Raw genomic sequence first — 144,179 nt, 5'->3', positions numbered from 1 at the left:
GTCTATGAAGCTCTCGTCTGCCCCGCAATCGACCAATGCAGTAACCTTGCTAACGTGGCCCTCCCATGAGAGGGAAGCCTGTAGCAGAAGACAACGGGAGGAAGCGTTCGTAGTATGGCTCACCAATGTCTCCCTTCCTATCGGCGAGCCTGGGTGGACTGGGCAAGTCTGTAGAAGATGATTACTATCACCGCAATAAAAACATAAACTCGAGCGCAATCGGTGAGAGCGTTCCACTGCTGAGAGCCTGGTACGGCCCTGTTGCATGGGCTCCGACCCCCCTACAGGGGCCGAGGCCACCGCTGCAGAAGGCGACAACGGGACGGGCCTCTCCAAAGGATGCGTGGGGATGGCAGGCCGCTGCCGTCTACGCTCCCTGAGTCGACAATCTATCCTGATCGCCAGACTAACGAGGGCGTCGAGAGAGTTGGGTTCGTCACGGGAGGCCAGTTCATCCTTCAGAGACTCACTAAGGCCGCTGACGAACACTTCTTGGAGGGCTTCCTCGTTGAATCTGCTCTCGGCGGCGAGGGTACGGAATTCCACGGAGTATTCTGCCACGCTGCGAGTTCCTTGGTGAAGAGACATCAAACGCTTAGCGGCCTCCCTACCGCGCACTGGGTGGTCAAATACCTTTCGCATCTCCTCCGTGAAGCAGGCATAGGAGGAACATGCCGCCGAGCCCCTTTCCCACTCGGCGCTCGCCCACGACAAGGCGTTGCCACGAAGACAGCCAATAAGATAGGCGATCTTGGCTCGGTCGGTGCTATATGTGAGGCTTTGCTGCTCAAACACGAGGCTGCATTGGACCAGAAACGCCCTGCAAGCACCCAGGTCGCCATCATAGGGAGCGGGCGGCGGCACCATGGGTTCATGCAGGGGCTGCACAAGCGGTGTTGCAAACGGGGCAGGTGCTCGTTGAGGTGACGGAGGTCGGTGTGCATGTGGCAAGGACGTGAGCTTGGCTTGAAGTGAAAGCAGTGATTGTGAGATATTTGCTACCTGGGTGAGGAGGTATTGGATTGCCTGGTTGTGTTGGTCCACCAACGGAGCTGGTTGGTGCTGGGGTGTGTCCTCTGTGCCTGCGGGGTCCATATTGTGGCTGGATCGTGCTGTTATGAACGTGGGCTGAGAACCCTCAAAACAGGCACGAGAGATAATGAGGATAAGAGTTTATTGTAGCAGCAGTTTTTCGTTCACAGGGCTGTGGAGTCTGGCGTGAAGATTCCGGGCGACGGTACCAATAACGAGAGGCGTAGGCAAGATCCTGGAACAAAGCAAAAAGTCGATGATCAGTTGAGTCCACACAGAGAGATGCAAAAACGCGAGAGGGCACTAACAGTAAACTGAAAGAGACGATCCAGCGACGTGGTGGAGCTCTGGCTGGCTTATGTAGGCTGTTGATGATGATTGCAGGCAGCTGCCGTCGCTCCACCCGTCAGGTGCTGATCCTAATTGATTGACAGACACTTGCCTGGCCCTGGGCCTGACAGCTCTTTATTCATGCAATGACAAAAAATGTACACTTTGGAGATTAACACTTGTAATTCTTCAAGTCGGCAATTCTAAGTACATGAGAACAAAGTAGTTTGAAAGCATGTCATCACGTGAAATATTTCACATTACACAAGTCAATGTTAGACATCACTGAAATTCTGTAGCTGTTTGTTTCATGAGTATTACAATAGATTTTTACAGACACGTCCTGTTTTCAGCCTATGAACACTAATGATAAATAAATGCGATGACAAAAAGTAGACCTTGCACATGTAGTCTAAACGTTTCTCTGAGTTGAATGCTGTAGCGTTTGTAAAATTTGAATGCAGAGACAGAAAGAAAGAATTATGTTCTCAGGACACAACAGCTTTGACCGGCCCTTTGAAGCAACAGAACAATAGATATAAGAGTGCAATTCTGAGGCTTTGATCTCTCAACCCATAGACGAGTGAACTCAGAGATCTGGGCAATAAGAAAAAGCACACAAACAGAAAGATCTGCATTTGGTTAAAAGCTACCCAGTTCAACAAAGGTGAGAGAATTGTGAGGATATTGGAGTAGATCACTGACAAAAGGCTGAGGCTTAGCTGCACCAGGTGCAGCAGCAGTGTACTTTTTGCTTTACGCACAGAGACTTTGTCCGTGGCTGCCGATCTGGCTGCTATGACTATGCCAACGTAGCTGGAAATGTTGGCCAGGCCTGCAAAGAAGAACACCAAACCCGAGTAGGTATTGTGGTAAATTTCGGAAAAGGGCAGGAGGAACAGAGCGATGTAACGGCATGGCTGTGTCATTTGCAGACTGTCCAGCTGTTCAAAAGGAAACATCAAAATTAGTAGGTTTTGAATGAGAACAATTTTAAAACACACGATCCACATTCCACGCATGGCCCTCACTGTGTTCCCTCTGGTCATGATGGAGGCGTGTCTGAGAGGGTGGCACACAGCCACATATCTCTCCAGCGACATAGCGACCAGCACCAAAGGAGAAATCCTACTGAAGAGATTACCGAGAAGGACCAGTACACCGCACGCAGGATATGTGAGGGTGATGCGAAAGGAGGTCAAACAATACATCAGCTGAGAGATGACCAGTTGCAGCGTGTCTCCGAGCAGCAGGTTATACAGCAGGATGTAGCGCGATGTCTCCCTAAACATAAATTTGTTCCTCAAAGTGAACAACATGATCCCATTGAGAAATAATAAAATCAAGCAGATAAGGGTAGTCAAGGTGGCAGACACTATTCGTTCCGCAAGGCTTAACCCTGTGGTAATATTGGCTAGTGAAATACCTTGCATGAATGTTAGAGATACAACGAGAAAAAAAAAGCCAAACAGTGACGCTGGAAACGTCGAGTCTGATTGAATTCTCATCGCACGTTTTATATGTTTTCATGCTCCATTTTGATGCATTGCGTTACCATGCAACACTATCGCTGCAATGTAACCGCCTCTTAGAGGCGTCACACTGGAACACACGAGCATCATAATGAGTACCAAAAAAAATGAAAGTAAATGTCTTTAACCTTTTCAGGAACCGTGGTCAGCACAGTGGACAGCGATTCAAAGGTTGACGCTTAAGACCATTAAAATGTATATGACATGACAAATGAAATCTAAAATACAGTAATTATTGGAATTTAAATCATATCTTGAGACTATTCGACTACATACAGTGGCATGAAAAAGTATCTGAACCTTTTGCAATTTCTCATTTCTGCATAAAATCACCATCAAATGTGAACTGATGTTTGTCAAAATCACACAGGTGAAAGAGCAGTGTCTCTTTTATCTAAAACCACCCAAACATTTATAGGTTTTCATACTTTAATGAGGATAGTATGCAAACAATGACAGAAGGGGGGAAAAATAAGTAAGTGAACCATCACATTTAATATTTTGTGACCACCTTTTGGCAGCAATAACTTCAACCAGATACTTCCTGTAGCTTCATATCAGTCTGGTACATCGATCAGGACTAATCTTGGCCTATTCTTCTCGACAAAACTGCTTTAGTTCAGTCAGATTCCTGGGATGTCTGACATGAATCGCTGTCTTTAGGTCATGCCACAGCATCTCAATGGGGTTCAAGTCTGGACTTTGACTTGGCCACTCAAAAACTTGTATTTTTTTTATCTTCTGAAACCATTCAGAAGTTGATTTACTTCTGTGTTTTGGATCATTGTCTTATTGCAGCATCCATCCTCTTTTCAGCTTCAAATGTCTGACAGACGGCCTCAGGTGTTCCTGCAAAATATCCCGATAAACCTTTGGAATTCATTCTTCCATTAATGATTGCATGTTGTCCAGGCCCTGAGGTAGCAAAACAGCCCCAAATCATGATGCTCCCTCCACCATGCTTCACGGTGGGGATGAGGTGTTGATGTTGGTGAGCTGTTCCATTTTTCATCCAAATATGATATTGTGTGTTACTCCCAAACAATTCAACTTCGGTTTCATCAGTCCAGAATGTATTTTGCCAAAACTTCTGTGGAGTGTCCAAGTGCCTTTTTGCGAACATTAATCGAGCAACAATGTTTTTTAGATCTCAGTAGCTTCCTATGTGGAGCCCTCCCATGAACACCATTCTTGGCCATAGATTTAGAGATATTGGACTGTGCCAGTGATTTCTGAAAGTCTTTGGCAGACACTGTAGGGTTCTTTTTTACCTCTCTGAGTATTCTGCGCTGCCCTCTTGGCGTCATCTTTGGTGGACAGCCACTCCTTGGGAGAGAAGCAACAGTGCCAAACTCTCTCCATTTGTAGACAACTTCTCTGACTGTCGATTGATGAACATCCAGACTTTTAGTGATGGATTTGTATGCTTTCCCAGCTTTATACAAATCAACAATACTTGATCGCAGGTTTTCAGACAGCGCTTTTGACCGAGCCATTATGCACATCAGACAATGCGTCTCATCAAGACAATTCTTACCAGGTGTGTGTTTTATAGTGGGCAGGGTAGCTTTAAACCACTCCTCAGTGATTGGGCACACACCTGACTTAAATTGCTTGGTAAAAATTGGTTTCTTCGATTGCTCTTTAAGTCTCCTTAGGCAGAGGGTTCACCCCCCGTCATCGTTTGCATGCTATCCTCATTGAAATTTAAAAGGAAGCCTCTTCTGAAGACGGTACACAAGAAAGCCAGCAAACAGTTTGCTGAAGACATCTCAACAAAGCACATGAATTACTGGAACCATTTCCTATGGTCGGATGAGACGGGCAGGCTTTCTTGTGTACCGTCTTCAGAAGAGGCTTCCTCCTGGGGTGACAACCATGCACACCAATTTGATGTAGAGTCTGGTCTGACCACTAACAGGCTGACCCCCCAACTCTTCAATCACGTCAGCAATTCGCTGTTCAGCCTTCACCGTGTACAGACGCACTCTCTGAGCTCCTGAAGCACTCTCTTATCTTAACCGATAAGCGCTCAGGGCCAGCAAGCTCAACTCAATCGAGCTGCTTGACTGGACGCTGAGTTACTAAACCCAGATTGTTGACTGTGTTATTGTACAGTTTTGATGTATGTTCCATGCCTGAATGTGCGTCTTTAGTTGTATGGGGGACGGGAAACTGATGAGCATATGCTTCATCCCGTCCGCCTTTGTCTTCTTCTTCGGTTCCTTCGGGCAAATCATATCACATTTTGTAATTGTAAATGATTGTCAATGATACCGATGATGATGACAATAAAATTCCATTCATTCATTCATTCCATTCAATGCTGACAGCACTCCTGTAATGAGTCACATGACATTTTGGGGGGAAAATGACAAGCAGTACTCAATTTGGGCGTTTTTGTTGCCAGGGGTTTTGATATTAATGGCTGTATTTTGAGTTATTTTGAGGAGAAAATAAATGAACTCTATTATATAAGCTGCACACAGACTACTTTTCATTGTGTCAAAATGTCATTTTGTCAGTGTTGTCCCATGAAAAGATATACTTAATTATCTGCAAAAATGCGAGGGGCGTACTCACTTTTGTGATACACTGTGCGACAACTTCTACAATGTCTCGTCAAGACATTATGAAGATTGCCAAATGGTAAGCAATTCGTGGGAGGAGATTGCTGAAAATACGGGGCTGGAGGTCAGCCAGCGATTGAATTAAAAAAAAAATGAAACCACAGACATAAGTACTGTATGTGTGTGTTCGGAATCGAATGGCCACACGAAGCGGTGACCCAGTCGGCCAAAAACTGTCAGCTTTTTATCACTTTATGTCGTGTTTTTGGTTGGTGCACTTCATTATGTATTGTGCACATATGTTTGCTGTGAGTCTGTGACTTATTTATGTGTCACCCTTCAAGTGTATGAAGAATAAAGCACAGGTTTGGTGTCAAAAGAGTTGTTTTGATGTTTAGTTTTCAACTAGACAGTTCACACACTTGATACGTCATCATTGATTGAGAGTGCCTTGGTGGTTTAATGATAACGTGTTCACTATCAAGGCTTACAATGCCGTTTGGGAAGTTCCATACCCGCCAGAAATCTGCTATGGCTTCCCACTGGCTGGTTGTAGGACACACATTTTGGGCACATATGTAACAAAAATGGCAGTAATTTCAAACCCTGAAAAATGCTACTAATTATTTGAATTTCGGTAATATCTGAGTAGCGGCACGGTGGCTGAGTGGTTAGCACGTCTGCCTCACAGTTCTGAGATCAAGGGTTCAATCCCAGGCTTCGGCCTTCCTGTGTGGAGTTTGCATGTTCTCCCCGTGCCTGCGTGGGTTTCCTCCGGGAACTCCGGTTTCCTCCCACATCCCAAAACATGCATGGTAGGCTGATTGAATGGTAAATGGTGTTATACTTATATAGCGCTTTTCCACCTTCACTCTAAATTGTCTGTAGGTATGAGTGTGTGCGTGAATGGTTGTATGTCTCCTTGTGCCCTGCGATTGGCTGGCAACCAGTTTAGGGTGTCCCCTGCCTACTGCCCGTAGTTGGCTGGGATAGGCTCCAGCACCTCCGCGACCCTCGTGAGGAAAAAGCGGCATGGAAAATGAATTAATGAATGAATGAATAATATCTGGGTCATGCTAATTTGCCTTAAACACATGCACACAACCATATATCCAAACATAATACATATCATGTGTTACATACAGTGGGGCAAATAAGTATTTAGTCAACCACTAATTGTGCAAGTTCTCCCACTTGAAAATATGAGAGAGGCCTGTAAATGTCAACATGGTTAAACCTCAACCATGAGAGACAGAATGTGGAGAAAAAAAACAGAAAATCACATTGTTTGATTTTTAAAGAATTTATTTGCAAATCATGGTTGAAAATAAGTATTTGGTAAATACCAAAGGTTCATCTCAATACTTTGTTATGTACCCTTTGTTGGCAATAACGGAGGCCAAACGTTTTCTGTAACTCTTCTCAAGCTTTTCACACACTGTTGCTGGTATTTTGGCCCATTCCTCCATGCAGATCTCCTCTAGAGCAGTGATGTTTTGGGGCTGTTGTTGGGCAACACGGACTTTCAACTCCCTGCTCAGATTTTCTATGGGGTTGAGACCTGGAGACTGGCAAGGCCACTCCAGGACCTTGAAATGCTTCTTACAAAACTACTCCTTTGTTGCCCTGGCTGTAAGTTTGGGATCATTGTCATGCTGAAACACCTTCAATGCCCTTGCTGATGGAAGGAGATTTTCACTCAAAATCTCTCCAAGCGACCCCAAACCTTTGAACTGTAGTGTACTTGCTTAGACCCCATACTTTTGAACGGTAGTGTATATCCATCTTGCATCTTCTGTCCTCAGGTGTTTTTTTTGTTTTTTTTGTTTTTTTTTGTTTTTTGGCTAAGCAAAGCAAATGACCGTCTATCATGTTATGATCCTGTGTTGTGTTAAGCACTTATGCCTTCCTTAGTGTCTGCAGGCTGCACAGGTGCGAGAGGGACCGGTCTCCTCAGGGGTGAGTCAAACCAGCAAGACCTGTGGCTCTTTAGTAGAGGCCTCATCCACCAGTTGCCAGACAATTTCCAGCACAAGCACCTAGAAGCCACACTCCTGAGAAGACCACCTTTGCTGAATATTGCTTTCGTAGCATGTTTTTTCCACTTTAGAGAGACCTTTTGTTTGACACTTTGTTTTTTGAGTAAAACTTAACCACCTCTGCAACTGGGTCCCCGGCATTTCCGGATTACTACATAACAGAATCGTCTGACCACATAATGGACCCAGCGGAGACGGAAAAGCTGAAACAAGCGCTTTCCTGCCAGGCTGCCATGATGACTCAGCATGAGACCTGCCTGAACCAAGTAATGGAGCACCTGCAACAACTCACGTTAAGTGTGGCACAACTGGGACACCAACTGTCATCAATGAGCGAGTTTCCCACACAACCTGCCGCTCCCTCTCCACCTGACCCATCAGATAACCCGGTCGCTACCCCTGCTCCACAAGCCAGGGAACCATACATTCCCATTCCAGCCAGGTACTCGGGGGATTTAAGTACATGTTCACAATGTCTTCACCAGTGTTCTGTTGTGATTGAGGGCTATACAAATAAATTGTTCACTTGTCTTCAGTCAACAGCCTGCCGCATATTCCACTGTTCAGTCAAAGATTGCCTTTATTATGAGTTTTCTCACTGGGCAAGCGGCAGCCTGGTCGCTAGCCATCTCGTCGCGGCAAGATATTGTTAATGACCAAGGCACTCTTTACGGACGGGATGAGACGAGTGTTTGATCACCCCATTAAGGGCAGACAGGCAGCTGGCCAATTCCTCGACCTCACTCAGGGAAACCAACCAGTTTCCCAGTATGGTATTAATTTCCGCATCTTGGCATTCAGCATTGCAGACAATCTTCGTCAGGGGGCTAGCAGAAGAAGTCAAGGATGAACTGGGAATATGAGAGGATAGTTCCTCTCTTAATTCTCTTATTGAGCTTGCAATTCGCCTGGATAATAGGTTGAGAAAAAGGAGCAGAGAACGGGAACCAGGAAGGAGCCAGGGGATGGACCAACCACCACACCCCAGTTGAGCTGCCCAGATCCCACGTCCCCAAGTAACGACAATGCCCCCGCTGCATGCAGGATACTACATCGACCGCTGTCCCGAGACTCAAAAGACCAGGCTCATCAGTAGGTTGGAGGTCTCTGATGAGCCACGCGTCCTCGTCCTCCACATCTCGGATCCAGTTGACAGGTATGATCCACGACCTGAACGTACTCTCTCAATCCCAGTCCTCGTTGACTCTGGGACAGACGACAATTTTTTACACTCAACTTACGTAAAAAAGCATTGCCTCCCAGTCCACCAATTGACGAACCCCAAGGAGGTGCACGCTGTCGATGGTGACATTCTACAAGTGGCCACGCACAAGACAGAACCTCTGAAGTTTGTCCTGTCCAGTAATCACCATGAATATATTGAAATTTTTGTGATTGCCTCACCACTAAGACCTGTCATTTTGGGTATCTAGTGGCTCACGATGCACAATCCTCACGTGGACTGGTCGACTTCCACGATCTGCAGCTGGAGTAAGCAATGCTACGCCTACTGTCTCCGATCAGCCGTACCTGTCAGGACCTTCAGCCCTGACCAGTCGCCTAAGGAAATAAACTTCACTAATGTTCCACCTGAGTATCATGTGTTGAAATTCCCCCCCCCCCCCCCCCCCCCCCCAATGGCCAAGACGCACTCGGGAACAGCGACAGCCAAAACAAGTGCCGCTCGGCTGACGCTGCCCCCGCGCGCGCCAAGGCAGAACTTCGCGCGTTCTCTCTGACATTAACCCTTTGTACTGACTCCATGTTCCAAAAGTTTGAAAAAGACTCGCCGAAAGCAGGTTGACAATTTATTCGTCGACAATGTTAAAAACAAGGCAAAAACAGATGACGGAGGGACAATTCTGGATCCAAAACAAGGCTACATGTTTCCGAGCAGCAAAAATCTGTGTTATCTCAGTGTCCAGTCTTTTTAAAGTCTTTGCTGAAGCGGGCCGGGTCAAAGGTGTGTCCGAAGGTGTGTCTGGGCGTTGCTTTTGGGTCTTCCCCTCTGTGGCCGGTTTTGGGCGGCTTAGGTTTGTGCGGATGGGACGCCCGCTATCAACTTTGTTGTCCGGGCATTGTGTATCTCTTCTATTTCTTCTCATTAAACTATGGTGTGCTATTTATTTTATATTAGCAGTGCAGTCCTACCGTAAGTATGAAAATGATACTATTTCCTGATTAATTATATTACGTGTGTTAAAGTAATGCAAACAGTTAGACGGTGCCTACGAGAACCTGTACCATATGTATGTGTTAGACTATATATGTGTTAGACTAATGCAAACAATTATATGGTGTGTGCGATGACGATATCTTTTCCCCTTCACATGACATACAAGAGGTTTTTAGTAAAGCCTCTGCCAGGACCTTACCCCCCCCCCCCCCCCCAATCACCGATATGACTGTGCAATAGACTTGCTCTCTGGTGCACCACTTCCCACTAAGCGACTGTACAATCTCTCAAAAGCGGAACGTGAAGCAATGGAGACCTACAGTACATCACTGACTCTCTAGCGCAGGGGTCCCCAAACTTTTTCCTGTGAGGGCCACATAACTTTTCCCTTCTCTGATGAGGGGCCGGGTCAGTTTGTAACAGAAAAAGTGTGACAATTGCAGGAGTGCCTAAATGTAAAAATGTATTGTTTTTCAGAAAGCCACAATCAAATAAGCCTTTCTGGATTCTTCACGGAAAAAAAGTAAATAGAATTAAAAAAATAAATAATAATAATATATTATAATAATAAATAATAATAACACTATTAATTAAATAGATAATAACCAAATAACCCTTTCTGGGTTGTTCACAGTAAAAAGCCAGGAAATAAATAACACTATTGAAAAAAAATAAAAATAAAAACATGTTCAGGGGCCTGGACCAAATGTGGAGGCGGGTCGTATCCGGCCCGCGGGCCGTGGTTTGGGGACCACTGCTCTAGCGGCTTTTCTTATCGGGCCATCCTCGTCTCCTGTGGGGGCTGTTTTTTTCTTTATGGAGAAAAAAGACAAGACACTCAACCGTGTATAGATTACCAATCGACATACGTACATGTTAAGAATAATTATCCTCTCCTCCTCCTGGATTCTGCATTCAGCCCATTACATGAAGAATGCATTTTTTCCAAACTCGATCTTCGGAATGCTTCCACCTCGTCCGAATTCCCAAATGGGACGAGTGGAAAACGGCATTTAATTCGCATTTAGACTATTTTGAATATTTAGACATGCCATTCGGCCTCACAAATGCACCCACTGTATTACAGGCACTAGTGAATGATGTGTTACAAGACCTGCTAAACAGTGTTGTTTTTGTGTACATGGATGATATTCTGATTTTCTCTCACTCGCTAGAAGAACACGTAACTCATGCCAGAGATGTATAGTCACGGCTCCATATGAAAACGATTGTACGTCAAGGCCGAGAAATGTGAATTTCATGTGCCTTCGGTAAGCTTCTTAGACTACGTGGTGGAAAAGGGACGTCTGCGGGCTGACCCCTCTAAGGTGTTGGCGGTTAGGGAATGGCTGTTCTCTCTACTCACAAACAGTTGCAACACTTCCTCGGTTTTGCATATTTTTATCGCAGATTCATCCGAAATTATAGCCCTCTAGCGACCCCTCTCACTCAACTCACATCCACCAAGGTCAGTTTTTCCAAGTCTTCGGTAGGACTGCCTGCTTTTGTTAAGCTGAAGCACATGTTTGTTAATGCGCCTGTTCTTGTCCACCCAGACTCCGAATGGCAGTTTGTGGTCGAGGTTTTCTCCAACGGAAACGAGGGCTGACAACATGGATCACACTCCTAGCATCCTTTTGTTTACAAATGCTGAATGTGGTTTGATTCACTACATTCTTTTTGGCTGTTTCCTTTTCAACCCAAAAAGATTCAAGTGTCATTGTCTTTTTTAGATTTGTATAATTTTTAACGATACCAATCTGTTGACGTCCTAGCTAGTGTGACGATGACAAGGAGTGGGAGCTTGGTCGATGAGGGTGTTGCATAGTGACCTGATGCATCAACATAGCGCAACCAAACATATCCTGTAAAATGTGCCATTGTGTACACAGTCTACTGTGACGTGACCTCACTGACACCATGCATTCCTTTTTATTTTTAATTGGTGTGCCCTCCACATCATGAAAACCTTGATGAGGCCTAATGTGACCACCCAGCTGCAGCGAGTGGTAACTGACACCTTGACTACCTCCTGCTGCTTGATGTTCCTCTTCATCAACAGGTTCATGTTGTTCAGGTTGAGAAGTAAATATGTGTTTCGGGAGATGCAGCGTTACATCCTGCTATACAACCTTCTGCTTGGAGACACATTGGAACTGACCATAACCTAGCTGATGTGCCTTCTGAGCGCCTGCCGCATTACCCTCATGTTTCCTGTGTGTGGCGTGCTCGCGATGCTTAGCAAACTCTTCAGTAGGATGCCTCCTCTGATGCTGGTGGTAATGTCCCTGGAGAGAGATGTGGCTGTGTGCCACCCCCTCAGACACGCCTCCATTAGTGCCAGAAAGAACACAACGAAGACCGTGCTTGCCATGTGGATCTTTTGTTTTCTATTTTCTCTCATTCAGGTTTTTTTTTTATTGTTGATGTTTCCTTTTGACCAACTTAAGAGTAGGGAAATGACCCGGACATATGGCTTTTATTCTCTCTTTATCGTGGTGGATTTTGAATTGTACAACAGTATTTGTACTTATATCCTGTTATCTTGGCAAGCCTGAGTTTCATATGCAAGACCCTCAAACTCCGAGGCCTGTGGTACATGTACTGTACATATACTGTATATACATATATATATATGTATATATATATATCCTCTATGTACAATATCGATACAATTAATGACTATTTTATTTTGATTTTTTTCCCATGATTAAGAAATACTGTAAATTCAAATTCTGTCTATATGAATGTTAATCTAGAAACAAAATGAATAAAAACAGAAAGAGGGGAATAGATACCTGTGCATTGCACATGTGATAAGCCCTCTATGAAAGCTCTCACTGGTAAACTAGGCTCGGACAAGATTTTGCTTGATTCAAATGCTCTTTATTCATGCAATGACAATAAATGTACACTTTGTAGACTAACACATGTAATTCTTCAAGTCTGCAATTCTAAGTACATGAGAACAAAGTAGTTTGAAAACATGTCATTACAAATATATAATAGGGTCACATGAAACATTTTGCATCACACTAGAGCCTTTTTCTTCCTACAAGTCAGTGTCACAAATCACTGAAATTCTGTAACTGTTTGTTTCAGGTGTATTACAATAGATTTGTACAGACACGTCCTGTTTTCAGCCTATGAACACTAATGACAAATAAATGTGATGATAAAAGGGCAGGAGGAACAGAGCGATGTAACGGCATGGCTGTGTCATTTGCAGACTCTCCAGCTGTTCAAAAGGAAACATCAAAATTAATAGGTTTTGAATGAGAACAATTTTAAAACACACGATCCACATTCCAAGCATGGCCCTCACTGTGTTCCCTCTGGTCATGATGGAGGCGTGTCTGAGAGGGTGGCACACAGCCACATATCTCTCCAGTGACATAGCGACGAGCACCAAAGGAGAAATCCTACTGAAGAGATTAGTGAGAAGGACCAGTACCCCGCACGCAGGATACGTGAGGGTGACGCGAAAGGAGGTCAAACAATACATCAGCTGAGAGACGACCAGTTGCAGCGTGTCTCCGAGCAGCAGGTTATACAGCAGGATGTAGCGCGATGTCTCCCTAAACATAAATTTGTTCCTCAAAGTGAACAACATGATCCCATTGAGAAATAATAAAATCAAGCAGATGAAGGTAGTCAAGGTGGCAGACACTATTCGTTCCGCAAGGCTTAACCCTGTGGTAACATTGGCTAGTAAAATACCTTGCATGAATGTTAGAGATACAACAGGGAAAAAAAGCCAAACAGTGACGCTGGAAACGTCGAGTCTGATTGAATTCTCATCGCACTTTTTATATGTTTTCATGCTCCATTTTGATGCATTGCGTTACCATGCAACACTATCGCTGCAATGTAACCGCCTCTTACAGGCGTCACACTGGAACACACGAGCATCATAATGAGTACACACAAAAAAATGAAAGTAAATACCTTTAGCCCTTTCAGGAACCGTGGTCAGCACAGTGGACAGCGATTCAAAGGTTGATGCTTAAGACCATTAAAATGTATATGACATGACAAATGAAATCTTAAATACAGTAACATTATTGGAATTTAAATCATATTTTGAGACGATTCGACTACATACACTGGCATGAAAAAGTATCTGAAACTTTTGCAATTTCTCATTTCTGCATAAAATCACCATCAAATGTGAACGGATGTTTGTCAAAATCACACAGATGAAAGAGCAGTGTCTCCAAACAGTGATAGGTTTTCATACTTAAATGAGGATAGTATGCAAACAATGACAGAAGGGGGGAAACAAGTAAGTGAACTATCACATTTAATATTATGTGACCACCTTTTGGCAGCAATAACTTCAACCAGATGCTCCCTGTTGCTGCAGATCAGTCTGGCACATCGATCAGGACTAATCTTGGCCCGTTCTTCTCTGCAAAACTGCTTTAGTTCTGTCAGATTCCTGGGATGTCTGGCATGAATCGCTGTCTTTAGCTCATGCCACAGCATCTCAATGGGGTTCAAGTCTGGACTTTGACTTGTCCACTGCAGAACATTCATTTTTTTCCCTTCTAAAACCATTCAGAAGTTGATTTACTTCTGTGTTTTGGATCATTGTCTTGTTGCAGCATCCATCCTCTTTTCAGCTTCAAATGTCTGACAGACGGCCTCAGGTTTTCCTGCAAAATATCCTGCTAAACTTTTGAATACATTCTTCCATTAATGATTGCAAGTTGTCCAGGCCCTGAGGCAACAAAATGGCCCCAAATCATGATGCTCCCTCCGCCATGCTTCGTGGTGGGGATGAGATGTTGATGTTGGTGAGCTGTTCTATTTTTTTTTTTGTTTTTAAAGTAAATGCTTTTAACCCTTCCAGGGACAGTAGTCAGTTTAGTGGAGAGTAATTCAAAAGCTGACACCTCAGATCATTAACTCTTAATAGAGCAAGTGGCTATTTTTGGTCGTTAAACAACACATGAGCCTCATGATGAATACAAAAGAAAAATGAAAGTAAATACTAGAGGTGTGCGAAATTTCCAACTCGTAGATTTTTCGCAATCCGGCCGTGCAAGATTTGAGAACGATTCACAAACATTCAAATTCCGATTATTGAAATATGTCAAGTAAAGCGGAACTAAAACACAGTCAACGCGGTCTTTGGGACGCAATGGGGAACGGACCGAGAGTAAACATCATGCTTGTCACTACCCGGGAAATGAGAATGCTCAACTCACGGCTCTGGCTCAACTCATGCCGCTAGATAATAAAAAAATAAACAATTTGTACCTGACAGCCGCTACAACTACGTCCACATAATGCTACGGTAGATATCACATGTGATAAAGAACTAGATGCGAGACGACAGACTCGGCGGAGTAAGCAGCACATGTATAGAAACCTAGATGAAAAATAACAGACCTGCCGGCGCTAGTAAACAGCCACCATCTTAAAGCAGTAGACTTCCCTGGAAGGCTTTTGTAGCGAACTTTCCAAGCGAACCTAATTAACTTTTTACCTAAAATACTCCTAAATCGGCAAAATCTTGACTTGAATCTATGATTAAAACAGTTTTAATAATTTCACATGTCGAAAGTAAACAGAAGGAAAATATGGAATAATGGGAGCAATTCTAACAACTTTAACGGTTGATTCACAACATTAATTAGTTTAAAGTTGCTGGTACTGAATGAGAACTTGAGTATCTTATTTACTGTTTTGAACTGTTAACTTCATACTGAAATAGTCGTTTATTTAAGCCTGAGATGATTTTTGTAAAATTTCTGTAACTAATGTATGCAACATTATAAGCAGCTAACAGCTGGGGGGTGGGTTTGCATCAATAATCGATTTATAATCTAATCCTAGCTTCTGAATTGTAATCGAATCGTTAGGTGCCCAAAGATTCCCACCTCTAGTAAATACCTTTAACCTTTTCAGGGACAGTGGTCAGTACAGTGGACAGCAATGGCATACTGCAAACAACACGTCACTTTTGCTCATTAATATTCATGACGTTAACAATTGTGGCTAGGCGTGTCAACCTCCCCTTCGTCCCTAATAGTAAATGCATGAATATAGTGTACGAACGAGATGTTTACTAAGTGAAACCTACCAATCAATCAATGTACCAAATGATGTCCCTGGTGCCAAATTCACTGGTAAAGATGTGGAAGTACATACAAATGTTCAGTTAAAGAGATGGCTTGAGTGTCAAGGGCTGAAAAAGACAGGAAAAAGAGCCGACCTGATCCAGAGCTGGCTTTTTTATCGACACCTTTTTCTTGTGTGTGTTGCGTTACGCCTCTGACGATGACATTCTCCTGTCTCAACAAGCTATCTTTTACCACCATATGCCCTGTCTTTCTTATACAGTGGGGCAAATAAGTATTTAGTCAACCACTAATTGTGCAAGTTCTCCCACTTGAAAATATTAGAGAGGCATGTAATTGTCAACATGGGTCAACCTCAACCATGAGAGACAGAATGTGGAAGAAAAAAAAACAGAAAATCACATTGTTTGATTTTTAAAGAATTCATTTGCAAATCATGGTAGAAAATAAGTATTTGGTCAATACCAAAAGTTTATCTCAATACTTAGTTATGTACCCTTTGTTGGCAATAACGGAGACCACACATTTTCTGTAACTCTTCACAAGCTTTTCACACACTGTTGCTGGTATTTTTGCCCATTCCTCCATGCAGATCTCCTCCAGAGCAGTGATGTTTTGGGGCTGTCGTTGGGCAACACGGACTTTCAACTCCCTCCACAGATTTTCTATGGGGTTGAGATCTGGAGACTGGCTAGGCTACTCCAGGACCTTGAAATGCTTCTTACGAAGCCACTCCTTTGTTTCCCTGGCTGTGTGTTTGGGATCATTGTCATGCTGAAAGACCCAGCCACGTCTCATCTTCAATGCCCTTGCTGATGGAAGCAGATTCATTCATTCATTTTCCATGCCGCTTTTCCTCACGAGGGTCGCGGAGGTGCTGGAGCCTATCCCAGCCAACTACAGGCAGTAGGCAGGGGACACCCTGAACTGGTTGCCAGCCAATCACAGGGCACAAGGAGACATACAACCATTCACGCACACACTCATACCTACGGACAATTTAGAGTGTTCAATCAGCCTACCATGCATGTTTTTGGGATGTGGGAGGAAACCGGAGTTCCCGGAGGAAACCCACGCTGGCACGGGGAGAACATGCAAACTCCACACAGGAAGGCCGAAGCCCGGGATTGAACCCTTGATCTCAGAACTGTGAGGCAGATGTGCTAACCACTAAGCCACCGTGCCGCAGATTTTCACTCAAAATCTCCATTCATTCTTTCCTTTACAAAGATCAATCGTCCTGGTCCCTTTGCAGAAAAACAACCCCAAAGCATGATGTTTCCACCCCCATGCTTCACAGTGGGTATGGTGTTCTTCGGATGCAATTCAGTATTCTTTCTCCTCCAAACACGAGAACCTGTGTCTCTACCAAAAAGTTCTATTTTGGTTTCATCTGACCATAACACATTCTCCCGGTCCTCTTCTGGATCATCCATCTCTAGCGAACCATAGACGGGCCTGGATGTTTACTTTCTTCAGCAGGGGGACACTTCTGGCAGTGCAGGATTTGAGTCCCTGGCGGCGCATTGTGTTACTGATAGTAGCCATTGTTACTGTGGTCTCAGCTCTCTGTAGGTCATTCACTACGTCCCCCCGTCTGGTTCTGGGATTTTTGCTGACCGTTCTTGTTATCATTTTGACGCCACGGTGTGAAATCTTGCATGGAGCCCCAGATCGAGGGAGATTATCTGTGGTCTTGTATGTTTTCCATTTTCTAATAATTGCTCCCACAGATGATTTCTTTACACCAAGCGTTTTACCTATTGCAGATTCAGTCTTCCCAGCCTGGTGCAGGTCTACAATTTTATCTCTGGTGTCCTTCGACAGCTCTTTGGTCTTGGCCATAGTGGAGTTTGGAGTGTGACTGACTGAATTTGTGGACAGGTGTCTTTTATACCGATAATGAGTTCAAACAGGTGCTGTTAATGCAGGTAACGAGTGGAGCCTCGTTAGACCTCGTTAGATGAAGTTAGACCTCTTCGATAGCCAGAAATCTTGCTTGTTTGTAGGTGACCAAATACCTATTTCCACTCTAATTTGGAAATAAATTCTTTAAAAATCAAACAATGTGATTTTCATTTTTTTCCCCCCACATTCTGTCTCTCATGGTTAAGGTTTACCCATGTTGACAATTACAGGCCTCACTAATCTTTTCATGTGGGAGAACTTGCACAATTAGTGGTTGACTAATACTTATTTGCCCCACTGTGTATTATATCCTCTGGTTGTCTTAAGTCTCTGACGTTTTTTGGGGGTAATTTACATTGCTATTTTTGTGTAGCAATTGCAAATGCTACACAGTGACAGCCAACAAACACATTTAATTTTTTCATTAATAGCAAATCTTAATTCTATAATTTATTTACATTTCCCCCAGACTCAAGTTGTTTTTTTTTTTTTACAACAGAAAAGGTAACAACAGTGGCAGTCAGATACCATTTAAAAATTTTTGCCAGACAGAAGCAGCACGGCAAAACGCCACGCTAAAAAAATAAGTAAAAATATAAAAATGGCTTACCTCTTTGTCCTCTGTAGGACCATGGCCCCTAACAAAATGTTTACTGTGTATGAAATGTGAATGGCTTCACCTTGCTGGCATTAAACTGGTCTTTTGGACGTCCGCGCAAGTTAATCCATTCTTCACATTTTTTCCTCCGGATTTTCAGTTTCAGGAAACGTATTAAGAGAACATCCTTCATATGTCGTAATGTCTAGAGTCGTTTCTACAAGTTCCTTAACAGCAATGTTTACTCGGAATGATGTTTTTTGAAAGATTACCGGAGAAAACAAGCAGAAATAACATGGATTGTATATGAAGGCGTGTCTGTGATGACCCACTTACCATGGTAACATCAGGGTCTAAGAATAGCATTCGTGCGGTATGCTATTCAAAGGTTAGGACCATTAAAGTGTATACGGCATGACAAATTAAATCTTAAATAGCATTATTATTGGAAGTAAAATTATATATTGAGACGATTCAACTACAAACAACAATTGGTCATAGCGCAGATGACCAGAAATGCCTGTTTAAATCTGCCGTTTAGCTCCTCCTGTCAATATAGCGCTCTGGCACCTCCTTGGTGATGACGTCACATGATGAGCGATTTCAGCGTTTAGCTTTGAGACCAATGGAGGATGAAGTGTTTTTAAGTGATTCTAGTTAATGTGTTCATCTTTCAAGTGATATTGTCGAGCCAGAGGAAGCCTGTGGCATACTGCCATATCGATTTGAGCCATATTTGGAAGAGTCGGAAGATTCAGAACGAGAAAAAGGCGACAGAGACAACAAACACGATGCTGATGACCAGAGCAGACTGCATGGGCAACACAAAATGTCGTTGTTGTTATTATCTCTCTGCTCTACTATTATTACAGGATATTCTTTGCATAAGTATTTATTCCCCAACTGCTATATACAGTGGGTAGAACAAGTATTTGATACACTGCCAATGGGTTTTCCCATTGACAGTGTATCAAATACTTGTTCTCCCTACTGTAAATTACATTGTCATGACAAGTAACGCTCTTGTGCTAAATGGAATATGAAATATTAAAAATGTATTCATTCAGGATGAAAGGGCTAAATTCCTGCATAATGGTCACTCTTGTGCCTCCTAAACGGCATTTCATGCCACCAGAGTTTCAGCGACTACAGCTCTTGTAATTTTCCTGCTGTGTCCTCGGAGACGGAGTGTAAACAAAAGAGGAGGCGTCAGAGCTCGGCTACATGCTAAACTGAATCGAGTGGCTCTTCCAAGTCTCTTACTCGCCTTTCGAATATGAGAAATCACACAAAACTGCCCCGACTCTTGTCACACACGGCGGTGGTGATTGCCTACACCGATCACCCAGTCCCCGGCGGTGAGCAAGTTTCGGCTCGTCATTCCCCTGCTGCAACCTGATTCACCGACGTCACATCCACCTTCTTAGTCAACCCGAGACTCTAGCTGGAGGTCACTTGTTTTCATGGCGCGTGATTCAAAAAGTTGAATGAATATATCGATCCACGCACATCCAAGCGGCCCATTTCATTCAGGATCATAAATACCATGTGTAATATGAAATAAACATGCTTTCTGGTGTCATCCATCCATTCATCCATCATCTGCCGCTTAATACAGGGACGGGTCGCAGGGGCATCAGCTTTAGCAGGGAAGCCCAGACTTCTCTCTCCCCAGCCACTTCAATCAGCTCCTCCAGCGGGATCCCAAGGCGTGCCCGGGCCAGCCGAGAGACAGGCTCTCCAGCACGTCCTGAGTTGTCCCCGGGGCCTCCTGCCGGTGGGACCTGCCCAGAACACCTCTCCAGCGAGGCGTCCAGGAGGCATCCGGACCACATGCCCGAGCCACCTCAACTGGCTTCCCTCAACGTGGAGGAGTAGCGGATTGACACCGAGTCCCTCCCGGATGACCGAGCTTCTCACACTCTCTCTATGGGAGAGCCCGGACACCCTGCGGAGGAAACTCATTTCGGCCGCTTGTATCCGGAAATCTTGTTCTTTCGGTCACGACCCACAACTCGTGATCAAAGGTGGGGGAAGGAACATAAATCGACTGGTAAATCGAGAGCTTCGCCTTTCGGCTCAGCGCTTTCTTCACCACAACGGACCGGTGCAGAGTCCGCATCACTGCAGACGGTTGCACCGATCCGTCTGTCGATCTCCAGCTTCCTCTTACCTTCACTTGCGAACAAGACCCCAAGATACTTGAACTCCTCTACGTGGGGCAGGATCTCATCCCCGACCTGGAGAGGGCACGCCACCCTTTTCCGGCTGAGGACCGTGGTCTTGGATTTGGAGGTGCTGATCTTCATTCCAACAGCTTCACACTCGGCTGCAAACCGCTTTAGTGTGAGTTGGAGGTCACGGCTTGATGAGGCCAACAGCACCACATCATCTGCGAAAAGCAGAGATGCAATGCTGAGGCCTCAAAACCAGATCACTTCAAGGCTTCAGCTAGAAATCCTGGTGTCAAAAGCTCTTTTCACTCACATATCCAGGAAAATTCTCATGTAAGGCGATTTGCTCGCCTCATTGCTTTCACTCATGTAGAGATGTCCCGAGAATGATGAGGGATGGACGCGTTCACAGACTTGTCCCGTGTTGCCTACTGGCGCTCTCTGTGCAGGGAAGGCTGCTGGCACGATTTTATAACGCGGAGAGTACGTCATTTTTGGTCGGCATCGACTGTCACGATGTTGGTCAAATCGTGTTTGGTTGAGGGAGCGTTCCCGACGTCGTAACTGCAGCCAATTCAAGCTAATCAAGACTGTTTTTAAGCCCAGGCGATCCAAGAGAAGGGTAGAAGGAAGAATCCCGCTGGCTTGGGAAGGAAGAATCTTGCTGGCTTTGTTTTGTTGTCTTATCGGCTCTCTGCCCATTGCTTAGGTTAATACTTTATTGACCCTCGTCGACTAGTTTTGTATCGGTCGCGAACGATTCGTTCTTTTTGAACGAATTGTTTGGGTGAACGAGACCGAACTAATCACCTTCTGCACTGATTCCTTCGATGAAGTTGGGGCTTGTTAGCTGCGTGGGAGGGCGTTGAGCAAGTGGCAGCGTCTTCTGACATCACACACGACCAATCAGACGCCAGCCTCATCACGAGAAGGGGAGGGAGCGGAAACAGAATCAGAGCGTCACTTCCACGTGTGGCCAATAAGCAGCCAGCGTGCATGCAGGGGGCAAGACTGAGTTATGTCACTTCCCGTTCACTACTCAGTCCTCCGGCTCCTGACCGAGCTTGTTGCTAACTTGACTTTCCAATCATGCGGTGAACGAGTCAAAAAATGAAAGGAAATGACTTTGTCACATATTTGTTAATGTGGAGCCTATCATATGCTGCTCAAACAGACAAAAACACACACACAAACCTAGCGAGCATGGTTTAGTGTACTACTTTTCACTGTTCAGTTATACTGCGAAGCGATCTTTGGTGATTCGTTCGGCAACGTCACTTCCCGTTCACTAACCGAACGATTCATTTGGGCGGGGAGGGGGGTGGGGGTGGGGGGCGAACGATTCGTTGAACGATTTGTTTGAACGAGTCTTTTTACTGAACGAACTGGAATGGATTTGTTTCCTCAAGTGAATGACAGATCCCGTCACTAAACGGACCCATTGTCTTATTCCCCCTTTTCCGCGATCGCATGTATTTTTGTATTTAATAAACCCTTGACCGCTTCCCGCCATTGTTTTTTGCTTTGAAGTAAACCTTGTTTCCGCAGGAGCGGATTCTAACATCGGCAACAAAATAAACCACCCATTTCCAAACATGGACGATGGACTCTCTTCCTCGGTTCTACAGTCACATACGCATTGTGTTATTCCAGGCCCGGATCTAGGTTTACCCACCAGAGTGGGCACTAAGAAATCTTGAGGGGGCAAGCCCAATGCAGGTTTTTTTTTACCCTCTTTATTTCTCCGGGCTTGGGACCAGCGCAAGTAGGACACTGGCTTGTGTCCCATTGAGGCGGCATTAATTTTTGGGCCGTTTATTTGTTTTGTTTTGTTTTTTGTTTTTTCATTCACCTATCTACTTATTCTCGCAGTCATCGTGATGTCACGATGACGTCCTCTCGCATAGCAACGTGTCGCCATTTTGAGATGGGGGCACGCACAAGTAAACATCCGTATACAAAAGTCTGAAATTCATATAGTTCAGCTGTGTTTTGCGTCTTTTTTTCATAAACTGTCTTAAACATGACTTATTATTATCACGAGTCACTGCCGACAGACGCGAGGAGGCGATACAACTTAAAATTAGCTTGTATTGGCCTGCAAATCTGCCCATACAAAGTCGCCGCCGATAGCTGGATAAACAATCCAAAGGAATGGCCTGCAGTGGAGTTCAGAAACATCTACAACTACCTCATAAAGTCACCCAGTAAGTTGACCTTTATCAATTATGTGGAATAAGTACTGTGTGGAACACAGAAAACTGGTAGTATATACAGAGTGATTATTTCTGCCGTTACCGGTAACTCGCCTCCAAGCGTTATTGAGCCATTAACACGTCACGGCAAAATAACCAATTCCCACTATGACAATAATATACCGACTGACTGATCAGAGCAGTTCACGGCAAAAGAAAAATAACGCTTTGCGAGTTGTCGGTTACGGTAATAATAACCACTGCCTAGTGCCTAGTCTATTGAATCCTAGCAGCTAATTGGGGCAAAAAAATAAATAAATAAATAAATCGATTAAAGTTTACTTACTAGTAATAAAATGTCAAACAATGCGATTTTCTGTTTTTTTTCCCACATTCTGTCTCTCGTGGTTGAGGTTTACCCATGTTGACAATTACAGGCCTCTCTAATCTTTTCAAGTAGGGGAACTTGCACAATTGGTGGTTGACTAAATACTTATTTGCCCCACTGTATGTGTTTCGAGAGACGCACCGCATCCTGCTATGCAACCTTCTGCTTGGAGACACATAGCAGATAACCTAACCCTGTTGATGTACATGCTGAGCGCCTGCCGCATCACCCTCATGTTTCCTGTGTGCGGCGTGCTCGTGATGCTTAGCAAACACTTCAGTTCTGATATTGGTGGTAATGTCCCTGGAGAGAGATGTGGCTGTGTGCCACCCTCTCAGACACGCCTCCATTAGTGCCAGAAAGAACACAACGAAGGCCGTGCTTGCCATGTGGATCTTTTGTTTTCTATTTTCTCTCATTCAGGGTTTTTTGTTGTTATTGTTTCCTTTTGACCAACTTAAGAGTAGGGAAATGACACAGACTTGTGGCTTTTATTCTCTCTTTATTGTGGTGAATTGTACAACAGCATTTGTACATACACTGTATATCCAGTTTATCTTGGCAAGCCTGAGCATCATTCTGCATCATGTGCCAAACCCTCAAAATCTCAGGCCTGTGGTAGAGGACCCGAGCTTGAGGATGACACAAATACTGCCCCTTCTGGGGTTACAGGGATGCCCCATACACAATCAATGACTATATTATTTTGAATATTTGTCGATATTTAAAAAAAATATATAAGTTCAATACTGTCTATATGAATGTTAATCTAGAAACAAAATGAATACAATAAAAATGAATAAAAACAGAAACAGGGGTGGAGATACCTGTGCGTTGCACATGTGATAAGCTCTCTCTGAAAGCTCTCACTGGTAAACTAGGTTCAGACAAGATTTTGCTTGATTCAAATGTTCTTTATTCATACAACCACAATAAATGTACACTTTGTAGACCAACACGTGTATTCAAGTCGGCAATTGTAAGTACATGAGAACAAACTAGTTTGAAAACATGTCATTACAAATATAAAATAGGGTCACACCAAACATTTTACATCATACTTGAGCCTTTTTCCTCCCACAAGTCAGTGTCACACATCGCTGAAAGTCTGTAGCTGTTCGTGTGTATTGCAATAGATTTGTACAGACACGTCCTCTTTTCAGCCTATGGACATTAATGACAAATAAATGTGATGACAAAAGTTAGACCGTGCACATTGTTAGGGAAATATTAGGAAGGAAAAGGGATCACATGAAGTTTGTAAAGTTTGAATTTAGAGGCAGAAAGAAAAAATTATGTTCTCAGGACACAACAGCTTTGACCGGCCCTTTGAAGTGACAGCAGAATAGATAGAGGAGTGCAATTCTGAGGCTTTGATCTCTCAGCCCATAGACAAGTGAACTCAGAGATCTGGGCAATAAGAAAAAGCACACAAACAGATAGATCTGCATTTGGTTAAAAGCTACCCAGTTCAACAAAGGTGAGAGGATTGTGAGGATATTGGAGTAGATCACTGACAAAAGGCTGAGGCTTAGCTGCACCAGGTGCAGCAGCAATGTGCTTTTTGCTTTCCGCGCAGAGACTTTGTCCGTGGCCGCCGCTCTGGCTGCTATGACTATGCCAACGTAGCTGGAAATGTTGGCCAGGCCTGCAACAAAGAACACCAAAACCGAGTAGGTATTTTGGAACATTTCAGTCAATGGCAGGAGGGACATAGTGATGGAATTGCATGGCTGTGTCATTTGGAGACTCTCCAGCTGTTCAAAAGGAAACATCAAAATTAATAGGTCTTGAATCAGAAGAATTATAAAACACACAATCCACATTCCAAGCATGGTCCTCACTGTGTTCCCTTTGGTCATGATGGAGGCGTGTCTGAGAGGGTGGCACACAGCCACATATCTCTCCAGCGACATAGCGACCAGAACCAAAGGAGAAATCTTACTGAAGAGATTACCGAGAAGGACCAGTACACCGCACGCAGGATACGTGAGGGTGATGCGAAAGGAGGTCAAACAATACATCAGTTGAGAGACGACCAGATGCAGCGTGTCTCCGAGCAGCAGGTTATACAGCAGTATGTAGCGCGATGTCTCCCGAAACATACATTTGTTCCTCAAAGTGAACAACATGATCCCATTGAGTAATAATAAAATCCAACAGAAGGAGGTCGTTAAGGTGGCAGACATTATTCGTTCCGCAAGGCTTAACCCTGTGGTAACGTTGGTTAGTGAAATACCTTGCATGAATGTTAGAGATGCAACGAGAAAGAAAAACAAACAGTGACGCTGGAAACGTCGAGTCTGATTGAATTCTCATCGCACGTTTTATAGGTTTTCATGCTCCATTTTGATGCATTGCGTTACCATGCAACACCATCGCTGCAATGTCACCGCCTCTTACAGGCGTCACACTGGAACACACGAGCATCATTATGAGTACAAAAAAAAAATGACAGTAAATACCTTTAGCCATTTCAGGTACAGTGGTCCGTACAGTGGACAGCAATTCAAAGGTTGACACTTAAGACCATTAAAGTGGACATGACATGACAAATGAAATCTTAAATAGCATAATTATTGGACTTAAAATCATATTTTGAGACAATGCGACTACATACAGTGGTATGAAAAGTATGTGAACCTTTTGGAATTTCTCATTTCTGCATTAAATCACCATCAAATGTAATCTGATGTTTGTCAAAATCACACATATGAAAGAACAGTGTCTGCTTTATCTACAACCACCCAAACATTTATAGGTTTTCATATTTTAATGAGGATAGTATGCAAACAATGACAGAAGGGGAAAAATAAGTGAACCATTGCATTTAATATTTTGTGACCCCCTTTTGGCAGCACTAACTTCAACCAGACCCTTCCTGTAGCTGCAGATCAGTCTGGTACATCGATCAGGACTAATCTTAGGCCAATTCTTCTCTACAAAATTGCATTAGTTCAGATTCCTGGGATGTCTGGCATGAATCGCTGTCTTTAGGTCTCAATGGAGTTCAAGTCTGGACTTTGACTTGGGCACTCCAGAACTTGTATCTTTTTTTAAACCATTCAGGAGTTGATTTACTTCTGTGTTTTGGATCATTGTCTTGTTGCAGTATCCATCCTCTTTTTAGCTTATACTGTTTGACAGCCTCAGGTTGTCCTGCAAAATATCCTCATAAACTTTTGAATTTGTCCTTCCATTAATGACTGCAAGTGTTCCAGGCGCTGAGGTAGCAAAACAGCCCCAAATCATGATGCTACCTCCACCATGCTTCACAGTGGGGATGAGGTTTTGATGTTGGTGAGCTGTTCCATTTTTCATCCAAATATGATATTGTGTGTTACTCCCAAACATTTCAACTTTGGTTTTATCAGTCCACAATATATTTTGCGAAAACTTTTGTGAAGTGTCCAAGTGCCTTTTTGCGAACATTAAACGAGCAACAATGTTTTTTAGATACCAGTGGAGTCCTCTCATGAACACCATTCTTTTGATGTGTGCACAGAGATATTTGACTGTGCCAGTGATTTTTGTAAGTCTTTAGCAGACACTCTCGGGTTCTTTTTTACCTCTCAGAGTATTCTGTGCTGACGTCTTGGCGTCATCTTTGGTGGACGGCCACTCCTTGGGAGAGAAGCAACAGTGCCAAACTCTCTCCATTTGTAGACATATTCTCTGACTGTCGATTGATGAACATCCAGACTTTTAGAGATGGATTTGTATGCTTTCCCAGCTTTATACAAATCAACAATCCTTTATCGCAGGTCTCAGACAGCTCTTTTGACCGAGCCATTATGCACATCAGACAATGCTTCTCATCAAGACAATTCTTACCATGTGTGTCTTTTATAGAGGGCAGGGCAGCTTTAAACCACTCATCAGTGATTGGGCACACACCTGACTTAAATTGTTTGGTAAAAATTGGTTTCAATTGCTCTTTAAGTCTCCCTAGGCAGAGGGTTCACTTAATCCACCCTCCTTCCCCTATCATCGTTTGCATGCTATCCTCATTAAAATTTGAAAACCTATAAATAATTGGGTGTTTTTTGTTTGTTTTTTTAGCAGACGTTTGTTTTCATCTGTGTGATTCTGAAAAAGATCAGATTACATTTGATGGTGGTTTTATGCAGAAATGAGAAATTTACAGATAAGGTACAGATACTTTTTCATACCACTGTACAACAATTGGGCATAGCACGGATGACTGGAAATGCCTATTAAAATCTGCCATTTAGCTCCTCCTGTCAATAGACCCCACTCACATGACGTCACAACCACGCCTCCGCGCCATATTGTCCGTCTACTTGTCATGTTGACGCATTACCGCTACGTAAATTCCTCCTATTATGGCGTGTTTTTCTGCTCGTTAACATTAATAATCAAAATGGTGAAGGCGTGTGTGGCGGTTGGTTACAATAACAGAGAAGATAGACGGAGAGACTTGAAGTTCTACCGTATTCCGAGAGACCCGGAGAGGAGAGCGAGATGGACTGCTGCAATTCGACGAGAAAACTGGGCTCCAAACGATTACCACAGATTATGTAGTAGTCATTTTATACCTGGTAAGATGCATTTAATATATATTTAGAGGGTTTTGGGCTGACAACCACAATTATGATCATTGTGAGGCTAATCGCCGACATCATACAGTTTCAAATTCAAGATGCTTATTTCTTCCACCATCATTACATTTTGAATAATATTTAGCTGGTACCAAGTGAAAGAAGCTGGGGGCCAGATTTGGTGTGGTAAAAATGCGGGGGGCTACCTTGACTGATTTACATAGAACAATATATTTAAACAATTTTAGCAAGCCCTTCTGTGTGTCACATTTGCTTTATTATATTTTTTTAATTCATAATTTCAACAGTCTCGTCTTTGTGGTGTTCTCTTTCGACACTCGGGCTCTTGCGAAATACTGCTGCTGTGAAACTAGCTTCAAGTTGCTATAATTTCTCGCTGCGTATCTTCCCTGTAATGTTGTCGTACATGTCAGCGTGTCTTGTTTGGTAATATTGCGTCACATCGAACTGTTTGAAAACAGCGACTGTCTCTTTGCAAATGAGGCAGACACAGTTGTTGCGTGTTTTATTGAAGAAATAGTCCAATATCCACCTATCCTTGAAGCGTCGGCCATCGCAGTCAACTTTTTTTTTTTTTTTTTTGATTTTTGATTGTCGCCATTTTAGAAATCACACAGGGTAATGTTGCTTAGAGTGCTGCTCTTAAAGTTTTTCAAACTTTCGTGAGAATAGGCTGATTTTGTGTGGACAAGATAGTTGTAGATGTCAGGGTAGCAGATGTCAGGCAGAGAGGGCGAAGACAGCGGGTCGAAAAATATCGATTTAGGCATCAAATATGGATCTGGCGAATGGATAGACTGAAGCTTTTCCACATAACGCCTTGTATGCAACGCATCCAATGAGTTTACAGCGTCTGAAAGCACCGGGGCTTCCATGAATTGCGCTATAAATTGCACGACAAATTGAAACCATTGAGAATACGGATAAACAAAGACGGACAATATGACGGCCGGATACAGCGACACATCATTCTGTGATGTTGGTGAGTAGGTTCTATATAGCGCTCTGGCGCCTCCATTTTGGTGATGACGTCACATGAAGAGCAATTTCAGCAAATTTAGCATTGAGCCCAATAGAGGAGGAAGTGTTTTTTAGCGATTCTGGTTAATGTGTTGATCTTTCGAGTGATATTGTCGATCCAGAGGAAGCCTGTGGAATACAGCCATATAGATTTGAGTCATATTTGGAAGAGGAGGAAGAATCAAAACAAGAAAAACGCGACGGAGACAACAAACACAAGGCTGATTACTAGAGCAGACTGCATGGGCAACACCAGGGGCGTCACTAGGTTTTAAGAACAGGAGGGTCTGAAGCCCGAGTTACGCTTCCGCGCCAGACCTGCGCCGTCAAGGAAGACCCGATTTACGACCCTCCGCCGTAGCCTCTCTTGCTCCTTCACAATTTTGTGACTTCGCGTCGCGTCAATGCGTGTGATGTGGTGGAAATGGACTGTGATTGGTCTGCTCAGACTGTTGTTTCAGCGCGAAATCACAGCCATTGTCAAACATTATTTTGCTACACGCAAAAATGGACCAAGCTTACGAGAGTATCAACGAAGAGCAAGAACAGTGTGTCACAAAAGTGAGTGCACCCCTGCAGATATTTAAGTATATTTTTTGATGGGACAACAATGACAAAATGACACTTTGACACAATGAAAAGTAGTCTGTGTGCCGCTTGTATAATAGAGTTCATTTATTTTCCCCTCAAAATAACTCAAAATATCCCCATTAATATCTAAACCCCTGGCAACAAAAGTGAGTACACCCCTATGAAAAAACGTACATCCCTAAATGTCCAAATTGAGTACTGCTTGTCATTTTCCCTCCAAATGTCATGTGACTCGTTGCAGGAGTGCTGTCAGCATTACTGCAGAGATTGAAGAGGTGGGGGGGTCAGCCTGTTAGTGCTCAGACAATATGCCACACTCTACATCAAATTGGTATGCATGGCTCTTACCCCAGGAGGAAGCCTCTTCTGAAGACGGTACATAAGAAAGCCCGCCTGTCTCATCAGACCATAGGACATGGTTCCAGTAATTCATGTGCTTTGTTAACATATCTTCAGCAAACTGTTTGCGGGCTTTCTTGTGTACCGTCTTCAGAAGAGGCTTCCTTTTAAATTGTAATGAGGATAGCATGCAAACAATGACGGGGCAGGGGGTTGGAGTAAGTGAACCCTCTGCCTAAGGAGACCTAAATAGCAATTGAAACCAATTTTTACCAAACAAAAGTCAGGTGTGTGTGCCCAATCACCGATGAATGGTTCAAAGCTGCCCTGCCCACTTTTAAACACAAACCTGGTAAGAATATTCTTGATGAGAAGCATTGTCTGATGTGCATAATGGCTCGGTCAAAAGAGCTGTCTGAAGACCTGCGATCAAGAATTGTTGATTTGTATAAAAATCTCTAAAAGTCTGGATGTTCATCAATTGATAGTCAGAGAAGTTGTCTACAAATGAAGAAAGTTTAGGACAGTTGCTTCTCTTCCAAGGAGTGGCCGTCCGCCAAAGATGACGCCAAGAGGTCAGCGCAGAGTACTCAGAGAGGTAAAAAAGAACCCTAGACTGTCTTTTAAAGACTTACAGAAATCACTGGCACAGTCCAATATCTCAAGAATTGAATGGTGTCAAGAATGGTGTTCATAGGAGGACTCCACGGAGGAACCTCCTGAGATCTAAAAAAAACATTGTTGCACATTTAATGTTCGCAAAAAGGCACTTGGACACTCCACAGAAGATTTGGCAAAATATATTCTGGACTGATGAAACCAAAGTTGAATTGTTTGGGAGTAACACACAATATCATATTTGGATGAAAATTGGAGAGAGTACTACAAAAAAGGAGGCACCACTGAGCTGTGCAGCCAGGCCCTTTTTCAAAATCAAAATGAATCTTCTCACTGGGCCAATTCGACCAAGTGTGCCAAATTCTGTGGCTCTATAAGCTGAGTCCCTGAAAAAAAGATTTCCTTTTAATGGCGAACAAAGGGTCGACACGGCAACAGACAGAGACATGTGGACATGGGCTATAAAATAAGTATTACAAAAGGTCTTGAAACTACAATGACCGACCTGAAAAGAACTGGACATGTATTAGAAAAATGAGTGACTTTCTATTGCCACTAGTTGGCGCTGTAGGGTTGATGCAAATGACCCTGTCAGGTATACCGGGCAGGCAGGTGGTGTGTGGACCTAAATGCAGGGAAAGGGAGGCAAGGCAGATAGATGGTGCAAAAATGATTTAATGAACTCGTGTTAAGGATGGGATACCACACATACACACCAGAAATGAAAAAGATTGAATGTTGTGTCAAGGAGCTATTAGTCATTTACTGAATTTGTCATTTTACCCCGCCCAGGTAAGATCAATGAATGAAAATGCACCATTTTGAAAATTTAAGATCTCCTGAATAGTCTCACCAATTTTGAAGATGATCCAACAAAATCCCTCTGTGACAAGGTCTCAAATGTGCACCCTGTTAATCGATAAAAATTTCACATTCGAACCTGTTGGGTTTGGAATATTGGTGGAAGAGACTTTTTGGAGCAGTTTTGCACAAGGTATCGACTCCCCAAATTTCATTGCTCTACGTTAAAAAAAAAACTAATAGGAAACGCCTTTTTGAAAAATTTAAGGGGGCGCCACTGAGCCAATTTGTTACATTTTTTTGTAATATTGCATGATTATCGAAATTTACGCAAATCCGCATGTATGTGCAAAATTTGGTGAGTTTTTGTGCATGTTCAGGCCTCCAAATGTAAACTCTACTATAAATCGATAGAAATTTCACATTCGATCCAAAATACCCGATTTTATGTTGGATATGGAAAATGGGTGCAAGAGACTTTTTGGATCCCAAGGCGTGCCCAGGCCAGCTGAGAGACAGGCTCTCCAGCATGTCCTGGGTTGTCCCCGGGGCCTCCCGCCGGTGGGACATGCCCAGAACACCGCTCCAGGGAGGCGTCCAGGTGGCATCCGGACCACATGCCCGAGCCACCTCAACTGGCTTTCCTCAACGTGGAGGAGTAGCGGCTTGACGCGGAGTCCCTCCCGGATGACCGAGCTTCTCACCCTATCTATAAGGGAGAGCCCGGACACCCTGCGGAGGAAACTCATTTCGGCCGCTTGTATCCGGAAATGTGGTTCTTTTGGTCACGACCCACAACTCGTGATCATAGGTGGGGGAAGGAACATAAATCGACTGGTAAATCGAGAGCTTCGCCTTTCGGCTCAGCTCCTTCTTCACCACAACGGACCAGTGCAGAGTCCGCATCACTGCAGACGGTTGCACCGATCCATCTGTTGATCTCCAGCTTCCTCTTACCCTCACTTGTGAACAAGACACCAAGATACTTGAACTCCTCTACTTGGGGCAGGATCTCACCCCCGACCTGGAGAGGGCACGCCACCCTTTTCCGGCTGAGGACCATGGTCTCGGATTTGGAAGTGCTGATCTTCATCCCAACAGTTTCACACTCGGCTGCAAACCGCTTTAGTGTGAGTTGGAGGTCACGGCTTGATGAGGCCAACAGCACCACATCATCTGCGAAAAGCAGAGATGCAATGCTGAGGCCACAAAACCAGACCCCTTCAAGGCTTCAGCTGCGCCTAGAAATCCTGGTGTCATAAGCTCTTTTCACTCACATATCCAGGGAAATTCTCGTGTAAGGTGATTTATTCGCCTCATTGCTTTCACTTATGTAGAGATGTCCCGAGAATGATGTGGGATGGACACTTTCACAGACTTGTCCCGTGTTGCCCACTGGCGCTCTCTGTGCAGGGAGAGCTGCTGGCACGATTTTATAACGCAGACATTACGTCATTTTTGGTCGGCATCGGCTGTCACAATGTTGGTCAAATCGTGTTTTATTGAGGGAGCGTTCCCGATATCGTAACTGCAGCCAATTCAAGCTCATCAAGACTGTTTTTAAGCTCAGGTGATCCAAGAGAAGGGTGGAAGGAAATGTCAAGTTCAAACAACAATGCTTAGGTAGACATTTGTAATATTAGGAGAAATAAGGAGAGAAGGCACTCAGTTTCTTGGTTTTTGGCCAAGGAGAGCGGGAGGAAACTAACAGTGACATTCTAGATACAGTGGGGAGAACAAGTATTTGATACACTGCCGATTTTGCTGGTTTTCCCACTTGCACGCCATGTAGAGGTCTGTAATTTGTATCATAAATTCTCTTCAACTGTGAGGGACGGAATCTAATACTAAAATCCAGAAAATCACATTGTATAATTTTTAAATAATAAATTTGTATTTAACTGCATGAAATAAATATTTGATACATTACCAACTAGTAAATATTTCGGCTCTCAGTTCTTTTTTATGAACTCCTCCTGTTCTCCTGTTAGGTTTTGTGTTGGTTTCCTCCTAGTGTGTCCCCGTGATTGCCTATTAATTTCACCTGTTGTGCCTTCTCCTAGTTTATCTCTGAACTTGCATCCTCCTGTGCTCACCTGTTCCTCGTTGTCTCGTTACCCCTTGTCTGCGTGTGTGTATATAAGTTCCCAGTTTCTTTTCATTCCTTGTTGCGTCATTGTCAATGCCCAGGTGCTCGTCAATGTCTGTCTCGGTGTCTAAGTCAAGTCCCGTCCAAGCCCTCGTGTACCCGTCCCTCCGTTTAAGTAAGTTTTGTTTGAACATTGCCTTTTGAGCCCTAGTCCTTTTGTTTGTACTTTGTGATTTTGTTAGTTATCATTAAAACGTTTTTTTGAGTTCACCGCCACCTGCCTTACCGCTTTTTTGTTTCCCTGCAATTGGGTCCACACAACCTGCCTGCCTGCCCGCGTCCCTGACATCTCCACTCATTGCCGGAAGTAACTGCACCTGTTTGAACTTGTTACCTGTATAAAAGACACCTGTTCACATCCTCAAACAAACAAACTCCAACCTCTCCACAATGGCCAAGACCAAAGAGCTGTGTAAGGACATCAGGGATAAACTAATAGACCTGCACAAGGCTGGGATGGGCTACAGGAAAATAAGCAAGCAGCTTGGTGAGAAGGTAACAACTGTTGGAGCGATGATTAGAAAATGGAAGAAGTTCAAGTTGACTGTCAATCTGCCTCGTTCTGGGGCTCCATGCAAGATCTCACCTCGTGGGGCATCACTGATCATGAGGAAGGTGAGGGATCAGCCCAGAACTACACGGCAGGACCTGGTCAATGACCTGAAGAGAGTTGGAACCACAGTCTCGAAGAAAACCATCGGAAACACTTTACGCCGTCATGGATTAAAATCTTACAGCGCACGCAAGGTCCCGCTGCTTAAGCCAGTGCATGTCCAGACACGTCTGAAGTTTGCCACTGACCATCTGGATGATCCAGAGGACTGGAGAAGGTCATGTGGTCGGATGAGACCAAAATTTAACTTTTTGGTCTAAACTCCGCTCGTCGTGTTTGGAGGAAAAAGAAGGATGAGTACAACCCCAAGAACACCATCCCAACCGTGAAACATGGAGGAGGAAACATCATTTTTTGGGGCTGCTTCTCTGCCAATGGTACAGGACGACTGAACCGTATTGAGGGGAGGATGGATGGGGCTAAGTATCGCCACATCTTGGCTGACAACCTCCTTCCTTCAGTGAGAGCCCTGAAGATGGGTCGTGGCTGGGTCTTCCAGCATGACAACGACCCAAAGCACACAGCCAAGGCAACTAAAGAGTGGCTCCGTAAGAAGCATCTTAAGGTCCTGCAGTGGCCTAGCCAGTCACCAGATCTGAGCCCGATAGAAAATCTATGGAGGGAGCTGAAAGTCCATGTTGCCTGGCAGCAGCCCCGAAACCTGAAGGCTCTGGAGAAGATCTTTATGGAGGAGTGGGCCAAAATCCCTGCTGCCGTGTGTGCAAACCTTGTCAATGACTACAGGAAACGTTTGGTATCTGTAAAAGCAAGCAAAGGTTTCTGTACCAAATATTGTTATGTATCAATCAATGTATCAAATACTTATTTCATGCAATTAATTGCAAATTTATTATTTAAAAATCATACAACGTGATTTTCTGTTTTTTTGTATTAGATTCCGTCCCTCACAGTTGAAGAGAACTTATGATACAAATTACAGACCTCTACATGCTTTGCAAGTGGGAAAACCAGCAAAATCGGCAGTGTATCAAATACTTGTTCTCCCCACTGTAACACTATGCAGTCACCAAAAACGCACTACCTAAACCTCGTGCACCCTCTTTTTATTTGGAGTTGTCCTTAGCAACAGATGGGTATCTCTCCTCAAGGGACACGTAAAAAACGTATTTATACGTCTTTTGCAGGGTTTTTTTTGACAAGAGGCATCTATAGGTTCAGATTTAATTAAAATATAATGCACAAAGCTCAAAACCCATTTTAAAGCAATAAAACTGGCCACTGGAGGTCAGTAGCGCACTTGGTAAGGACTCATCTCGGGCCAAGAAAGGAAGTGAAGAAAAATAGTCAGGAAACGTAAGTTGGAGGGATCTTGTGAAGACGTGTAAGAATTTGAGAAAAATGTGGCGAACGATCGGGGAAAAAAAAGGCAGACGACACTGGAGGAGTGTTTTGAAAAGAAAACGATACCATCGTCAAAGAAGGATTAAAAAAAAAAAATCTATCTTGATGAGACAGACGGCGACATCCACAACAGCATCAGGTTCCACACGCGTTCTGCGGAGTTCACGTTGCGTTACTCCTTAGCCTGAGATTGAAATCACTGATGAAGATGATTAAAAAAGTGAGACCGATCTTGATCCGGACTCATCAGATTAGCCACGGGAGCAGCTGAGAGCCTTCCCCGTTGTTATGTACGCAAATAGTTCAACAGTTCAATAGTTTAGTTATGTGTAAATAAATTGTTACTTTGCGATCAAAAGCTCTATTTGTCTTGTTGTTTATCTTCTTTTGTTAAAGGAAAACAATATTCAGATGTTTGGGATGTAACTAAAGCAAAAAATATCTGTGTATAAGTCAAAGTTATGTTTGAAATGTATGCTTTCACAAAAAGCTCAATTTCTCAGTTTTTTCATCAGAAATTGGAAAATTGCTCAAATTAAGCCATTTTCTAATGCTGATGTCTAAAGAATGGAAAAAGATATGAGCTAAATTTTTTTTCTGCTGAAAGAAGAGAGTCTAATCTTTCTTTTGGTGGGTTCCGTGTTTATATAGCAATAGAACAGAATTTTCTGTGGGCCTTGCAAAATCAGTCAAAATCCAGTAAAACGGCCGAGAGCAAAGGGCCTTACTCCGGTGAAAATGGCTTGGAGTGAATGAGTTAAATAGTGACACTGTGGAAGTCCGGCAGCGTGTTCATGTGACGTCACCAATCTGCGATGTCAACAACAATGGCGACCTACTTGTTAATTTTTTGGTTTAAAAATTTTACAAATTTTATTAAAACGAAAACATTAAGAAGGGTTTTATGATTAAATTATTATAACTCATACTAACATTTATCTTTTAAGAATTACATGTCTTTCTATCCGTGGATCCCTTTAAATGTAAATGTTCATAGAAAAAAGAAAATAGGTCAAAGGAATATCTTAAATTCAGCAGTGTAAATTCAGTTTTCAGGGTGAAGGATCTGATTCGACCCATGATTTAGGCTACTTTATTTCCTGGAAAATAAATTGCACTTTTTGAAATAGTTTTGAAAATTTGAATGTTCTCATAGTTTTTCAATGTTAAACATGACATCATGTGTATCTGATAGTTTTTTCTTTGGTCTTTTGAACTGGCGTCCCCGCAGACATGCACGCGCAACACCCGCAGGACTCATTAATCTAGTCAATATTTGGTGAAAACATTTTTGAATAATTAATGTGCCTAAATGAGCCATTTGGGGACAAGTTCAGAGGTGATGATAACAAAGTGCTCGGTGACATGTTCATCGGAGGAAAATATGGAAGCCAAGCATCTAATTAGGACAAATCTGAACAACAACAAACACTGATGTCATCGACACAAAGTTCATAAAAGTTTTTCCACCAGAGGCACATGAAAAGTAATATACATTGTAACATCACATAAAATACAATTTAGATTGAAAACCATAGGTAGATCCTTGCTGGCGTCATTGTTTACAGTACATTTCCCGCGTAGTGTCTGGCACGTGTTGATTCATTTTGATGTTCCTAATCCAGGCTGCAACACATAGGTAGGGAATGTAGCCAAAAATTATTCTGAAATTTGAGTTAGTTTTGATAGTTTCTCTAACTATCCATCTTAATCTGATACTACAGATATGCTGCTACAAAAGAACAGTTTTAAATGCATAGGCATCCACTATTTGCTACGACAAGAGAACGCGATGCTAGAGTTGAATAGCCGTTTTCAACTGGCACTCCGAGGACTTTATTGCCACAGTATGCTACAACAAAGCTGCTATATCAAGGTTAGCGCTAGCTGTTAACTGTTTTAAAAGGATTTCATCCACTTTAATTTTGAGTGGATTATATAATTTTGCGAATGTAGTGACCTGTTTTTCAACGTTCGTTTTTAAGCATTCAGACAACACGTGTTGTTGATGTTGATGCGTGTTTAGGGATGGGAATTGATAAGATTTTTACGATTCCGATTCCATTATCAATATTGCGCAACGATTCGATTCTTTATCGATTCTCTTATCGATTCTAATTTGGACTGATGGACTGTATGAGGTTCTGCGTTCAATATGTTTTATGGTTCATTCGCCTTGGGGTGTCGGTCGGAACACAAGGAGCGGATAGTGGAGTTGGTCTTTGGCACTTTTAATACAACTTGGCAACAGGCACAACTACGTACAGGCAATGGCACTTGATATGAGAATCACTCAATGAGCAGGTGGGAGCAAGCGTGGAAAGATGTTGATGTATTTATATGTGTGTGAAAGACTGGAATGTGTGTGGTTCTGAAAGGAAAGAAAATTAGTGCTGATGCAATAAACAATGCAAATTGACTGTAAAGCAGTCAATAATACACATACGTGTTTCGCAGTGTAATGAACACAAAGGAGGGGGGGTGCGCGCACAACCCAGAAGCACGCTGCGTGCACGTGCAGTCATCTTGGCCATAAAAGTGGCGAAAACGAAGCATTGTACCCTCATATAGATGTACAACATCATATTAAGATGCTAAACTAACACATTCCCTCTTAACACAAATGTGCAACGCAAATATAATGGTGGGGGCGCGTGTGCGCGTGCACAACCCGCAAGCACGCTGCGTGCACATGCAGTCATCTTGGCCATAAAAGTGGCAAAATCTAAGCACTGTACACTCATATGGATGTACAACATCATAACAAGATGCTAAACTAACACATTCCCTCTTAACACAAATGTGCTACAGGAATGTAATGTAAACAACACTCTCCTCGACACAGCGAGTATGAGCGGCGCAACCAGCCTACAGTAAAAACACGAAACGGTGGCGCTGATAACAGCTCTAATTTATCATAAGAACTTTATGGCATGAAGAGGAAATAGTTAAATTCGTTCATGGACGCACAAAAATTAATACTTCCTCTAAAAGGTGGCCGTTCTCTGCTCGAAATGCGCACCTTACGCTTAATCTCGGTCCCAGAACACGCAGCGCGCATGACGTAGGACAATACAAGGAAATGGACTGGTTGCTATGGGAACAAAGCATACCCATGAAATCTTTCTAACAGGAGTATAAAAATTGCTCATAAAAATGTTTAGGATTATTTTAGATGCATGTATGTTATATTTTTCTTATAGAGTATTCGACGAGAATATGACAGACCCATTAATAGACTTTTTTGGAAAAAATCACCATTTCTTTAAGTAGTCTCATGAATATTGACTTGGCCTGTGAAAACCACTACATTATTGCTAGGAGGCGACACCTTATGGTACACTTGGTGAGTGATTACATTGTTAGCATTCATGTTGAGATACATGCGTACTTGTCTATGTGCATCATGCGTAAAATCTGTGAAGTTGATTGTACTGTTTGGAATCTATTAGAGAATCATTAAATATTCTGCCAAATGATTCCATGGAATTGATACATGCGGAACTGGTTCTCTGTAAGAACCCGTTCCCGATTCCCATCCCTGTGCGTGATTATCTGGTTAATAAATAGTTTTTTGATTAATCAAATATTTCTGTGTAACATCTATGTAAATATACAATGTTAAGGGCTTATAGTCAGATACGGCATACGTGTGGATTTATTTAAAAAATTTTGTGAAATTTGGCCAGTGCGGCTTATGATTGGGTGCGCTTTATAGTCCAGAAATTTCAGTAGTTACAGTTACAAATTACTTCTCCCAAAAAGTAGTTGAAATAGTAACTCAGTTACCTCACTGTAAGAGTAATTAGTTACTTGGCAAAGTAATTGACGTTACTTTTCATGTTCTACACGTTATTACATGATCCATTTGATAATGTCTCTCACATCAAATATGTTTACATTAACTGATTGAATTGTTGAACTGAATTGTCTTTTCATTGCCCCACCTCCAATTTTTTTTTTTCAATGTTCACCTACTGTATGTAAGAGTGTAATGGAATACAAACTTTCACTCTCAAATGCTGTGAGAAAAAAAGTCTGTTTGTTTTTCCTGTTGTACTGAACCCGCACCGAACCATGACCCCCTGTACTGATGTACGTACTGAACCGTGACTTGTGTGTACCGTCACACCCCTAATATATATTCTGTAGATATAATTTACAATATGCAGGTGAGGCTCTGAATCTTTTCCCTCTCCAACTTTTTCCCGAGTTGTTTTAATTTGAAAAAAAAACAAAAAACAATCACACAAGGTTTATGGATACGTCATTCAAGAAAAATTTAGTGAGTATTTTTGGTAATAAAAACCAAAAACAAATTATTGTTATATTGTAGAATCAATAATGACAACGCGTACTTGGTGATTATAATGCATACTCAACATGAACAGGACAGGAACTCAACAGGAAAACAGTCCATTATTTTCAATTAATTGTACCCATCTGAACGCCACAAACTGTATGAAAAAAAAAAAAAGTTTAAGATGACGCTCGCCAAACTAAATGCTAATGCTTGCGAAAACGCGAATGCTATGCTAAGGCTCCAAGCCACCTAGCTTCACATTTCCAACGGCGTCACAACCCCCTTCCTTCTTCCTGCCTCCCGCTCTGCTTTCTCTATGTCTCTCAGAAATCTCGCGTGTGAGTCAACCAAATTGTAGCCTTCACATCCTCAGTAATGGCAACGGCGTTGCAAAGATGGGAAAAGTAATTGATTACTCACTACTGACACTACTGGTTGATTGTCTTCACCGATCGGCCAGCCCCCGGGGGTGAGCAAGTTACAGCTCGTCATTCTACTGCAGCTACGGTGGGCAGGCAGAGAAGGGAGAGAGAGGAATGAACGCCAAAAATAGCGCATTATCGGTGGACAAACCAGCCGACGTCGGCGCAGGGGGCTGCCCGAGCCCAAGCTGAGGATAGTGGTCTATTGGCGACCACACGAACAGGACCGAGGAGGTGGAAGTGACCATGGTGAGTGACAAGCCAAGCCGCTTGTCATCGGCGGAGTTGCCTTCTCGGTGGTCCGGAAGCATTGTAACTCACAAAATGCAAGCCACCTCCTCATTAAAACGTGTGCCATGATCCCAGTATTTGACATAATACAAAACGCGTACTCACTTCCTCATTGGTCCAATGGTCCCACAATTGTCAGACTTGTTTTGGCCATTCTCCGCAGTGAACAGGAACTTTATGAAATCCCAAAAGGCTTACACGCCTCTCCCTGGTGCAGCAAGAAAAGCCTGCAGCACATTGGGATGGCGTGATGCAAAAAATAAACAAATTAATCCGCAAAATCAGCTAATTACGCAGTCCATTGTTTTGTTTTGTGTTGTGCTGTGTTGTATTTTGTGACCTCACATAGCTTAACTATTTGGCTACCATTGATGGCAATAAACATCCAATCTATTTTAATTGGGAGGGGCCGCAACTCGACAGATGTTTTCAAAATAAAGTCCTCCTCTTACTAAAAACTACAACACATACTCTGTAAACTGGGCTGGCAGTGAATGAGTTAAGCTAATGATACAGTTTGAATATATGTCTAATGTAGTAACCACTGTTCCTGAGAGGGTCAATAATAAAAAAAATATATATATATATATAAATTTTAAAAAACCATCATTGTGTAAAAATAATTGGGTTAAAGGGTTAAATTGAGGGAATATTTTCCCACATTGAATCACAGTAATGAGGCCTCCTCTGAGAACTTGCTACCGCTCGCGTTACATTTAATCAAATAGTACCCTCTAGTGGACAAATATACAAATGAACACTTGAATGGCAGGATAGTCCAAAAAATCAAATATTCCAATTGACTTGTCAGTCACATAGCCTGAATAGAAATTTGTTTCAATGACCATTAGTATAAGCGGTCTTTTTTTTCTTTTTTTTTGGCTTATAGGAGCTGGAAATACATGAAGATAGGATCCCAATCCTCTGAAAATAATGTGTTTGGGCCCGATATCCAAATACGGTATCAGATTAGGTACATTTTTAGTAACTAGAAAATGCCATTTCTGGTGAAATTACTATGGAGCTTTGCTGTGGTAGATACAGATCTAAGACCCCCCAGGTTGATTTGGGGACATTTCGGGGAAAAATAACAGGTCACTTCCTGTTTATATCAGGTCGCTTCCTGTTGATTCGGGGACATACCCTGGTGATATCAGTTCAAAGCAATGTAAATGCCATTGAAAATGAATGGGAAATTTGGACGTACACGGCCGTCAATGGCATCGACTTTCGTATGCGTCAACATACAGTTTTTTGTAGGCAAGAAAGATGGGTCACTCCGTCCCACCATAGACTACCGTCAGCTCAACGACATCACCATCAAAAATCGCTATCCACTCCCCCTCATGTCTTCAGTATTTGACCAATTGCAGCAGGCCAAAGTCTTCACTAAATTAGATCTACGCAACGCCTACCACTTAGTCCGTATTAGAGAGGGAGACGAGTGGAAAACGGCCTTTAACACCCCAGATGGCCACTATGAGTATCTGGTTATGCCCTTCGGCCTCACCAATGCACCTGCATTCTTCCAAGCTTTAATCAATGACGTCCTCCGTGAATTTCTTGACCGTTTTGTATTCGTCTATCTGGATGACATCCTTATTTACTCCCCAGATTTAGCCACCCACAAGCAGCATGTGGAATCAGTTTTGAAACGCCTTCTCACCCACGACCTTTATGTTAAAGCCGAGAAAAGCGAATTTCATGTTGACTCAATCTCCTTCCTGGGCTTTATTATAACCCCTGGGGGGGTCCAGATGGATCCAGCCAAAGTAGACACAGTGGTTAACTGGCCGACACCGGGCAGTCGTAAGAAGCTTCAGCAATTTCTTGGGTTCGCAAACTTTTACAGGCGGTTTATCCGCAGTTTTAGTACCATTGCAGGCCCTCTCCACGCTCTTACGTCCACCAAGGTGCATTTCGAATGGACCCCTGCGGCAGAGGCAGCGTTCCGGGCCTTGAAGAACCGCTTCACCACAGCCCCCATCCTGACCATGCCTGATCCTCGTCATCAGTTTGTGGTGGAGGTCGACGCATCCTGTGAGGGCATTGGGGCTATACTGTCCCAGCGAGCGGAGCATGATGGGAAGATGCATCCCTGCGCCTTCCTTTCCCGCCGCCTATCTCCAGCTGAGCGGAACTACAATGTGGGCGACCGTGAACTACTCGCCATCAAGACCGCTCTGGAGGAGTGGCGGCATTGACTCGAGGGCGCAGAGCAACCCTTCATAGTTTGGACAGATCATCGAAATCTAGAGTATCTAAAGACAGCTAAGCGACTCAATTCTCGCCAGGCCAGGTGGGCGCTCTTTTTTGACAGATTTTCCTTCTCTATCTCTTACAGGCCGGGGTCCCAGAACATCAAAGCAGACGCCCTCTCACACCTCTATGACCCCGAGCCTGTAGCCAAGGAACCTGAAACCATCCTGCCACTGAATTGTGTGGTAGGGGCGGTAACTTGGCAAATAGAAACGGAGGTTAAGCAGGCATTAGGGGGGGTCCGGACACCTCGGGGGTGCCCAGAGAACCGACTATTGGTCCCGGCTGACCTACGCCCCCGGGTGATCCAATGGGCCCACTCCACGCCGCTTTCCTGTCATCCGGGAGTCAGGCGCACCATGCACACCATCTCCCGGAGGTTCTGGTGGCCAGGCATGGAGCCGGAGGTCCGGGAGTACGTCGAGGCTTGCTCGGTCTGCGCCCAAAACAAGACGTCCACCAGACCACGCATGGGCCTTCTTCAACCCCTCTCGATTCCCTCCAGACCATGGGCTGAAATTTCCTTGGATTTTGTCACGGGGCTTCCTGTATCCCAGGGAAACACAACAATCCTGACCGTAGTTGACCGCTTCTCCAAGATGGCCCACTTCATAGCCCTGCCTGCCTTGCCCTCTGCCAAAGACACTGCAGGGATCATGATGCGGGAGGTATTCCGCATTCATGGCTTCCCCCGGGACATTCTCTCGGACCGGGGGCCACAGTTCGTGTCACACTTTTGGAGGGAATTCTGCCGCCTCATCGGGGCTAAGGCCAGTCTCACGTCAGGATACCATCCGGAGTCCAACGGCCAGACCGAGCGCCTCAACCAACAGTTGGAGACCGGCCTCCGGTGTTTGGTATCCCAGAACCCATCCACATGGAGCAACCACCTGGTCTGGGTGGAATATGCCCACAGCACACTTCCCACCTCCGCCACAGGTATGTCACCCTTTAAATGCGTCCATGGCTACGATCCGCCTTTGTTTGCTGCACAGGAGCGAGAGGTCTCTGTCCCGTCTGCCTACGCCTTGGTCCGCCGTAGCAGACGCATATGGGAAGCAGCTCGCCAAGTCCTCGTCCGCCAAGGGGATCGAGTGAAAAGGGCCGCAGACCGCCACCGACGCCCAGCACCCGCCTACCAGGCGGGACAGCGAGTGTGGCTAAGCGCACGAAACCTTCCCCTCCGGGCCACCTGCCGGAAGTTGGCCCCCCGCTTTGTGGGTCCATTTCCTGTATCGAAGGTTGTAGGCCCAGCAGCGGTGCGTCTACGTCTTCCACGCTCCCTGAGAGTCCACCCCACCTTCCACGTCAGCCAAGTCAAGCCTGTGGTGGAGAGCTCAATGGTGCCTATGCCGCGCCCTCCACCTCCTCTGGACATCGACGGCGGCCCTGCCTATCAGGTCAAGAAGTTGCTGGCAGTGCGACCCCGAGGTCGGGGCCGCCAATACCTGGTGGACTGGGAGGGCTATGGCCCGGAAGAGAGACAATGGGTTCCTTCGCGGTTCATCCTGGACCCCTCGTTGATCAGAGACTTCCACAGGGACCACCCCGACCAACCTGGACCGTCTGGTAGCCGGTCCTAGAGGGGGGGGTTCTGTCATATCCTGTTTTATTTTGAAGGCTTCACCCTCCTTGTGTCTGCGTACTTGCCCTTCCTCTGGTCACCTAATCACCTATTGTCTCCACCTGCTCCCAATTAACCCCTGTGTGTATATATTGCCTTAGTTTCCCTTGTCTTGTGCAGAAGTGTCTTTCATGTAAGGTCAGTCACGTCAGCCTCTCGCCATAGCCATCATAGTTATTCTGTACATTATCCTCCATTGGAGTGCTTTGTGTTTGTAACTTTTGATCCTAGCCAGCTTGAATTTTTCCTCCTTTTGGAGCGCTTTATGTTTTTGCATTACCTCCCGTTTGGAGCGCTTTGTGTTTGAAACCTTATTTTGTTTCTAGTCATCCTGACTCATTTCTCCGTTGGAGTGCTTTTTGTTTGTGCTTTTTTTCATCCCCGCATGTTAGCGGAAGAACCTGTGTTTTCAAAATAAATTTTTGCCTGAACCTCCGCAGCTGAGTCCGCCTCGTCATCTCGGCCTGACAAAATGGGCCTCAATGCAAAGTAAATGCCATTGGAAATGAATGGGAAATTTGGACGTACATAGCCGTCAATGGCATCGATTTACGCACGCATTAATGGAATCCAAGTACATTGGCATCAATGGAATCGACATCCATGCCCGTCAATGGCCCGCCCTTGTTTTTCTGCCATTGGAAAGGAATGGGAAATTTGGACAAACTTCATGGCTGTCAATGGCATCCCATTAGAAATGAATGGGACCATTTTTGGCAAATCTTGGGGGAACCAGTATTTTCCAAATTATGTATACAACTTTGACGCTCCTTACCATCCCGGAATTGGACAGAGGGACAGTTTTTATTTTTCTCTGCAGGCGGTATCAGCTCCTTAGGTATAGTGTGGGGTCATTCTGCACTGAGCAATTTGGTTTAATTTATTTATTTAATTATTTAGTATGATTTGGGGAAAACTCCCACGAAGAATAGTCAACAAAAAAGATAGCAATACTAATCCAAATCCGCGTTTTAATCTCACTCGAAGATCCAGGAATTAGACTGATCCCATGGCAATATCGCAGCCGCTAACAGGCTGCCGATTCCACAAAATAGACTGATCCGAAAAGCCGCTGTGGGACCGACGAATCGAAAAAGTGGACGGATCCGAAACCATTATTGCAGACGCGATGGGACCGTCGGATCCAGAAAATAGAAGGATCCCTTACTTGACTGAGGATCCAGGAAAAATGTTCGGGTGCCAGTTGTAACGCGTGGTGGGTAGGATACGTGCATACAGGGACCAAAAAGGGGGAGAAGCTTCCACTTATGCACATTTATTCACTAAAAATAATAATTCTACCTTGACCACTCACTTCACTCCCCTTGCTTCCATTTGACTGGAAATTGCATCCAAAAGCAGCACATCGTGGCATTTTACTTCGTGAGTTTAGGCAGCAATAAGCAATTGTTGAACACGCTACACATTTGGAAAGATACCAATTACGTCATCACTGCGAGCCCGCAAACCATGGCGCCAACTAACGGTCAAAATATGGACTAAGTATTATAAAATATTGCCATTGATTTAACATTTTATGTGTTTCTAACAACATATTTTAGTACAAGAGAACAATTGTGGTTTGTTAGAGCCTACATGTATTTAAGTCAGAAGATCACTTTAAGTCTGTGTGTGGGCCAGATGTTACTGATTTTATGACAGAGGCTGGGGGCCGGATGAATTTGCCGCATTTGGCCCCCGGGACGGGCTTTGTCTGCTCTAGAGTTAACAGTGAGACTGGAGAATCAGCAGAGCGTGACGAGCGGTCAGTCGGTTCCAACAAAAAACAGGGAGAGAGGTTTAAATCCGCACTTTCGACCCATGTTGAGGGCAGCGCACTATGTGAAAGACTTCATTTTTTACAGAGCTTTAAAGACGCCACCTGATAGAACAGGCGGGTCTGATCATAGAACGGCAAGCTTGCGTCAGATTGGTGTCAAATCTTTAAGAGCAACGAAAGAGTTGAGGCTTATTTATCATATTTAGTTTTATTTGCTCTGATGGGGAGGTTTAGAACATCTAAACTGTCAATGTGCACTTTGGACTTTTATTTGTTCATTTATGTTATTCATTTCCATGTGATTTAAAAAATAAAATGCGCCATCCTCAAAATAAATTCCATTTCACTCTGCATAACATAAGTCATTTGTACTTATTTTTTGAATGTTACTTAGATCTTTATTATAAATATATTTTAAAAAATAAAGTAAATGTTTACATTAACTTCAATTTTAATATACATCCGATGTTCTTAAGTAATTAAAATTGAGATTTGGCATTTAGCATGTGAGGAAATGAGGGAAAATAAAAATTAGGAGCTGGAGGTTGGGGTTATTGCTGCTTTTTTTTTTTTATTTATTTATTTTATTTTGCAAATCATTGAAAAAACATACAATTTTGGATGAAAATCAATGTTTGTATGTGTGATAGAAGTAACTGTGCTAAAACAGTTTTCTTTGCATTTCAGAAGTTTAGGAGGTTTAAACCACCCCACCCCATCCCTAAAAAAGAAAGAAAAGATAAATAAATAAATAACATTTCTGGCTCCGTGGCGACCTTCACGTCGGGGAGATCCGGCAAGAAATTCTAGCCATTTTCACCCCTGCGCACAACCAAACATATACTGTAAAATGTGCCATTGTGTACACAGTCTAATGTGGCGTGACCTCACTGGCACCATGACTTCCTTTTTATTTTTCATTGCTGTGCTCTCCACATTATGCAAACTTTGATGGGGCCCAATGTGACCACTCAGCTGCAGCGAGTGGTAACTGTCACCTTGACTACCTCATGCTGCTCGATGTTCATTTTCATCAACGGGTTCGTGTTGTTCACGTTCAGAAGTAAATATGTGCTTCGAGAGACGCACCGCGACATCCTGCTATACAACCTTTTGCGTGGAGACACATTGCAGCTAACCTAACCCTGTTGATGTACATGCTGAGCACCTACCGCATCACCCTCATGTTTCCTGTGTGCGGCGTGCTCGCAATGCTTAGCAAACTCTTCAGTAGGATTTTTCCTCTGATAGTGGTGGTAATGTCCCTGTAGAGACATGTGGCTGTGTGCCACCCTCTCAGACACACCTCCATCAGTGCCAGAAAAAACACAACGAGGTCCGTGCTCGCTATGTGGATCTTTTGTTTTCTATTTTCTCTCACTCAGGGTGTTTCTATGTTGATGGTTTTGCTTTTGACCAACTTAAGAGTAGGAAAATGACACAGGCTTGTGACTTTTATTCTCTCTTTATCGTGGTGGATTTTGAATTGTACAACAGCATTTGTACATACATCGTGTTTTCTTGGCAAGCCTGAGCATCATTCTGCATCATGTGCAAAACCATCAAACTTCCAGGCCTATCGTAGAGGACCCGAGCTTAAAAAACTGCCCTTTCTGGGGTTGGAGGGATGCCCTGTACACAATGAATGACTATTTTTTTGGGGAATATTTTTCTATTACTAAGAAAAATATATAAATTCAATCCTATCTATATGAATGTTAATCTAGAAACAAAATGAAAATGAATAAAAACAGAAAGAGGAGTTGAGATACCTGTGCATTGCACATGTGATAAGCCCTCTATGAAAGCACACTGGTAAACCAGGCTCGGACAAGATTTTGCTTGATTCAAATGCTCTTTATTAATAAAATCACAATAAATATACGCTTTGTACAGTAACACATGTAATTCTTCAAAGTCAGCAAGTGTACATGAGAATAAACTAGTTTGAAAACATGTCATTACAAATATAAAATAGGGTCACATGAAACATTTCACATCACACTAGAGCCTTTTCCTCCCACAAGTCAGTGTCACACATCGCTGAATTTCTGAAGCTGTTTGTTTCATGTGTATTACAATAGATTTGTACGGACACGTCCTGTTTTCAGCCGATGAACACCAATGACTAGGGATGGGAATCGAAATCCACACGTAGGTTCAAACGCTCGAAAGTGTGTCTTCACTTCACGAGGAAAAATTACAACAAAGCGACGTGCAGTCATTGCAAGGTGGAGATAACTGCATCGGGAGGGAATACGACTGCGCTGTCCTCACAGAGAGGCTAAGGCTCAGTCCTGTAGTGACGGGATCTGTCGTTCACTTGAGTAAACGAATCCATTCCGGTTCGTTCAGTAAAAAGATTCGTTCAAACAAATCGTTCAACGAAACGTTCGCCCCCCTCATCTCCCTCCCCGCCCAAATGAATCGTTCGGTTAGTGAACGGGAAGTGACGTTGCCGAACGAATCACCAAAGACCGCTTCGCAGTATAACTGAACGGGAAGTGACATTGCTTGGTCCCTCCCTCTCTTGCACACAGGCTCCTCATTGACCACTCGTCGTAGTTTCAGAAATGAGTGACAGGCGATATCATTCTGCTTTCACAGACAGCCTCGTCTCCCTCCCTCCCGCTGCTGCAAAAGCGATGGAGAACTTCCGCGTCGTCTGTCCTCGTTCAATGGGATCAGTCATGGCTCGTGCTTGCATTTCGATTTAGGACACGGTTAAACATTTTCCTTTTGTGGGGGGAGTGGGGGTTTGGGGTCGGAGACGCACGGACTTTCTTTAGCATGATCTTGATCACATATACACTTCTGCTGCTACCAGCCAATGCGGCATGCTTGCTGTCACGAAAATACAAATAAATCCAAAATTTAATTTCTAAATATGGAACGACCAACACATCATATTTACCTCTCGCTCTGTTGTATTTTAGTTGTTATGCTCATCACTATTATTTTTGGTCACTAATGTTAAAACTAAAGTGTAAATAGCTAGTTGTCAAATGTGCTGCTCTGAAATAAAAACAATACTACATTTTGATATTTGACAGTTTAATTGCAAATCAGTATTAAGATGATCGTATTGAATTTTTGCACTGGTATTAACAAATAAAATAATCCGGTCAGCTCCCCTGTCGTTCCCTCATCTCAGATCGTCAAATGCTGACGAGAAATAATTGTTTGCTCTTTACGATGTTGCCTTTCTACTCTCATTAGTCTGTTAAGAAAAATGTAGACATATTGCGACATCTCCCGTGTCCGCGTGCGTTGTTTTTGGGCGCTTGTGTGGCACATGATGGACGGATGGACATAATTTTTCAAACCAACCAACACCCGACACGCTCTGACAGGAAAAAAAAAAATAAAACAGTCGGGAAAAAATTGACGTGTATATACAGTTTCATTGCAAATCAGTATTATGGTGATCATACTAAATATTATTTTTTTCTGTGCACATATGAGGTAAATATCGCTGCCATGAAGCCTCCATATAGTGAAAGTTCTCTGCCCACTTCACTGCCGTCACGCGACCGCAGCTCACTTTTGCTTGCCTCGTAGTTACCCGTGTTTAAAACTACTGTAAATTTGATAGTATGTCGTCATAGGTAGTCCCGAGTCTGTTGAGAAAAGTATTACACTAAACCATGCTCGCTAGATTTGTGTGGCGTTTTTGTCTGTTTGAGCTGCATTTGATAGGCTCCACATTAACAAATATGTGACAAAGTCATTTCCTTTCATTTTTTGACTCGTTCACCGCATTACTGGAAAGTCAAGTTAGCAGCAAGCTAGGTCAGGAACCGGAGGACCGAGTCACTGAGCGGGAAGTGACAAAACTCAGTCTTGCCCCCCTGCCTGCACGCTGGCTGCTTATTGGCCACACGTGGAAGTGAGTGACAGACGCCCTGATTCTGTTTCCGCTCCCTCCCCTACCCGCGATGAGGCAGGCGTCTGATTGGTCGTGTGCGATGTCAGAAGACGCTGCCGCTTGCTCAATGCCCTCCCACGCAGCGAACAAGCACCAACTTCATAGAACGAATCAGTGCAGATGGTGATTAGTTCGGTCTCGTTCACCCAAACAATTCGTTCAAAAAGAACGAATCGTTCGCGACCGATACAACACTACAGTCCTGGCTATAGACCCTACCCACGTGACGTCACAACTCCTTCCTCCTGACTGGTGCAGCCCAATTGTCCGTCAACACATCATGTTTCCCTGTTACGGCTACGTACATTCCTCCTATTTACGACGTGTTTTTCTGCTCGTTAACATTAATAATCAAAATGGTGAAGGTGTGTGTGGCGGTCGGTTGCAATAACAGAGAAGATAGACGGAGAGACTTGAAGTTCTACCGGATTCCGAGAGACCCGGAGAGAAGAGAGCGAGATGGGCTGCTGCAATTCGACGAGAAAACTGGGCTCCAAACGATTACCACAGATTATGTAGTAGTCATTTTATATCTGGTAAGATGCATTTAATATATATTTAGAGGGTTTTGGGCTGACAACCACAATTAAGATCATTGCTAGGCTAATCGCCGACAACATACACGTATGTATGTAGTGAGAGTGCTATCGCTAAACCATATAAACATTAAAAGCCCCAACTCCATTGACAAACGACATGAAATACATTAGACTTGACAGTGGATGTTAGCAATAACAAAAGATTTTGAATTGAAAATTTCGTAACTCACCTTTCCAAGCACAAGATAGATTCCTGCCGAATTTTCGTGGACGAGGACCTGTTTCACCCAACCAGCAACGAAGTATTTATAAGCCTCCAAGCTCTTAAAGTTTTTCAAGTTTTCGTGAGAATAGGCTGATTTTGTGTGGACAAGATAGTTGTACAGTTCAGGGTAGCTAGCAGATGTCAGGCAAATACGGCGGAGACAGCCGGTCGAAAAACATCGATTTAGGCATCAAATATGGATCTGGCGAATGGATAAACTGAAGCTTTTCCACATAACGCCTTTTATGCAACGCATCAAGTGAGTTTACGGCATCCGAAAGCACCGGGTCTTCCATGAAATGCATTATAAATTGCTCGATCAATTGATACCATTGATAATACAGACACAAAATGACGGACAAGTGGGCGGAACCATACAGCGAGCACGTGATTTTGTGACGTCGGTGGGTAGGGTCTATACAGCTAGCTAAACTCCCAAACAAATGATGATGCAGAAGACGTTGGTATAATTTGCTGACTTTATTCAACCATCACTTGAAGAGTGAAACTGAGAATAGAAATGAAACAAATCAATTTCGTCCCCAATAACAAACAGGGTTGCATCAACGTAAATCAGCGATGATTAGCTGCTAATAACAGTAATAACAAATGGTTAGCATGCGTTCGCTAGCATTAGCACATCGTTCAAACCACTACACAACTGGATTTAAGTGTCCGATCGCGAGTGGAAACACAACAACAACAACACAAAAGATGATACATACAGGCGTTTCCTCTGTAGATATTAACATTAACAAAGAACGTAGGCTCATAGAAGTGTTTCCCTCTCTCACTAACTCGCTCACTCGCTTGGATGCGGCATTTCTTCTTCGGGTGTAAGCGCGCTCTTCTTCACGTGAGCGCGTTCTTCATCGCGTGAGGAAGCGCAAGGGCACCCCCACTTGAGCGTGTAAGCGCCACAAAAAATAAAAGGCATGCATTTCAATGTAATGGTAAATAATACACGTTAACCCAGTAGTCCCCAAACTGCGGCCCGCGGCCCAAATACGGCCCGCCTCCACATTTGGTCCGGCCATTTTGAATTTTTTTTTTTTTCTCAATCGTGTTATTTATTTCCAGGCCTTTTCCTTGAAGAATAGGGGGGTTATTTGGTTATTATCTATTTAATTAATAGTGTTATTATTATTAGGGCTGTCAAATTTATCGCGTTAACGCGCGGTAATTAATTTTTTAAATTAATCTTGTTAAAATATTTGACGCAATTAACGCACATGTCCCGCTCAGAAAGTATTCTGCCTTTTGGCAAGTTTTACAGCAAGGCTTTTTGCGCTGTCCAACAGCGAACTCTTGTGGTCGCTTTGCGACATGGTTTATTATTTTTTTTCTTTTATTTCTTCAATATGGCTGCACGACGTCTCGGGCTGATAATGTTGTGCTTATATGATCCTTGGACAAGATTTGTCCATAAGTATGGTTGTTGTAAAGAATGTACATATTATGTTAGTAAGCGAAATGTTATATTTTTTGTATGAGACGCTTTTTGTTTATGTTTAGTGAACCTGTATAGCGTGCTAAGCTAACGTTGTTACTAATGCAATGCTTGTGTACTTTTATTTTGTAGTTTTACGGCGGTCTAAAGAGGACAATGGTTTGAGGCCATTTTATTAATAAATCAGATGAAAAAGGAAGAAGTCTAATTATTAAGGCGTCGTTCACTAGCTGTCTAGCTTTGGAAAAAGTAGATGCTTCGGAGTGAGGACAGCATAGACAGATTTAAATGACAGTAGAGTGAAATGCCCACTACACTCCTTATGTACCGTATGTTGAATGTATATATCCATCTTGTGTCTTATCTTTCCATTCCAACAATTTATTTTACAGAATATATATATAATTTACAGAAAAATATGGCATATTTTATAGATGGTTTGAATTGCGATTAATTGCGATTAATTACGATTAATTAATTTTTAAGTTGTAATTAACTCGATTAAAAAATTTTAATCGTTTGACAGCCCTAATTATTATATTATATTATTATTTCTATTTTATTTACTTTCATTCCGTGAAGAATCCAGAAAGGGTTATTTGATTGTGGCTTTCTGAAAAACAATAATTTTTTACATTTATGCACTTCTGCAATCGTCACAATTTTTCTGTTACAAACTGACCCCGGCCCCTCATCAGAGAAGGGGAAAGTTATGTGGCCCTCACAGGAAAAAGTTTGGGGACCCCTGCTTTAACACATATTGCCAAAGGCAGAACAACAACCTATCTGCCAATATGTACCAATATTTTTTATTTCTATTAGATAAATGTTTCAGTAAAATGTTACACATTCTTGTGTATTTGCCACTTATTGCCACAGTTAACATTGAGGCTTTGGGCCTCTTTTGATCTCGTTGTGAGTTTGTAAGGTTGTGACTTCTGATTAACCAAACTCGATGCCAATCAAAACGTTTGTTCTTCTTTTTCCCCAAATTAGAATCGATAAGAGAATCGATAAAGAATCGAATCGTTAAGCAATATCGATAATGGAATCGGAATCGTAAAAATCCTATCAATTCCCATCCCTACTAATGACAAATAAATGTGATGACAAAAGGTAGAACTTATACATGTAGTCTAAATGTTTCTCTGAGTTGAAAGCTGTAGCGTTTGCAAGGTTTGAATGCAGAGGCAGAAGGAAAGAATAATGCTCTCAGGACACAACAACCTTGACCGGCCCTTTGGCGCGACAGCAGAATAGATAGAGGAGTTCAATTCTGAGGTTTTGATCTCTCAGCCCATAGACGAGTGAGCTCAGAGATCTGGGCAGTAAGAAAAAGCACACAAACAGAAAGATCCGTATTTGGTTAAAAGCTACCCAGTTCAACAAAGGTGAGAGAATTGTGAGGATATTGGAGTAGATCACAGACAAAAGGCTGAGGCTTAGCTGCACCAGGTGCAGCAGCAATGTGCCTTTTGCTTTACGCACAGAGACTTTGTCCGTGGCTGCCGATCTGGCTGCTTTGACTATGCCAACGTAGCTGGAAATGTTGGCCAGGCCTGCAACGAAGAACACCAAAACCGAGTAGGTATTGTGGAAAATTTCAGAAAAGAGCAGGAGGGACATAGCGATGGAATGGCATGGCTGTGTCATTTGGAGACTCTCCAGCTGTTCAAAAGGAAACCTCAAAATTAATAGGTCTTGAATCAGAAGAATTATAAAACACACGATCCACATTCCAAGCATGGCCCTCACTGTGTTCCCTTTGGTCATGATGGAGGCGTGTCTTAGAGGGTGGCACACAGCCACATATCTCTCTAGCGACATAGCAACCAGCACCAAAGTAGAAATCCTACTGAAGAGATTACCGAAAAGGACCAGTACACTGCACACGGGATACGAGAAGATGACGCGAAAGGAGGTCAATCAATACATCAGCTGAGAGACAACCAGTTGCAGCGTGTCTCCGAGCAGCAGGTTATACAGCAGGATGTACCGCGATGTCTCGCGAAACATACATTTGTTCCTCAAAGTGAACAACATGATCCCATTCAGAAATAATAAAATCCAACAGAAGGAGATAGTCAAGGCGGCAGACACTATTCGTTCTGCAAGGCTTAACCTTATGGTAACATTGGCTAGTGAAAGACTTTGCATGAATGTTAGAGATACAACGAGGAAAACATAAAAACAGTGACGCTGGAAATGTCCAGCATCGATTGCACGCTTTATAGGTTTTCATGCTCCATTTTGATGGATTGCGTTACCACCAACACCATTGTTGCAATGTCACCGCCTCTTACAGGTGCCTCACTGAAACACACGAACATCATTATGAATACCAAAAAAAAAAAAAAAAAAAGACAGTAAAAACCTTTAACCTTTTCAAGGACAGTGGTCAGTACAGTGAAGTGAAATTTAAAAGTTGACATTTCAGACCATTAAACCTTAAAATAGCAAGTGACAGTATGTAAATATAGTATATATAGAAAATTTACATATACAGCATATGTACATATACATATATTCATGCACACAGTGCCGGCCAAAAGTATTGGCACCCCTGCAATTCTGTCAGATCATGCTGAATTTTCCCAGAAAATGATTGCAATTAGAAGTGCTTTGGTAGTAATATCTTCATATGTTTTGCTTGCAACGAAAAAACACAAACGCGAATGAAAAAATCAAATCATTATCATTTTACGCAAAATTCCAAAATGGGCCAGACAAAAGCATTGGCACCCTCAGCCTAATACTTGGTTACCATTAGACAAAATAATGGTGAACAGCCGCTTCCAGTATCCATCAATGAGTTTCTTACAATGCTCTGCTGGAATTTTAGACCGTTCATCTTTGGCAACTGCTCCAGGTCTCTGAGATTTGAATGGTGTCTTCTCCAAACTGCCCTCTTCTGATGTCTCCACAGGTGTTCTATGGGATTCAGCTCTAGAGTCATTGTTGGCCACTTTAGAAGTCTCCAGTGCTTTCTCTCAAATCATTTTGTAGTGCTTTTTGAAGTGTGTTTTGGGACATTGTCCTTCTGGAAGACCCATGATCTCTGAGGGAGACCCACATTTCTGCCCTTTGACGTGACCTCACTGGCACCATGACTTCCTTTTTATTTTTAATTAGTGTGCCGTCCACATCCTGCAAACTTTGATGAGGCCTAATGTGACCACCCATTTGCAGTGATTGGTAACTGTTACCTTGACTACCTCCTGCTGCTCGATGTTCCTCTTCATCAACGGGTTCATATTGTTCACGTTGAAAAGAAATATGTTTCCGGAGATGCAGCGCTACATCCAGCTATACAAGCTTCTGCTTGGAGACACATTGGACCTGACCATAACCCATCTGATGTACCTGCTGAGCACCTTCTGCATTACCCTCATGTTTCCTGTGTGTGGCGTGCTCGCAATGCTTAGCAAACTCTTCAGTCGGACGTCTCCTCTGATGCTGGTGGTAATGTCCATGGAGAGATATGTGGCTGTGTGCCACCCACTCAGACACGCCTCCATTAGTGCCAGAAAGAACACATCGAAGGCAGTGCTTGCCATGTGGATCTTTGATTTTCTATTTTCTCTCATTCAGGTTTTTTTTTTATATTGTTGATGTTCGCTTAGGACCAACTTAAGAGTAGGTAAATGACATAGACTTGTGGCTTTTATTCTCTCTTTATCGTGGTGGATTTTGAATTGTACAACAGTATTTGTACATACAGTATATCCTGTTATCTTGGCAAGCCTGAGCTACATGTGCAAAACCCTCAAGCTCCCAGGCCTGTGGTACAAGTAAATATATATGTATATATGTATGTATGTATGTATGTATGTATGTATGTATGTATGTATGTATGTATGTATGTATGTATGTATGTATGTATATACATATAGTCAATGTATATATACAATTAATTACTACTTTATTTTGAAAAATTTTCCATGATTAAGAAATACTGTATGTATATAAGTTCAATACAGTCTATATGAATGTTAATCTAGAAACAAAATGAATTAAATGAAAATGAATAAAAACACAAAGATGGGTGGAGATACCTGTACATTGCACATGTGATAAGCCCTCTAAGAAAGCTCTCACTGGTAAACCAGGCTCGGACAAGATTTTGCTTCATTCAAATGCTCTTTATTCATGCAATGAAAATAAATGTACACTTTGTAGACGAACACGTGTAATTCTTCAGTTCAGCAATTCTAAGTATACATGAGAACAAACTACTTTGAAAACATGTCATTACAAACATAAAATAGGGTCACATTAAACTCTTCACATCACACTAGAGCCTTTTTCCTCCCACAAGTCAGTGTCACACATCGCTGAAATTCTGTAGCTGTTTGTTTCATGTGTATTACAATAGATTTGTACAGACACGTTCTGTTTTCAGCCGATGAACACTAATGCCAGATAAATGTGATGACAAAAGGTAGAACTTACAGATTTAGTCTAAATGTTTCTCTGAGTTGAAAGCTGTAGCGTTTGTAAAGTTTGAATGCAGAGGCAGAAGGAAAGAATAATGCTCTCAGGACACAACAGCTTTGACCGGCCCTTTGGCGCGACAGCAGAATAGATAGAGTTCAATTCTGAGGCTTTGATCTCTCATCCCATAGACGAGTGAACTCAGAGATCTGGGCAGTAAGAAAAAGCACACAAACAGAAAGATCTGTATTTGGTTAAAAACTACCCAGTTCAACAAAGTTGAGAGAACTATGAGGATGTTGGGGTAGATCACAGACAAAAGGCTGAGGCTTAGCTGCACCAGGTGCAGCAGCAATGTGCTTTTTGCTTTCTGCGCTGAGACTTCGTCCGTGGCTGCCGATCTGGCTGCTATGACTATGCCAACGTAGCTGGAAATGTTGGCCAGGCCTGCAACGAAGAACACCAAAACAGAGTAGGTATTGTCGAACATTTCAGTCAATGGCAGGAGGGACATAGCGATGGAATGGCATGGCTGTGTCATTTGGAGACTCTCCAGCTGTTCAAAAGGAAACTTCAAAATTAATAGGTCTTGAATCAGAAGAATTATAAAACACACGATCCACATTCCAAGCATGGCCCTCACTGTGTTCCCTCTGGTCATGATGGAGGCGTGTCTGAGAGGGTGGCACACAGCCACATATCTCTCCAGCGACATAGCGACCAGCACCAAAGGAGAAATCCTACTGAAGAGATTAGTGAGAAGGACCAGTACACCGCACGCAGGATACGTGAGGGTGATGCGAAAGGAGGTCAAACAATACATCAGTTGAGAGACGACCAGTTGCAGCGTGTCTCCGAGCAACAGGTTATACAGCAGGATGTAGCGCGATGTCTCCTGAAACATACATTTGTTACTCAAAGTGAATAACATGATCCCATTGAGAAATAGCAAAATCAAGCATAAGGAGGTAGTCAAGGTGGCAGAAACTGTTCGTTCCGCAAGGCTTAACCCTGTGGTAACATTGGCTAGTAAAATACCTTGCATGAATGTTAGAGAGACAACGAGAAAGAAAAACAAACAGTGACGCTTGAAACGTCGAGTCTGATCGCACTGCCATCGCACGTTTTATATGTTTTCATGCTCCATTTGGATGCATTGCGTTACCATGCAACACCATCGCTGCAATGTCACCGCCTCTTACAGGCGTCGCACTGGAACACACGAGCATCATTATGAGTACAAAAAAAAAAAGACGCTTCCTGAAGCAGCAGACCACTCTGGCACATCGATCAGGACTAATCTTGGCCCCTTCTTCTCTACATAACTGCTTTTAGTTCAGTCAGATTCCTGGAATGTCTGGGATGAATCGCTGTCTTTAGGTCATGCCACAGCATCTCAATGGGGTTCAAGTCTGAATTTTGACTTGGCCACTCCAGAGCTTGTATTTTTTTCTTCTGAAACCATTCAAAGTTGATGTACTCCTGTGTTTTGTATCATTGTGTTGTTGCAGCATCCATCCTCTTTTTAGCTGCAACTGTCTGACAGACGGCCTCAGGTTTTCCTGCAAAATATCCTAATAAACTTTTGAATTCATTCTTCCAATAATGATTGCAAGTTGTTAAGGCCCTGAGTCAGCAAAACAGCCCCAAGTCATGATGCTCCCACCACCATGCTTCACGGTGGGGATGAGGTGATGATGTTGGTGAGCTGTTCCAGTTTTCCTCCACACATGACGTTGTGGTTTTCTCTCAACCAATTCAACTTTTGTTTCATCAGTTCACAAAATATTTTGTCAAAACTTTTGTGGAGTGTCCAAGACCCTTTTTGCGAACATTAAACAAGCAACAATGGTTTTATTTTTAGACAGCAGTGACTTCTTCCCATGAACAATATTCTTGGCCATAGTTTTTTACATATAGTTGATGTGTGAACATAGATATTGGACTGCGCCAGTGATTTCTGTAAGTCTTTAGCAGACAGAGGATCGCGGTCCAAGACCGGACCACGGCACATCTCTCCGCAGATCGAGGCAAATGGCACTTCTCAAAAAAGAAATAAAAAATACGAAAAACAAACAATTTTTTTTAACATATACCGTATTGGCCCGAATATAAGATGGTGTTTCAGGGCCGTTCCTGACCAATTTTGAGCCCTAGGCAACATATTTGTCGCTCCACCCCACCCCCACCCCCATATTTTCACCACATATATTTAAACACTCATACTGAAAAAGCACGTTATCTCTTTGTAATTTATTATATGAAAAAAGACAATGTACAAGTGCAGAAATTAAAAGAAAAATGCTCTAATAACTATTCAAAAGCATCAATAAAAAACTCCAAAAACAAATGCAAGAAATAAATTACAATTGTTATTACATAGGGTGACCATATTTTGATTTCCAAAAAAGAGGACACTCAGCCCGGCCTCGAGATTTTACTCGAAGTCCACTCAAAGATGCCAACTAACTTTAATATAAAAGTGTGTGTTAATCTAGTGTGTGCCTCCTCCATCTGGATATAAAAATTCAGTTTTATTTAAAAAAACAAAACAAAAAAACATAGGCCTATTGCCATATAGTATATACTATACACTATATGGAAATATATTTTTTTACTCAACTGGTAACTCAACCGGCTTTATTCTTCCTAAAAAAATAATCTAACCTTAAAAGAAAAACAAAAAAACAAATAATAATGATTAAAGAAATATCTATATATATAATGCAGACCCATGGAAATGTAGTCCAGTCAATACGCACACACAGTAGGCTATGCGCCAACTCAACATTTTTATAAATTTCTATCACGACAATTGTCGTTGACAAATTGTTATTCCCACTCAATTTTTATTCTTATTCAGTGTTGTAGATTGTACGCAAACAATAACCGAAATAAACTGACAAGCTATTCAACCAGCATGTTTCCAAGCTTAGAAGTTCAAAACTACATTGCCCATAATGCCTAGCGCGGCTGAACGCACTGATAGCTACCCTGTTAGCAATTATCGGGCTTTGCTATTAGGCTCGAGCGTATGACGTGGCACTCGCGAGGTTTCCGCCCCTATCGCCATGTTGGAAGCAGGAAGTACGGTGTCAGAACTCGGGGAAACATAAACAGTGAGGCATTTCGACTCAGGTCGCTCTTTAAAAATGATTGGAAATTATTGTTCGGTAAAGAATTGCAACAACCGATCGAATAGAAAGGAAAATGTACAGCTCGACGGAACCCCACTGAGTTTCTTCCGGATCCCTACATGGAGAAAAGGCGAGGGAAAGCTCATATCTGAATTTACCAAGCGTCGAAGAATGGCATGGGTGGCCTCGATCAGAAGGAAGGACATAACGTTTGATTCTCCAGTTACACACATAGTTTGCTCTATGCACTTCCACTTTGGTAAGTTAATTTCGTTTGTCTACGCAAATTTCGGTAACTTTATGCCCTAAGTTGGCCTGTTGTTAGCTATAGCTACAGCTAAACAACTAGCATGCATACATGTGCATTAGGGCTGTCCCAAACGACTAATTTTCTCCCGATTAGTCAGCCGACTATTTTTACGATTAGTCGACTAATTGAATAGTTACAATTTTATTTTCATTTTTAATTTATTTTAATTGACTAACTTAGCGATTAAATTTTTGTTGACGCTTATCAATTCACAAAAACATATTGGAACACGTAAATTATTTATTTAAGTACAAATAAACACGTAAATAACAATAATAAATCAAAAAATAAACAACGAGTTCAAATGCTGATAGAATTAACTAGTGCAAAAGAATGGAATGTAAACAGATTCAGAACAATGACTTCGCCTTTCCAACATGATTCAAAACAATTCTTAAAAAAACACCTCGCATTAATATTATAGTATAGTACTATATATAATAGTATTATAATAATTATTCATTGCCAATCAGATTTTTCATAAAGGGTGTCATTTTAAAGGTATTCTTAGTGTAGAATCTGAATTTTGAAGTAGAGCAGGGCGGTAAACCGAAAATTTACCGTTACCGAAATTCTTCACGATGACCGACTTAATTTTGACCATGTCGGTAAATTCGGTAATTTAATAAAACAAGAAAATATAGTCTTTTCATCCCGCTCTGACTCTGTGTTGTTCGGCTATGTTCATTCCCCTTTAAGAAAGCAGACAGTGTGCTTACTGTACGTATGGAGTCACGTGGTTTTCAGGAAGCCAAACAAACAGAAGCCCAGTAGGCTAACGCTACAAGTACACGGGATGGAGTCGGGCTTAAGTTAAGTTCGCCAAACTTTCACCCGACATTAAGTAAACTCTTGGCGGGTTCCAGATGGGCTTTCACCCGCTGTCCTCCCTGGTTCTCACGATTTCAGGAGAGGATGCTTTCAGTGCTTTTTTCTGGTAGCCAAGCCACAGGCTAACACTAGCGGCTAACAGCGGCTACAAATGAACATGATGGAGTCGGATAGCGGCTCTAACCTTTTCGAAACGGCTGGAATTAATGAGTGGACTGGGAACGGACTTCATGTAGCAATCATTATGTCGCGTTATTTGGTGTGTGACTTCTCTGAAAGCTTTCATGATGGTAAAGCTCTCAACATGAAGTATAATCCAACAGTGAAGCCTACATATTGTAAATGCAGCTAATCTGCGCAATCTGCCACTTCCAGCATAGTCCCGGTTTTGGTTTCTTCATCACTAGAGCCTCAGCGACAAGTTCTGACCTATGCTATACTCGACCAGCAGAGCGACGCAACCTTTATTCTAGAAGATCTGCTCGACGACCTCAATGTAGAGTCAGCCCAACCAACAACGCTAAAACTTAGCACCATGACTGCCGTTGACACTGTCTTACCAAGTAAATATGTCAGTGGGCTGCAGGTTCGAGCACTCCTTTCCGCAAAGCCTATCCAAATAAACCAAGCCTTCTCACGGAGCTTTATTCCCGTGGATAAGTCATACATCCCGACAAAAGAGACAGCCCAGCAGTGCTGTCACCTACAGCATTTGACAAACCAGATACCGACACTCCAAGATTGTGAGGTAGGACTGCTAATTGGATCGAACTGCCCAGCAGCACTAGCCCCAATTGAATCTGTCATAGGTGGAGGAGACAAACCGTTTGCACAGTGGACAGAGCTCGGTTGGAGCATTGTAGGACCATCCAATCTGCATAACAAAAAACAAGGAAGCACCAGCTACGTCCACAGAATTGCTGTAAAAGAAATCCCAACCTCACCAGTCATGGACAAATTGAAAGCCCTTAGATTAGCGCTAGATTTTAGCGAGAGAAACTGTGAGAAGTATATGTCACAAGATGTTAACTTAAGACAGTTCCTCAGCAAGAAAATTAGGCAAAAGGATAGACACTTAGAGATGCCTCTACCTTTCAAAAATTATTCTCCATCATCTCTTTCAAACAACAAGAAGCTTGCCACCATCCCACTTCAATGTCGGAAGAGGAAGCTGAAGTCTGACGCCCTCCCAAGTGACTTGAGATCACGGTGGGAGAAGTGGAAACGCGGCCTCGAGAAGCTACAAGAAGTTGTATTTCCACAATGCTATCACCCACAGAACTTCAGCGCCATCATTAGAACTGGGCTGCATCACTTGGCCGATGCCAGCTGCAAAGGCTATGGTGACCCCAAAGTTAAGGAAACTCTAGCATGTGATACTAAGCCCAACGATAGTGTAGACCTCCTCAACCATCTAAGTCGGATCTCTTTGTTGATGAAACTCTTGAAAGTAGTCACAAGAATCAAGAGACTAGAGTCCAAAGAACCACACACAGAGCTGGTGACTGTCACAGAAACAGACAGAGCTGCTAAAATCATCCTCAAGCTCGTCCAGCAGCAAGCCTTTCCCAAGGAGCTTAAGATGATCCAGAGGAGAATATCTACCAAGTCCAAGAGCTCTTTCCCGTCTCGACCCAATCCTGCGGAAAAATCTACTCTGTGATGGTGGAAGATTAAAGAAGTAAACACTGAGTCTGGAACGAAAACGCCCTATCATCCTTCCAAAGGACAGCAATGTCATCAAGCTGATTCTTGCCCACTACCATGTCAAGACCTGCCATCAAAGACGAGGACAAACCTAGATGGAACGCAGGGCCAATGGGCTCTGGGTTATTGGTGGGAGCAGACTTGTGGCCAAGCTCATCCAACTCTCTGTGCAAGGCAGAAAACGAAGGGACCGCCTCATGAAGCTCACTACCAGACAGAAATCGTTCAGACCCCGTCGCAATCTCCAAATGGATGATGAAAATCTCCCAATATACCAATGGCTACTAGGAAGAGTGGTCGAAGCCATTCAAGGAGGTGATGGATTAGTTAGAAGAGCTATCCAAACTGGAGAGCACAAATTGAGAATTCAGGATCATTCATCCGAACCTTCGATTATAGAGAGGCCAATTCAAAAGTTAGTGCTTCTCCTCGAGAGCGAATAGAACTGTTACCTCACTCACACTTAATAAGCTCGAGCGTTTACGTCACAGCAGCACGGGATCGTGCGAGATTTGCGACAACGCAGCCATTGAGGAAGCACGTCTGCATCACGGGAAATTTAAACTTAACGGCAAATACCATTGAACTACGAGTGCCAAAGATGGAAAAATGTAGGGAAAACTTGCCAGTTCGACACAGAGACAAACTTGTTACCACGGCGAAGGACAGATATGTGAGCAATTTTAAGGATGTGAACAATGTTGACCCTCATGAGCAAGCCGAACACAAATGGAATAAAGATGTCGACAAGCTTCCACCACTACGCGAAATGGACATCATGCTGTATTTAGTGTTTGGTGTATGTTACTACACTCATCAGCAATTCCGAAACTACAAATCGCTACAAAGCTACGGACAGTTTTGCTGCGGATGGGTGCAGGATCTGCACATTATGACCATAGCAAACGGCAACACCATCTTTCTAGCAAAGGTAGGCATTGTGTGTTTACATTAGTCTGTGACCACGGATGTACAAATTTTTTGTAGCAGAAAATGTAGCCTGTGTACAAATTCTTTGCCACTCTCTCACGTCAAAATATTACAGCTTTTTCATTTAGCAACGATAGGAATTATGTCTTATGAAGACAATGCACATGTATGCATGCTAGTTGTTTAGCTGTAGCTATAGCTAACAACAGGCCGACTTAGGGCATAAAGTTACTGAAATTTGCGTAGACAAACGAAATTAACTTACCGGAGTGGAAGTGCATAGAGCAAACTCAGTGTGTAACTGGAGAATCAAACGTTATGCCCTTCCTTCTGATCGAGGCCACCCATGCCATTCTTCGATGTTTGGTAAGTTCAGATATGACCTTTCCCTCGCCTTTTCTCCAAGTAGGGATCCGGAAGAAACTCAATGGTGTTCCGTCGAGCTGTACATTCTCCTTTCTATTCGATCGGTTGTTGCAATTCTTTACCGCACAATAATTTCCAACCATTTTTAAAGAGCGACCTGTGTTGAAATGCCTCATTGTTTATGTTTCTCGCTTCCATAATGGCGATAGCGGCGGAAACCTCGCGAGTGCCACGTCATACGCTCGAGCCTAATTAGCGTAAAAGTACAAGGTAAAATCAGTTGCAGATTAGAGTTTAAAATCCTGCATGAAGCATTTAAATTGTTCAAAGCAGGATTTGGTGGGAGTGTAAATGCAGCTAATCTGCATTCCAATGTAATATAATTTAATATAATGTTTAAAGGTTCAAAGGTTAATTTGTTTTGAATGTAATTATTCACATATGTCTGCTTGTTCATTCTGTATCATTATTTCGTGCAATTCCCATAAGCGCCATAGGGTGGCAACGTTGCGCAGGCTTGCCTAGTTTATCTGCGCGAAGTAAAAGTAGTGAGGAGGAAGGCAAGGCAAAAGCTTCAGAATAGTGACGGGAAAAGTCGTTCACCTGTGGAAACGAATCAATTCCGGCTCGTTCAGTAAAAAGATTCGTTCAAACAAATCGTTCAACGAATCGTTCGCCCTCCTCATCCCCCCCACCCACAACCGCCCAAATGACTCGTTCGGTCAGTGAACGGGAAGTGACGTTGCCGAACGAATCACCAAAAGACCGCTTAGCATATACTGTATAACTGAACAGGAAGGCTTGGTCCCTCCCCCTCTTGCACAGTACACAGGCTTTTCATTGGCCGCTCTCTTCGTAGATTCAGAAGTGAGTGACAGACTGTGTTTTTCTGTCTTTTTTTTTCACTGCCTCGTCTCTGCAGCCCAGCCGCTGCAGCAATGAGAATTTCCGCGTCTATCATATTTCTATGGGATCAAAGCCATGGCTTGTGCTTGCTTCACTTTGATATAGGAAACCGTTAAACATTTCCCCTTTTTTTAAGCACAAACTTTTTCAATCATGCTAAATTACGTGTACGCTCCCTTCCGTATTCGTAGTTTAAATGCGTGTTTACGTGAGCTGGCTGCTCGTGAAAGCCATTTGATATACCACCAAATCATTTCGGCTGAAGAACAAATAAATGTGGAATTTAAATAAACTGTCTTCAGCTATTTTTTCCGCTTGAGTGAGATTTATTGCACACAAATAAGAAAATATAAAAAATATTAATAAATAATCAATTTATTATGTATATTAATAAATATTAAATCAGCATTATAAATAAAATGTATTATTATTATTATTATTATTATTATTTGGCTTCTCTGACACGAAAATAAATAAATAAAACAACACTCGAAAAAATATTACCTAAAAATCGTGCTGAAATGTCATTTTTGCACTGGTATTAATATATAAATAATCCCATCAACTCCACGCAGTCATCCCCTCCCGATCTCAGATCGCCAAATGCTGACGAAAAGAGAATCGTTTGCTCTTTACAATGTAACCATTCCACTCTCATTGGTATGTTAAGAAAATGGAGACATACATCCTACATCCCCGCGTTTAATTTTTGGACGCTTTAGTCGCACAGGATGGACTGATGGACTCAACGTTAATTAATTTGCGCCCCAACCCGACAAGCTGTGACACGGAAAAAAAAAAAACTCGGAAAAATTTGTCATGAAACTACCGTTTCATAGCAAATCAGTATTATGGTGATCATACTAAATAGTCATTTTCCATGGGCACAGATTAGATAAATTTCGCTGCCATGAAGTCCAGCTAGTCTCTTGACAGCTTTCTCGCCCGCCCCCGCGACGTATCCATAGCTCAGCCTTATCGCCTTGTAGCTACTGGCGAAAGTTTTAACGTACTGTAAAGTGGATACAATGTCGTCATATGTAGTCTCGAGTCTGTTGAGAAAAGCACAGTAAACTTTGTTCACTGTGTTTATGTGGTGATTTTTGTGCATTTGAGTAGCATATGATAGGCTCAACATGAAAGAATATGTGATAAAGCCCTTCCCTTTCAGTCCTTAGCTCGTTCACTGCCGCAGCGCTGCTGTGTGACTGCCGGTGTAGGCTGACTATAAATTAGCGTAGCAGTCTAGCAGAACGAATCATCTAAGCATTCTCGGTAGGACGGAGAGTCAGTGAACGGGAAGTGACATAACTCAGTCTTGCCCCCTGCCTGCATGCTGGCTGCTTATTGGCCACACGTAAAAGTGAGTGACAGACGCCCTGATTCTGTTTCCGCTCCCTCCCCTGCCCGCGATGAGGCTGGCGTCTGATTGGTCGTGTGCTATGTCAGTAGACGCTGCCGCTTGCTGAACGCCCTCCCACGCAGATAACAAGGCAAGCCCCAACTTCATAGAACGAATCAGTGCAGAAGATGATTATTTCGGTCTCGTTCACCCAAACAATTCGTTCAAAAAGAACGAATCGTTCACGACCGATACAACACTACTTCAGAATGCGGGAGGCACCGCTCGTTGCGGCCGTACGTTGCACAAGGCGGCAAAAAAGAAAGTTCTAGAGGCGAAAGAAGAGATAAATAATAAATCTATAATAGTTCAAGGTAACCATGTTTAATCAATATAACATATTTTGTCGCTATTGTGTCACATTAGGTGCTCTATTTATTTGTTCAAGTACATTTTTGCCTGCTTTTTGTTTGTTTAATGGCGCCCATTGTACATTTTCTCAGAGTGTCCATTAAAGCTGCAGACCCAGTTCACATTGTTTTTAGCACCCTTGGTCGGCGGAATAAGGTATTAGATAGTGTATTATTATTGAATATTTTATGTTATTTACTTTGTGAATGTATAGTTTTGTTTGCTCATAATATCTTTGTATGTAAAATTGTCTAGTTTTCACGGTGCACCAGGTGAACCAGGTGCTTATGGTGCGAACGAGAGTGGAGAGAAAAATAAAAGAAACTGGAGCATCAGTCGAGAGTACTTCGTTTTTTTTTGTTTTTTTTTGGACCGAGGGACAGCTACACATATAATATGACAGTTTAATGGCCACAGCTATTTTTCTGTATGTGTTTGCTTTATTCTGCCATCATAAAATCTTAAATGTTTCATTGGCATCAGAGCAATACAGCTTTAATCGGGTTGTGTCTGTGTGGGTGTGCATGTATTAAAAATGTTCTGGGAAAAAAAAAATCTGAAACCTTGACGTAAACACTTGTGTTGAATAATTACGTCGCAGCAGCCATTACCAATAAGTTGTCTGAAGTGTACTGTTAAAGCTGCAAGTCATTAATGTTAGAATGACATGTTTGCACAGTCATCATTGATTTATATAATGTTGTACATTTTTCAAGTCATACAAGCTGTTACAAATGTTCACACTAGAATTCTTATTGTTTACAAGATTTTTTTAAAATACTTAATATAATACTTTAGGGCTGCAGCTATCGAATATTTTAGTAATCGAGTAATCGACTGAAAATTCTATCGATTAATCGAGTAATCGGATAAAACAAATATATTTTTAGGTGAAGAGCAATTATAAATATACATGAGAAAACAAGACATTTCATCTAATCTTGAACCATTTTCAGTCAATCAATGTCTTTATTTTCAATGTATATTGTTGAAAACAGCCAACAATTGCATCTCAGATGTAACTAGAATAAAAAAAAGACTAATTCACTGCTTTCACTCAAAAAACCTTTTGATCTTATTAATATTTTATATATACACTTATATATACCTAAAAATGCTGTTACGCTTGATAACACACATCACTTAAAAGATTTTTTTCCCACGTGTTTCAATCGAATTTCTATTTGTGTCAAGCCATTTTTGAGTTCTAGTTAAGTTTTAAGTTACTCTAAACTGTAAGTCCTGATAGAATTTTGAGTTTTGCAGTGTTAAAAATAAATGTATGATACAGGCTGTATTGGAGCACATTAAGGACCAGTGCTACTTGGTGTTTTATCCAGCAATGACTACTGAGCTAAAATTGATAGTTAGCTTTATTGAGTTTTTATTTTACACCCTCATCACTCCACAACGCTATGTTATGTTAAAGCCTGTATGTAAGACGCGTTAGCCACGCATCGAAAGTGGTCATATTTAATAGAAACCTAGCCCTCCGCAGGGCTAACGTTACTTGAGCTAGTGAAAGTAACGTTAATCTTATTTATTAGCGCTTAGCGCTCTTTATTAGTGCTTAGCGCTGTACTGCTTTAAGATGGCGGCTGTTTACTAACGCTGCCCAGACGCGGCCGAGTCTGTCATTTTGCATCTAGTTCAACATACATGTGAGCTCTATGACTCATCAGACGCTACCTGCTACCAACGTAGCATAGTGTGGGCTAGTATTTAGCATCGTCGGCGTCGTTTGGAGCGGCTGTCGGCTGCAGTGTTTTTGTTTTGTTTTTTTTGCTTCTTCCTCTACGCACGTGACATCAGCGCGTTGTCCCGCATTAAAAGTAGTCCGAGCAAAACGTAATGCTTAGAGCTGTCAAAAACAACCGATTACTCGAGGTGAATAAAATTACTCGGATCAGTTTTTAAACTCGAGTTGCTCGAGTATTCGTTTCAGCTCTACTTTTAATACTTAATGTTTAGACTGCATGTGTAATTGTTAAATTGAAAGCTGGTAAATAAATTTAACGAGAAATGGTTAATTTGTATTCCATGCATTTATTCAAATTTTCAAATTATATAACAGTCCGCTTGGGCGAATTTATCGTCATTTATCGTTATCGAGGTAAATCTGCTCAATTTATCGTGATACGTATTTAAGGCCATATCGCCCAGCCCTATTTCGAAGTATGTGGGATTAACTCCAGAAATTGCTATTTATATGAAGAACATGACATGCTTTTATTTTGAAATGTTGGCTAAACCGCTAACTTCAGCTTTACACTCCGCAAAAAAAAGCACTTTTTGTAATTGCATGTAGTGTTAGTAATAGATTTTTTTGGTCATTTTTTTCGTTTGCAAATGCTGCTAAACAGCGATTTTTCATGTTTGAAGTGTCACCTTTTAACCGCAAGTTTGCTTTCACGAGACGACTGCCAATGTTTTATAGCAGGCTAAAGTAAGTTGCCTTTTTCCCCCATTCACCTCAGTGTAGCAGTGCTAACGTTACAGTGTTTAATATAGATGTGTTTTCTTATTTTGTATGTCTGAACTTTAATTCTACAGCGTGTTGATAAGAGAAAGGAACTGGAGTCTCATATGCCATCAGCATGCACGCACCAATGTATGCACGCACGCGCGCAGCGATAAAAGCCAGCCGTGAAAATGACCGGCCTCATTTTTTTTTTGCTGTGCGATAAATGGACTCATTGCATATCGTGACAGGCTTAGTAACTTCAATAAAACATGTCGTCAGTTAGTTAGATGGCCTTACAAACTGGGTGACGGTGCTTTAGGTGCAGCCAAGCTTGGCATTGAAGAGACAGGACAAAAGAGTGTACCCTCCTTTGTTTCTTTGAAATAAGTCAATGTTTTGGACACGCTGGTGCGCTTTTTTGGCTTTGTGCCACTTTCCCCGCTTGCATACAGAGCGTCCGACATTCTGAACTTTCCACGCATATATTTTATTAACCCTTCATTAACCGTTGACGGGATGTTTTGCTCGTCGACGGATTTACGTCATCGATGACGTCGACTATGCCGACTAGTCGGGACAGCTCTAATGTGCATTGTCTTCATAAGACATAATTCCTGTCGTTTATAAATGTAAAAACTATAACATGTTGCCGTGAGATAGTGGCAAAGAATTTGTACACAGGCTACATTGTCTGAAACAAATCTGTTTTCTAAAACACAGCATTTATGTGTCACTTAACTATCACAGCTCAGCACAGCACAAATTCAGATGTTCATGACAATGAAAATGTAAACACACATTGCCTACCTTTGCAAGAATGATGGCGTTGCCGTTTGCTACCGTAATAATGTGCAGGTCCTGCACCGATCCGCAGCAAAACTGTTCGTAGCTTTGTAGCGATTTGCAGTTTCAGAATTGCTGATGAATGTAGTAATTTAAACCAAACACTAAATACAGCATGATGTCAATTTAGCGTAGTGGGTGAAGCTTGTCGACATCTTTATTCAATTTGTGTTCGGCTTGCTCGTAAGGGTCAACATTGTTCACATCCTTATGTTTGCTCACATATCTGTCCTTCGCTGTGGTAACAAGTTTGTCTCTGTATCGAACTGGCAGGTTTTCCTTACTTTTTTCCATCTTTGGCACTCGTAGTTGAATTGTATTTGCCGTTAAGTTTAAATGTCCCGTGAGGCAGACGTGCTTCCAATATGGCTGCGTTGTCGCAAATTTCGAATGATCCCGTGTTGCTGTGACGTAAACGCTCGAGCCTAATAAAAGTTTACAATCATCGGCAGCGCAACGATGCAAACCCAAATGGGATTTTACAGATTACGCCAGTACAAATCTCGGACAGAAGTCAACAGTTGCCATTATATACAGTGCCTTGCAGAAGTATTCGGCCCCCTTGAATCTTGCAACCTTTCGCCACATTTCAGGCTTCAAACATAAAGATATGAAATTTAATTTTTTTGTCAAGAATCAACAACAAGTGGGACACAATCGTGAAGTGGAACAACATTTATTGGATAATTTAAACTTTTTTAACAAATAAAAAACTGAAAAGTGGGGCGTGCAATATTATTCGGCCCCTTTACTTTCAGTGCAGCAAACTCACTCCAGAAGTTCAGTGAGGATCTCCGAATGATCCAATGTTGTCCTAAATGACCGATGATGATAAATAGAATCCACCTGTGTGTAATCAAGTCTCCTTATAAATGCACCTGCTCTGTGATAGTCTCAGGGTTCTGTTTAAAGTGCAGAGAGCATTATGAAAACCAATGAACACACCAGGCAGGTCCGAGATACTGTTGTGGAGAAGTTTAAATCCGGATTTGGATACAAAAAGATTTCCCAAGCTTTAAACATCTCAAGGAGCACTGTGCAAGCCATCATATTGAAATGGAAGGAGCATCAGACCACTGCAAATCTACCAAGACCCGGCCGTCCTTCCAAACTTTCTTCTCAAACAAGGAGAAAACTGATCAGAGATGCAGCCAAGAGGCCCATAATCACTCTGGATGAACTGCAGAGATCTACAGCTGAGGTGGGAGAGTCTGTCCATAGGACAACAATCAGTCGTACACTGCACAAATCTGGCCTTTATGGAAGAGTGGCAAGAAGAAAGCCATTTCTCAAAGATATCCATAAAAAGTCTCGTTTAAAGTTTGCCACAAGCCACCTGGGAGACACACCAAACATGTGGAAGAAGGTGCTCTGGTCAGATGAAACCAAAATTGAACTTTTTGGCCACAATGCAAAACGATATGTTTGGCGTAAAAGCAACACAGCTCATCACCCTGAACACACCATCCCCACTGTCAAACATGGTGGTGGCAGCATCATGGTATGGGCCTGCTTTTCTTCAGCAGGGACAGGGAAGATGGTTAAAATTGACGGGAAGATGGATGCAGCCAAATACAGGAACATTCTGGAAGAAAACCTGTTGGTATCTGCACAAGACCTGAGACTGGGACGGAGATTTATCTTCCAACAGGACAATGATCCAAAACATAAAGCCAAATCTACAATGGAATGGTTAAAAAATAAACGTATCCAGGTGTTAGAATGGCCATGTCAAAGTCCAGACCTGAATCCAATCGAGAATCTGTGGAAAGAACTGAAGACTGCTGTTCACAAACACTCTCCATCCAACCTCACTGAGCTCGAGTTGTTTTGCAAGGAAGAATGGGCAAGAATGTCAGTCTCTCGATGTGCAAAACTGATAGAAACATACCCCAAGCGACTTGCAGCTGTAATTGGAGCAAAAGGTGGCGCTACAAAGTATTAACGCAAGGGGGCCGAATAATATTGCACGCCCCACTTTTCAGTTTTTTATTTGTTAAAAAAGTTTAAATTATCCAATAAATTTTGTTCCACTTCACGATTGTGTCCCACTTGTTGTTGATTCTTGACAAAAAAATCAAAATTTTATATCTTTATGTTTGAAGTCTGAAATGTGGCGAAAGGTTGCAAGGTTCAAGGGGGCCGAATACTTTTGCAAGGCACTGTATATCTATAAATTATACAGTATGTAAATACAGTTTATATCGAGAATGTCCGTCTTTATGTACATATACATATATTCATACACACAGTGCTGGCCAAAAGTATTGGCATCCCTGCAATTCTGTCAGATAATGCTCAATTTCTCCCAGAAAATGTTTGCAATTACAAATGCTTTGGTAGTAATGTATTCATTTTATTTTGCTTGCAATGTAAAAACACAAAAGAGAATGAAGAAAAAAAAAAAAAAATCATTAGCATTTTACAGAAAACTCCAAAATGGGCCAGACAAAAGTATTGGCACCTTCCGCCTAATACTTGGCTACTTTTAGACAAAATAACTGCGAACAACCGTTTCCGGTGTCCACCAATGAGTTTCTTACAATGCTCTGCTGGAATTTTAGACCATTGTTCTTTGGCCAACTGCTCCAGCTCCCTGAGATTTGAAGGGTGCCTTCTCCACACTGCCATTTTCAGATCTCTCCACAGGTGTTCTATGGGATTCAGGTCTGGACTCTTTGCTGGCCACTTTAGACGTTTCCAGTGCTTTCTGTCAAACCATTTTCTAGTGCTTTTTGAAGAGTGTTTTGGGTCATTGTCCTGCTGGAAGACTCTCTGAGGGAGACCCATCTTCCTCACACTGGGCCCTACATTATGCTGCAAAATTTGTCTCAGTGTTCATAATGCCATGCACACGGTCAAGCAGTCCAGTGCCACAGGAAGCAAAGCAACCCCAAAACATCAGGGAACCTCCGCCATGTTTGACTGTGGGGACCGTGTTCTCTACTTCGAAGGTCTCGTTGTTTTCCCAGTAAACTCTTATGTTGATGTCTTTTCCCAAGAAGCTCTACTTTTGTCTCATCTAACCAGAGAACATTCTTCGAAAACGTTTGTAGCTTTCTCAGGTAAGTTTTGCAAAACTCCAGCCTGTTTTTTTTCTTATGTCTCTGGGTCAGAAGTGGGGTCTTCCTGGGTATCATTCCATAGAGTCCCTTTTCAGTCAGACGCCGACGGATAGTACGGCTTGACACTGTTGTACCCTCGGATTGCAGGACAGCTTGAACTTGTTTGGATGTTAGTCGAGGTTCTTTATCCACCATCCGAACAATCTTTCATTGAAATCTCTCGTCAATTTTTCATTTCCGTCCACATCTAGGGAGGTTAGCCACAGTTCTGTGGGCTTTTCACTTATTGATTACACTGCGCACGGTAGACACAGGAACATTCTGTTCTTTGGAGATGGACTTGTAGCCTTGAGATTGCCCATGCATCCTCACAATTTTGCTTCTCAAGTCCTCAGACAGTTCTTTGAGCATTGAGAAAAGAAAGAAGACCAATGTGGTTCACACAAGGACACAGGACAGAGGCTGGGTCCACTTTAATCCATTTCCACTGGCTGCAAGTGTGATTTGGTTATTGCCACCACCTATTATGTGCCACAGGTAAGTGTGTAAGTGGTGTAATTACACAAATTAGAGAAGCGTCACATGATTTTTCAAAGGAAGCCAATACTTTTGTCCCAGCCTGGTACTCCAGACTCACCGCTGTTCCAGCTATTGAGTCTGGCCACCATTAAGTGGATAAAATTTCCAGGGCGGAGCAAACCACAGCAAACAGACAGCGGAGTGGACCAATCAGCGACGGGCGGGACGAGGCACTTGCGCGCGGAAGTAAACATACGAAGAGAGCGGAGTTTATTCAACATGGCTAGCGCGAGACAGCTGTTGTCAATGACTTGTGTCGATGTGTTTTTGGTAATTTAAAACTGATTTTACCGTGGATTGGAACATATTCTTGGCTCTCCTGTTCGCCATCTGTGTTGCTGTGGAGACAACTTCCGACGCGGAAGAGTGACGTTGCTCGTTAAGAACACGTCACGCAAATAAACGAATCTGATTTGTCGATTGATTTTGTACTTGCATGAGAGGCCGTTAATGGGCTGGGTCCCAGACTATTCTCTCAGTGTTTGAAAAACACAGCGAGAACAGTCTGGCCGTGCCAGGCAATTTTTGTCTGGCCCATTTTTGGAGTTTTGTGTAAAATGATGATGATGATTTAAAAAAGAAATTTCATTCTCTTTCGTGTTTTTTCATTGCAAGCAAAATAAATGAAGACTACCAAAGCATTTGTAATTGCAATTGTAATTTTCTGGAAGAAATTGAGGATTATCTGACAGAATTGCAAGGGTACCAATACTTTTGGGCAGCACTGTATACAAATATACATAAATATACTGTATACATATACATGTACTGTATGTAATATATTATTAATCATTATGTGTATTTATCAAATATTATTCATATATACATACATTTCTTGTAAAAACGCCCCAGGACCTGACAATATCCCTTTGGAACTCCTCACTCAAAGTGGCCCTGAGTTGAGAAACCACCTTTGTCACCTGATACTGAAAATATGGGAAACAAAGACCCTGCCAAATGACCGCGATGCAAACATCATCACCATATTTAAAAAAGGAGACAGAGAGAACTGCAACAACTACCGTGGCATCTCTTTGTTATGCATCGCTAGCAAGATCTTTGCCCGCATTCTCCTTGCCCGCCTCCTCATCTTGTCAGAAGACGTCCTCCCAGAGTCCCAGTACGGTTTTCGGCCTTCCCGTGGGACAATAGACATGATCTTCTGTGCGTCGGCAGTTACAAGAGACGAGCCGTGAGCAACAACGACCACTGCTGCTCATCTTCTGGGACTTAAAAAAGGCCTTTGACAAAGTACCCCGCCCTGCAATGTGGGCAGTACTTGCACAGTATGGCTGTCCACCAGACTTTGTCACCTTAGTCCGTGGCCTCCATGATGGAATGGTTGGCAGAGTATGCCACCAAAACTTTCTCTCAGGCCCATTCCCTATCAACAGTGGCCTCAAACTGGGACGTGTACTAGCGCCAACTTGTTTTTCACTGTACACAGCAGCCATGATGAATGAGATACCGCCAGACGCACATACAATCAACTTGCGTTTCCGCATGGATGGAGGAGCTTTCAATCTCACCCGGCTGCGCGCAACTACTAAAACCACCATCGCAACAATACGAGAATTGCAGTATGCTGATGACAATACCACCCCGTGCCAGGCTGCAGATCTTCAATTAACAGCAAATGCATACAATACCGCATACGAACGTTTTGGCATGCAAGTTAACACTGACAAGACCAGAATAATGATTCAAAATCCACCTGGCCGGGCACTCCCAAACACGAACACCACAATTAAATGACATCTCCTAGAGGAAGTGGACCAATTTCCATACCTAGGCAGCATCCTTACTTCGACTCCCACATGTAAAAAGGATGTTGAAAATTGAATCAGGGCAGCCCACACTGCCTATGGGCAGCTCCGTAATCGGGTGTTTAACAATCATGCACTAACAGTGGCTACAAAAATCATGGTCTTTAAGGCAATAGTCCTGTCTACTCTCTTGTATGCATGTGAAACGAGGACCCTCTACGGCAGTGACATTAAAAGCCTAGAGCGCTTCCAGCAGTACAAGCTGAGACAAATTTTAAAAATACCGTGGGAGAGCCACACCACCAACATAGATGTCCTAAAAGGAGCCTCGGTGACCAGTGTTGAAGCCACCATTATCTACCACCATCTCCGCTGGGCAGGCCACGTTCAGAGAATGGATTCTTCTCGACTCCCCAAAATAATGTTGTACGGCGAGCTCGCAAATGGCACTAGACCACGAGGCGCCCCAAAGATGCGCTACAAAGACCAGCTCAAGCGCACCCTGGTACGCACTGACATCGCCCCCCCGTCGTGGGAGCAAACTGCCATGGACCACAAAACATGAAGGGGAACTATTCACCAAGACATTGATGCTTTCGAAAAAAAAACGAACAGAAAACGAAGAGTCAAAGCAGAGGAGAAGACAAGAGTGACAACAACAACCCCGTCCTCCACCGACCCTGCCTTGTACACAATGCCAGCGATTATTCCACCATAGACTAGGCCTCTCAAGTCATATGAGACATAAACACCCACCACGAAAATAGGCTGACAAACGACTGAAACTAATACTCGGACACGAGTGTGAAGCCGCCGCCTACGACATTTAATGTAGCAGCCTCTCGGAATGACGAGGTGAGAGCGACTGATGTGCAAGGTTCTTTATTTCCATTCAATCCTTACGACACCCTGAAACTAAAATTCATACAAAACAATATTTCACAGTGATCAAATAACAAAGATTTACAACACACAAATAAGATACCTCGCTGCAAATCAAGGCGTGCAAATCAACCCGAACATGGAAGTGCAGCGAAGACTTTAAAGAAGCGAAGGCAGTGCTTAATTTGTAAAACATAAGGTGCCGGAACCCAAAGTACATATTACAGCGCAGGGATGATGAGACGGGCAAAGGTCCTGGAACATACGCAGAAAATGGTGCTGAAAACAACACGCAAATGCCAATGTGCAAATGTGAGACTTACAAGCATCAATTTCAGATAATATACATGGTATAAATGCTATGACGACAATTTACAATTATTTAGGCTGTACTGTGCACAGCACTGGCAATTCCCTTTATAACCCCAGGTGGGACTTACAGTACACAGTTAACAATTACGTTTCTCAACAGGTCTAATTTGTCAAACATAAAAAAAAAAAAAAATACATAAAAAATCAGACATTGCAATGAATACCACATACCCATTCTTTTGCGTGTTTCATCCCCTCTGTCTTCTCTTGCCCCAAGGTTTCCACGGCCTTAAAAATTGTGCCCAAATCCAAATTTCCCATAAGGGTACTGGCTTGTTGCTCTGGCTGTGGTGGTCCACCTGGCTGACTGCTGGCGCTGTAGCTGGCCCCCACTTCGGGTGGCGCTGAACCTGACCAGCTGCTGCCATGGTAGCAGCCTCCTGCCCTGGCTTGGCTGGCTGTCTGTCTGTAAACCTGGCTAGCTGCTGTGGTGCTAGCTCCCTGCTGCACCCAGTCCTGCCTGTTAAAATGATCGCTGCAGCTGCCCTCATTGGCCGGTTGTTACTTTTCTGACTTGTTTTGAACCATCTTCCTTCTTTTTGAAAAAAGACAGTAAATGCAACTGTCTTTTTGGCATGTGTAAATGCTGTTTTAATGCCAGGGGCGTGATTTGTTTGTCCAGCTTTTCAGTCCTTCAACAAATCTCTGACTCTTTCAAATGACGCAGCTGTCTGCTGATTTAAACCGAATGTTACGTTGTTTACATACGGGCAGCGGAGGTCCAAAATCCATAAACATTTTATTATAATGAAAACATCGTTCATAAAGGCAAAGGCAAATATGTGCTTTTGAGTAATGTTGATGGCAGCGCTTTATGTGAAAAAAAAATGATTTTTTATACGGTTGTTAGGATTCGCGGAATGGTGAGGATGCCTGAGCAGACTCAAGCACGATGTAGTGCTGAACGACACAATTTCTTTGCATTAAGACTGGGAAAACAAGAGAATGGAGATTTCCGCTTGAGGTAGTCGAGTTGGTGTTTTGTCAGATTTTTCACCCCATCAGAAATTGCAACTTTGTGTCTCGCGCATGCGGGTAAGATCACAAATTGCTGCGATTGCAGCAGGTCCAAAGTAAACACCACAAACTTTCTATAAAGAAAGACATATTTACCTAAGTCTGGTCATGAACGCACACAAAGGAAAGTTCACCTCACACATCGTACAATGTGGCTGCACTCAACTCAACTGCACGCCGATCTCTCACTGTTAATGTCTTCCCAGTGCCATTAAAGTGCAGGTGAAGGTCTATTCATTTTTTTAAATAGATTGGGCGTCTGCATTTTTCTTGTTTAAAAATAATTCCGTGTGAAAGCAACATCTTTAAAACTTATCATAATTATTACATTTAAAGTGCTTAAAAACCATTTACCTGTAATAATATATAATTATAATTTGGGGAAAAAAAGTGAAAAACATATGTATATTTTTCCAATGATAAGTCTGAATGAATACATTAAACACACACTCACACACAAAAAAAAAATGGGCGCTACTTTGCGGTTTTTCACTTATCGCGGCGGGCTCTGGTCCCCATTAACCGCGAAAAACAAGAAATCACTGTATTCAGATTTAGCATTGGAAAGAGATACAGTGGGGAGAACAAGTGTACATATAAGACTTTTTTTTTAACCAAATTATAATTAAAAGAAAAAAAAAAACTTAAGTATGAAATATTTTAATCATTGGTTTTCATGCACTTCAAATGTAATAATTGTGATAAGTTTTAAACATGTTACTGCCCCACTAAATTATTTTTAAACAAGAATAAAGTAGAAAATTGCTTGGCTTTATTAAATCCTTCATTGAGTCAGTCAGTTTAACATTGGTACCATCACTTCCTTTATATTTTGAATTACTGTGCCTTCCACATCATGCAAACTTTGATGAGACCTAATGTGACCACCCAGCTGCAGCGAGTGGTAACTGTCACCTTGACTACCTCCTGCTGCTCGATGTTCCTGTTCATCAACGGGTTCATGTTGTTCACGTTGAGAAGTAAATATGTGTTTCGAGAGACGCACCGCGTCATCCTGCTATACAACCTTCTGCTTGGAGACACATTGCAGCTAACCTAACCCTGGTGATGTACATGCTGAGCGCCTGCCGCATCACCCTCATGTTTCCTGTGTGCGGCGTGCTCGTGATGCTTAGCAAACTCTTCATTAGGATGTCTACTCTGATACTGTGTGCCTCCCTCTCAGACAAGCCTCTATCAGTGCCAGAGAGAACACAACCAGGGCCGTGCTCGCCATGTGGATCTTTTGTTTTCCATTTTCTCTCATTCAGGGTCTTTTATTGATGATACTACCTTTTGACCAACTTAAGAGTAGAGAAATGACACAGACTTGTGGCTTTTATTCTCTCTTTATTGTGGTAGATTTTGAATTGAACAACAGCATTTGTACATGTATCCTGGTATCTTGGCAATCCTGAGCATCATTCTGCATCATGTGCAAAACCCCTCAAACTCCCAGGCCAGTGGTAGAGGACCCGAGCTTGAGGATGACGCAAATACCGCCCCTTCTAGGGTTAGAGGGATGCCCCATACACAATCAATGACTATTTTATTTGGAATATTTTTCTATTACTAAGAAAAATATAAAAGTTCAATACTTTCTATATGAATGTTAATCTAGAAACAAAATGAATAAAAACAGAAAGAGGAGTGGAGATACCTGTGCATTGCACATGTGATAAGCCCTCTATGAAAGCTCTCATTTGTAAGCAAGACTCCGACAAGATTTTGCTCGATTCAAATGCTCTTTATTCATAAAATCACAATAAATGTACACCTTGTAGACTAACACATGTAATTCTTCAAGTCAGCAATTCTAAGTATACATGAGAACAAACTAGTTTGAAAACATGTCATTACAAATATAAAATAGAGTCACATTAAGCATTTCACATCACACTAGAGCCTTTTTCCTCCCACAAGTCAGTGTCACACATTGCTGAAATTCTGTAGCTGTTTGTTTCATGTGTATTACAATAGATTTGTACAGACACGTCCTGTTTTCAGCCAGTGACAAATAAATGTGATGACAAAAGGTAGACCGTGCACATAAGGTCTAAATATTTCCCTCAGTTGAATGATGTAGCGTTTGTATAGTTTGAATGCAGAGGCAGAAAGGAAGAATTATGTTCTCAGGACACAGCAGCTTTCACCGACCCTTTGAAGCAAAAGAACAATAGATATAAGAGTGCAATTCTGAGGCTTTGATCTCTCAACCCATAGACAAGTGAACTCAGAGATCTGGGCAATAAGAAAAAGCACACAAACAGAAAGATCTGCATTTGGTTAAAAGCTACCCAGTTCAACAAAGGTGAGAGAATTATGACGATATTGGAGTAGATCACTGACAAAAGACTGAGGCTTAGCTGCACCAGGTGCAGCAGCAATGTGCTTTTTGCTTTCCGCGCAGAGACTTTGTCCGTGGCTGCCGATCTGGCTGCTATGACTATGCCAATGTAGCTGGAAATGTTGGCCAGGCCTGCAGCAAAGAACACCAAAACTGAGTAGGTATTTTTGAAAATTTCAGTCAATGGCAGGAGGGACATAGTGATGGAATGGCATTGCTGTGTCATTTGCAGACTCTCCAGCTGTTCAAAAGGAAACCTCAAAATTATTAGGTCTTGAATGAGAAGAATTATAAAACACACGATCCACATTCCAAGCATGAGCCTCACTGTGTTCTCTCTGGTCATGATGGAGGCGTGTCTGAGAGGGTGGCACACAGCCACATATCTCTCCAGCGACATAGCGACCAGCACCAAAGGAGAAATCCTACTGAAGAGATTACCGAAAAGGACCAGTACACCACACACAGGATACAACAGGGTGATGCGAAAGGAGGTCAAACAATACATCAGCTGAGAGAAGACCATTTGCAGCGTGTCTCCGAGCAGCAGGTTATACAGCAGTATGTAGCGCGATGTCTCCCGAAATATACATTTGTTCCTCAAAGTAAACAACATGATCCCATTGAGTAATAATAAAATCCAACAGAAGGAGGTAGTCAAGGTGGCAGACATTATTCGTTCCGCAAGGCTTAACCCTGTGGTAATGTTGACTTGTGAAATACCTTGCATGAATGTTAGAGATACAACGAGAAAGAAAAACAAACAGTGACGCTGGAAACGTCGAGTCTGATCGAATCCTCGTCGCACGTTTTATAGGTTTTCATGCTCCTTTTTGATGCATTTCGTTACCATGCAACACCATCGCTGCAATGTCACCGCCTCTTACAAGTGTTACACTGGAACACACGAGCATCATTATGAGTACAAAAAAAAAATGACAGTAAATACCTTTAGCCATTTCAGGTACAGTGGTCCGTACAGTGGAGAGCAATTCAAAGGTTGACACTTAAGACCATTAAAGTGTATATGACATGACAAATGAAATCTTAAATAGCATTATTATTGGAATTAAAATCATATTTTGAGACAATGGGACTACATGACATATGAAAAAGTATCTGAACCTTTTGGAATTTCTCATTTCTACATAAAATCACCATAAAATGTGATCTGATGTTTGTCAAAATCACACAACTAAAGAACAGTGTCTGCTTTATCTTCACTTACTTCACTTCACTTACCCCCCGCCCCCCGTCATCGTTTGAATGCTATCCTCATTCAAATTTAAAATGAGGCCTCTTCTGAAGACGGTACACAAGAAAGCCCGCAAACAGTATGCTGAAGACATGTCAACAAAGCACATGGATTACTTGAACCATGTCCTATGGTCTGATGAGACGGGCGCGCTTTCTTGTGTACCGTCTTCAGAAGAGGCTTCCTCCTGGGGTGACAGCCATGCACACCAATTTGATGTAGAGTGTGGCGTATGGTCTGAGCACTAACAAGCTGACCCCCCACCTCTTCAACCTCTGCAGCAATGCTGACAGCACTCCTGTAACAAGTCACATGACATTTTGGAGGGAAAATGACAAGCAGTACTCAATTTGGACATTTAAGGCCGAGTTATATTTCCGCGTCAGACCTGCGCCGTCAAGGAAGACACGATTTACGACCCTGCGCCGTAGCCTGGCGCGTTCCCATTTATTTTTCAAACCCTAGCCTCAGCCTAGCGTCACGTCAACACGTGACGTGGAGGAAATGGACTGTGATTGGTTCGCTCAGACTGTTGTTTCCGGTTCGGTGTGAAATCACCGCCATTGTGAATATTATTTTTCTACACGCAAAAATGGACCAGGCCGACGGGAGTATCATCGAAGAGCAAGTCTCGTCAAGACATTATTATGATTGCCAAATGGCAAGGTCGGTGATTGGAAAAAAAAAAAAAAAATGGAAGAACCACTGAGACGTGTGGGTTCGGAATCGAGTGGCCACACGAAGCGGTGACCCAGTCGGTCAAAACTGCCAACTTGTTATTATCACTTTATGTCTTATTTTTGGTTGGTGCACTTCATCATTTATTGTGTACATATGTTTGCTGTCAGTCTTTGACGTATTTACGTGTCACACTTCAAGTATATGAAGAATAAAGCACAGGTTTGGTGTCAAAAGAGTTGTTTTGATCTTTAATTTTCAATAACAGTTCACAAACGATACAACATCACTGATTGAGAGTGCCTCGGTGCTTTTTATGATAACGTTAAAATCAAGGCTGCCAAAGCAGTTTGGGAAGTTCCATAGACGCCAGAAATCTGCTATGGCTTCCCACTTGCTGGTTGTAGGACACGGCAAACAAATCGGGCTGGAGGGCTTTGCAGACCTTGGACGAAGTGCTCGACGCCAGTTTGAAGCTAGCCGCCACAGCTAGCTGTCTCCACTCGAGTCTAGAACTCTCTGTGCGGCATCAAAAGTCGGCCAGACCGCCTCGAAACCGTCTTCTGTGTCGCCTGCCCGTCAACATTGACAGTATATGATCAACATTTATTCAATGTTGATGAGCAGAAGATTTACATTCAAGCGTTCCATTTGGCATTGTTTACTTTTTCTCCGTTAAACTAGACTAGCGGAAGTCAACAAGCATGCCCCAAAACCATACAAACATAACGCCACACCCCTCTAGTGGCTTGGCGGTGAATTACAGAGCAACGCGCTCCCTCACTGCAGAACTATCGAATGCTCATCGACGCCGTAATCACTTCGCCGTCACCGCAACGCAGGAGTATAACTCAGGCTTTAGGGATGTACGTTTTTTTCATTGGGGTGTACTCACTTTTGTTGCCCGGGGTTTATTATTTATATTAATGGCTATATTTTGAGTTACTTTGAGGGGAAAATAAATTAACTCTATTATATAAGCTGCACACAGACTACTTTTCATTATGTCAAAGTGTCATTTTGTCAGTGTTGTCCCATGAAAAGAAATACAGTACTTAAATATCTGCAGAAATGCGAGGGGTGTACTCGCTTTTGTGATACACTGTACGACAACTTCTACAATGTCTCTTCAAGACATTATGAAGATTGCCAAATGGCAAGCAATTCGTGGGAGGAGATTGCTGAAAATACGGGGCTGGAGGTCAGCCAGCGATTGAATAAAAAAATGGAAGAACCACAGACATAAGTACTGTATGTGTGTGTTCGGAATCGAATGGCCACACGAAGCGGTGACCCAGTTGGCCAAAAACTGCCAGCTTTTTATCACTTTATGTCGTGTTTTTGGTTGGTGCACTTCAACATTTATTATGTACATACTGTATGTTTGCTGTGAGTCTGTGACTTATTCACGTGTCACACTTCAAGTATATGAAGAATAAAGCACAGGTTTGGTGTCAAAAGAGTTGTTTTGATGTTTAATTTGCAACTACACTAGGGTGACCATATTTCGATTTCCAAAAAAGAGGACTCTCGGCCCGGCCTCGAGATACTTGAATTATACTCGAAGTTCACTCAAAGATGCCTATATCACTTTAATATATTTAAAGTGTGCCTCCTCCGTCTGGACAGAAAAAATCAGTTTTATTAAATTTTTTTTTTTTTAAAAAGCCATATAGTATATGTTATATACGATATGGGAATAAGTTTTTTACTCGACAGGCTTTATTCTTACTATAAAATAAACAAAAAAATTATAATAATAATGACAAAAAAAAAAAAATGCAGACCCGTGGAAGTATAGTACAGTCAATACAGACACACAGCAGGCTTGTGCCACATAAACATTTTTATAAATAACACTATCTGGGTCTTTGAAAAAGACACAGATAATTACTATCACGACAATTGTCGTTGAGAAATTGTTATTCCCACTCAATTTTTATTCTCGTTCAATTTTTTAGATTGCACGCAAACAATAACCAAAACAAACTGACAAACTATTCAACCAGAATGTTTCCAAACACAACAGTTCAAAACTACGTTTCCCATAATGCCTAGCGCGGCTTAGCTCACTGATAGCTACCCTATTAGCGAGTACCGGGAGACGAGGCAAAATCAAACTTTGCTATATAAGTTTACAATCATCGGTAGCGCAACGATTTGACACCAAATGGGATTTTACAGACCACGCCAGTACAAAGCTCCGAAAGAAATGATCAGATGCCATTATATACGTATTTATCGTAAAAAAAAACTTGGCAGGCGCTCTTCTTAGAATATAATACTAACATTCAAACAAATACACGAACGCAGAACAATTAATACAAGACTAATAGAACATACTGCATCTCTTTGTACCCATATGTTGTATAATATATATCAGAAGACACATGAGCGACATTAACAGAAAATAAACTTACAGAAAGGTGTACGGTGCACTATAAACGTCTCTTAAAACTACTCCTTATTGTCGTCTGAAACTGCCTGTTCTCTTGCCTAACCGTCAACCCAGTAGATGGCGGTAATGCCCCATAATACAAGGGGTAAACTGTACTCCTTCTCCAGCCCCTACTAGTTGGAGCCACGACAACGCAGGCAAGCACTGCCCCCTAGCGGCCGGAGGGATTCTCCTCAAATTGGTCGCGTGAAAAAAAAAGAAAAAAAACGGACATTTGCATGAATTTATAAAACCCGGCCGGATGACGAGGACACGACGTGAAAGGTAGACATGTCCGGGCAAAAGAGGACGTTTGGTCACTCTAAACTAGACAGTTCACACACGTAATACATCATCATTGATTGAGAGTGCCTTGGTGCTTTAATGATAACGTGTTAACCATCAAGGCTTACAATGCAGTTTGGGAAGTTCTATAGCCGCCTGAAATTGGATATGGCTTCCCACTGGCTGGTTGTAGGACAATTTTGGGCACATATGTGTTAGGGCCTCTACTCCTCCCTCCTGAATTCTCAACTGCCTCCGGCAGGTGTGCATGTTTTGTCCTAATTACAGGTTGGAGGTCAGACAGGTAGAGCGGCCACAGGTGCAGGTTATCGTCATCAGCAGCCTTTAAAAGCCAGTGGACGCCTCACCTTGTCGCCAGATCAACTCGTCTAGCTCTGCTGTCAGTTGTATCCCGCCTTACTTCCATTTTGTCTACTATTTTTGGCTCACGATTTTTGCTTCTGTCCCAGGACCTGTTTGTGCACGCCCCTTGTCGGATCTCCACGCCTGATTCCCCCCCCCGAGCTTTTCCTGCCCCACGTCGGTCTGGATCTCGCCAGCAACGCCCGAACAATAAACAAAAACATTTTTGTTTTTACAGCCTGTCGTCCCGTTGTCTGCTTTGGGGTCCTCTCCCATCCACGAACCCTAACATTATGTAACAAAAGTGGCAGTAATTTTAAACCATGAAAAATGCTACCAATTACTTGAGTTTCAGTTACCGTATTTTTCGGACTATAAGTCGCGTTTTTTTTCATATTTTGACTGGGGGTGCGACTTATACTCAAGAGCGACTTATGTGTGGAATTATTAACACATTATGATATAATTTCACATATTATTTTTGTTTTGTAAAGTTGTTAGCATGTTCTTATGCTATAGTTATCTGAATAACTCTTTATAGCTATGGCAACGTTCTCGTTCTGCCTTTGGCAGTGTATGTTCAATTGTATTATTGACTTTTTTATCTTGAAATGGATGCAGTTAGTTTGTGTCGCTTTCACGCCCACGTGAGGGCGCACTCGCACTTGTTTACGTGACACGCCAGAAGAAGACGGACAGCTACGTAGCTCTGAGTGAGTGAGTGAGTGGGCGAGTTAGCGAAAGAGAATAGACGGATGCAAACCTACTTTCATTGTTTATGCTTTTAAATCATCTCTACAGAGGCAACGCCTGCGTGTATCATCTTTTCTGTTGTTGTTGTGTGTTTTCCACCCGCGGTCGGACACTTAGAGCCAGTTGTGTGGTTGTTTGAACGATGTGCTAATGATAGCGAACGCATGCTAACCTGTTACTTATTACTAATAGTACCTAATTATCATTTATTTACGTTGATGCGAACCTGTTTTCTATCGAGGACCAAATTGATTCATGTGTTAATGTGTTTCCGATGGTTTTCTTCGAGACTGTGGTTCCAGCTCTCTTCAGGTCGTTGACCAGGTCCTGCTGTGTAGTTCTGGGCTGATCCCTCACCTTCCTCACGATCAGTGATGCCCCACGAGGTGAGATCTTGCATGGAGCCCAGAACGAGGCAGATTGACCATCAACTTGAACTTCTTCCATTTTCGAATAATCGCTCCAACAGTTGTTACCTTCTCACCAAGTTGCTTGCTTATTTTCCTGTAGCCCATCCTAGCCTTGTGCAGGTCTATTATCATATCCCTGATGTCCTTACACAGCTCTTTGATCTTGGCCATTGTGGAGAGGTTGGAGTTTGTTTGTTTGAGCATGTGAACAGGTGTCTTTTATACAGGTAACAAGTTCAAACAGATGCAGTTACTTCCGGTAATGAGTGGAGAACAGGAGGGGTTCTTAAAAAAGAACTAAGAGCCGAAATATTTACTAGTTGGTAATGTATCAAATACTTATTTCATGCAGTTAAATACAAATGTATTATTTAAAAATTATACAATGTGATTTTCTGGATTTTTGTATTAGATTCCGTCCCTCACAGTTGAAGAGAATTTATGATACAAATTACAGACCTCTACATGGCTTGCGAGTGGGAAAACCAACAAAATCGGCAGTGTATCAAATACTTGTTCTCCCTATTGTAACTGCGGAGGGGCTAACTAGCGCCTTTCACACAGTGCTTTGCTAGTAAAGTTAGCAAACGTCAGTTGGGATCTGAAATGCTGCCACTTGGCGTTGTGACGAGTTATATAAGGCCCCTTTGTAAAGCGCTTGTTAACGATAAAAAAAATAATAAATAAATCATCCCTCGTGAGGAAAAGCGGCATGGAAAATGAATGAATGAATGAATGAGCAATGAGGTAATTAGAGTAATGAACTAGTGCCTTCCATACAAGTCATGTTCAGGGCTTTGTTAGTAAAGTTCTGAATGGTCACCAATTATTTTTGACAACAAGTTATTTAAGGCCCTTCTATACTCTCCGATAATTGCAGAAAGGGAAGAGTTTTGCCTTGTTGTGGAGGTCGTTTCATTTGTTTAGCCATCGAGAGTTTATCAAACCAGAGAGCTCCGCTACAGGTCGCATTTGAAAGTACCCCCATTCCCGTGCTCTTCGTACACACCCCCGTTCATAAAACAGCCTACAGGTGTATTTCTGTTTATCCAGTATGATGCCCGATCAATCAAAGTTAAGGAATTGCTTTGGTTGAATGTAAATAAAGTTATGATCACTACAGTTAATGCTTTTGAAGACATGTAATTTTTTTTATTCTATCTATCAATCTATCTATCTAACACATAATAGTTTAGTGAATGGAATTTATACTGTACCTGTAAATTCATATTTTATGCTGTACAGCTGTTCTCTGCTTAATGGAAATGGGACATACTTTATATTTTATAATTTAGATTTTGTATAATTTACTACTTAATGTTCGTATATGTTCTGATTTCAGGATGAGAGATTTAGACTTGTATATGTTAAATTATTATGTACTGTGTTTAATTCGAGATGTCTCTGGTTGCACTATGAAATGCACTTTTCCGCGCATGCCGTGTGTCCATGTTACTTTGTCACCTTTTTCACCAGTCTGCATGCCTGGAGACACATTGCAGCTAGCCATAACCCAGCTGATGTACCTGCTGAGCGCCTGCTGCATCACCCTCATGTTTCCTGTGTGCGGCGTGCTCGCGATGCTTAGCAAACTGTAAAGTCGGCTGTCTCCTCTGATGCTGGTGGTAATGTCCCTGAAGAGAGATGTGGCTGTGTGCCACCCTCTCAGACACGCTTCCATCAGTGCCAGAAAGAACACAACGAGGGCCGTGCTCGCCATGTGGAGCTTTTGTTTTCTATTTTCTCTCATTCAGGGCCTTTTATTGTTGATGTTTCCTTTTGACCAACATAAGAGCAGGGAAATGACACAGACTTGTGGCTTTTATTCTCTCTTTATCGTGGTGGATTTTGAATTGTACAACAGCATTTGTACATACACTGTATATCCAGTTTATCTTGGCAAGCCTGAGCATCATTCTGCATCATGTGCAAAACCCTCAAACTCAAAACCCAGGCCTGTGGTAGAGGACCCGAGCTTGAGGATGACATGGATACCGCCCCTTCTGGGGTTAGAGGGATGCCCCATATACAATCAATGACTATTTTATTTGGAATATTTTTCTATATTTTAAAATTTTATTTTGAAAAATTTTCCATGATTAAGAAATACTGTATTTATATAAGTTCAATACTTTCTATATGAATGTTAATCTAGAAACAAAATGAATAAAATGAAAATGAATAAAACCAGAAAGAGGAGTGGAGATACCTGTGCATTGCACATGTGATAAGCCCTCTACGAAAGCTCTCACTGGTAAACCAGTCTTGGACAAGATTTTGCTTGATTCAAATGCTCTTTATTCATAAAATCACAATAAATGTACACTTTGTACACTAACACATGTAATTCTTCAAGTCAGCAATTCTTAGTATACATGAGAACAAACTAGTTTGAAAACATGTCATTACAAATATAAAATAGGGTCACGTGAAACATTTTGCATCACACTAGAACCTTTTTCCTCCCACAAGTCAGTGTCACACATCGCTGAAATTTTGTACCTGTTTGTTTCATGTGTATGACAATAGATTTGTACAGACACGTCCTGTTTTCAGCCTATGAACACCAATGACAAAAAAAATGTGATGACAAAAGGTAGACCATGCACATGAAGTCTAAATGTTTCTCTCAGTTAAATGCTGTAACGTTTGTAAAGTTTGAATGCACAGGTAGAAGGAAAGAATAATGCTCTCAGGACATAACAGCTTCGACCGGCCCTTTGAAGCGACAGCAGAATACATTGAGGAGTGAAATTCTGAGGCTTTGATCTCTCAGCCCATAGACGAGTGAACTCAGAGATCTGGGCAATAAGAAAAAGCACACAAACAGAAAGATCTGCATTTGGTGAAAAGCTACCCAGTTCAACAAACTTGAGAGAATTATGAGGATGTTAGGGTAGATCACTGACAAAAGGCTGAGGCTTAGCTGCACCAGGTGCAGCAGCAATGTGTTTTTTGCTTTACGCGCAGAGACTTTGTCCGTGGCTGCCGATTTGGCTGCTATGACTATGCCAACGTAGCTGGAAATGTTGGCCAGGCCTGCAGCAAAGAACACCAAAACCGAGTAGGTATTGTCGAAAATTTCAGTCAATGGCAGGAGGGACATAGCGATTGAATTGCATGGCTGTGTCATTTGGAGACTCTCCAGCTGTTCAAAAGGAAACATAAAAATTAATAGGTCATCAATGAGAACAATTATAAAACACACGATCCACATTCCAATCATGGCTTTCACTGTGTTCCCTCTGGTCATGATGGAGGCGTGTCTGAGAGGGTGACACACAGCCACATATCTCTCCAGCGACATAGCAACCAGCACCAAAGGAGAAATCCTACTGAAGAGATTACCAAAAAGGACCAGTACACTGCAAACGGGATACATGAGGGTGATGCGAAAGGAGTTCAAACAATACATCAGCTGAGAGACAACCAGTAGCAGCGTGTCTCCGAGCAGCAGGTTAAACAACAGGATGTAGCGCGATGTCTCCCGAAACATGCATTTGTTCCTCAAAGTGAACAACATGATCCCATTGAGAAATATTAAAATCCAACAGAAGGCGGTAGTCAAGGTGGTAGATACTATTCGTTCCGCAAGGCTTAACCTTGTGGTAACATTGGCTAGTGAAATATCTTGCATGAATGTTAGAGATACAACGAGAAAAAAAAAAAAAAACAGTGACGCTGGAAACGTCGAGTCTGATCGAGTTCTCATCGCACGTTTTATATGTTTTCATGCTCCATTTTGATGCATAGCGTTACCATGCAACACCATCACTGCAATGTCACCGCCTCTTACAGGCGGCACACTGGAACACACGAGCATCATTACGAATACAAAAAAAAAAAAAGACAGCAAATGCCTTCAACCCTTTCAGGAACAGTGGTCAGTACAGTGGACAGCAATTCAAAGGTTGACACTTAAGACCATTAAAAAGTGTATATGACGTGACAAATGAAATCTTAAATAGCATTATTATTGGAATTAAAATCATATTTTGAGACGATTCGACTACATACAGGGGCATGAAAAAGTATCTGAACCTTTTGCAATTTGCATTTCTGAATAAAATCACCGAATGTAATCTGTTTGTCAAAATCACACAGATGAAAGAACAGTGTCTGCTTTATCTAAAACCCCCCAAATATATTTAGGTTTTCATATTTTAATGAGGATAGTATGCAAACATTGAAAGAAGGGGGGGGGGGGGGGGGATAAGTAAGTTAATGTTTCATGTCATTTAATGTTTTATGACCCCCTTTAGCAGCAATAACTTCACCCTGACGCTTCCTGTAACTCCACATCAGTCTGGCACATCAATCAGTACTAATCTTGGCCCATTCTTCTCTACAAAACTGCTTTAGTTCAGTCAGATTCCTGGGATGTCTGGCATGAATCACTGTCTTTAGGTCATGCCACAGCATCTAAATGGGGTTCAAGTCTGGACTTTGACTTGGCCACTCCAGAACTTGTATTTTTTTCTGAAACCATTCAGAAGATGATTTACTTCTGTCTTTTGAATCAGTTGTACAGTCCTTGAGGCAGCAAAACAGCTCCAAATCATAATGCTCCCTCCACCATACTTCACGCTGGGGATGAGGTGTTGATGTTGGTGAACCGTTCCATTTTTCCTCGACGCATGAAATTGTGTGTTACTCCCAAACAGTGTTGTTAATAACGGCGTTACAATATAACGGCGTTACTAACGGCGTTATTTTTTTCAGTAGTGGGTAATCTAATTAATTACTTCTCTCATCTTGGCAACGCCGTTACCGTTACTGAGGACGGAAAGGCATGCGTTACTATGCGTTACTATATTGGTCGAAAAGTCTGAGGGAGACGGACTCACCGAGACGACAGAGCAGAGCAGGAGTAGGGAGGAGGCAAGAAAGTTGTGACGCCGAGCAAACGCGATGCTAGGTAGCTCCAATAATACATGTTGTAGCCGATAGCCTACAAACTACGCCCGCATGTTATGGTAGATATGGTAGACATGGTAGATATCACATGTACTGTACATAGATATAACTAGATGCAAAATGACAGACATTGCACTAAATGAGTTAGTGGACAGCTGCCATCTTAAAGCAGTAGACTTTTTAGGACGGCTCTGTTGTAGAGAACCTTCCTAGCGAACCTAAGGAACTTTTTATCTTAAAATACTTCAGAATCGGCAAAATCTTGACTTGAATCTATCTTTAAATGATGAAACAGTTTTAAAACTTTCATACGTCGAAAGTAGAGAGAAGGGAACTAATGCAATAATGGGAGCAATTTTAACAACTTTTAACAGTTGATTCAGGGTAAAGGGTAAATTAGGGTAAATAATTGGGTAATTGGGCTCGGGCCAATTGTACCAAAAACCTTCACAAAAAACTTCACATAGTGTGGCCAATGTTTTTTTTTTTTTTCTTTTTTTTTTTTGAGGGAAAAAAAAAAAAGTAATTATCACCAACTACTTTGCCAAGTAACTAATTACTCTTACATTCAGGTAATTGAGTTACTAACGCAATTACTTTTTGGGGGAAGTAATTTGTAACTATAATTAATTACTTTTTTCCAGTAATATTAACAACACTGCTCCCGAACAATTAAACTGTGGTTTCATCAGTCCACAATATATTTTGCCAAAACTGTGGAGGGTCCAAGTGCCTTTTTGCGAACATTAATTAAAGAAGCAACAATGTTCTTTTCGATACCAGCAGCTTCCTTCGTGGAGTCCTCCCTTGAACACCATTCTTGGCCATAGTTTTACATATAGTTGATGTGTGCACATAGAAATTGGAATGTACCAGTGATTTCTGAAAGTCTTTAGCAGACACTCTAGGGTTCTTTTTTACCTCTCTGAGTATTCTGTGCTGACCTCTTGGCGTCATCTTTGGTGGACGGCCACTCCTTGGGAGCGAAGCAACAGTGCCAAACTCTCTCCATTTGTAGACAAGTTCTCTGACTGTCGATTGATGAACATCCAGACTTTTTGTATCCTTTCCCACCTTTATACAGATCAACAATCCTCCTGACTGTGCTTCTCCCCAAGGTTTCTCATTTTTCCCAAAGGGTTTTCTGAGTTTTTCCTTGCCAACATGGAGGGTCTAAGGATGAGGGATCCCCAGGACTTGGACTTGAACTTTATTTAATTCATCTACTGTTTTTGACTGTGTATCATATTGCCTCTGCAAAGCCCTTTGAGACAACCTCGTTGTGATATAGGGCTATACAAATAAGATTGAATTGAATTGAACAATCCTTGATCGCAGGTCTTCAGAGAGTTCTTTTGACTGAGCCATGATGCACATCAGACAATGGTTCTCATCAAGACAATTCTTACCAGGTGTGTGTTTTATAGTGGGCAGGATAGCTTTAAACCACTCATCGGTGTTTGGGCACACACCTGACTTAAATTGTTTGGTAAAATTTGGTTTCAATTGCTTGTTAAGTCTCCTTAGGCAGAGGGTTCACTTAAATCACCCCTTCTGTCATTGTTTGAATGCTTTCCTCATTAAAATATGTTTGGGTGTTGTTGTTTTTTTTAAAGCAGAGTTTTTTCATCTGTGTGATTTTGACAAAGATCACATCACATTTGATGGTGATTTTATGCAGAAATGTGAGAAATGCCGAAAGGTTCATATGGTTTTTCATACAACTGTACAAGAATTGGGCATAGCGCGGATGACCAGATATGCGTCTTTAAATCTGCCGTTTAGCTCGTCCTATCAATATAGCGCGCTGGTACCTCCGCCATGATGATGACGTCACATGATGAGCGATTTCAGCGGATTTAGCATTGAACCCAATGGAAGAGGAAGTGTTTTTCAGCAATTCTGGTTAATGTGTTGATCTTTCAAGTGATATTGTTGATCCAGAGGAAGTCTGTGGCATGCTGCCATATACTTAGATTGCAGACTGCAGGGGCAACACAAAATGTCGTCCTTGTTTTTATCTCTCTGCTCGAATATTATTACAGGATATTCTTTGTATAAGCATTTATTCCCCGACTGCTATATAAAATGTATTGTCATGACAAATAACAGTCTTGTGCTAAATGGAATATGAAATATTAAAAAAGCATTCATTCACAATGACAGGGCCAAATTACTGCATATTGGTCAAAATGGCCGACTTCTTGCACCTCCCAAACGGCATTTCATGCCACCGGAACTTTAGCAACTACGGCTCTTGTAATTTCCCTACTGCGGCCGCGGGGACGGAGGAAGGAGCGTAAACAAAAGAGGAGGTGTCAGAGCTCGGCTACATGCTAACCCGAATCGAGCGGCTCTTCCAAGTCTCTTCCTCACCTTTTGAACACGAAAAATCACATAAAACTGCCCCAACTCTTGTCACACATGGCGGCGGGGGTGATTGCCTTCACCGATCGGCCAGCCCCCGGCGGTGAGCAAGGTTCGGCTCTTCATTTACTAGCTGTGGCCTCATTCATCGACGTCACACTCACCTTCTTCGTCAACCCGAGACTCTAGCCGGAGGCCACGGATCCCAAGGTTTTCCCTGGCCAGCCGAGAGACAGGCTCTCCAGCGTGTCCTGGGTCGTTCCTGGGGTCTTCTGCCGGTGGGATATGCACAGAACACCTCTCCAGGTAGGTGTCAAGGACGCATCTGAACCAGATGCCCGAGCCACCTCAACTGGCTCCTCTCAACATGGGGGAGTCCTCTCAGATAACAGAGCTTCTCACCCTATCTCTAAGGGAGATCCCGGACACCCTGCGGAGGAAACTCATATCGGCTACTTGTATCCGGGATCTTGTTCTTGCGGTCACGACCCACAACTCGTGACCATAGGTGGGAGTAGGAACGTAGATCGATTGGTAAATCGACAGCTTCGCCTTTCGACTCAGCTCCTTCTTCACCACAATGGACCGGTACAGAGTCCGCATCAATGCAGACGGTTGCAACGATCCGCCTGTTGATCTCCCGCTCCCTCTTAACCTCACTTGTGAACAAGACCTCAAGATACTTGAACTCCTCCATTTGGAGCAGGATCTAATCCCTGACCCGGAGAGGGCATACCACTTTTTTCCGGCTGAGGACCGTGGTCTCGGATTTGGAAGTGCTGATCTTCATCCCAACCGCTTCACACTCGGCTGCAAAACGCTCCAGTGAGAGAGAGGTTACGACTTGATGAAGCCAACAGCACCACATCATCTGCAAAAAGCAGAGATACAATGCTGAGGTCACCAAACCGGACCCCCTCAACGCTTCGGCTGCACCTAGAAATTCTGTCCATAAAAATTATGAACAGAATCGGTGACATAGGGCAGCCTTGGCGGAGTCCAACCCTCAGTGGGAACAATTTCGACTTACTTTGACACCGGTCGTACAGGGACCGTCTCAGTAGAGGCAAACTATCAACGTTATTGTGTGATGCAAAAAGGAAACTGCTGTTTCACTGTAATGTACCTAATCATACGTAAAGCACACGACAGCTCTGGGTGCTAACTATCCCCATAACAATACTTGAATAAGTTGGATTACACAAGGTTCAAATTGGAAGGGCAGAAAACCGATGACATGTTTATGTAGTTAAATAGTGACACTGTGGAAATGCGGCAGCGTGTCCATGTGACGTCACCACCTTGCGACGTCAACAACAACTGCGACCCACTCGTTAATTTTTTGGTTTCAAATTTTACAAATTTTATTACAACGCAAACATTAAGAGGGGTTTTATGACATGACATGTCTTTCTATCCCTGGATCCCTTTAACCCTGTAGAGGCCAGCGTTGCAGAATTAAAGCATTTTTATTTTTTGTAAAAAAAGGGGTTGAAATGTTTTTTTGCTGTCGGTTTTTTACATTAGTATAGTCATTGGGTCCTACTGTTCAGTCTAACAATGGTTGTGGATAGGAAATGTGTATATAAGCCCTGCCCACAGTTCCAGGACTTTCAGAATCTACAGAACTTTGGCTGTGCAACAACACTTTGGTTCCTTGGACTAGATTTATCAGATTTAAAGGGATCCTCTATTTTTAAGACAAGTAATTCTTAAAATATAAATGTTAGTATGAGTTATAATAATTTGATATTAAAACCCCTCTTAATGTTTTTGTTTTAATAAAGTTTGCAAAATTATTTTAAGTGATAGGTCGCCATTCTTGTTTCGTCGCAGTGCGTGACGTCACCGGTCCCGTTGCCGAAATTCCAGCATGTCACTCGTTAGCTTTCCCAAAATGTCGTCAGTTCTACCCTTCCTATTTGAACCAGATCTGAAAAGTAAAGAGCAGGACAGCACTGTCGGTCGTTCACAAGACAAGCTTCAGGGAAAAATGCGTCCAGCAAATACCTGATAAGACAAAAGTTGGGCAAAACTGGTGATGCGATAGAGTGCTGTTGGGAACTCCGGTTGGGGGCGAGAGTGTATGCTGTTGGGAACTCCGGTTTTATTAGCAGATATTCAAGGTAATCATATTGCGTTTTCAAACTTATCCCAATATAATTATGTAGATTGTTAGCATCCAGAGCTGTCGTGTGCTTTACATACAGTACAGGCCAAGAGCACACCTTGTGTAATCCATGTCTTGTACATTGTAACGCGTGGTAGCTAGGATACGTGTATAAAAGTACAAAAAAGGGGAGAAGCTTCTATTTATGCACATTTATTCACAAAAAATAATATTTCCACCTTGACCACTCTTCACTCGGGAGCTCAGCAGTACGCAAACACGCGTTCCCTGACGAACTCCAACATTGTTGTAAGGTCCACGTCAAGAGTCACTGTCGTCACTGTAGCGTGCCATAGTGCTTTAATTATTTAGTATGATTTGGGGAAAACTCCCATGAAGAATAGTCAACAAAAAAGATAGCAATAGTAATCCAAATCCGCGTTTTTTACTCACTTGAAGATCCAGGAAGTAGACAGATCCCATGGCAATGTCGCAGCCGCGATCAGGCCGTCGATTCCACAAAATAGACTGATCCGAAACCAATATTGAAGACGCGGTGGGACCGTCGGATCCAGAATATAGACGGATCCCTTACTTGACGGATCCAGGAAAAATGTTCGGGCGCCAGTTGTAACGCGTGGTGGGTAGGATACGTGCATACAGGGACCAAAAAGGGGGAGAAGCTTCCACTCATGCACATTTATTCACTAAAAATAATAACTCCACCTTGACCACTCACTTGGAAATTGCATCCAAAAGCAGCACATCGTGGCATTTTACTTCGCGAGTTTAGGCAGCAAAAAGCAATTGTTGAACACGGTACACATTTGGAAAGATCCCAATGACGTCATCACTGCGAGCACACAAACCATGGCGCCAACTAACGGTCAAAATATGTAGTAAATATTATAAAATATTGCCATTGATTTAACATTTTATGTGTTTCTAGCAACGTAATTTAGTACGAGAGAACAATTGTGGTTTATTAGAGCCAACATGTATTTAAGGTAGAGGATCACTTTAAATTCGGCAATGCAAATCCAGTTTTCAGGGTGAAAGATCTGATTCGACACATGATTTAGGCTACTGTATTTTCTGGACAATAAATTGCACTTTTGAAATAGTTTTGAAAATTTGAATGTTCTCATAGTTTTTCAATGGTAAACATGACATCATGTGTATCTGACAAAGTTTTTTCTTTGGTCTTTTGAACTGGCATCCCCGCAGACATGCACACGCAACACCCAAAGGACTCATTAATCTAGTCAATATTTGGTGGAAACATTTTTGAATTATTAATGTGCCTAAATGAGCCATTTGGGGACAGGTTCAGAGGTGATGATAACAAAGTGGTTGGTCGCATGTTCACCAGAGGAAAGTGAGGAAGCCTAACATGTAATTAGGACGAGTCTCAACAACAACAACAAACACTGATGTCATCGATACAAAGTTCATTCAAAAGTTTTTCCAACAGAAGCACATGAAAAATAATATACAGTGTAACATAACATAAAATACAATTTAGATAGAAAACTATAGGTAGATACTTTGTGATGTAATTGTTTACATTTCTCGGGTTGCGTCATGGTAGTGCCCGGGAAGAACCACTGTATTTTACACATACAGTAGTTTGATTGTTTTGAACATTTGGAGGAGGATTTCCTGAGGTTTTTAATCTTGCTGTGTGGTCAATGGACCTATCGCAAAACCACGCCCCCAAATCACAAAAGTCGGACACCTAGCTGTAGAGTTGCATAGGAATACTGTGTGGTCGCGATTTATAACATTTTTTTCTAACTTTAAAAAAAGCAAAAATCCTATGGTATAATGCTGTGCAATGGGTACCTGTAATTTTGACACCAAGTACCCTGAAAGACCGGGGGGAGAAATTTTTTTGGTGCCTTTTTCAAAGCCTAAAATAGGGTTCGCCAAATGCATGCTATGGATGAGGCTCTTTCGTCGACCACATAAACAAATGAATGTCAAGACAGTCACCCAAACACTCTTATGCTTGCTCGAAGGGAAGTTAATGATCGATTTCTAAAAAAAATAAAAATAAATATTTGATAGCATGTTGTAAAAACGTAGACTTAACAATTAATGTTAATTTGCTAAGATTTGCCTGCCTACTGGTTTACTAGCCTGTCTCTACACAAATAGAATAAAATATAACTAATCTGTCAAGACCCCAGCACTGAAAGTCCAAAGTAAACACCAAGAACTTTCTATTAAAAAAGGAAGATGTACTTACGTTTGGTCACGGACGCACACAAAGGAAAGTACTCCTCATGCACACACATAGCATTTGGCTGTGGTCAACTCGAATGCACGCCGCTCTCCCAATGTTGAGCATTTATTTTCATCGTATTCATGTTCAAAATGTATGTTTATGATGTAAATTGTTTATTTAGCACCTCTGGATAATATTGAGAATCCAACTGAATGTAAAATACTGCTTATTCATCGCCACAAAACCTTCGGGAGAAAAATCTGACAGAACACATGTCATAACTAGGGCTGTCCCAAACAACTAATTTCCTCCCGATTAGTCAGCCGACTATTTTTACGATTAGTCGACTAATCTAATAATTTTAAAGTTTTTTTTTTTTTTTTTTTACTACTTTAATAATGAAATTTTTGTTCAAGCTTATTAATTCACAAAAACATTTTGGAACACCCAAATTCTTTATAAACAAATAAATAAATAACAAATACCAATAATTAATCACAAACAATGAGGTCAAATGCTGCTGGCATTAACTAGTGCAAAAAAAATGTGGTAACACTTTATGATAACTATCCGGTTTACTAGTTAATGGATCATTAGTAAACTGTTGATAAATGATTTATTGTTGATTTGTGAAGTATCTGTTAACAGTTTGTTAAGCATTTACAGGGTGTTCTTAACCTGAAAGACAGTTTGTGTAGAAACGTTTCAAGTTTTTGTGTGTAACGTTTGGCATTTATATCTTTTCAGGTTAAGAAATGCCTTTCACTTCAAAAGAAAAGGCATTTTGATAAGGCATTTTGCAGGCAGCGCTCATGTTGCACATTTATGAAAATCTGCCATAGAACCAACAAATATTTGTTCTTTTCTTTGTATATTTAACCAATAAAACTTATGACCTTCAACATAAAGTGTATATAGTTTTATAAAGATCCATCAACTAGCATGGGCATTTAGAATGGCGTCAACCATATTGGAACACCCTGTAAATGCTTAACAAACTGTTAACAAATACTTCCCAAATCAACAATAAATCATTGATCAACAATTTACTAATGATCTATTAACTAGTAAAACGGATAGTTATTATAAAGTGTTACCAACAATTTATTTACCAGTGTTGGGCAGGTTACTTTAAAAAAGTAATTAGTTATAGTTACTCACTACTTCTTCCAAAAAGTAACTGAGTTAGTAACTGAATTACTCGATAGTAAAAGTAACTAGTTACCAGGGAAAGTAACTATTAAAGTTGTTGTATGTAAAAGAATTTGAAATTTTCTGAGCAGTATTCGAGTCAGTTGAATAAAGAAGAAAAGACAGGTAGTTGTGTTATAGAACCTTGTCATATTTATTGCACCTCACCAGCAACAGATTTATCCGACACTTGAAGTGCAACAAAAATAAACAGATTTGAACTGCTTACCACAGACGTCGACAAAAGCTTTGCTCCGGGACATAAATTACACTTTACATGCACGTTCTTTCCTTTAATTTCGACCAACTTGAAATAGTGTTTAGGGACAAGTTTTCCTCTGAATGCTCTGCCATCATATCCCTCTGCATCTGTTTTGCGTGTGTGTGTTTGCCGCACGCGCTGTCCCGGTTTGTGTGTGAAAACGCCGGCTCTGAAGTACGTGCGCTATTCGGCTCGAGCGTTTACGTCACAGAATGGGGGATCACTTGACATTTGACAACAACGCAGCCATATTGGAAGCAGGTCGGGCTCGTGGGACATTAAACTTTTAACTTTCCAGTTCGATGAAGAGACAAACTCGTTACTATGGCGAAGAACAGATATGTGATCAAACTTAAGGATGTTAACAATGTTGATCCTTACGAGCAAGCCGAAGACAAATGGAGAAAAGATGTTGACGGGCTTCCACAATTACGCGAAATGGACATTCTGCTGTATTTATTGTCTGGTGTATGTTACTAAACTCATCAGCGATTCCGAAATTACAAATCGCTACAAAGCTATGAACAGTTTCGCTGCGGATGTGTGCGCACATTAATTAAAAGTCAGTAACGGTAACGGCGGAAAAAAATAATTAGTTAGATTACCCTGTTACTGAAAAAAAATAACGGCGTTATTTATAACGGCATTATTCCCAACACTGTTTTTTACACATAACTAAACTATTGAACTGTTGAACTATTTGCGCACATAACAACGGGTAAGGCTCTCGGCTGCTCCCAGTTGAATGAGGTGGCTCCCAATAATCTGATGAGTCTGGATCAAGATCGGTCTCACTTTTTTCATCATCTTCATCATTGGTTTCAACCGTGGGCTCAGGAGTAACGCAATGTGAGCTCTGCAGAACGCATGTGGAAGCTGACGCTGTTGTGGCCGTCACCGTCTGTCTCATCAATAGGGATGGGAATCAAAATCCGATTCCAATTCGGAACCGGTTCCGAGTGTTTCGAGGCCTCGACATCACAATGAAAAAGCCTTAACGATCCCTTTAACGATCCCTAAAGACGCATATTGCGTCGTGACGTGTCTTGTTGTCCAGACGCATCAAACTAGCATGGCGCCAAGAACCACTCGCTTCAAAGTTTGGCTACACTTCACCAGGAAAAAGGGTGACAATGAAAGGTTACGATAGTTTAGCACGAGCATTGCCGCCGTAAACATAACAATGACAGCACGTAGGTTCGAACACTCGAAAGTGTGTCTTCACTTCACGAGGAAAAATTACAACAAAGCGACTTGCAGACATTGCGAGATGGAAATAACTGCATCGGGAGGGAATAGACTGCACTGTCCTCACCGAGACACTAAGGCTCAGTCTTGGCTATACAGCTAGCTAAACTCCCAAATGACGATGCAGAAGACGTTGGTATAATAATTTGCTGACTTTATTCAACCATCACTTGAAACTAAAAATAGAAATGAAACAAATCAATTTCGTCCCTAATAACAAACAGGTTTGCATCAACGTAAATCAGCGATGATTAGCTGCTAACACAGTAATAACAAACAGTTAGCATGCGTTCGCTAGCATTAGCACATCTTTTAAACCACTACAGAACTGGATTTAAGTGTCCGATCGCGAGTGGAAACACACAACAACAACACAGAAGATGATACATACAGGCGTTGGCTCTGTAGATGTTTTACAAACATTAACAAAGAACGTAGGCTCGTGGCAGTGTTTCTCTTTCTCACTAACTTGCTCACTCGCTTGGATGCGGCATTTCTTCTTCTTCGCGTGGAAACGCGCTCTTCTTCACGTGAGCGCGCTCTTCTTCGCGTTAGGAAGCGCAAGGGCGCCACCACTTGAGCGTGAAAGCGCCATAAAAACTAAAAGGCATGCATTTCAATATACTGGTAAATAAAACAGGGGTCCCCACTGGGAAAACCCATTGGCAGTGTATCAAATACTTGTTCTCCCCACTGTAGATATTTTATTTATTTTTTATTTTTTTTAAGGTTTGATTTTTTTTTTTTTAGGAAGAATAAAGCCTGTTGAGTTACCAGTTAAGTAAAAAAAATATTTCCATATACCGGCAGTGTATAGTATATACTATATGGCAATAGGCCTATGTTTTGTTTTTTAAAAAATAAAACTGAATTTTTATATACAGATGGAGGAGGCACACTTTAGATATATTAAAGTTAGTAGGCATCTTAGAGTGGACTTCGAGTGAAAATCTCGAGGCCGGGCCGAGTGTCCTCTTATGTTCACCAGTGTTGGGAGTAACCCCGTTATAAATAACGCCGTTACGTAGCAGCGTTATTTTTTCAGTAACGGGGTAATCTAACTAATTACTTTTTCCGCCGTTACAACACCGTTACCGTTACTGATGGTCAAAAGCGGTGCGTTACTTACTCTGAATAAATTGAAGAAACTACCAGCCGTGTCGAGTAGACTCTCTGCTCTGTTGATTTGTCATCCAAGACTTGGGGTGCGTTCAGGTTCGAGAATAGCGCACGTACTTCTGACTCCAAGCTGTTTGTCCCTGCTCATTCAATTAGACAATGCTTTCCAAAGTTTGGTAACGTTTCTGTGTTTGCTACACCTGATTCTAGCCTTGTTCCCATCTCCCACTGTCAGCCAGCAATTATTCTGCTTCCATCTTGAGAACGGCAGGCGCTTTGAAGGTGACGTGAATTGTCGGGAAACGAGCCTACCTACTAAATGCAGCCCCTCGAGAGCTGCGATGGAAGTGATTGTGATTGGCTGAGGGTTACAGTCATGTGTCGTGGTAAGCCAATCAGAGCCGGTGATTTCACAAGCAAACCGGAACAGCGCGTGCGGCAAACACACATACGCAAAACAGATGCACAGGGTCGGGATGGCAGAGCATTCAGAAGAAAAATTGTCCTTTAAGAGGTGGCGATATAGACACTATTTCAAGTTTGTTGAAATTAAAGGAAAGAAGCTGCATTTATGTCCCGGGGCAAAGCTTTTGTCGACATATGTGGTAAGCAATTCCAATCTGCTGAAGCACCTAACAAGTTAACTACCTGTCTGTTCTTTTCTATTCCCCTGACTTGAATACTGCTCACAAAATTTGAAATTCTTTGACATACAACAAGTTCTTTTTAAATTAACGGAAATGGTTACTTTCCCTGGTAATTAGTTACTTTTACTGTAGAGTAATTCAGTTACTAACTCAGTTACTTTTTGGAAGAAGTAGTGAGTAATGTTACTAATTACTTTTTTAAAGTAACGTGCCCAACACTGATGTTCACACATCAACTATATGTAAAAAACTATGGCCAAGAATAGTGTTCATGGGAGGAAGTCATTGCTGCCCAAAAAAAAAAAAAACATTGTTGCTTGTTTAATGTTCGCAAAAAGGGTCTTGGACACTCCACAAAAGATTTGACAAAATATTTTGTGTACTGATGAAGCAAAAGTTGAATTGGTTGAGATGAAAACCACAACGTCATGTGTCGAGGAAAACTGGAACAGCTCACCAAACCTCATCCCCACCGTGACGCATGGTGGCGGGAGCATCATGACTTGGGGCTGTTTTGCTAACTCAGGGCCTTAACAACTTGCAATCATTAATGGAAGAATGAATTCAAAAGTTCATCAGGATATTTTGCAGGAAAACCTGAGGCCGTCTGTCAGACAGTTGAAGCTAAAAAGAGGATGGATGCTGCAACAAGACAATGATCCAAAACACAGGTGTAAATCAACTTTTGAATGGTTTCAGAAAAAAAAAAAAACAAGCTCTGGAGTGGCCAAGTCAAAATTCAGACTTGAACCCCATTGAGATGCTGTGGCATGACCTAAAGACAGCGATTCATCCCAGACATCCCAGGAATCTGACTGAACTAAAAGCAGTTATGTAGAGAAGAAGGGGCCAAGATTAGTCCTGATCGATGTGCCAGAGTGATCTGCCGCTTCAGGAAGCATCTGGTTGAAGTTATTGCTGCCAAAGATGGGGGCTCAAAATACTAAATGTGATGGTTCACTTACTTATTTTCCCCCCCTTCTGTTATTGTTTGCATATTATTCTCATTAAAATATGAAAACCTATGAATGTTTGGGTGGTTTTAGATGAGGCAGACACTGTTCTTTCATCTGGATGATTTTGACAAACATCAGATCACATTTGGGGATTTTATGCAGAAATGAGAAATTCCAAAAGGTTCGCATACTTTTTCATACCACTGTATACAGTCGCATCGTCTCAAAGTATGATTTTAATTCCAATAATAATGCTATTTGAGATTTCATTTGTCATGTCATCTACACTATAATGGTCTTATGCGTCAACCTTTGAATTGCTGTCCACTGTGCTGACCACGGTTCCTGAAAGGGTTAAAGGCATTTACTGTCATTTTTTTTTTGTACTCATTGTGATGCTCGTGTGTTCGAGTGTGTAGCCTGTAAGAGGCGGTGACATTGCAGCGATGGTGTTGCATGGTAACGCAATGCATCAAAATGGAGCATGAAAACATATAAAACGTGCGATGGCAGTGCGATAAGACTCGAGGTTTCCAGCCTCACTGTTTGTTTTCCTTTCTCATTGTATCTCTAACATTCATGCAAGGTATTTTACAAGTGAATGTTACCACAGGGTTAAGCCTTGCGGAACGAACAGTTTCTGCCAGCTTGACTACTATGGGGTCAGATTAGTCTCATAAGTACTCGTACACACATTGTGTCAGATTAGTCTCATAAGTACTCGTACACACATTGTGGGATTCATAAACACATAGCATGCGAAACGTACACACATTGTGGGATTCGTACACACATTGTGGGATTCGTAAACACATAGCACGCGAAACACACACACATCGTGGGATTCGTACACACATAGCACGCGAACCACACACATTGTGGGATTCGTAAACACATAGCACGCGAAACACACACACATCGTGGGATTCGTAAACACATAGCACGCGAAACACAAACACATTCACCAAATGTGTGTGTGAATTGTTTTACGCGCATTTGTAACGTGCTTCCAATTACAAATTCCCACTTACGAATGTGTGGATCGTTTTGATACCCGTCATGCGCAACTGAGAAGAACACATGCATTTTTTTAACTGGAGCCCGTCTTCAGCCAATCAGACGTCTTCTTCTTAAACAGCCAATCACAAGGGCTGGGCTGTTTCGTTACGTCACTGCTGTGCGCCTTCAAGTCCGGCTGGAGATTCCTTTTAGACTACGACGCAGTTCATGCGGTTGTCGTGCAGGTGGAGAGAAGAGAGTAAATTTCTAAAGTATTTTCTTTTTATAGTGCCTTTTGACCACTAACCTATGTAAGCAATTACATATACACGAAATACTTAATTGGAATATTGTTGATATTGCAAGACAAAAGCGTAACGAAGTTAACGTCTCATGATAAGGAGTAAACACGTCCTTCCTTGCTTCTATTGTTGTCGTTGGAAGGGAGTAATATTTCTAAAGTATATTCATTGTATAGTGCGTTTTGTCCGCTAACCTCTGTAAGCAAATACATATACACGAAAGACTGAATTGGAATATTGATGATATTGCAAGACAAAAGCGTAATGAAGTTAACGTCTAAGCAGTAAACATGTTGGTCGCCAAGGTTTTAATGGCGATTCGGTTATTGTTCAAGAGAGATTTTTTTACATTATAGCCGGTTAACAGCGTACGGAAGTTAGCATTGTATGATATAAACATTAAACATTTGGGTCACCTGGGTTTTAATGGAGTTTCGTGCTTGAAATCATACAGAAATTAACCATATCTACAAATGGCTAGTGACCCAATTAAGCCATTATATTTTGAGAAAGCTAAGTCCTATATATATTAAAAATTTTCAAAAAAGCTTAACTGCTAATCATTGTTTTCGGGAGTGTATGTATAAAGTATTTGGAAGTCATTTTTCAAATTTGTCTTTCTGTGCATGTGCTTTACAGTTGGTGTACAACATGGAGAAGAGGTTCCAGGAGATTTTCAATTTTATGTCTAGGGGTGAATTCCCTAATTTATAGTGAATCTCAGAAATGTGCTTTAAGAAGATATATGCAGAAGCTCAAACTGAAGGGTGAGTAGGCAAAGTATTTGTGATGTTGCTGTTATTTATAATATATATATATATATATATATGTATATGTGTGTGTGTGTGTGTGTGTATATGTGTGTGTGTGTGTGTGTATACAGCTAAATAATTGTTATTTGTGTTTATATGTGATCCAGTCCCAAACAGAAGCACGATCACTGTTTAATGAAGTACACTCGGCTTCAATTGGTGCACACACGGGCACTGTTAAAACCAGATCCTCAATGTACTCCAGAAATTATTGGGATGGCATGACGGTGGACATTGACTGATGGGTATGTGATGGTTTATTTCTGCATTTTGTCACTAACTAATTTTGGTGAGCTATTTCAGATCTTATTAACCTGACCCGTTTCTCATGACGATTTGTTTTAAGGTCTCTGAATGCGACGGATGTCAGAGGACTGGTAACTCTTTGGCTGTGTGTGACACAGCCATTACAAAGCATTAAGGTATATTTTTATAGTGACCGTGTGTAATCAAGTAAAGAAATGTATTTCTGGTTTTTATTACATGCGTGAAAAATTGGAAACAGCTTTGTCTAATGTCACGCATGTATTTAATATTTGGACATGCGTGAAAATTAGGTTTTTATGTGTTCCCTTCATATCAAGGTGGGAGCCATCTACCCAGATTAAGTTAAAAACTTCAAAGATAAAACATGGTGCTCTTCAGATTTTGTAGGAATAGCTGTAAGAGATATGTTCAATATTGGATTTGCCTTTCACAGGTGTCTGCTGTTTGGGAGTTGGTTGGGATAGACCTGACTGGGCCTCTCCCAAAAACCAAGGATGGCTTTCAGTACATTCTTACTGCCACCGATTATTTTTCCAAGTGGGTTGAGGCCTTTCCTTTAAAAACCAAAACAGCATCAGAAGTGGCATAACGGATCTGCTCAATTGTTTATAGACACAGATGCCCCCAAAGAATCCTGTCCAACCAAGGAAGAGAATTTGTCAATTAGGTATCTGAATGCATTAAATTATTTTCACAGTGGGATTTTGGCATTGTTGTTTTCCCCCTTTTTTATTTATTTTTTATTTTTTTAATTGGATTTATTTACAATGTATCAATTTTTCAGCTCAACGATAACCTTTGTGCCCTCCTGTGCATTGAAAGGAGTGTTACAGCTGCATATCATCCTAAGACGAATGGGCTGGATGAGCGGACAAATAGCAACATAAAACGGCAAGTTTTTGTTGTTGTTGGTGTTCTAAAATGTATATCTAATTGTACCCTTGTACTTCGTACAGCTCTTACAAAATTGGTGAACGACCGACAGGATTTGTTTGGTGGTTTGGCCTATTCAGTAGATAATTTTGACCGGATGGTCATCTGGTCAAGTGCCGTAAATAATAACTTTTTTTGATTTAACAATGTTGTGTTTTCAGTTAAATTACTGTGGGCTGCAGAGGACCAAGGCAAGGTGGAGGCTGTCGTTGGACCGTATAAATTATATGACATGTCTTTTCATACGCTAAAAGGCAACGGCTGTCTGTCTGATGAAGTCAGTGGGAGCAATAAGTGTTTAGCAAATAACAAAGATTCTTGCCTTTTGCCAATTTTTTTATTTTGCTATGCAAGTATTTGATGCATACATGCATATCCTCATTGAAAGGCAGCAGCCAAGTGCTGGATATAGTTTTTCTCAATGCATTTATTTTTTGCCGGAGTATAGTTGTAATGTTGTTACCCCTTTTTTTAACAGGAGCCCATTCACCAACTCTCTGCTGTGGTAGCTGGGAGTCTGCTTTTGGGAAAATTTCAGCCTGTTAGAAAGGTAATCTATTTCATGCCAATATTTAGCTATATTATTTTAACGCCAGTAACCCAAAATAACAATAATTTGGTATTGTATGTTCTTCAGAGGAAATTCCCTGTTGAAAAAAAAGTGTATTTGTCCTGTCCTGTCCTGTATGCGCTCATTGGATTTTAGTGGTTAGTGGGTTTCTTATATTTTCTTAAGACCTACCAATTCTGGAATGTATTATATATAGCTATTAATTTAGCTGATGCCATACAGAAGTTAAATTTCATTAGTAAGTTAACTACATAAATCTGTCATTGTGCAGAATTACACAAAGGAACTAACCTTTTATACATTGTCCACATTTCTAAGAGAACACTGGTGATCAACGATCCCTTGAGTAACGAGGACAAATATGAGCAAAATTTTGCGGAATTGGAGGTATCCGCTTCAGAAAGTTTAAATTCCTAGTATTATGTTAATATGGAAGTTAAAAGTTCAATGTTCATGTTCATTGTTTTGCTTATAAAACAATAATTAGGAACTTCTTGAGGTTGGCGGGCCGTGAGTTCCAAATAGAAACTTGGACTACCAAAACTGTGGCCCATAACAAGCAGCAGAACAACAGTAGCTGTGGGGTTTTCACATTAAAGGTAATGATTTTAAGATTTCGGAGTCTCTGCAATAAAACTTTGCTGCTGTTGTTGTTTAGCACTGATAGGTAACAGAATGCCTAAAATGCCATTTCAGTTTGCGGAAGAGTATATGGCCAATGGAGATCTCAGGCACAACCAGACCCACCTTCCTGAAGTTCTGAAGGCTCGAGGAGATCTAGCCTGTGCCCTCCTACAGGCTGGGAGTCTGAGATGTCTATTTAAATTTAAAAAAAATGTCTCAAAACTTACTTGGTCTCCTCACCTCACATAATTGAACTCCTGATTGCTCTCAATGTCACTATTTACTTTCAAAGGCATCCAAAGAACAGATCTGAGGATTTGCTGCTGCGCTTTATCCTCTCTTGCCATCATTGATCACTTATTAGGTTTGTCGCGATAAAAAAAGTGTTTAAAAAGGTAGTAAAATTCATGTGGCAGGTCTTAACCCCTTAATGCCTGCAATATGAAGCAATTGTCAGAGAATCACAAAATGTGAAAAATAAGGTCTTAAACCTTTTTTTTCCAAATTTGTAAAGAAAAATGTGTAATAAGCGCTCTAATATCTATTTTCCTTGTTAAATCCTGTTTTTCTCATGGAACATGCAGATGCATGAGTTGACTTGCATCCATTTTTTTTTTTTTTTTTTTTTTTTTTTTGAGGAAAGAGTTCTAAATCCTAAGTGTATCAAATGTGATTCATTTGGCAAGAAAGGGTTAAGCTCTGTTGCTCCAAGTCTTTCAAAAAATATATTTTTTTATATCCGTAATAGACTACCATCCTTTAAATACTGTCACTGTAGGTAGCATTTTTAACAGGCTTATAATGTCTATTTTTTTCCTTTTAAAATGGTCTTAAATTGGTTTAAGCATAGACATCACAATCATACATTAAGAAGTCTGGTTTAAGTCTGAATTTTCCCAAGTATGACTTTCAAATAGGCTTGAAATGGAGAAAGTAGCCTTAAAAAGACTTATTTATGCCACATATAGTACAGTATTAGACATCTAATCTTGCTCTCATCATCCCTCTGCTGAGCGGTTCAATGAGTTTTTCACCAGTTGACATCCAATCCATTTGAAGTGCATGGGAGGTCCTCCCACTCAAAATGGATGGGACGTCTTCAGCTGTCAATGACAGAGAAAGGCAAAACCGTTAAACGTATGCTACACGTACGCTACATTTGTTCGACGGGACACCTTGCATCGATAAAAATCAATCGATCAAAAACTGGGATCCTACTTTTACAAAAGCTCCCCATTTGTCACTTGTCACTCAGTACACCGGACTTGCAGGCGCACAGCAGTGACGTGATGAAACAGCCCAGCCCTTGTGATTGGCTGTTTAAGAAGAAGACGTCTGATTGGCTGAAGACGGGCTCCAGTTAAAAAAAATGCATGTGTTCTTCTCAGTTGCGCATGACGAGTATCAAAACGATCAACACATTCGTAAGTGGGAATTTGTAATTGGAAGCACGTTACAAATGCGCGTAAAACAATTCACACACACATTTGGTGAATGTGTGTGTGTTTCGCGTGCTATGTGTTTACGAATCCCACAATTGCGTGTGGTTCGCGTGCTATGTGTGTACGAATCCCACAATGTGTGTGTGTTTCGCGTGCTATGTGTTTACGAATCCCACAATGTATGTACGAGTACTTATGAGACTAATCTGACCCCATATCCCTCTGGTCATGATGGAGGCGTGTCTGAGAGGGTGGCACACAGCCACATACCTCTCCAGCGACATAGCGACCAGCACCAAAGGAGAAATCCTACTGAAGAGATTAGTGAGAAGGACCAGTACACCGCACGCAGGATACGTTAGGGTGATGCGAAAGGAGGTCAAACAATACATCAGTTGAGAGACGACCAATTGCAGCGTGTCCCCGAGCAACAGGTTATACAGCAGGATGTAGCGCGATGTCTCCCGAAACATACATCTGTTACTCAAAGTGAACAACATGATCCCATTGAGGAATAGTAAAATCATGCAAAAGGAGGTAGTCTATGGGGTCAGATTAGTCTCATAAGTACTCGTACATACATTGTGGGAGTACTTATGAGACTAATCTGACCCCATAGAGGGAACACAGTGAGGGCCATGCTTGAAATGTGGATTGTGTGTTTCATAATTATTCTCATTGAAGACCTATTAATTTTGATGTTTCCTTTTGAACAGCTGGAGAGTCTGCAAATGACACAGCCATGCCATTCCATCACTATGTCCCTCCTGCCATTGACTGAAATTTTCAACAATACCTACTCGGTTTTGGTGTTCTTTGCTGCAGGCCTGACCAACATTTCCAGCTACTTTGGCATAGTCATAGCAGCCAGATCGGCAGCCACGGACAAAGTCTCTGCGCGGAAAGCAAAAAGCACATTGCTGCTGCACCTGGTGCAGCTAAGCCTCAGCCTTTTGTCTGTGATCTACCCCAACATCCTCGTAATGCTCTCGACTTTGTTGAACTGGGTAGCTTTTAACCAAATACAGATCTTCCTGTTTGTGTGCTTTTTCTTACTGCCCAGATCTCTGAGCTCACTCGTCTATGGGCTGAGAGATCAAAGCCTCCGAATTGAACTCCTCTATCTATTCTGCTGTCGCGCCAAAGGGCCGGTCAAAGCTGTTGTGTCCTAAGAGCATTATTCTATCCTTCTGCCTCTGCATTCAAACTTTACAAACGCTACAGCTTTCAACTCAGAGAAACATTTAGACTACATGCGTAAGTTCTATCTTTTGTCATCACATTTATTTGTCATTAGTGTTCATCGGCTGAAAACAGGGCGTGTCCGTACAAATCTATTGTAATACGCATAAAACAAACAGCTACAGAATTTCAGCGATGTCTGACACTGACTTGTGGGAGGAAAAAGGCTCTAGTGTGATGTGAAATGCTTAATGTGACTCTATTTTATATTTGTAATGACATGTTTTCAAACTAGTTTGTTCTCATGTATACTTAGAATTGCTGACTTGAAGAATTACACGTGTTAGTCTACAAGGTGTACATTTATTGTGATTTTATGAATAAAGAGCATTTGAATCAAGCAAAATCTTGTCGGAGTCTTGCTTACAAGTAAGAGCTTTCATAGAGGGCTTATCACATGTGCAATGCACAGGTATCTCCACTCCTCTTTCTGTTTTTATTCATTTTCATTTTATTCATTTTGTTTCTAGATTAACATTCATACAGAAAGTATTGAACTTATATATTTTTCTTAGTAATAGAAAAATATTCCAAATAAAATAGTCATTGGTTGTGTATGGGGCATCCCTCTAACCCCAGAAGGGGCAGTATCCGTGTCATCCTCAAGCTCGGGTCCTCTACGACAGGCCTGCGAGTTTGAGGGTTTTGCACATGATGCAGAATGATGCTCAGGCTTGCCAAGAAAGCATGATATATGTAGAAATGCTGTTGTGCAATCCAAAATCCACAACGATAAAGAGCAAAAACATCAACATCAAAACACCCTGAATGAAAGAAAATAGAAAACAAAAGATCCACATGGCAAGCACGGACCTGGTTGTGTTCTTTCTGGCACTGATGGTGGTGTGTCTGAGATTGTGGCACACAGCCACATCTCTCTCCAGGGACATTACCACCACCATCAGAGGAGACATCCTACTGAAGAGTTTGCTAAGCATTGCGAGCACGCCGCACACAGGAAACATGAGGGTGATGCGGCAGGTGCTCAGCATGTACATCAACAGGGTTAGGTTAGCTGCAATGTGTCTCCAAGCAGAAGGTTGTATAGCAGGATGTCACGGTGCGTCTCTCGAAACACATATTTACTTTAGGGCTGCAGCTATCGAATATTTCAGTAATCGACTTAAAATTATATCGATTAATAGAGTAATCGGATAAAACATTTTTCCAACGGTAAAGAGCAATTATAAATATACATGAGAGAAAAAGACATTTAATCCAATTTTGAACCATTTTCAGTCAATCAATGTCTTTATTTTCGATGTACTGTACATTGTTGAAAACAGCCAACAATTGCATCTCAGATGTGACTCGAAAAAAAAACTCTCTGCTTACACTCAAAAAACTTCTACTTCTTATAAAAAATAAAATAAAAAATCTTACCTAAAAATGTAATTACGCTTGATAACACACATCACTTGAAAGCTACTTGTTTTTCCCACTTGTTTCAATTGAATTTCCATTTGTGTCAATCTATTTTTAAGTTCTAGTTGTAGCAGGGGATTGTATGGGTGAAACACGGTATGATAACAAGGATGCAGAAGTCACAGACAAAAAGGAGTGGTTGAGTTTTTCTTTTTCAAATATTTACCCTTTTAGACGTTTTTCAACGTCAATTGAAAAGATGTTTTTCAATGTCAATTTTCTTTGTTTGGATCAATTATTTATCATCTAAAATATCGGGGGAAATGCAGCTGTATTGCCATATCTAGCACTGTCCCATCTATCACTCTATTTTGGTCTTTGTCCACCACTACTATGTCTGGTTGGTTAGCCTGGAGCTGTTTGTCCATCTGGAAGCTCAAGTCCTGCACAGGGGAATGTGTGGACAGACAATTTGGGGGGAAGGTGCTCAGAAGGGAACAAAGAGCACCTTTTGCAGAGATAACTGGCTGCCTATGCCTGGTTAGAACAATGTCAGTTATAAAAAAGAAAGCAAAAACAGCAGATGTGTGGAATATATCTAAATCAGTACTTCTCAAAGAGTGGGAAGCCTCAACTCCACCCCCCCTCCCCAGGAGGGCGCAGAAATATCATGACGGGGGTGGCAAAGTTGACTTCGGGGTATATACATTTTTGTCCTACTAGAATAAATCCAAATTGCACATCCACTCAGTGGGTGGCAGTTTTCAGAGTGTGCTGTATTTTGCAACCAAACAAGAACACGCAGCAAAGAGCAATGGAGATATGAAGAGCTAAGGCGAGGAAATATGACAAAGCGAATGTAGCTTTTGGCTTTGACTTTTAATACAGTGGGAGATGAGGAAAGACCAGTCTGTTTCCTGTGTCTAAAAATGTTTGCAGCTGACAGTAGGAAGCCAAATCAATTAGGATGTCACTTAAAGACATTAGACCCCAATCACATTGATAAGCCGCTTAATGATTTTTTTTTTTCAGCAAAAATGTGCCGAATATTGCCCACAATCGTCCTTCTTTGTCAGTGTTACATCAGTAAATCAGCGAGTACCGTTAACATCATATAAGGTGGCATACCAAATTGCTCAGTGCAGAATGACCCCACACTATAGCTAAGGAGCTGATACCGCCTGCAGAGAAAAATAAAAAATGTCCCTCTGTCCAATTCCGGGATGGTAAGGAGCGTCAAAGTTGTATACATAATTTGGAAAAAATACTGGTTCCCCCAAGGTTTGCCAAAAATTGTCCCATTCATTTCTAATGGGATGCCATTGACAGCCATGAAACAGTATGTCCAAATTTCCCTTTCCTTTCCAATGGCAGAAAAACAAGGCCAGGCCATAGATGGCCATGTAGGTCGATTCCATTGATGCCGATGTACTTGGTTTCCATTTATGTGTGCGTAAGTCGACACCATTGACGGCTATGCACGTCCAAATTTCCCATTCATTTTCAATAGCATTTACATTGCATTGAGGCCCATGTTCACAGATGCCAATGAGGGCTATGCACGTCCATGCTGTTGATGGCCATGTATGCCGATTTTATTGATGCTAAAGTACTTGGATTCCATTGACGCATACGAAAGTCGATGCCATTGACGGCCGTGTATGTCCAAATTTCCCATTCATTTTCAATGGCATTTACATTGCTTTGAACTGATATCACCAGGGCATGTCCCCGAATCAACAGGAAGTGACCTGATATAAACAGGAGGCGTCCCCGAAATATCCTCAAATCAACAGGAAGTAACCTGATATCAACAGGAAGTGACCTGATATTTTTCCCCGAAATGTCCCCAAATCAACCTGGGCAGGTCTTAGATCTGTATCTACCACAGCAAAGCCCCATAGTAATTTCTCCAGAAATTTTGTAGTTACTAAAAAAGTACCTAATCTGATACAGTATTTGGATATCGGGCCCAAACACATTATTTTCAGAGGATTGGGATCCTATCTTCATGTCTAGCTTCTATAAGCAAAATTTCTAAAAAGATGAAGCTAAAACAAATGGCCGGCTTATATTAATGGTCTTTTAAACAAATTTCTATTCAGGCTATGTGACTGACAGGTCAATTGGAATATTGGATTTTTTGGAATATCCTGCCATTCAAGTGTTCATTTTTATATTTGTCCACTAGAGGGTACTATTTGATTAAATGAAACGCGAGCGGTAGCAAGTTCTCAGAGGAGGCCTCACTACTATAGCCTGGCTCTGCCAGACTATTCTCCCTGTATTTTTCAAACACTGAGAGAAATAGTCTGGAACCCCTCCCATTAACGGCCTTTTCGAGCAGATACAAAATCAATCGACAAATCAGATTCGTTTATTTGCGTCACGTGTTCTTCACAAGCAACGTCACTCTTGCGCGTCGACAGTCGTCCCTTCAGCAACACAGACGGTGAACGGCAGAGCCGAGAATATGTTCCAATCCACGGTAAAATCAGTTTTAAATGACCAAAAACACATCGACACGAGTCACTGACAACAATCTGTCTCGCGCTAGCCATGTCGAATAAACTCCGCTCTCTTCGTATGTTTACTTCCGCGCGCAAGTCCGTCATCCTGAAGTCGCCATTTTTCTAACGTCACGTCTGCCCGTCGCTGATTGGTCCACTCCGCTGTCTGTATGCTGTGGCTTGCTCCGCCCTGGAAATTGTTTCTGTGGGAAGGGTGGCCAGACTCAATAGCTGGAACAGCGTTGAGTCTGGTGTACCAGGCTATCACTACTATAATTGAATGGGGGAAAATATTCCCTCACTTTAATCCTTTATAGGGCAATTATTTTTACACAATGATGTTTTTTTGATTTTTTTTTTTTTTTCATTGACACTCTCAGGAACAGTGGTCACTACATTGGACATCTATTCAAAATGTATCATTAGCTTAACTCATTCACTGCCAGCCCAGTTTACAGAGTATGTGTTGTAGTTGTTAGTAGGGACTTTATTTTGAAAACATCTGTCAAGTTGTGGCCCCTCCCAATTAAAATGGATTGGATGTTTATTGCCATCAATGGTAGCCAAATAGTGAAGCTATGTGAGGTCACAAAACACAACACAGCACAACACAAAACAAAACAATGGACTGCGGAATTAGCTGATTTTGCGGATTAATTTGTTTATTTTTCACATCACGCCAGCCCAATGTGCTGCAGGCTTTTGTTGCTGCCCCAAGGAAAGTCGTGTAAGCCTTTTTGGTTTTTTTCATAAAGTTCCCGTTCACCGCGGGGAATGGCCAAAACAAGTCCGACAACTGTGGGACCATTGGACCAATGAGGAAGTGAGTAAACTACATGTTTTGTGTTATGTCAAATACTGGGATCATGGCACACGTTTGAATGAGGAGGTGGCTTGCATTTTGTGAGTTACAATACTTCCGGTCCACCGAGAAGGCCACTCCGCTGACGACAGGCGGCTTGGTTTGTCACACACCATGGTCACTTCCACCTCCTCGGTCCTCTTCGTGTGGTCGCCAATAGACCACTATCCTCAGGTTGGGCTCGGGCAGCCCCCTGCTCCGACGTCGGCCGGTTTGTCCACCGAGAATGCGCTATTTTCGGCGTTCATTCCCCTCTCTCCCTTCTCTGCCTGCCCACCGGAGCCACAGTAGGATGACGAGCTGTAACTTGCTCGCCGCCGGGGGCTGGCTGATCAGTGAAGACAATCAACAGTAGTGTCAGTTGTGAGTAATCAATTACTTATCCCATCTTTGCATCGCTGTTACCGTTACTGAAGATTTAAAGGCTACAATTTGGTTGACTCATACGCGAGATTTCTGAGAGACATAGAGAAAGCAGAGCGGGAGGTGGGAAGAAGGAAGGGGGTTGTGACGCCGTTGGAAATGTGATGCTAGGTGGCTTGGAGCCTTAGCATAGCATTTGCGTTTTCGCAAGCATTAGCATTTAGTCTGGCGAGCGTCATCTTAAACTTTCGTTTTTTTTTGTTTTTGTTTTTTTTTACGTAGAGTTTGTGACGTTCAGGTGGGTACAATTAATTGAAAATAATTGACTGTTTTCCTGTTGAGTTCCTGTCCTGTTCATGTTGAGTATGCATTATCATCACCAAGTGCGCGTTTTCATCATTGATTCTACAATATAACGATATTTTGTTTTTGTTTTTTATTACCAAAAATACTGACTTTACTTTATACTCACTAAATTTTTCTTGAATGACGTATCCATAAACCTTGTGTGACTGTTTTTCCCCCAACTGTATTTTTTATTGATTTTCCAAATTATTCACACCATCAAAAACAATACCATAAAAATTTTTTAAAAAAAACACCAGAACACAAAAACAAAAACAACAACAACAACAACAAAACAGCCAACAATTGATAATTAAGAGGATGGATGCTGCAACAAGACAATGGCCCAAAACACAGGAGTAAATCAACTTTTGAATGGTTTCAGAAGAAAAAAATCCAAGTTCTGGAGTGGCCAAGTCAAAGTCCAGACTTGAACCCCATTGAGATGCTGTGGCATGATCTAAAGATAGAGATTCATGCCAGACATCCCAGGAATCTGACTGAACTAAAAGCAATTATGTAGAGAAGAAGGGGCCAAGATTAGTCCTGATCGATGTGCCAGAGTGATCTGCCGCTTCAGGAAGCGCCTGGTTGAAGTTATTGCTGCCAAAGGTAGGGGCGGGGCCGGATCTATGGGGGGGCCGGGGTGGGCCCGGCCCACCCAGACGTGAGTCGTGCCCACCCAATCAAAATGTCGGTGTTCTGTTATGCATAAAAGATTGATGGGGTTTGTGATTGAATACCTGAGTTTTATTGCTTTTACGTCTTATTAGCATCATCTAGTGGACGCCTTAATTTACTGCATCCCATGTGCACTTTATTTGAAAGAAACTGTCACACGGATGTTCAGTAATTGTTCAGTTGAACATCAGTAGAGAATCACACGACGACGGCCGCAGTCAGTTCGCGCAGTCTCTGTGACCACTTTGCCTTGAATTTGAGGTTGCATCGCCGGTATGTATTGTTTAAATGTGTTTAAAAACGTAAATATGTGAATTGTGTGTACTTCAGTGCAAAAAAGTGAGACAGATTCACTAAGCATGAAACTTGTGACATGCTAATTACCCACGAGTTAGAGGGTCGGCAAAATGGCGTCTCGGGCGCTCTGCTAATTGTTTATTCATATTTTTATATGCAGTTTGCTACAAATAGGGCAGTACATATGCAATTTCATGTATTGTGCACATTTTGTGTTGTTTTGTCTGTTTTCTTTAGTTTTACCCTTTTGAGTGTTAATAAACCTGCTTAGACATAGCGACGTCTGTAGAGTCGTTGATACGAGAAAGGTGTTCATAGTAAAGATGCACCGATACCGATACTAGTATCGGCAAGGGGCGCCGATCCGGCCCAAAATGGTGGTATCGGTATCGGCGAGTACCAACAAAGACGGCGCCGATACCATTTACCGGTCCATTATTATAACATATGACCGCAGCCTTTTTTTTTTTTCTCCTGGCGCTCACTACACTTTGTCTCTGTGTTGTGTGATGACACGTGAACACCAAACAGCTATCGTTATTGGCCTGCTCCAGACCAACGAGAACGGGCCAATAGCCACTTCTGACCAATGACATGGCCGACATGGCGACATGGCCGACATGGCGGCATAGCGGCGGTCGGGAAATATTTCAAAATAGAAATCCCGTCAATTAAAATCAGTGGCTGCGTGCAAGATTTGCGGCCTGAAAGTTTCGAGATGTGGAGTTAAATCGGCCAGTTTCAATACCTCGAACCTGATAAAACATGTGAAGACGAAACGTGAACGAACACGAGTTTGAGCCTCCAAGAGCAGGACTGCTATCCAAAGGAAGGCGCTGGACAAGTGCAACAATCTCTGGTATGTTCACTACGTCTACTTTACTTTTATTGTCTTTTACTGAAAGAAATGCTGCAGTAATTTGGGAACTGTTTCCAAAGTAGGGTTGCCACCTTTCAGAAATAGAAATAAGGGACCCACCCCCTCCCGAAAAAACGAGGCTAATAGAGAGACGGGATGCTGTGGTAATTATTACTTATAATTGTGAGCGTCCGCAAATGCGGAAACAAGGTTGGACCTCGAAGCGGACAACAAGCGGGGGATAAGTACAAGGGTTTAATGATTGCAAACAAAAAATAACACGCGATCGCGGGATAGTAGAAATAACAAAAGGAGTCCGTGACAGCAGGTCGACGGAGCTCAATACTAAAAACTCAAAGATTAACTAAGACGATAGGCAGCGAGCCAAAAAGCCAAAATAAAAACACTCAAATACCTGCACAGGGTAGAGGTTACAAACGAGTGCAGCACACTAACAGGAAAAAACCCAATGCAGGGGCGTAACAAGCAAATGTAGCGAGACTATAGTGCGAGATGTCAAATGGCGATCAGCAAAGCAAATATCTCTGCAGCCTTCTCTGAGCTCACCCGTGCTTAAATGCTGCGTTGATGAGCCCGCATTGGATTCAGGTGCGACGTCAGGAACGCCCCCACTAACAGCCTAACAACAAAACACAATCTAACCAGCAGCAGAATGTGACAATAATTTCATGAAAGTTGCACTGTTTGGCCTTTGAGAGGTTTAAAAAAAAAATACTCAGTTCATTCAGAGTTTATTATTATGAACTTATTTTTACTTTCTTACTGTTGGGCTAGTATTATACTTTGTACTAGTCTTTTTCCTATTTTGCAAAGGTAAGCAACAGCCTGACAAAGCCTTGATAGCAATGATTTCACATCCAATTATGTAGCTCTTTGGGGGAAAAAAATATTTATATATAAAAATCGGGGTGGTACCGGTATGGTATCGGTATCGGCCGATACTGCACAAAGGTATCGGTATCGGGGCCAAAAAATGGTATCGGTGCAACACTAGTTCATAGCCACGACGATCGTGACGGCACAGTCTCTATTTAGCGTCGCACTGGATATAGAGAACGCACGGAGAGTTGGTCTCACCTACTTTTTTATTGTAGGATTAACAGTTACTGTTGGCCGCAACCACGCCGAACAAGCAATCACCAAAACAAGCTGTTTTTCCAACCTCATTTGTTATCTGCGCGCTTCCCCTCTCTCCTCCAGACACATTCTCTCAGTCGGACATCCGGGCATTAATGACGTCACCAGCCACAACAAAGCGTCACCATATTGAAATGGGGGTTGCTATGCGAGATGACGTCATCGTGACATCACGCAGACAGCGAGAACAAGTAGACAGATGAATGAAAAAACAAACAAACAAATGAACAAAAACCAAACTCCCCAAAAATTAATGCAGCCTCAACGGGACACAAGCCAGTGTCCTACTTGCGCCGGTCCCAAGCCTGGAGAAATGCAGGGGTAAAAAAAAGCCTGCATTGGGGGTGCCCCCTCAAGTTTTCTTAGTGCCCACTCTGGTGGGTAAACCTAGATCCGGGCCTGGGTAGGGGGCTCAAAATACTAAATGTGATGGTTCACGTACTTATTTTTCCCCCTTCTGTCATTGTTTGCATATTATTCTCATTAAAATATGAAAACCTATGAATGTATGGGGGGTTTTAGATGAGGCAGACACTGTTCTTTCATCTGGATGATTTTGACAAACATCAGATCACATTTGGGGATTTTATGCAGAAATGAGAAATTCCAAAAGGTTCGCATACTTTTTCATACCACTGGATGTAGTCGCATCGTCTCAAAGTATGATTTTAATTCCAATAATAATGCTATTTAAGATTTCATTTTTCATGTCATATACACTTTAATGGTCTTATGCGTCAACCTTTGAATTGCTGTCCACTGTGCTGACCACGGTTCCTGAAAGGGTTAAAGGCATTTACTGTCATTTTTTTTTTTTTTTGTACTCATTATGATGCTCGTGTGTTCCAGTGTGAAGCCTGTAAGAGGCGGTGACATTGCAGCGATGGTGTTGCATGGTAACGCAATGCATCAAAATGGAGCATGAAAACATATAAAACGTGCGATGGCAGTGCGATAAGACTCGAGGTTTCCAGCCTCACTGTTTGTTTTTCTTTCTCATTGTATCTCTAACATTCATGCAAGGTATTTTACAAGCCAATGTTACCACAGGGTTAAGCCTTGCGGAACGAACAGTTTCTGCCAGCTTGACTACCTCCTTTTGCTTGATTTTACTATTTCTCAATGGGATCATGTTGTTCACTTTGAGTAACAGATGTATGTTTCGGGAGACATCGCGCTACATCCTGCTGTATAACCTGTTGCTCGGGGACACGCTGCAACTGGTCGTCTCTCAACTGATGTATTGTTTGACCTCCTTTCGCATCACCCTAACGTATCCTGCGTGTGGTATACTGGTCCTTCTCGGTAATCTCTTCAGTAAGATTTCTCCTTTGGTTCTGGTGGCTATGTCGCTGGAGAGATATGTGGCTGTGTGCCACCCTCTCAGACACGCCTCCATCATGACCAGAGGGAACACAGTGAGGACCATGCTTGGAATGTGGACCGTATGTTTTATAATTCTTCTGATTCAAGACCTATTAATTTTGATGTTTCCTTTTGAACAGCTGGAGAGTCTCCAAATGACACAGCCATGCAATTCCATCGCTATGTCCCTCCTGCCAATGACTGAAATGTTCCAAAATACCTACTCGGTTTTTGTGTTCTTTGTTGCAGGCCTGGCCAACATTTCCAGCTACGTTGGCATAGTCATAGCAGCCAGATCGGCAGCCACGGACAAAGTCTCTGCGCGTAAAGCAAAAAGCACATTGCTGCTGCACCTGGTGCAGCTAAGCCTCAGCCTTTTGTCTGTGATCTACCCCAACATCCTCGTAATTCTCTCAACTTTGTTGAACTGGGTAGCTTTTAACCAAATACAGATCTTTCTGTTTGTGTGCTTTTTCTTACTGCCCAGATCTCTGAGCTCACTCGTCTATGGGCTGAGAGATCAAAGCCTCCGAATTGAACTCCTCTATCTATTCTGCTGTCGCACCAAAGGGCCGGTCAAAGCTGTTGTGTCCTAAGAGCATTATTCTTTCCTTCTGCCGCTGCATTCAAACCTTACAAACGCTACAGCTTTCAACTCCGAGAAACATTTGGACTACATGTATAAGTTCTACCTTTTGTCATCACATTTATTTGTCATTAGTGTTCATCGGCTGAAAACAGGGCGTGTCCGTACAAATCTATTGTAATACGCATAAAACAAACAGCTACAGAATTTCAGCGATGTCTGACACTGACTTGTGGGAGGAAAAAGGCTCTAGTGTGATGTGAAATGCTTAATGTGACTCTATTTTATATTTGTAATGACATGTTTTCAAACTAGTTTGTTCTCATGTATACTTAGAATTGCTGACTTGAAGAATTACACGTGTTAGTCTACAAGGTGTACATTTATTGTGATTTTATGAATAAAGAGCATTTGAATCAAGCAAAATCTTGTCGGAGTCTTGCTTACAAGTGAGAGCTTTCATAGAGGGCTTATCACATGTGCAATGCACAGGTATCTCCACTCCTCTTTCTGTTTTTATTCATTTTCATTTTATTCATTTTGTTTCTAGATTAACATTCATACAGAAAGTATTGAACTTATATATTTTTCTTAGTAATAGAAAAATATTCCAAATAAAATAGTCATTGGTTGTGTATGGGGCATCCCTCTAACCCCAGAAGGGGCAGTATCCGTGTCATCCTCAAGCTCGGGTCCTCTACGACAGGCCTGCGAGTTTGAGGGTTTTGCACATGATGCAGAATGATGCTCAGGCTTGCCAAGAAAGCATGATATATGTAGAAATGCTGTTGTGCAATCCAAAATCCACAACGATAAAGAGCAAAAACATCAACATCAAAACACCCTGAATGAAAGAAAATAGAAAACAAAAGATCCACATGGCAAGCACGGACCTGGTTGTGTTCTTTCTGGCACTGATGGTGGTGTGTCTGAGATTGTGGCACACAGCCACATCTCTCTCCAGGGACATTACCACCACCATCAGAGGAGACATCCGACTGAAGAGTTTGCTAAGCATTGCGAGCACGCCGCACACAGGAAACATGAGGGTGATGCGGCAGGTGCTCAGCATGTACATCAACAGGGTTAGGTTAGCTGCAATGTGTCTCCAAGCAGAAGGTTGTATAGCAGGATGTCACGGTGCGTCTCTCGAAACACATATTTACTTTAGGGCTGCAGCTATCGAATATTTTAGTAATCGTCTGAAAATTATATCGATTAATAGAGTAAATCGGATAAAACATTTTTCCTACGGTAAAGAGCAATTATAAATATACATGAGAGAAAAAGACATTTAATCCAATTTTGAACCATTTTCAGTCAATCAATGTCTTCATTTTCGATGTACTGTACATTGTTGAAAACAGCCAACAATTGCATCTCAGATGTGACTCGAAAAAAAACTCTCTGCTTACACTTAAAAAACTTCTAGTTCTTATAAAAAATAAAATAAAAAATCTTACCTAAAAATGTAATTACGCTTGATAACACACATCACTTGAAAGCTACTTGTTTTCCCCACGTGTTTCAATTTAATTTCCATTTGTGTCAATCTACTTTTAAGTTCTAGTTGTAGTAGGGGATTGTATGGGTGAAACACAGTATGATAACAAGGATGCAGAAGTCACAGACAAAAAGGAGTGGTTGAGTTTTTCTCTTTCAAATATTTACCCTTTTAGACGTTTTTCAATGTCAATTGAAAAGATGTTTTTCAATGTCAATTTTCTTTGTTTGGATCAATTATTTATCATCTAAAATATCGGGGAAAATGCAGCTGTATTGCCATATCTAGCAATGTCCCATCTATCACTCTATTTTGGCCTTTGTCCACCACTACTATTTCTGGTTGGTTAGCCTGGAGCTGTTTGTCCATCTGGAAGCTGAAGTCCTGCACAGAGGAATGTGTGGACAGACAATTTGGGGGGAAGGTGCTCAGAAGGGAACAAAGAGCACCTTTTGCAGAGATAACTGCCTGCCTATGCCTGGTTAGAACAATGTCAGTTAAAAAAAGAAAGCAAAAACAGCAGATGTGTGGAATATATCTAAATCAGTACTTCTCAAAGAGTGGGAGGCCTCAACTAAACCCCCCCCCCCCCCCCTCCCCAGGAAGGCGCAGAAATATAATGACGGGGGTGGCAAAGTTGACTTCGGGGTATATACATTTTTGACTTTTAAATACAGTGGGAGATGAGGAAAGACCAGTCTGTTTACTGTGTCTAAAAATGTTTGCAGCTGACAGTAGGAAGCCAAATCAATTAGGATGTCACTTAAAGACATTAGACCCCAATCACATTGATAAGCCGCTTAATGATTTTTTTCAGCAAAAATGTGCCGAATATTGCCCACAATCGTCCTTCTTTGTCAGTGTTACATCAGTAAATCAGCGAGTACCGTTAACATCATATAAGGTGGCATACCAAATTGCTCAGTGCAGAATGACCCCACACTATAGCTAAGGAGCTGATACCGCCTGCAGAGAAAAATAAAAAATCTCCCTCTGTCCAATTCCGGGCTGGTAAGGAGCGTCAGAGTTGCCATTGACGGCCGTGTACGTCCAAATTTCCCATTCATTTTCGATGGTATTTACATTGCTTTGAACTGATACCACCAGGGCATGTCCCCGAATCAACAGGAAGTGATCTGATATAAACAGGAAGTGACCTGATATTTTTCCCCGAAATGTCCCCAAATCAACCTGGGGGCGTCTTAGATCTGTATCTACCACAACAAAGCTCCATAGTAATTTCACCAGAAATTTCATTTTCTAGCTACTAAAAATGTACCTAATCTGATACCGTATTTGGATATCGGGCCCAAACACATTATTTTCAGAGGATTGGGATCCTATCTTCATGTATTTCCAGCTCCTATAAGCCAAATTAAAAAAAAAAAAAAAAAAAGACCTCTTATACTAATGGTCATTGAAACAAATTTCTATTCAGGCTATGTGACTGACAAATCAATTGGAATATTGGATTTTTTGGACTACTATCCTGCCATTCAAGTGTTCATTTGTATATTTGTCCACTAGAGGGTACTATTTGATTAAATGAAACGCGAGCGGTAGCAAGTTCTCAGAGGAGGCCTCACTACTGTAATTCAATGCGGGGAAATATTCCCTCACTTTAACCCTTTATAGGGCAATTATTTTTACACAATGATGTTTTATTTATTTATTTATGTATTTATTTATTTACTTATTTATTTATTTATTTATTTTTATTGACCCTCTCAGGAACAGTGGTTACTACACTGGACATCTATTCAAAATGTATCATTCGCTTAACTCATTCACTGCCAGCCCAGTTTACAGAGTATGTGTTGTAGTTTTTAGTAAGAGGAGGTCTTTATTTTGAAAACATCTGTCAAGCTGCTGCCCCTCCCAATTAAAATGGATTGGATGTTTATTGCCATCAATGGTAGCCAAATAGTTAAGCTAAGTGAGGTCTCAAAACACAACACAGCACAACACAAAACAAAACAATGGACTGCGGAATTAGCTGATTTTGCAGATTAATTTGTTTATTTTTCGCATCATGCCGACCCGATGTGCTGCAGGCTTTTGTTGCTGCACCAGGGAGAGTCGTGTAAGCCTTTTTGGATTTCATAAAGTTCCCGTTCACCGTGGAGAATGGCCAAAACAAGTCCAACAACTGTGGGACCATTGGACCAATGAGGAAGTGAGTAAACTACGTGTTTTGTATTATGTCAAATACTGGGATCATGGCACACGTTTGAATGAGGGGGTGGCTTGCATTTTGTGAATTACAATACTTCCGGTCCACCGAGAAGGCCACTCCACCAACGACAGGCAGCTTGGTTTGTCACACACCATGGTCACTTCCACCTCCTCGGTCCTCTTCGTGTGGTCGCCAATAGATCACTATCCTCAGCTTGGGCTCGGGCAGCCCCCTGCTCCGACGTCGGCCGGTTTTCCAACGAGAATGCGCTATTTTCGGCGTTCATTCCCCTCTCGCCCTTCTCTGCCTGCCCACCGGAGCCGCAGTAGAATGACGAGCTGTAACTTGCTCGCCGCCGGGGGCTGGCCGATCGGTTAAGACAATCAACCAGTAGTGTCAGTAGAGAGTAATCACTTTTCCCATCTTTGCAACGCCGTTACCGTTACTGAGGATGTGAAGGCTACAATTTGGTTGACTCACACGCGAGATTTCTGAGAGACATAGAGAAAGCAGAGCGGGAGGAGGGAAGAAGGAAGGGGGTTGTGACGCCGTTGGAAATGTGATGCTAGGTGGCTTGGAGCCTTAGCATAGCATTCGCGTTTTCGCAAGCATTAGCATTTAGTTTGGCAAGCGTCATCTTAAACTTTTGTTTTTTGTTTTTTTTTATACATACAGTTTGTGGCGTTCAGGTGGGTACAATTAATTGAAAATAATTGACTGTTTTCCTGTTGAGTTCCTGTCCTGTTCATGTTGAGTATACATTATAATCACCAAGTACGCGTTGTCATTATTGATTCTACAATATAACAATAATTTGTTTTTGTTTTTATTACTAAAAATACTCACTTTACTTTATACTCACTAAATTTTTCTTGAATGACGTATCCATAAACCTTGTGTGATTGTTTTTTAAATCAAAACAACTCCAGAAAAAGTTGGAGAGGGAAAAGATTCAGAGCCTCACCTGCATATTGTAAAATATATCTACAGAATATATATTAGGGGTGTGACGGTACACACAAGTCACGGTTTTAGTACGTACCTCAGAAAAACAAACAACCTTTTTTTCTCACAGCATTTGAGAGTTAAAGTTTGTATTCCATTACACTCTTGCGTACAGTAGGTGAACATTGAAAAAAAAAATTGGGGCGGGGGGCAATGAAAAAGACAGTTCAGTTCAACAATTCAATCAGTTAATGTAAACACATTTGATTTGAAAGACATTATCAAATGGATCATGTAATAACATGTAGAACATGAAAAGTAACGTCAATTACTTTGCCGAGTAAGTAATTACTCTTACAGTGAGGTAACTGAGTTACTATTTCAACTACTTTTTGGGAGAAGTCATTTGTAATTGTAACTACTGTAATTTCTGGACTATAAAGTAGAGATGCACAGATACCGATACTAGTATCAGCAGGGGGCGCCGATCCAGCCCGAAATGGAGGTATCGGTATCGGCGAGTACCATCAAAGACTGCGACGATACCATTTACCGGTCCATTATTATAACATTTGACCACAGCCTTTTTTTCCTCCTGGCGCTTACTACACTCCGTCTCTGTGTTGTGTGATGACATGTGAACACCAAGCAGCTATTGCTATTGGCCTGCTCCAGACCAATGAGAGCGGGCCAATAGACCCTACCCACGTGACGTCACAACTCCGCTCTCCTGAATGGTACCGCCCACTTGTCCGTCAAAACATAGTGTTAACCTGTTACGGCTACGTACAATTCTCCTATTTACGGCGTGTTTTTCTGCTCCTTAACATTAATAATCAAAATGGTGAAGGCGTGTGTGGCTGTTGGTTGCACTAACAGAGAAGATGGAAGGAGAGACTTGAAGTTTTACCGTATTCCGAGGGATCCAAAGAGAGCGAAATGGACGGCTGCAATTCGACGTGAAAACTGGGCACCAAAAAATCACCACAGACTATGTAGTAGTCATTTTATATCCGGTAAGATGCATTTAAGATATACTTAGAGGGTTTTGGGCTGACAAATAACCACAATTAAGATCATTGCGAGGCTAATCGCCGACAACATACGACGTAGTACGACATAGTTTCAAATTCAAGATGTTTGTGACTTCCCTTTCTTCCACCATCGTTATTTTTTGAATAATATTTAGCTGGTACCAAGTGAAAGAAACTGGCCTCGTCTACGGGGCTGACAAATAACCACAATTAACATCATTGCGAGGCTAATCGCCGACAACATACGACGTAGTACGACATAGTTTCAAATTCAAGATGTTTGTGACTTCCCTTTCTTCCACCATCGTTATTTTTTGAATAATATTTAGCTGGTACCAAGTGAAAGAAACTGGCCTCGTCTACGGGGCTGACAAATAACCACAATTAAGATCATTGCTAGGCTAATCGCCGACAACATACACGTATGTATGTAGTGAGAGTGCTATCGCTAAACCATATAAACATTGAAAGCCTTAACTCCATTGACAAACGACATGAAATACATTAGACTTGACAGTGGATGTTAGCAATAACAAAAGATTTTGAATTGAAAATTTCGTAACGCACCTTTCCAAGCACAAGATAGATTCCAGCCGAATTTTCGTGGACGAGGACCTGTTTCACCCAACCAGCAACGAAGTATTTATAAGCCTCCAAGCTCTTGAAGTTTTTCATATTTTCGTGAGAATAGGCTGATTTAGTGTGGACAAGATAATTGTAAATATCTGCGTAGCAGATGTCAGGCAGACAGGGTGAAGACAGTGGGTCGAAAAACATCGATTTGGGCATCAAATATGGATCTGGCGACTGTATAGAACGAAGCTTTTCCTCATAACGCCTTTTATGCAACAGATCCAGTGAGTTTGCGGCATCAGAAAGCACCGGGTCTTCCATGAAATGCATTTTAAATTCCGCCATCAATTGAAAACAATGCTAATACAGAGTCAAAATGACGGACAAGTGGGCGGAACCATACAGCGAGCACGTGGTTTTGTGACGTAGGTGGGTAGGGTCTATAGCCACTGCTAACCAATGACAAGGCCGCTTTTTAATATGGATGAAAAACAAACCAGGAGAAATGGCGGCGGTCGGGAAGTATTTCAAAATAGAAATCCCGTCGATTAAAATCAATGGCTGCATGCAAGATTTGCGGCCTGAAAGTTGCCAGATGTGGAGTTAAATCGGCCAATTTCAATACCTCAAACCTGATAAAACATTTGAAGACGAAATGTGAACGAACACAACGAGTTTGAGCCTGCAAGAGCAGGACTGCTATCCAGCTGGATCGGAGCAACAATCTCTGGTCAGTTCACTATGTCTACTTTACTTTTATTGTGTTTTACTGAAAGAAATGCCGCAGTAATTTGGGAACTGTTTCCAAAGTAGGGTTGCCACCTTTCAGAAGTAGAAATAAGGGACTCCCCACTCCCGAAATAAAGGAGGCTAATAGAGAGACGGTATGCTGTGGTCAATTATTATTACTTATAATTGTTAGCGTCCGCAAATGCGGAATCAAAGTTGGAACTCGAAGCAGACAACAAGCGGGGGATATGCACAAGGGTTTAATGATTGCAAACAAAAAAATAACACGCGATCGCGGGATAGAAGAAATAACAAAAGGACCCCGTGACAGCAGGTCGATGGAGCTCAATACCACAAACTCAAAGGTTAACTAAGACGATAGACCAAAATAAAAACACTCAAATACTTGCACATGGTAGAGGTTACAAACGAGAGCAGCACGCTAACAGAAAAAAAAACAGTGCAGGGGCGTAACAAGCAAATGTAGCGAGACTCTAGTGCGAGATGTCAAATGGCGATCAGCAAGGCAAATATCTTTGAGACCACCCGTGCTTAAATGCCGCCCTGATGAGCCTGCATTGGATTCAGGTGTGACGTCAGGAACGCCCCCACGACCAGCCCAGCAACGAAACACAGTCTAACCAGCAGCAGAATGTGACATTAATTTCATGAAAGTTGCACTGTTTGGCCTTTGAGAGGTTTAAAAGTTTATTCAGTTCATTCAGAGTTTATTATTATGAATTTATTTTTACTTTCTTACTGTTGGGCTAGTATTATACATGTTTTATTAATTTCACAAATGTAGCACTATTTTGGCCTTTGAGAGCCAAAGGATTATTCAACTATTGTCTACTAGGGTTTAGTTGACTATTCACTTTGTACTAGTCTTTTTCCTATTTTGCAAAGGTAAGCAACAGCCTGACAAAGCCTTGATGGAATGATTTCACATCCAATTATGTAGCTCTTTGGGAAAAAAAAAAAATATATATATATATATATATAAACGGGGTGGTATCGGTATGGTATCGGTATTAGCGGATACCGCACAGCCAGGTATCGGTATCGGGGCCAAAAAATGGTATCGGTGCAACACTGCTATAAAGCGCACCCAATCATAAGCCGCACTGGCCAAATTTCACAAAATTTTAGAAATAAATCCACACATATGCCATATCTGACTATAAGCCCTTAACATTGTATATTTACATAGATGTTACACAGCAATATTTGATTAATCAAAAATATATTTATTAACCAGATAATCACGCACAGGGATGGGAATCGAGAACCGGTTCTTATAGAGAACCGATTCCGCGTGTATCAATTCCATGGTATCATTTGGCAGATTATTTAACGATTCTCTTATAGATTCCAAACAGTACAATCAACTTCATGGATTTTACGCATGATACACATCAACAAGTACGCAAGTATCTCAACATGAATGCTAACAGTGTAATCATTCACCAAGTGTTGCCACCGAGCGATAGTTTAGTGGTATTCACAGGCCAAGTCAATATTCTTTAGACTACTTAAAGAAATGGTGATTTTTTTCCCAAAAAGTCTATTAATGGGTCTGTCATATTCATATTCTCGTCGAATACTCTATAAGAAAAATATAACATACATGCATCTAAAATAATCCCAAACAATTTTATGAGCAATTTTTATACTCAGGTTAGAAAGATTTCATGGGTATGCTTCGTTCCCATAGCAACCAGTCCATTTCCTGATATTGTCCTACGTCATGCGTGTTCTGGGACCGAGATTTAGCGTAAGGTGCGCAGTTCGAGCAGAGAACGGCCACCTTTTAGAGGAAGTATTAATTTTTGTGCGTCCATGAACGAATTTAAGTATTTCCTCTTCATGCCATAAAGTTCTTATGATAAATTAGAGCCGTTATCAGCGCCACCGTTTCGTGTTTTTACTGTCGGCTGGTTGCTCCGCTCGTCCTCGCTGTGTCGAGGAGAGTGTTGATTACATTACATTCACGTAGCACATTTGTATTAAGAGGGAATGTGTTAGCTTAGCATCTTAATATGATGTTGTACATCCATATGAGTGTACAGTGCTTAGTTTTCGCCTCTTTTATGGCCAAAATGACCGGGCGTGCACGTAGCGTGCTTGTGGGTTGTGCACGCGCACACGCGCCCCCACCATTATATTCCCGTTGCACATTTGTGTTAAAGTGTATGTCAACACCTGGGGAAATGCTAATATTCCATCATTTATCCATAAACGAATGCCTTTTGGATTCATATAATGTCACTTCGTGTAATTACACACATCGCAACACCATGAAAATGAGAGAAATTTGGGTCAATTTCAAGCTAAAAAGACCCGCCCCCGAGATCCCGGAAATCTGGCAGATTGTGTGCGTGACATCAAAACAAGGAAACAACCGGCTCAGTGCTTTAGTACTGAATGGCGGCGATGATGGCGGACAATTACGTTCCTAGTTGCAGCGACGAATCCGACGTAACGAACATTCTTCTAATGGTGAAGAGGAGAGTTATGAACCTTTCTTTGGTGTTTTGGATTATCAATTTGAGCCCAAACGAAAGCCAATGCAGCCTAATGAAAGGATCTTTGAGGGGAGCAATCACACTGATGAAACCCCGACAACAGTTCGTGTGGGAAACACCAAATGGTATGTTTTGCATTTCTTTTTGTGAAGCTGATACACCGTGACCGCAAAATAAAGTAATGTAAAGAATAATTATCATTTAATATGCTATCATCGGTTTCGCTCTGCCAACCGACACAAATATGAATGGGATTAGAGCAGGGGTCCCCAACCTTTTTTGCACCACGGACCGGTGTGATTTGGGTCTTTTTTTCACGGACCGGTGTCCCTCTTTTATAATCAGTTGGACTCTCAATGTTATCCAATGGTGCTAAAAAACTATTTACATCACAATCATACATGTGCAACATGGAAATGGCATAAATTAACGCTTAACGACACGGCGAAGTCGTTAAGTGAGAGGGCTACGTGCAGTTGTTGTGTGCGCCAAACATGGCAAACGTAAGTTAATATTCCTTTCTTTAAAGAAAGTTTGTAGTGTGTACTTAGGAATCGCTGCATTTGCGGTCCTTTTTAACGTTACGCGCATGCCAACTTTGTCAGAACACCGGCAATGTTCTGAATACATGTGATGCAGCGCTAACGAATATAAATTCATTAAGCTACTTCAAAAAAATGTATAAACGTAACATAATATGCCAGTACGTTGCCCAGACTCAACTGTAAATGCACACACAACACAGATAAGACTGTCCTCACAGCAAACCGTGTTTAAATGTCAGGGCCAACTGGATAAGACACATTTCTGGGACATGCCCCTCAATGAAATCACATTACTGATTCTGCCATTGACACGTACACGTTGAATTTTCCTCCTGAGGCAATTATGGAACTGGTAAACTGGGCTCTGAGTTCGATGGACGGAATATTCTCTACGATGCGGCCTAACTCTGGTCAACGTCCTTGCCCAGTGACCACCTTCACGTCTGGATATGTGGAGGACGCCTGGGGTAAATGGAGGCCGCTATGCCTAATGTCCCTCCTGATAGAGGACGCTGAGGATCTGTACATCTTCGGCACGCTGCTGGCTCTAGCCTTCCTGATGCTACTGGCTGCTCTCTGGGTTCGTCGCTTCTCGATCAGGATGAAGAACCAACTCCATGACACACTGATGGTTGTTCGACGCAACGGCGACGAGTTGGCACTGTTAATCAAGGAGCAGGCAATGCTAAGTGACGCCGCTGCACGACTGGCCACAAAAATTGAAGCTGAGCTGCGTGATCATGAGAGACTCGCTCGGGAAAACCGGGCCAGAGATGATGATGACTAATTTCCTAAACCGGGCAAGGGACGCTGACTAGAAATCTTCTACGGTGGATAAAACACATGAGAGCCTCCAAAGCACCCCAGGCCTTCACCCTTCACCTACTTGGACATGAACTGATCCTATATACTTAAATTACTATATGTGAAATCTCCATGGCAATTAATGACTTTTGAACAAAATGTGTTAGACTGTCATTGGACTGATCCAGAGCATGCTGCTTGTGCGACCTTGGTGGCCAGGGGACGGGTCCCGATAAGCTTCTGCTTTTTTCCCGTCTCCTTTGTCATGTCTATTCTCATCTTCTTTGGATAAACAAACATACGCGATGATTTCCTTCTTTCTTTTTCTCTCTCCTTTCTTGTGACATTGATTCTAATGTTGATGATGATGAAGATGATGATGATGATGATCATGATGATCATGATGATGATGATGACAATGACAATAAATTCAATTCAAATGTGCGGCAGAAAAATACAGCAAATATAAAATAGTATTTGTTTTTAGCCCCATCGTGTTAAGTGTAGGGAAAAAATACAACTCACCCGCTGAATCAGTGGGAGGACTGAGTTTGTTTCGTTGAGACGAGATGGGAGAGTGAGAGAAGCTAGCATCAAGCTAGCGATGTTGGAAATTGTAGCACAGTTTTCAGCGCGCTCCAAGCGATGTCGGGATATTCCGAAATGACTTTAATCCAGAACTTCGGTAGAGTTGTTGTCTCAAATGTACGTTTAAGTCGCCGTGATTTGCGATCTCTACAAGCTGATATTCCTGTTCCACAGACATGCTCGAATCACTCGATTTATTCACATACAGGTCACGAATTCACTCCTTCGCAGTTCGTGGGTCTTTAGTGATTGGGAAGTAGCATAAATTTTGTTTTCTTTGAGGTTGTAGGCACATCTTCTGGCTCGTCAGGTTCCCGTTTCCCTGTAAAATTGCAAAATTAGCCCTCTTAGCACTGACGAACTTTACTCATTGTCTGCGTAGTCCAGCTCTTTTTCTCGCGTTCGGGAACTCATGGGTACTACATTGCGACAAATGGCTATTTGTAAACCACATAGCATGACAGGTTTGAACCATTTTAGCGATTTTTTTGATAGAACAGGAACTCAACTCTCTCGTCGATAAACAACGATGGCACCTGCCTCGACCTTTTGTTTCCTTGTTATGACGTCGCCGCCCCATTCGGCTGTTTCGTCATTTCGATCTATTTTTGATAATTGCTCATTAATGTGATTGATTTTTTTGTTAACTTTATCAATATTTGTTATCTTGGCACATAGCAGTTCTATTGATGTCTCACACCCCCTTTGCGATTTCATACCCTTTAAGAGGGAATGTATTAGTTTAGCATCTTAATATGATGTTGTACATTCATATGAGGGTACAATGCTCAGTTTTCACTACTTTTATGACCAAGACAACCGCACTTCTGGGTTGTGCGCGCGCACCCCCCCCCCCCCCCCCACCACCACCACCACCACCTTGTGTTCATTACACTGCGAGTCATGTATGTGTATTATTGACTGGTTTACAGTCAATTTTCATTGTTTACTGCATCAGCACTAATTTTTAGGGTTGTTCCGATCATTTTTTTTTGCTCCCGATCCGATCCCGATCGTTTTAGTTTGAGTATCTGCCGATCCCGATGTTTCCCGATCCGATTGCTTTTTTTTGCTTCCGATTCAATTCCAATCATTCCCGATTGGAGTTTTCCCGATCATATACATTTTGGCAATGCATTAAGAAAAAAATGAATAAAACTCGGACGAATATATACATTCAACATACAGTACATAAGTACTGTATTTGTTTATTATGACAATAAATCCTCAAGATGGCATTTACATTTTTAACATTCTTTCTGTGGGAGGGATCCACGGATAGAAAAACTTGTGACTTTGTGTATTGTGACGAAATATTGCCATCTAGTGTATTTGTTGAGCTTTCAGTAAATGATACTGCAGCATGCCCCAATGCATGATGGGAAGTGAAACCATGTTGGGAAGTAAAACCATGACTGTGCGTCATGCTACCATTGGATATATCTTCTCTGCTTTGGGAAATAAGGTGATAAGACAATGATCTATTGCCACCTCACATCCCCACATTGTTTCCTATGATATTTCTAATCACAGGGCGAAGGATTGCAAGATTATGTCCGATTGAAGGAAAGCTTCAAAGACTGCCAAAATTCACTCTACTTGTTTTGCGCTACCATTTATTTGTCTATGTTGGTAAAATGGCGATAATACAGATTGAGTGCGATAATGAGTGAGAGGCTCGTGCAGCGCATATATTTATAGCATTAAATATTGTCACGTGACACATTTTTCAATAAATTAATTGCTGCCGTTATTGGGATAATTTTGATAACCCTACCTTAAGCCTAAATTAAAGACTCTGGATGAGTGTAAGACATTATGTCTGTAACGTTAAATACAATTAGAAAACGATTTAATTAAAATATACTGAATATATATATATATATTAAAAAAAGGCATGGCCGATATTTTTTTGCCGATTCCGATACTTTGAAAATGACGTGATCGGACCCGATCGATCGGGACGTCTCTACTAATTTTCTTTCCTTTCAGAACCACACACATTCCAGTCTTTCAAACACATATAAATACATTAACGTCTTTCCACGCTTGCTCCCACCTGCTCATTGAGTTATTCTCATATCAAGTGCCATTGCCTGTAAATAGTTGTGCCTGTTGCCAAGTTGTATTAAAATTGCCAAAGACCAACTCCACTATCCGCTCCTTGTGTTCTGACCGACACCCCGAGGCGAATGACCCTTAAAACATATTGAACCCAGAACCTCATACAGTCCATTAGTCCAAATTAGAATCGATAAGAGAATCGATAAAGAATCAAATCGTTAAGCAATATCGATAATGGAATCGGAATCGTAAAAATCTTATCAATTCCCATCCCTAAACAGGCAACAACATCACCAACACGTGTTGTCTGAATGCTTAAAAACGAACGTTAAAAAACAGGTAGCTACATTCGCAAAAATATATAATCCACTCAAAATTAAAGTGGATGAAATCCTCTTAAAACGGTTAACAGCTAGCGCTAACCCTGATTTAGAAGCTTTGTTGTATCATACTGTGGCAATAAAGTCCTCGGAGTGCCAGGTGAAAACGGCTAATCAACGCTAGCTTCGCGTTCTCTTGTCGTTGCAAATAGTGGATGCCTATGCATTTAAAATTGTTCTTTTTTAGCAGCATATAGTATCAGATTAAGATGGATAGTTAGATCAGATAGTTTTCAAAACTAACTCAAATTTCAGAATAATTTTTGGCTACATTCGCTGCCTATGTGCTGCAGCCTGGATTGGGAACATCAAAATGAATCAACACTTGCCAGACACTACCATGATGCAACGCGGGAAATGTACTGTAAACAATGACGCCAGCAAGGATCTACCTATAGTTTTCAACCTAAATTGTATTTTATGTGATGTTACAATGTATATTACTTTTCATGTGCTTCTGGTGGAAAAAAAACTTTTGAATGAACTTTGTGTCGATGACATCAGTGTTTGTTGTTGTTCAGACTTGTCCTAATTACTTGCTTGGCTTCCATACTTTCCTCCGATGAACATGTGATCGACCACTTTGTTATCATCACCTCTGAACTTGTCCCCAAATGGCTCATTTAGGCACATTAATTATTCAAAAATGTTTTCACCAAATATTGACTAGATTAATGAGTCCTGCGGGTGTTGCGTGTGCATGTCTGCGGGGACGCCAGTTCAAAAGACCAAAGAAAAAACTTTGTCAGATACACATGATGTCATGTTTAACATTAAAAAACTATGAGAACATTCAAATTTTCAAAAATATTTAAAAAGTGCAATTTACTGTCCAGAAAATACAATAGCCTAAATCATGTGTCGAATCAGATCCTTCACCCTGAAAACTGAATTTACATTGCCCAATTCAAGATATTCCTTTGACCTATTCTCTTGTTTCTATGAACATTTACATTTAAAGGGATCCACGGATAGAAAGACATGTAATTCTTAAAAGATAAATGTTAGTATGAGTTATAATAATTTGATAATAAAACCCTTCTTAATGTTTTCGTTTTAATAAAATTTGTAAAATTTTAAACCAAAAAATTAACAAGTAGGTCGCCATTGTTGTTGACGTCGCAGATTGGTGACGTCACATGGACACACTGCCAGACTTCCACAGTGTCACTATTTAACTACATAAACATGTGGTCAGGTTTGCCCTTCCAATTTGAACCCGAGTGGAATAAATGAGAACGACAACCCTGTCGATGTTTCAAAAAACGAGCAGCAAAAGCTAAATGAACACGAAAGACGGTGTGCGTGAAAGCTAGTGACGAGATTTGTCGTTCACTTGAGTAAACGAATCCATTCCGGTTCGTTCAGTAAAAAGATTCGTTCAAACAAATCGTTCAACGAATCGTTCGCCCCCCTCATCTCCCTCCCCGCCCAAACGAATCGTTCGGTTACTGAACGGGAAGTGACGTTGCCGAACGAATCACCAAAGACCGCTTCGCAGTATAACTGAACGGGAAGTGACATTGCTTGGTCCCTCCCTCTCTTCCACATTGACCACTCGTCGTAGTTTGAGAAATGAGTGACAGGCGGTATCATTCTGCTTTCACAGACAGCCTCGTCTCCCTCCTGCTGCTGCAAAAGCGAGGGAGAACTTCTGCGTTGTCTGTCCTAGTTCTATGGGCTCAAAGTCATGGCTCGTGCTTGCAATTCGATTTAGGACACGGTTAAACATTTTCCTTTTGTGAGGGGAGTAGGGCAGGGGCGCACGGACTTTCTTTAGCAGGTTCTTGATCACACATACAATCACATATACAGCATGTTTGCTGTCACGAAAATAAAAATACATCGAAAGTTTAATTTCTGAATATGGAACGACCAACACATCATATTTACATCTCGCTCTGTTGTATTTTTGTTTTTTAGTATTAAGATGATCGTGTTGAATTTTTGCACTGGTATTAATAAATAAAATAATCCGGTCAGCTCCCCTGTCGTCCCCGCATCTCAGATCGTCAAATGCTGACGAGAAATAATTGTTTGCTCTTTACGATGTCGCCTTTCTACTCTCATTAGTCTGTTAAGAAAAATGTAGACATATTGCGACATCTCCCGTGTCCGCGTGCTTTGTTTTTGGGCGCTTGAGTAGCACATGATGGACGGATTGACATAATTTGTCAAACCAACCAACACCTGACACGAGGGAAAAAAAAAAAAAAAACACTCGGAAAAAAATTACATGTATATACAGTTTCATTGCAAATCAGTATTATGGTGATCATATTGTTTTTTTTGCACTGGTATTAATAAATAAAATAATCCGGTCAGCTCCCCTGTCGTCCCCGCATCTCAGATCGTCAAATGCTGACGAGAAATAATTGTTAGCTCTTTACAATGTCGCCTTTCTACTCTCATTAGTCTGTTAAGAAAAATGTAGACATATTGCAACATCTCCCGTGTCTGCGTGCGTTGTTGTGGGCGCTTGAGTAGCACATGATGGACGGATTGACATAATTTGTCAAACCAACCAACACCTGACACGAGAAAAAAATAATAATAATACTCGGGAAAAAATTACATGTATATACAGTTTCATTGCAAATCAGTATTATGGTGATCATACTAAATATTTTTTTCTGTGCACATATGAGGTAAATATCGCTGCCATGAAGCCTCCATATAGTGACAGTTCTCTGCCCGCTTCACTGCCGTCACGCGACCGCAGCTCAGCTTTTGCTTGCCTCGTAGCTACCCGTGTTTTAAATTACTGTAAATTTGATAGTATGTCGTCATAGGCAGTCACGAGTTTGTTGAGAAAAGTACTACTCTAAACAATGCTCGCTAGATTTGTGTGGTGTTTTTGTCTGTTTGAGCAGCATTTGATAGGCTCCACGTTAACAAATATGTGACAAAGTCATTTCCTTTCATTTTCTGATTCGTTCACCGCATAGTCATTACTGGAAAATCAAGTTAGCAGCAAGCTAGGTCAGGAACCGGAGGACCGAGTCACTGAACGGGAAGTGACAAAACTCAGTCTTGCCCCCCTGCCTGCACGCTGGCTGCTTATTGGCCACACGTGGACGTGAGTGACAAACGCCTTGATTCTGTTTCCGCTCCCTCCCCTGCCCGCGATGAGGCTGGCGTCTGATTGGTCGTGTGCGATGTCAGAAGACGCTGCCGCTTGCTCAACGCCCTCCCACGCAGCGAACAAGCACCACCTTCATAGAACGAATCAGTGCAGATGATGATTAGTTCGGTCTCGTTCACCAAAACAATTCGTTCAAAAAGAACGAATCGTTCGCGACCGATACAACACTAGTGAAAGCAGGCGTTAAATTCCCGGGTCACAGCACGATGGCTGATGACGTAAATATCATGGGGGGCTGATCGTCACTTCCTCTTTCTTCACAGTAAGACGAAAAGCGGTAAACAAACATCGCAATTATCAACAAGGCAAGCTGGAAATAGCTAAATTAAACTGAAAACATAACGAAATTAAATTGCTACGGGATTGTAGAGGTGAGGAAGATAGTCCATCTTTAGAAATGTGTGGTTTATTTTGTTGCTGATGTTAGGATCCGCTACTGCGGAAACAAGGTAGTACTTCAAAGCAAAAAAACAATGGAGGGATGCGTTAAGGTGTTTATTAAACACAAAAATAAACGCAATTGCGCAAAAGGGGGAATAACACGGGGCCGGATGTATGGGGGGCCCACCCAGACGTGAGTCGTGCCCACCCAATCAAAATGTCGGGAATATCTATTGTAGCGTTGCACTGGATATAGAGACCGCACGGAGAGTTGGTCTCACCTACTTTTTTATAGCAGGATTAACAGTTACTGCTGGCCGCAACCACGCCGAACAAGCAATCACCAAAACAAGCTGTTTTTCCAACCTTGTTTCTTATCCGCGCGCTTCCTCTCTCTCCTCCAGACACATTCTCGCAGTCGGACATCTGGGCATTAATGACGTCACCAGCCACAACAAAGCGTCGCCATATTGAAATGGGGGCAAAACACGAGTCACAAGCAGTTGCTCTGTCGTGCATTGTCGTACAAACGCGTTGAACTTTTGTCTTATTTGCTGTCTTTTTTTCCATCGGACTGACTAAAAGTTGCCCTGTTGCGGGTTGTAACACAAGGAAGAGTTTGGAGCCGCATTTGAAGTTCTTCATTCTTCCTCGTGAGAAGTAAAGGGCAAGCAAATGGCTGATAGCAATCAATCGAGGAACAGTAAAAGAAGACGGTCCCGTGGACCATTCTCGCCAGCGGGAACCTAAATCCAGGCGCATTTACGTTTGCAGCCGACATTTTATTACTGGTAAGTAAACTAATTGATTTTTTTTTTGCACCAATTAACTGCTAGGATTCAATAGACTAGGCAGTGGTTATTATTACCGTAACCGACAACTCGCAAAGCGTTATTTTTCTTTTGCCGTGAACTGCTCTGATCGGTCAGTCGGTATATTATTGGCATGGTGGGAATTGGTTATTTTGTCGTGACGTGTTCACGGCTAAATAACGTTTGGAGGCGAATTACCGGTAACGGCAGAAATAATCACTCTGTATATACTACCAGTTTTCTTTGTTCCACAGTGTACATATTCCACGTAATTGATAAAGGTCAACTTACTGGGTGACTTTATGAGGTAGTTGTAGATGTTTCCGAACTCCACTGCAGGCAGTTCCTTTGGATTGTTTATCCAGCTATTAGCTGCGACTTTGTATGGGCAGATTTGCAGGCCAATACACGCTGATTTTGAGTTGTATCGCCTCCTCGCGTCTGTCGGCAGTGTCTCGTGATAGTAATATGTCATGTTTAAGACGGTTTATGAAAAAAAGACGCAAAACACAGCTGAATTATATGAATTTCAGACGTTTGTCTACGGATGTTTACTTGTGCGTGCCCCCATCTCAAAATGGTGACACGTTGCTATGCGAGAGGACGTCATCGTGACATCACGCCGACTGCGAGAATAAGTAGATAGATGAATTAAAAAAAAAAAAAAAAAAAAAAAAAACTAAAACAAATAAACCCCCCAAAAAATAATGCAGCCTCAACGGGACACAAGCCGGTGTCCTACTTGCGCTGGTCCCAAGCCCGGAGAAATACAGAGGGTAAAAAAAAGCCTGGATTGGGTTTGCCCCCTCAAGATTTCTTAGTGCCCACTCTGGTGGGTAAACCTAGATCCGGGCCTGGAATAACACAATGCATATGTGACTGTAGAACCAAGGAAGAGAGTCAATCGTCCATGTTTGGAAATGCGTGGTTTATTTTGTTGCCGATGTTAGGACCCGCAACTGCGGAAACAAGCTTGTACTTCAATGCAAAAAACAACGGAGGGATGCGGTCAAGGGTTTATTAAATACAAAAATTCATGCGATCGCGGAAAAGGGGGAATAAGACAATGGGTCCGTGACAGTAGGTCGACGAGGGTCAATAAAGCACTAACCTAAGCAATGGGCAGACAAGACAACAAAACAAAGCCAGCAAAATTCTTCCTTCACAAGCTCGTGTTTGCTCGCACATGTTGGGCTTCTGTGATAAGATGGCGTTGTGTATCTATTCTGTTTCTTTTCATTAAACTATGGTGTGCTATTTATTTTATATTAGGTGTGTTAGTGTAGTACAGTCCTCCAGTAAATATCAAAATGATACTATTCCCTGATTAATTATAATACGTGTGTTAGAGTAATGCAAACAGTTAGACGGTGCCTACGAGAAACTGTACCATTTTTCTCATTTCCCCCTCATTAGCCCGGATAAGGTGATTCACTTTACTTTACTGTGTCAAAGGGCATGGAGTGAAGTCTGCCTATACTATAGTTAGATGAATGTGTTAGACTAATGCAAACAATTGTATGGTGTGTGCGATGACAGTACCTATTCCCTTCAGTATTTTATGCTCCTGAATGAAATGGGCTGCTTGGATGTGCGTGGATCGATATATTCATTCAACTTTTTGAATCACGCGCCATGAAAACAAGTGATCTCCAGCTAGAGTCTCGGGTTGACTAAGAAGGTGGATGTGACGTTGGTGAATCAGGTCGCAGCAGGGGAATGACGAGCCGAAACTTGCTCACCGCCGGGGATTGGCTGATCGGTGTAGTCAATCACCACCACCGTGTGTGACAAGAGTCGGAGCAGTTTTGTGTGATTTTTCATATTCAAAAGGCGAGTAAGAGACTTGGAAGAGCCAGCATGTAGCCGAGCTCTGACGCCTCCTCTTTTGTTTAAGCTCCGTCTCCGAGGACGCAGCAGGGAAATTACAAGAGCCGTAATCGCTGAAACTCTGGTGGCATGAGATGCCGTTTAAGAGGTACAAGAGCGACCATTATGCAGTAATTTAGCCCTATCATACTGAATGAATACATTTTTAATATTTCATATTCCATTTAGCACAAGAGTGTTATTTGTCATGACAATACAATCTATATAGCAGTTGGGGAATTAATACTTAAGCAAAGAATATCCTGTAATAATAGGAGAGCAGAGAGATAAAAACAATGACGGCATTTTGTGTTGCCCATGCAGTCTGCTCAAGTCATCAGCATCGTGTTTGTTGTCTCTGTCGCCTTTTTCTCGTTCTGAATCTTCCGACTCTTCCAAATAGGGCTCAAATCGATATGGCAGTATGCTACAGGCTTCCTCTGGCTCGACAATATCACTTGAAAGATCAGCACATTAACCAGAATCGCTTAAAAACACTTCCTCCTCCATTGGGCTCAATGCTAAACACTGAAATCGCTCATCATGTGACGTCATCACCAAAGAGGTGCCAGAGCGCTATATTGACAGGAGGAGCTAAACGGCAGATTTAAACAGGCATTTCTGGTCATCTGCGCTATGTCCAATTGTTGTTTGTAGTCGAATCGTCTCAATATATGATTTTAATTCCAATAATAATGCTATTTAAGATTTAATTTGTCATGCCGTATACACTTTAATGGTCCTAAGCGTCAACCATTTAAATAGCGTACCGCACGAATGCTATTTTTAGACACTGATGTCACCATGGTAAGTGGGTCATCACAGACACGCCTTCATATACAATCCATATTATTTCTGCTTGTTTTCCACGGTAATCTTTCAAAAAACAACATTCCGAGTAAACATTGCTGTCAAGGAACTTGTAGAAATGACTCTAGACATTACGACATATGAAGGATGTTTTCTTGATACGTTTCCCGAAACTAAAAATCCGGAGGAAAAATGTGAAGAATGGATTAACTTGCGCAGACGTCCAAAAGACCAGTTTAATGTCAGCAAGGTGAAGCCATTTACATTTCATATGCAGTAAAAAATTTGTTGGGGGCCATGGTCCTACAGAGGACAAAGAGGTAAGCCATTTTTATATTTTTACTTATTTTTTAGCGTAGCGTTTTGCCGTGCTGCTTCTGTCTGACAATGAATGACCTGACAAAAAATTTAAATGGTATCTGACTGCCACCGTTGTTACCTTTTCTGTTGTAAAAAAAACTTTAGTCTGGGGGAAGTGTAAATAAATTATAGAATTAAGATTTGCTATTAATGGGGAAAAAAAGTGTTTGTTGGCTGTCACTGTGTAGAATATGCGATTGCTACACAAAAATAGCAATGTAAATTACCCCCCAAAAACGTCAGAGACAACCAGATGGAATGTGGCTCGTGTGTTTTAAAATTGTTCTCATTCAAAACCTATTAATTTTGATGTTTCCTTTTGAACAGCTGGAGAGTATGCAAATGACACAGCCATGCCGTTACATCGCTCTGTTCCTCCTGCCCTTTTCCGAAATTTACCACAATACCTACTCTGGGTGACAGTTACCACTCGCTGCAGCTGGGTGGTCACATTAGGCTTCATCATGATGTGGAGGGCACACCGATTAAAAATAAAAAGGAATTCATGGTGCCAGTGAGGTCACGTCACAGTAGACGTGAAATGACGTTAAAATGGCACATTTTACAGGATATGTTTGGTTGTGCTATGTTGATGCATCAGGTCACTATGCAACACCCTCATCGACCAAGCTCCCACTCCTTGTTATCGTCACACTAGCTAGGACGTCAACAGATTGGTATCGTTAAAAATTATACAAATCTAAAAAGGAATCATGACACTTGAACCTTTTTGTGTTGAAAAGGAAACAGCCAAAAAGAATGTAGTGAATCAAACCACATTCAGCATTTGTAAACAAAAGGATGCCAGGAGTGTGATCCATGTTGTCAGCCCTCGTTTCCGTCGGAGAAAATCTCGGCCACAAACTGCCATTCGGTGTCTGGGTGGACAAGAACAGGTGCATTAACAAACATGTGCTTCAGCTTAACAAAAGCAGTCTGTCCTACCGAAGACCATGAAAAACTGACCTTGGTGGATGTGAGTCGAGTGAGAGGGGCCGCTAGAGACCTATAATTTCAGATGAATCTGCGATAAAAATATGCAAAACCGAGGAAGAGTTGCAACTGTTTGTGAGTAGAGGGAACAGGCCATTGCCAAACCGCCAACACCTTAGAGGGGTCAGCCCGCAGACGTCCCTTTTCCACCACGTAGTCTAAGAAGCTTACCGAAGGCTCATGAAATTCACATTTCTCGGCCTTGACGTACAATCGGTTTCGCATGGAGCCGTGACTATACATCTCTGACATGAGTTACATGTTCTTCTAGTGAGCGGGAGAAAATAAGAATATCATCCAAGTACACAAAAACAACACTGTTTAGCAGGTCTTGTAACACATCATTCACTAGTGCCTGTAATACAGCGGGTGCATTTGTGAGGCCGAATGGCATGACTAAATATTCAAAATGGTCTAAATACGTATTAAATGCCATTTCCACTCGTCCCATTCGCGAATACGGACGAGGTGGTAAGCATTCCGAAGATCGAGTTTGGAAAAAATGCATTCTTCGTGTAATGGGCTGAATGCAGAATCCAGGAGGGGGAGAGGATATTTATTCTTAACAGTTATGTCATTTGGTAATCTATACACGGTCTGAGTGTCTTGCCTTTTTTCTCCATAAAGAAAAGAACAGCCCCCACAGGAGACGAGGATGGCCGGATAAGACCAGCCGCTAGAGAGTCGGTGATGTAGGTCTCCATTGCTTCACGTTCCGGTTTTGAGAGATTGTACAGTCGCTTAGTGGGAAGTGGTGCACCAGGGAGCAAGTCTATTGATCAGTCGAACGGGCGATGGGGGGTAAAGTCCTGGCAGAGGCTTTACTAAAAACCTCTTGTATGTCATGATACTCAGGTGGAACATTAGTCAAGTTTATTTCCTTAGGCGACTGGTCAGGGTTGAAGGTCCTGACAGGAACGGCTGATCGGAGACAGTAGGCGTACCAGTGCTTACTCCAGCTGCAGATTGTGGAAGTCGACCAGTCCACGTGAGCCACTAGATACCCAAAATGACAGGGCTTAGTGGTGAGGCAATCACAAAAAATTCAATATATTCATGGTGATTACTGGACAGGACAAGCTTCAGAGGTTCTGTCTTGTGGGTGACCACTTGCAGAATGTCGCCATCGACAGCGTGCACCTCCTTGGGGTTGGTCAATTGGTGGACTGGGAGGCAATGCTTTTTCACGGAAGTTGAGTCAATAAAATTGTCGTCTGCCCCAGAGTCCAACCATCATGATTTGGAGCCGTTTTGCTACCTCATGGCCTGTACAACATGCAATCATTAATGGAAGAATGAATTCCAAAGGTTTATCAGGATATTTTGCAGGAAAACCTGAGGCCGTCTGTCAGACAGTTGAAGCTAAAAAGAGGATGGATACTGCAACAAGACAATGATCCAAAACACAGAAGTAAATCAACTTCTGAAAGGTTTCAGAAGAAAAAAATCCAAGT

At 42.0% G+C, this 144,179-nt stretch overlaps 4 protein-coding genes, 1 long non-coding RNA gene and 2 pseudogenes across 10 annotated transcripts; 3 read left to right on the top strand and 4 right to left on the bottom strand.

The window, feature by feature from the left end:
- Positions 1-1,850: 1,850 nt before the first annotated feature.
- Positions 1,851-2,795, bottom strand: LOC130917709 (odorant receptor 131-2-like). Its single transcript, XM_057839353.1, has one exon. The coding sequence runs from the start codon at positions 2,793-2,795 to the stop codon at positions 1,851-1,853; it is 945 nt and encodes a 314-aa protein (XP_057695336.1).
- A 21,537-nt stretch (positions 2,796-24,332) lies between these two features.
- LOC130917707 (odorant receptor 131-2-like) lies at positions 24,333-40,143 on the bottom strand. Its single transcript, XM_057839351.1, has 2 exons — positions 39,984-40,143; positions 24,333-25,243 (listed from the first exon to the last, which is right to left on the bottom strand). Exons 1-2 carry the CDS (start codon positions 40,141-40,143, stop codon positions 24,333-24,335), a joined length of 1,071 nt encoding a protein of 356 aa, XP_057695334.1.
- A 13,037-nt stretch (positions 40,144-53,180) lies between these two features.
- LOC130917706 (odorant receptor 131-2-like) lies at positions 53,181-54,125 on the bottom strand (annotated as a pseudogene).
- Positions 54,126-56,505: 2,380 nt separating this feature from the next.
- LOC130917705 (odorant receptor 131-2-like) lies at positions 56,506-57,447 on the bottom strand. Its single transcript, XM_057839349.1, has one exon. The coding sequence runs from the start codon at positions 57,445-57,447 to the stop codon at positions 56,506-56,508; it is 942 nt and encodes a 313-aa protein (XP_057695332.1).
- Positions 57,448-78,186: 20,739 nt separating this feature from the next.
- Positions 78,187-110,419, top strand: LOC130917704 (odorant receptor 131-2-like; annotated as a pseudogene).
- LOC130917484 (uncharacterized) lies at positions 103,721-106,177 on the top strand. 6 transcript variants are annotated; one of them, XR_009063472.1, is made up of 6 exons: positions 103,721-104,215; positions 104,846-104,973; positions 105,126-105,263; positions 105,365-105,440; positions 105,719-105,952; positions 106,070-106,177. It is a non-coding gene; the product is annotated as an uncharacterized LOC130917484 (long non-coding RNA). The 6 variants fall into 6 exon arrangements; XR_009063471.1 differs by having other exon boundaries at positions 103,722-104,149; XR_009063474.1 differs by lacking the exon at positions 103,721-104,215 and having other exon boundaries at positions 104,316-104,973; positions 105,719-105,822; positions 105,898-105,952; positions 106,108-106,157.
- A 476-nt stretch (positions 110,420-110,895) lies between the features above and the next one.
- LOC130917703 (odorant receptor 131-2-like) lies at positions 110,896-120,888 on the top strand. The gene is made up of 2 exons (XM_057839348.1): positions 110,896-111,157; positions 119,561-120,888. Exons 1-2 carry the CDS (start codon positions 110,896-110,898, stop codon positions 120,496-120,498), a joined length of 1,200 nt encoding a protein of 399 aa, XP_057695331.1. The 3' UTR covers positions 120,499-120,888.
- The last annotated feature ends 23,291 nt before the right edge of the window (positions 120,889-144,179 follow it).

This window comes from Corythoichthys intestinalis, chromosome 6 (genome assembly GCF_030265065.1).
Source record: "Corythoichthys intestinalis isolate RoL2023-P3 chromosome 6, ASM3026506v1, whole genome shotgun sequence".
Lineage (NCBI taxonomy): Eukaryota > Metazoa > Chordata > Actinopteri > Syngnathiformes > Syngnathidae > Corythoichthys > Corythoichthys intestinalis.
The sequence above is the reverse complement of the archived record's forward strand: the minus strand, read 5'-3'. Positions and strand labels throughout refer to the sequence as shown.

Excerpts from the sequence above, each read along its gene's own strand:
- LOC130917707 (XM_057839351.1), bottom strand. The coding sequence starts at position 40,143 with ATGCTTCCGGACCACCGAGAAGGCAACTCCGCCGATGACAAGCGGCTT. Across the intron at positions 25,244-39,983 it reads CCCTGCGCCGACGTCGGCTG|GGTTAAGCCTTGCGGAACGA; the intron begins GTTTGTCCACCG and ends ACGTTACCACAG.
- LOC130917705 (XM_057839349.1), bottom strand. The coding sequence starts at position 57,447 with ATGCAAGGTATTTTACTAGCCAATGTTACCACAGGGTTAAGCCTTGCG.
- LOC130917709 (XM_057839353.1), bottom strand. The coding sequence starts at position 2,795 with ATGCAAGGTATTTCACTAGCCAATATTACCACAGGGTTAAGCCTTGCG.
- LOC130917703 (XM_057839348.1), top strand. The coding sequence starts at position 110,896 with ATGGCAAGCACGGACCTGGTTGTGTTCTTTCTGGCACTGATGGTGGTG. Across the intron at positions 111,158-119,560 it reads TTGTATAGCAGGATGTCACG|GTATTTTACAAGCCAATGTT; the intron begins GTGCGTCTCTCG and ends CATTCATGCAAG.